General features: G+C 53.3%; 2 protein-coding genes and 1 pseudogene across 3 annotated transcripts; 2 read left to right on the top strand and 1 right to left on the bottom strand.

Annotated features, from left to right (window-relative positions):
- The first annotated feature begins 2676 nt into the window (after positions 1-2676).
- On the top strand, positions 2677-25775 carry LOC149430609 (stromal interaction molecule 1-like; annotated as a pseudogene). The gene is made up of 6 exons (XR_016309486.1): positions 2677-3033; positions 4082-4249; positions 5061-5161; positions 11353-11589; positions 13961-14345; positions 24781-25775. The product of XR_016309486.1 is annotated as a stromal interaction molecule 1-like (transcript).
- Positions 25776-31799: 6024 nt separating this feature from the next.
- Positions 31800-85891, bottom strand: LOC149430608 (sodium-dependent proline transporter-like). The gene is made up of 15 exons (XM_089666195.1): positions 85601-85891; positions 74589-74805; positions 69481-69612; positions 66442-66590; positions 64862-64911; positions 63768-63906; positions 63020-63154; positions 59116-59219; positions 57085-57209; positions 51139-51251; positions 48212-48346; positions 42995-43094; positions 41083-41201; positions 36104-36277; positions 31800-35797 (listed from the first exon to the last, which is right to left on the bottom strand). The coding sequence occupies exons 1-15, from the start codon at positions 85688-85690 to the stop codon at positions 35639-35641; spliced, it is 1941 nt and encodes a 646-aa protein (XP_089522321.1). The 5' UTR covers positions 85691-85891; the 3' UTR covers positions 31800-35638.
- Positions 85892-96852: 10961 nt separating this feature from the next.
- LOC149430607 (protein ZAR1-like 1.S) lies at positions 96853-115273 on the top strand (the record flags this gene model as incomplete). The annotated part of the gene is made up of 3 exons (XM_089666194.1): positions 96853-97389; positions 112233-112325; positions 115262-115273. Coding segments are annotated over exons 1-3 (642 nt in total), but the record flags the coding sequence as incomplete, so codon positions are not given.
- Between the last annotated feature and the right edge of the window lie 3 nt (positions 115274-115276).

Below are 115276 nucleotides of genomic sequence, written 5' to 3'. Positions count from 1 at the left end.
GTGCTGGCCCAGCTCCTCCATCCTACCGTGTCCTCTCCTCTCCTGGGGGGTGTGATTACTGTCTGTGCTGGCCCAGCTCCTCCATCCTACCGTGTCCTCTCCTGGAGGGGTGTGATTACTGTCTGTGCTGGCCCAGCTCCTCCATCTTACCGTGTCCTCTCCTCTCCTGGGGGGGTGATTACTGTCTGTGCTGGCCCAGCTCCTCTACCCTACCGTGTCCTCTCCTCTCCTGGGGAGGGGGGGGGGTGATTACTGTCTGTGCTGGCCCAGCTCCTCCATCCTACCGTGTCCTCTCCTCTCCTGGGGGGTGTGATTACTGTCTGTGCTGGCCCAGCTCCTCCATCCTACCGTGTCCTCTCCTCTCCTGGGAGGTGTGATTACTGTCTGTGCTGGCCCAGCTCCTCCATCTTACCGTGTCCTCTCCTCTCCTGGGGGGTGTGATTACTGTCTGTGCTGGCCCAGCTCCTCTCCCCTACCGTCCTCTCCTGGGAGGTGTGATTACTGTCTGTGCTGGCCCAGCTCCTCCATCCTACCGTGTCCTCTCCTCTCCTGGGGGTGTGATTACTGTCTGTGCTGGCCCAGCTCCTCCATCTTACCGTGTCCTCTCCTCTCCTGGGGGGGTGTGATTACTGTCTGTGCTGGCCCAGCTCCTCTCCCCTACCGTGTCCTCTCCTGGGAGGTGTGATTACTGTCTGTGCTGGCCCAGCTCCTCCATCCTACCGTGTCCTCTCCTGGGGGGGTGTGATTACTGTCTGTGCTGGCCCAGCTCCTCCATCCTACCGTGTCCTCTCCTGGGGGGGGGGGTGATTACTGTCTGTGCTGGCCCAGCTCCTCTACCCTACCGTGTCCTCTGCTGGGGGTGTGTGATTACTGTCTGTGCTGGCCCAGCTCCTCCATCTTACCATGTCCTCTCCTCTCCTGGGTGGGGTGATTACTGTCTGTGCTGGCCCAGCTCCTCCATCCTACCGTGTCCTCTCCTGGGGAGGGGGGTGTGTGATTTACTGTCTGTGCTGGCCCAGCTCCTCCATCCTACCGTGTCCTCTCCTGGGGGTGTGTGATTACTGTCTGTGCTGGCCCAGCTCCTCCATCCTACCGTGTCCTCTCCTGGGGAGGGGGGGGGTGTGATTTACTGTCTGTGCTGGCCCAGCTCCTCCATCCTGCTATTTCATAGTCTGACCCTTCTGGGTACATTTCCCCTCCAGGCCCCCCCCCCCCCCTCTGGAGATCACAGGTCATGACACCCTCCAGTGTCATCATTCTGCCCCCTAGTGGCTGGCTGTGCACAGTGCTGCCTGTGGGGGGAGGGGGGGGGGCAATATTCCGTATGGGTTATATTGGTCTGGAATGTGGAGAATTCTAGAGCGGGCTCTCCAGGGGTCCGGGGTGGGGGTGGCGGGCTCTCCAGGGGTCCGGGGTGGGGGTGGCGGGCTCCTTGGTGGTCCGTGTGGGGGTGGCGGGCTCCTTGGTGGTCTCTGTGGGGGTGGCGGGCTCCCCGGTGGTCCGTGTGGGGGTGGCGGGCTCCCCGGTGGTCCGTGTGGGGGTGGCGGGCTCCCCGGTGGTCCGTGTGGGGGGTGGCGGGCTCCGTGTGGGGATGGTGAGCTCCTTAGTCCGTGTGGGGGTGGTGAGCTCTTTGGTGGTCCGTGTGGGGGTGGTGGGCTCCTTTTGGTGGTCCGTGTGGGGGTTGCAGGTTCCGTGTGGGGCTGGCGTGTTCCTTGTGGGGGTGGCGGGCTCCCCGGTGGTTCGTATGGGGGTGGCGGGGTCCGTGTGGGGGTGGCGGGCTCCCCGGTGGTCCGTGTGGGGGTGGCGGGCTCCCCGGTGGTCCGTGTGGGGGTGGCGGGCTCCCCGGTGGTCCGTGTGGGGGTGGCGGGCTCCCCGGTGGTCCGTGTGGGGGTGGCGGGCTCCCCGGTGTTCCGTGTGGGGGTGGCGGGCTCCCCGGTATTCTGTGTGGCGGTGGCGGGCTCCGTGTGGGGGTGGTGAGCTCCTTGGTGGTCCATGTGGGGGTGGTGGGCTCCTTTGGTGGTCCGTGTGGGGGGTGGCGGGCTCCCTGGTGGTCCGTATGGGGGGTGGCGGGTTCCGTGTGGGGGTGGTGGGCTCCTTGGTGGTCTGTGTGGGGGTGGTGGGCTCCTTGGTGGTCTGTGTGGGGGTGGTGGGCTCCTTGGTGGTCTGTGTGGGGGTGGTGGGCTCCTTTGGTGGTCTGTGTGGGGGTGGCGGTTTCTGTGTGGGGGTGGCGGGCTCCCCGGCGGTCCCTGTGGGGGGTGGCGGGCTCCCCGGCGGTCCCTGTGGGGGTGGCGGGGTCCGTGTGGGGGTGGCGGGCTCCCCGGCGGTCCGTGTGGGGGTGGCGGGCTCTGTGTGGGGGGTGGCGGGCTCCCCCGGCGGTCCCTGTGGGGGTGGCGGGCTCCCCGGCGGTCCCTGTGGGGGTGGCGGGCTCCCCGGCGGTCCCTGTGGGGGTGGCGGGGGTCCCTGTGGGGGTGGCGGGCTCCCCGGCGGTCCCTGTGGGGGTGGCGGGCTCCCCGGCGGTCCCTGTGGGGGTGGCGGGGTCCGTGTGGGGGTGGCGGGCTCCCCGGCGGTCCCTGTGGGGGTGGCGGGCTCCCCGGTAGTCCTCCCCACTCCTATGAAGTTCAGGACTTGGACCCAGACAGACCATTACTGAACCTCCATACTCACAGGTACAGCTGATCTCCGGCCATCATCCAAGGTCACCATCTTCCTGGACTGAGATGTTCCTTCATAGATGATCAGTTCTTGGTGGAGCTCACAAATGTTGGCCACAGATCAGCCCCTGCCTCAGCCTCCCTTGTCCCGGAGACCCCCGGGGTGGAAGGCCGGGGTAGTAAGCGGCCATCTTTGTGTTTCAGGCTGCAGAAGGCCCAGGAGGAGCATCGGACGGTGGAGGTGGAGAAGGTCCATCTGGAGAAGAAGCTGCAGAATGAGATCCAGTTGGCCAAGCAGGAGGCGCAGAGGTTGCGGGAGCTCCGGGAGGGGACGGAGAACGAGCTGAGCCGCCAGAAGTATGCAGAGCAGGAGCTGGAGCAGGTGATAGCGCCCTCCGGTGTGTGCTGTGTGTTGGGGGTCTCTGAACTCCATCTTCTACATCCGAGTGTGGGGCTTCCCTTGTTCCAGCACCGCCCCCTTGTAGCCACACCCCCACACATGCTGCACATGGTCATTGGCTACAGTGCCCTTTAACACTGTCAAAGTCCCTGCCCCAGGTGGGTGTGTCCTCTCTAACCATCTCTATGACGATACAAAGCCTCCAGACGTTGGTCCCTCCCACCCAGGTGACCCGGGATCAGGTGGGTGTCCCCTCTCTGACCATCTCTGATGATACAAAGCCTCCAGACATTGGTTCCTCCCACCCGGGTGACCTGGGATCTGGTGGGTGTGTCCTCTCCAACCGTCTGTGACGATACAAAGCCTCCAGACATTGGTTCCTCCCACCCAGGTGACCCGGGATCAGGTGGGTGTGTCCTCTCTAACCGTCTCTAGGATGATACAAAGCCTCCAGATTTTGGTCCCTCCCACCCAGGTGACCCAGGATCAGGTGGGTGTGCCCTCTCTAACCGTGTCTATGACAACACAAAGCCTCCAGACGTTTGTTCCTCCCACCCAGGTGACCCGGGATCAGGTGGGTGTGTCCTCTCTAACCGTCTCTATGACAACACAAAGCCTCCAGACGTTTGTTCCTCCAACCCAGGTGACCCGGGATCAGGTGGGTGTGTCCTCTCTAACCGTCTCTAGGACAACACACTGTCCAGACGTTGGTTCCTCCTACCCAGATGACCTGGGATCAGGTGGGTGTGTCCTCTCTAACCGTCTCTATGACAACACAAAGCCTCCAGACGTTGGTTCCTCCCACCTGGGTGACCTGGGATCTGGTGGGTGTGTCCTCTCCAACCGTCTCTGACGATACAAAGCCTCCAGACATTGGTTCCTCCCACCCAGGTGACTTGGGATCAGGTGGGTGTGTCCTCTCTAACCGTCTCTATGACAACACACTGTCCAGACGTTGGTTCCTCCCACCCAGGTGACCCGGGATCAGGTGGGTGTGTCCTCTCTAACCGTCTCCATGTGACCTCGTCAGGTGCGGATGGCTCTGCGCAATGCGGAGAAGGAGTTGGAGTCGCACAGCAGTTGGTCGGCTCCGGAGTCCCTCCAGAAGTGGTTGCAGTTGACGCACGAGGTGGAGGTCCAATACTACAACATCAAGAAGCAGAACGCCGAGAAGCAGCTGTTGCTGGCCAAGGAAGGGGTGAGACCTGGGGGGGGGGGTCATCCAATGGAATCTCTTCTGATTGGGGGTGTCGGAGCGCGGTGTGAGGACACCATGGGGGAGATCCTCCAATAACATTGGTGGAAAGCTGCTATTGGGGGAGGGGAGGGAGAGGCCGCCATTGGTGGGATGTCTCAGCAGGTACCTGATATATCTAGTCTCGGGTTATTATAGCTGTTCTAGCTGGGGGGTGGCTTCATTGTATCGGGCTTTAGGGCCCCCAAGAGGGTGTCCTGATTCCTGCCTGAGCTCAGCTCATAAGACACACAAATGATGGGCCGTCAGGATTTGTCTGCCCTGAGCTCAGGCAGGAGACTCTATGGGAGAGAATACGAGGGAGTAACACCACCAACCCTGATCCCCGACTCTGAGACCGAGAGCTGGAGATTCCGAAATGCACACAGTTGGACGGTCATCCTTGGAGACCTTCATACCTTGAGGGTTCAAGCTCTAAGGTTCCCCCTAACCCCTTATTCTCGCTGTGCCTCCATTGCAGCCAGCACTGATGCCACCAGTGGTGACATCACTACCTTGGTCCTGTGGCTTCCCACTGACCCCTCCCCCCAGTGAACTGGTGTTACAAGGGTTTTCCCAAGACTGAGAACTGGTTTTATTGGTTCCTCAGGGGTGAAAGGTTAGGAAAGGTGGATCTACACTGGACATTGGTTTGGGGTTACCGAAGAAGGGGAAATGCCTCGAGTTACTTTATGAATTGGCAGAATTCCCCCTCGTAGTACAAAGCTCTGACCTCCGGGGGGCGCTCTCTCATTGCTTTGGTCTTGTCTCCTAGGCAGAGAAGATAAAGAAGAAGAGGAACACTTTGTTCGGGACGTTCCACGTGGCTCACAGCTCCTCCCTGGATGACGTGGACCATAAAATCCTTTCAGCAAAGTAAGATGGAACCTAGAGCAGATCTAAAACCAAAGCTGGTGGTAGGTGGTGCCACCCACCCGGACTTGTTCTGGAATGGTGAAGACATTTTGTAGCTTCTCCACTTCCTTGTGTCGGGAAGATACCCCGGTACCTATCCACACGGGACACCTTCATACAATCATCATGGAAGGTGTAGATGTGGATTGTCCAAGAACAGGGTGGAAGGTGTGAGTTGCAGATCCACCAACACCCCCCACCCCCCCTTGTAGTGACATCACCCTGTCCTTGGTGTCTGCATAGGTGGTAATCCTCCTAGTCACGTGTCTACAGTTGTGAATTGTTGGTAGAGAAGATAAAACTGTCTAATGTGGAAAACACTCGGTGTTGAAGGCCCCCAACCCTGTTCATTGATGGTAGTTCCATTGATGGTGGGTTCCATGTTCATGATTCCAGTGTTCGTTCATGGTGGTTCCCGTGTTCATTGGTGGTTCCCGTGTTCATGATTCTAATGTTCATTGATGGTGGTTCCCATGTTCATTGATGGTGGGTTCCATGTTCATGATTCCAGTGTTAGTTAATGGTGGATCCCGTGTTCATTGGTGGTTCCCGTGTTCGTTGATGGTGGTTCCAGTGTTCATGATTCCCGCGTTCGTTGATGGTGGTTTCCGCGTTCGTTGATGGCGGTTTCCGCGTTCGTTGATGGCGGTTTCCGCGTTCGTTGATGGCGGTTTCCGCGTTCGTTGATGGCGGTTTCCGCGTTCGTTGATGGCGGTTTCCGCGTTCGTTGATGGCGGTTTCCGCGTTCGTTGATGGCGGTTCCCGCGTTCGTTGATGGCGGTTCCCGCGTTCGTTGATGGCGGTTCCCGCGTTCGTTGATGGCGGTTCCCGCGTTCGTTGATGGCGGTTTCCCACGTTCGTGATTCCAGTGTTCGTTGATGGTTGTTCCCGTGTTCATTGGTGGTTGTTCCCGTGTTCATTGATGGTTGTTCCCGTGTTCATTGATGGTTGTTCCCGTGTTCACGATTCCCGCGTTTGTTGATGGTTGTTCCCGTGTTCGTTGATGGTGGTTCCCGTGTTCATGATTCCCGCGTTTGTTGATGATGGTTCCCGTGTTCATGATTCCAGTATTATTTGATGGTGGTTCCCGTGTTCATGATTCCAGTGTTCGTTGATGGTGGTTCCCGTGTTCATGATTCCCACGTTTGTTGATGGTGGTTCCTGTGTTCATTGATGGTGGTTCCCGTGTTCATGATTCCCGCGTTCGTTGATGGTTGTTCCCGTGTTCATGATTCCTGCGTTTGTTGATGGTGGTTCCCGTGTTCATTGATTGTGGTTCCCGTGTTCATTGATTCCCGTGTTCGTTGATGGTTGTTCCCGTGTTCATGATTCCCGCATTTGTTGATGGTGGTTCCCTTGTTCATTGATGGTGGTTCCCGTGTTCATGGTTCCCGCGTTTGTTGATGGTGGTTCCCATGTTCATTGATGGTGGTTCCCGTGTTCATGGTTCCCGCGTTTGTTGATGGTGGTTCCCATGTTCATGATTCCAGTATTCTTTGATGGTGGTTCCCGTGTTCATGATTCCTGCGTTTGTTGATTGTGGTTCCCGTGTTCATGATTCCCGCGTTTGATGGAGGTTCCCGTGTTCATGATTCCCGCGTTTGTTGATGGTTCCCACGTTCGTTGATGGTGGGACGTAGATGGCCTCTTTCATGCCTCTTGAGTACCAGTTGTCCTCTCTGTCCAAAATCTGACCTCCAAAGAACGTCCATTTTTTCCATACGATATCCTGACCTGTAGGATCCAGCCTCCTTTTGTTGAGGTGTCCCCCCCCCCCCCCCCCCCCATCCTCTCCCCCATCCCATCGTTTATCTTCCCTTGTGTTGGTCTTATGGATGTCCATCTTCTGTCTGTGTATTGCTGGGACGGAAGGACGTGGGGGTGAGAGGTTTGATGGGACGGAAGGACGTGGGGGTGAGAGGTTTGATGGGACGGAAGGACGTGGGGGTGTGAGTTTTGAGGAAGGGACGGAAGGACGTGGGGGTGAGAGGTTTGATGGGACGGAAGGACGTGGGGGTGTGAGGTTTGAGGAAGGGACGGAAGGACGAGAGGTTTGACGGGATGGAAGGACGCGGGGACGAGAGGTTTGCTGGGACGGAAGGACGCGGGGACGAGAGGTGGTTTGACGGGACGGAAGGACGCGGGGACGAGAGGTGGTTTGACGGGACGGAAGGACGCGGGGACGAGAGGTGGTTTGACGGGACGGAAGGACGCGGGGACGAGAGGTGGTTTGACGGGACGCGGGGACGAGAGGTTTGCTGGGACGGAAGGACGTGGGGGTGTGAGTTTTGAGGAAGGGACGGAAGGACGTGGGGGTGAGAGGTTTGATGGGACGGAAGGACGTGGGGGTGTGAGTTTTGAGGAAGGGACGGAAGGACGTGGGGGTGAGAGGTTTGATGGGACGGAAGGACGTGGGGGTGTGAGGTTTGAGGAAGGGACGGAAGGACGAGAGGTTTGCTGGGACGGAAGGACGCGGGGACGAGAGGTGGTTTGACGGGACGGAAGGACGCGGGGACGAGAGGTGGTTTGACGGGACGGAAGGACGCGGGGACGAGAGGTGGTTTGACGGGACGGAAGGACGCGGGGACGAGAGGTGGTTTGACGGGACGCGGGGACGAGAGGTTTGCTGGGACGGAAGGACGCGGGGACGAGAGGTTTGCTGAGACGGAAGGACGGGGGGACGAGAGGTGGTTTGACGGGACGGAAGGACGCGGGGACGAGAGGTTTGCTGAGACGGAAGGACGGGGGGACGAGAGGTTTGCTCAGACGGAAGGACGGGGGGACGAGAGGTGGTTTGACGGGACGGAACGACGCGGGGACGAGAGGTGGTTTGACGGGACGCGGGGACGAGATGTTTGCTGGGACGGAAGGACGTGGGGGTGAGAGGCTTGAGGAAGGGACGGAAGGATGTGGGGGTGAGAGGCTTGAGGAAGGGACGGAAGGACGTGGGGGGGAGAGGCTTGAGGAAGGGACGGAAGGACATGGGGATGAGAGGTTTGCTGGGACGGAAGGACGTGGGGGTGAGAGGCTTGAGGAAGGGACGGAAGGACGTGGGGGTGAGAGGCTTGAGGAAGGGACGGAAGGACGTGGGGGTGAGAGGCTTGAGGAAGGGACGGAAGGACGTGGGGATGAGAGGTTTGCTGGGACGGAAGGACGTGGGGGTGAGAGGCTTGAGGAAGGGACGGAAGGATGTGGGGGTGAGAGGCTTGAGGAAGGGACGGAAGGACGTGGGGATGAGAGGTTTGCTGGGACGTAAGGACGTGGGGGTGAGAGGCTTGAGGAAGGGACGGAAGGACGTGGGGGTGAGAGGCTTGAGGAAGGGACGGAAGGACGTGGGGGTGAGAGGCTTGAGGAAGGGACGGAAGGACGTGGGGATGAGAGGTTTGCTGGGACGGAAGGACGTGGGGGTGAGAGGCTTGAGGAAGGGACGGAAGGACGTGGGGGTGAGAGGCTTGAGGAAGGGACGGAAGGACGTGGGGGTGAGAGTCTTGAGGAAGGGACGGAAGGACATGGGGATGAGAGGTTTGACCGGACGGAAGGACGTGGCGGTGAGAGGCTTGAGGAAGGGACAGAAGGACGTGGGGATGAGAGGTTTGACGGGACGGAAGGACGTGGGGGTGAGAGGCTTGAGGAAGGGACGGAAGGACGTGGGGATGAGAGGTTTGCTGGGACGGAAGGACGTGGGGGTGAGAGGCTTGAGGAAGGGACGGAAGGACGTGGGGGTGAGAGGCTTGAGGAAGGGACGGAAGGACGTGGGGGGGAGAGGCTTGCTGGGACGGAAGGACGTGGGGGTGAGAGGCTTGAGGAAGGGACGGAAGGACGTGGGGGGGAGAGACTTGAGGAAGGGACGGAAGGACGTGGGGGGGAGAGGCTTGAGGAAGGGACGGAAGGACATGGGGATGAGAGGTTTGCTGGGACGGAAGGACGTGGGGGTGAGAGGCTTGAGGAAGGGACGGAAGGACGTGGGGGTGAGAGGCTTGAGGAAGGGACGGAAGGACGTGGGGGTGAGAGGCTTGAGGAAGGGACGGAAGGACGTGGGGATGAGAGGTTTGCTGGGACGGAAGGACGTGGGGGTGAGAGGCTTGAGGAAGGGACGGAAGGACGTGGGGGTGAGAGGCTTGAGGAAGGGACGGAAGGACGTGGGGGTGAGAGGCTTGAGGAAGGGACGGAAGGACGTGGGGGTGAGAGTCTTGAGGAAGGGACGGAAGGACATGGGGATGAGAGGTTTGACCGGACGGAAGGACGTGGCGGTGAGAGGCTTGAGGAAGGGACAGAAGGACGTGGGGATGAGAGGTTTGACGGGACGGAAGGACGTGGGGGTGAGAGGCTTGAGGAAGGGACGGAAGGACGTGGGGATGAGAGGTTTGCTGGGACGGAAGGACGTGGGGGTGAGAGGCTTGAGGAAGGGACGGAAGGACGTGGGGGTGAGAGGCTTGAGGAAGGGACGGAAGGACGTGGGGGGGAGAGGCTTGCTGGGACGGAAGGACGTGGGGGTGAGAGGCTTGAGGAAGGGACGGAAGGACGTGGGGGGGAGAGACTTGAGGAAGGGACGGAAGGACGTGGGGGGGAGAGGCTTGAGGAAGGGACGGAAGGACATGGGGATGAGAGGTTTGCTGGGACGGAAGGACGTGGGGGTGAGAGGCTTGAGGAAGGGACGGAAGGACGTGGGGGTGAGAGGCTTGAGGAAGGGACGGAAGGACGTGGGGGTGAGAGGCTTGAGGAAGGGACGGAAGGACGTGGGGATGAGAGGTTTGCTGGGACGGAAGGACGTGGGGGTGAGAGGCTTGAGGAAGGGACGGAAGGACGTGGGGGTGAGAGGCTTGAGGAAGGGACGGAAGGACGTGGGGGTGAGAGGCTTGAGGAAGGGACGGAAGGACGTGGGGGTGAGAGTCTTGAGGAAGGGACGGAAGGACATGGGGATGAGAGGTTTGACCGGACGGAAGGACGTGGCGGTGAGAGGCTTGAGGAAGGGACAGAAGGACGTGGGGATGAGAGGTTTGACGGGACGGAAGGACGTGGGGGTGAGAGGCTTGAGGAAGGGACGGAAGGACGTGGGGATGAGAGGTTTGCTGGGACGGAAGGACGTGGGGGTGAGAGGCTTGAGGAAGGGACGGAAGGACGTGGGGGTGAGAGGCTTGAGGAAGGGACGGAAGGACGTGGGGGGGAGAGGCTTGCTGGGACGGAAGGACGTGGGGGTGAGAGGCTTGAGGAAGGGACGGAAGGACGTGGGGGGGAGAGGCTTGAGGAAGGGACGGAAGGACGTGGGGGGGAGAGGCTTGAGGAAGGGACGGAAGGACGTGGGGGGGGAGAGGCTTGAGGAAGGGACGGAAGGACGTGGGGGGGAGAGGCTTGAGGAAGGGACGGAAGGACGTGGGGGGGGAGAGGCTTGAGGAAGGGACGGAAGGACATGGGGATGAGAGGTTTGACGGGACGGAAGGACGTGGGGGTGAGAGGCTTGAGGAAGGGACGGAAGGACGTGGGGGTGAGAGGTTTGACGGGACGGAAGGACGTGGGGGTGAGAGGTTTGACGGGACGGAAGGACGTGGGGATGAGAGGTTTGACGGGACGGAAGGACGTGGGGGTGAGAGGTTTGACGGGACGGAAGGACGTGGGGGTGAGAGGCTTGAGGAGCCTGTAGAGGACTGCAAAGCGTGGGCTGTGGAGATGAAGTCTGTCGCCGGTCCACGGGCGCAATGTTAAAGCGTGACGCGTCTGTTCACTCGGCGTGTCGCCATCTTTTATACGTCACCTAAAAATCGGGTGTTAATGTGCGTTAGAATTCGTTAAAGTGTATATTTTCCCCCAAAAAATGTCGTTTTAAATAACGCGTGACATAAAACCATCGCGACACCCGCCATTTTATCCTCCAGGGCCTTAAAGAAAATACAACTGTGGCGGTTGGAAGTGGTTTTGTGCGTGTGGGGCGGAGGATGTCAGAATTGGCGCGGGAGGCAGGCGGTTACATGTGACTTTTCAGCAGAGCGGTTAGGATTTGGTTGGTTAACATATAGAAGGAGCGCCATCTGCTGGCTGGAAATGTAAATGAGCGATTGGCAGGATCGCACCTCTCCTGCCGCCATGAATATCGATCGATTAATACGTTTCCTCCATGTTTGCGTTCCGCGGCGTCTCACCTTCTCCCCTCCTCCTAGGCAAGCGCTGAGCGAGGTGACCGCGGCGCTCCGGGAACGCCTCCATCGCTGGCAGCAGATCGAGACTCTCTGCGGCTTCCAGATCGTCAACAACCCCGGAAATCCACGTCCTGATGACGTCGCTGAACATCGACCCCAGTCTGATGGGCGGGGCCCGGCCTGCCCCCACCCACTTTATCATGACCGATGACCTGGACGACCTTGATGAGGAGATTGTGTCCCCCATCAGCATGCAGTGTAAGTGCCATCGGCCCCTGCTGGGGGCCCCTGCCTGCGTGTGGAGAGTGGTGTGCTGCTACGGTGTGTAAAGGGCCGCTACGCGGAAAAGGTTTAGACGTGGCACTTCCCAGGCCGGGGGGGGGGGGGCCGGAAGTCAGTTGGGGGCCCACATTTATGGAAAACATTTTTTTTTTGCTCTTTTTGTTACATCTCCTGCAGCCTCTTTGCAGTCACTTCCTGCCTACATGCACCCGGCGTGGGTGTCCTGATGGTGGCAGCAATGAGCCGTGTCTGTGAAGTGTCAGTACGGCCTGTTGTAGTCTCCATCAGAAGGTCATGTGACGTGGGGTGTAGAGGGGGGTGTATAACGGGGGACCGTCTTCCTTCCCTTGGGGGGGGGGTTATATTGGGGAGGTTTGTAGTTGTCAGTTTTGTTGTCATTTGGGTGTGCCGGCCCTTTAATTCTGCGCTGGGCCCCCCCTTTGTTGCGCTGGGCGCCCCTCCTCCGTTGCGCTCCCTCCCCCTCCGTTGCGCTGGGCGCCCGCCCCCCCGTTGTGCTGGGTGTGTGTTGGGATCCGGGGTCACCGACGAGGAGCTCCAGAGGGTAAGTGTGGGGGTGGGACCGGTCCTCGTCAATCCACAGATTTGATTGGTTTTCCCCCACCTGCCGCCATGTTGTACCTTCTCCTGGCGTCCAATCCCGCCTCTAGTAGTCTCACTTCTCTGTACGGTCAGGTGGGCGGAGCCTGGAATGTCGTCGTGGAATGGGGGAGGGGGTGTGGAGCTCCGCCCAGAACTGAATTAGTGATAGGGAGACCATCTTGTCCCCGCCCCCCCGCCTCATTCTCCCCCCTCATTGGTTGAGACAGATGCCGCGTGGCTGATGGGACGCAGATACAGCGAGCGCCCCTCCACCTGCTCCGAAGACTCCGCCCTCTGGAAGTTTACGGGTTTGGCGGAATGTTTCTCACTTCCTGTCACATGGCTGGTAGATCTCCAACTGTCACTTCTCCGCTCTCTGACCCTTTCTGCCTTCACTGACAGCGCCCCCTGCTGGGCTGTCTGGGGGGGGTTCAGGGGTGATCAAATGGGTCTGCGTGGGGGGAGCCTGGGAGGGGACAGTTGGGGGGAGGGGGGGATGGCCAGGGGTTAATCGGATGGGTCTGGATGGAGGAGGGGGGGGTGGCCAGGGGCTAATTGGATGGGGGAGGGGGTGTGACCAGATGGGTCTGGATGGGGGAGGGGGTGTGACCAGATGGGTGGGGAGGGGGGGGGTGTCCAGGGTGTGACTAGATGGGGGAAGGGTGTCCAGGGGCTAATCAGATGGGTCTGGATGGCGGAGGGGGGTGGGTGTCCAGGGTGTGACCAGATGGGTCTGGATGGGGGAGGGGGAGGGGGGGGTGTCCAGGGTGTGATCAGGTAGTTCTAAGGAAGGGGGGGTCCTGGCGGGCTGTGGGGTCTTCGGAGTAAACCTACATTTCTGAGGGTCCTAGGGATGAGGTCAATGTATGAAGTCATCACATGACGTCATCAGGGGAAAGCCCATCACAGAACCGAAGAAGCTGCACATAGAATGAGAAGAGATCCACAGAGCTGCCATCAGAGGACGGGACCGCTGAAGTTGAGCAGCTAACCAATAGAGGGAGCCTTCCTCTTCTGTAACCAATGAGAGGAGCCTTCCTCTTCCGTAACCAGCAGGGGGAGCCTTCCTCTTCCGTAACCAATAGGAGGAGCCTTCCTCTTCCGTAACCAATAGGAGGAGCCTTCCTCTTCCGTCACCAGCAGGGGGAGCCTTCCTCTTCCGTAACCAATAGGGGGCGCCTTCCTCTTCCGTAACCAATAGGGGGCGCCTTCCTCTTCCGTCACCAATGAGGAGACGTCCAGCTCAGTTGTTGGGAAAAGTGGAGACTTGTACGTAACTTCAGCTGCTTGTATCTCTGATGGTTGTGACGTCCGGTAGGTGACGTCCAGTAGGTGACCTCTCCTCCTCATCTGCTCAGGTTCTGTACCACCTACTAATAAGACCTCTAGTGGTCCACCCTCCACACACCAATCACGTCTGTCCTCTGTAGGCGGTCCTGCTTCTTCTCTTCCAGGAATGGATAAAAACTTCTTCCAGCTCCGTAGACTTGTCCTCCAGAGTCTTGCATGGCTTGTTTACCTCGGCATGTTCACACAGTCTGGGCACACTGCATGCTGGGAGATGAGGGTAGACCACAAGATGAGGATGTCTCCTTGCTGCCGGTTCCTGCTGGGTTCTCCTGAACCTTCGAGGGGTAGAACCTCCTCCACTTCCATGTCCAGGAGAATCACCAGGAACACCCAGCAAGTTGATGGACTCATCGATGGGCCACTTCCACCATCTCATTGTGTCGTTGTTTCTCCACAGCACCCAACCTGGCCAGCCTGCGGCAGCGGCACGTGGACTCCGGGCATTCCACCATGGGATCGCAGAGGTTGGTAGAAGGTTACGTAGTGAGCCAGAGCGAAGCCACCCCACCGGCCATCCATTACCGGCCCAGCAAAGTCTCCCTTCACCGAATGCGCAGCCTCTCTCACGGACAGTCCTTCAGCTCTGATCACCACCCCTCCAGTTCTTCCAACCCTTCCCCGGCTCCAGGTCCCCCCTTCTCCGCTCCCCCTCCCCCTCCACCCGGATCCCATCCCGTCTACTATCACCACTCCACCACTTACTATCTGCAGATGGACTCTCTTCCTGACCTGCCCCCTCCAGACGTCACCTCCGGGATGCCTGCTCGCTCCCCCAGCGTTGGGTATTTCTGCATGCGTGTGCCTCCAAGTGTTCAATACTAACCTGAGCCTCATCCAGGGGCCCCCGCTTCCAGGAATGCTTGTGGTCCCTCCTGTTGGGGAATGCATGATGTGACGCCCCACAAATTTCCTTCTAACCTTCTGTAGATGTATACCAGCGTGACGGGGGAGTGGGAAGGCTATAGAATTATTCTGGGGGTCCTGAATCCTCTATATAGATCTTTACGTCACCGGCAGGAGGAAGGAGGTCCTGATTCCTCTATATAGATCCTATCACTAGAGGGGTCACCGGCAGGAGGAAGGAGGTCCTGATTCCTCTATATAGATCTATATATCACTAGAGGGGTCACCGGCAGGAGGAAGGAGGTCCTGATTCCTCTATATAGATCTATCACTAGAGGGGTCACCAGCAGGAGGAAGGAGGTCCCGATTCCTCTATATAGATCTTTATATCACTAGAGGGGTCACCGGCAGGAGGAAGGAGGTCCTGATTCCTCTATATAGATCCTATCACTAGAGGGGTCACCAGCAGGAGGAAGGAGGTCCCGATTCCTCTATATAGATCTTTATATCACTAGAGGGGTCACCGGCAGGAGGAAGGAGGTCCTGATTCCTCTATATAGATCCTATCACTAGAGGGGTCACCGGCAGGAGGAAGGAGGTCCTGATTCCTCTATATAGATCCTATCACTAGAGGGGTCACTGGCAGGAGGAAGGAGGTCCTGATTCCTCTATATAGATCTATCACTAGAGGGGTCACCGGCAGGAGGAAGGAGGTCCCGATTCCTCTATATAGATCTATCACTAGAGGGGTCACCGGCAGGAGGAAGGAGGTCCTGATTCCTCTATATAGATCTATCACTAGAGGGGTCACCGGCAGGAGGAAGGAGGTCCTGATTCCTCTATATAGATCCTATCACTAGAGGGGTCACCAGCAGGAGGAAGGAGGTCCCGATTCCTCTATATAGATCTTTATATCACTAGAGGGGTCACCGGCAGGAGGAAGGAGGTCCTGATTCCTCTATATAGATCCTATCACTAGAGGGGTCACCGGCAGGAGGAAGGAGGTCCTGATTCCTCTATATAGATCCTATCACTAGAGGGGTCACTGGCAGGAGGAAGGAGGTCCTGATTCCTCTATATAGATCTATCACTAGAGGGGTCACCGGCAGGAGGAAGGAGGTCCCGATTCCTCTATATAGATCTATCACTAGAGGGGTCACCGGCAGGAGGAAGGAGGTCCTGATTCCTCTATATAGATCTATCACTAGAGGGGTCACCGGCAGGAGGAAGGAGGTCCCGATTCCTCTATATAGATCTATCACTAGAGGGATCACCGGCAGGAGGAAGGAGGTCCCGATTCCTCTATATAGATCTATCACTAGAGGGGTCACCGGCAGGAGGAAGGAGGTCCTGATTCCTCTATATAGATCTATATATCACTAGAGGGGTCACCGGCAGGAGGAAGGAGGTCCCGATTCCTCTATATAGATCCTGTCACTAGAGGGGTCACTGGCAGGAGGAAGGAGGTCCCGATTCCTCTATATAGATCCTGTCACTAGAGGGGTCACCGGCAGGAGGAAGGAGGTCCCGATTCCTCTATATAGATCTAACACTAGAGGGGTCACCGGCAGGAGGAAGGAGGTCCCGATTCCTCTATATAGATCCTGTCACTAGAGGGGTCACCGGCAGGAGGAAGGAGGTCCCGATTCCTCTATATAGATCCTGTCACTAGAGGGGTCACCGGCAGGAGGAAGGAGGTCCCGATTCCTCTATATAGATCCTGTCACTAGAGGGGTCACCGGCAGGAGGAAGGAGGTCCCGATTCCTCTATATAGATCCTGTCACTAGAGGGGTCACCGGCAGGAGGAAGGAGGTCCCGATTCCTCTATATAGATCCTGTCACTAGAGGGGTCACTGGCAGGAGGAAGGAGGTCCCGATTCCTCTATATAGATCTATCACTAGAGGGGTCACCGGCAGGAGGAAGGAGGTCCTGATTCCTCTATATAGATCCTATCACTAGAGGGGTCACCGGCAGGAGGAAGGAGGTCCTGATTCCTCTATATAGATCTATCACTAGAGGGGTCACCGGCAGGAGGAAGGAGGTCCCGATTCCTCTATATAGATCTAACACTAGAGGGGTCACCGGCAGGAGGAAGGAGGTCCCGATTCCTCTATATAGATCCTGTCACTAGAGGGGTCACCGGCAGGAGGAAGGAGGTCCCGATTCCTCTATATAGATCCTGTCACTAGAGGGGTCACCGGCAGGAGGAAGGAGGTCCCGATTCCTCTATATAGATCCTGTCACTAGAGGGGTCACTGGCAGGAGGAAGGAGGTCCCGATTCCTCTATATAGATCTATCACTAGAGGGGTCACCGGCAGGAGGAAGGAGGTCCCGATTCCTCTATATAGATCTATCACTAGAGGGGTCACCGGCAGGAGGAAGGAGGTCCCGATTCCTCTATATAGATCCTATCACTAGAGGGGTCACCGGCGGGAGGAAGGAGGTCCTGATTCCTCTATATAGATCTATCACTAGAGGGGTCACCGGCGGGAGGAAGGAGGTCCTGATTCCTCTATATAGATCTATCACTAGAGGGGTCACCGGCGGGAGGAAGGAGGTCCCGATTCCTCTATATAGATCCTGTCACTAGAGGGGTCACCGGCAGGAGGAAGGAGGTCCCGATTCCTCTATATAGATCCTGTCACTAGAGGGGTCACCGGCAGGAGGAAGGAGGTCCCGATTCCTCTATATAGATCCTGTCACTAGAGGGGTCACCGGCAGGAGGAAGGAGGTCCCGATTCCTCTATATAGATCCTGTCACTAGAGGGGTCACCGGCAGGAGGAAGGAGGTCCCGATTCCTCTATATGGATCCTGTCACTAGAGGGGTCACCGGCAGGAGGAAGGAGGTCCCGATTCCTCTATATAGATCCTGTCACTAGAGGGGTCACCGGCAGGAGGAAGGAGGTCCCGATTCCTCTATATAGATCTATCACTAGAGGGGTCACCGGCAGGAGGAAGGAGGTCCCGATTCCTCTATATAGATCCTGTCACTAGAGGGGTCACCGGCAGGAGGAAGGAGGTCCCGATTCCTCTATATAGATCCTGTCACTAGAGGGGTCACCGGCAGGAGGAAGGAGGTCCCGATTCCTCTATATAGATCTAACACTAGAGGGGTCACCGGCAGGAGGAAGGAGGTCCCGATTCCTCTATATAGATCCTGTCACTAGAGGGGTCACCGGCAGGAGGAAGGAGGTCCCGATTCCTCTATATAGATCCTGTCACTAGAGGGGTCACCGGCAGGAGGAAGGAGGTCCCGATTCCTCTATATAGATCCTGTCACTAGAGGGGTCACCGGCAGGAGGAAGGAGGTCCCGATTCCTCTATATAGATCCTGTCACTAGAGGGGTCACCGGCAGGAGGAAGGAGGTCCCGATTCCTCTATATAGATCCTGTCACTAGAGGGGTCACTGGCAGGAGGAAGGAGGTCCCGATTCCTCTATATAGATCTATCACTAGAGGGGTCACCGGCAGGAGGAAGGAGGTCCTGATTCCTCTATATAGATCCTATCACTAGAGGGGTCACCGGCAGGAGGAAGGAGGTCCTGATTCCTCTATATAGATCCTGTCACTAGAGGGGTCACCGGCAGGAGGAAGGAGGTCCCGATTCCTCTATATAGATCCTGTCACTAGAGGGGTCACTGGCAGGAGGAAGGAGGTCCCGATTCCTCTATATAGATCTATCACTAGAGGGGTCACCGGCAGGAGGAAGGAGGTCCTGATTCCTCTATATAGATCCTATCACTAGAGGGGTCACCGGCAGGAGGAAGGAGGTCCTGATTCCTCTATATAGATCTATCACTAGAGGGGTCACCGGCAGGAGGAAGGAGGTCCCGATTCCTCTATATAGATCTAACACTAGAGGGGTCACCGGCAGGAGGAAGGAGGTCCCGATTCCTCTATATAGATCCTGTCACTAGAGGGGTCACCGGCAGGAGGAAGGAGGTCCCGATTCCTCTATATAGATCCTGTCACTAGAGGGGTCACCGGCAGGAGGAAGGAGGTCCCGATTCCTCTATATAGATCCTGTCACTAGAGGGGTCACTGGCAGGAGGAAGGAGGTCCCGATTCCTCTATATAGATCTATCACTAGAGGGGTCACCGGCAGGAGGAAGGAGGTCCCGATTCCTCTATATAGATCTATCACTAGAGGGGTCACCGGCGGGAGGAAGGAGGTCCTGATTCCTCTATATAGATCCTATCACTAGAGGGGTCACCGGCGGGAGGAAGGAGGTCCTGATTCCTCTATATAGATCTATCACTAGAGGGGTCACCGGCAGGAGGAAGGAGGTCCTGATTCCTCTATATAGATCTATCACTAGAGGGGTCACCGGCGGGAGGAAGGAGGTCCCGATTCCTCTATATAGATCCTGTCACTAGAGGGGTCACCGGCAGGAGGAAGGAGGTCCCGATTCCTCTATATAGATCCTGTCACTAGAGGGGTCACCGGCAGGAGGAAGGAGGTCCCGATTCCTCTATATAGATCCTGTCACTAGAGGGGTCACCGGCAGGAGGAAGGAGGTCCCGATTCCTCTATATAGATCCTGTCACTAGAGGGGTCACCGGCAGGAGGAAGGAGGTCCCGATTCCTCTATATAGATCCTGTCACTAGAGGGGTCACCGGCAGGAGGAAGGAGGTCCCGATTCCTCTATATAGATCCTGTCACTAGAGGGGTCACCGGCAGGAGGAAGGAGGTCCCGATTCCTCTATATAGATCCTGTCACTAGAGGGGTCACCGGCAGGAGGAAGGAGGTCCCGATTCCTCTATATAGATCTATCACTAGAGGGGTCACCGGCAGGAGGAAGGAGGTCCCGATTCCTCTATATAGATCCTGTCACTAGAGGGGTCACCGGCAGGAGGAAGGAGGTCCCGATTCCTCTATATAGATCCAATCACTAGAGGGGTCCCCGGGGGGAGGAAGGAGGTCCCGATTCCTCTATATAGATCCTATCACTAGAGGGGTCACCGGCAGGAGGAAGGAGGTCCCGATTCCTCTATATAGATCCAATCACTAGAGGGGTCACCGGCAGGAGGAAGGAGGTCCCGATTCCTCTATATAGATCCTATCACTAGAGGGGTCACCGGCAGGAGGAAGGAGGTCCCGATTCCTCTATATAGATCCTGTCACTAGAGGGGTCACCGGCAGAAGGAAGGAGGTCCCGATTCCTCTATATAGATCTATCACTAGAGGGGTCACCGGCAGGAGGAAGGAGGTCCCGATTCCTCTATATAGATCCTATCACTAGAGGGGTCACCGGCAGGAGGAAGGAGGTCATCTGTCCCGTGTCTTTGTGGCACCTCAAGGACCTCCCTTGTGGAACTGACTTCACATCTTGGAATTCACATGGAAATGTTGGGGGTGGGGAGGGCCTACACATGGGTTTTGCAGTCTGCTGATTGGCTCTTTGCTGGGTTCCTCCCCCCCAGGAGGGTCAGCACATAGTTTTTGTGGGTTTCCTCTAATCTACTAATAATCCCAAGTGCTCTGAGTGTCATTTTGTGCATTTTTCTATCTAGTATTGTACAGTCTGAGTGCTCGGGGGGGGTGGAAGGGTTAATAGAGGTGACATGGAGGGTGTCAAGGCTGCATGGAGGGTGTCCAGGCGGGTCTGGGTGCGTGCAGAACACGGAGCCCGCAGACAGAGTGCAGAGAGTCCCCCGCCAAGGTCACCGCCGTATCCATTTCATACTAAACATGGTCAACGCCAGAGCCGACCTCCGAGATCCCATCCCCCGGAATCCCTTCCCGGGATGACGTGAGGCCGATGTGGGTGGAGGGGGGTGTGAGAGGGTGCAGGGTCTGACAATGACCCCCTTCTGGGTGATGGGCGGAGTCATTCCCGGATTCCCCAGATGCTAAAGCCACTCTCATTACTTCTACACACGGCTCCACCAATGAGAGGAAGACTCTGAGAACCCATCAGATCCCAATGGGGAGGAGTCTCCTGCTGGATCTCTATACTGACATGGACGGGGGATGGGTGAGGAACGTAAGGACCCCCCCATCATTTGATTTTCGGGGTGTCTGTGAATTCAGTCCTCTGTAGGTCGATCATTCCCATCAAAGTGAAGGAATGATGCAGCAGGAGAGTCATGTTGGTGAAATGTCATTGCAGCAACTCAGAATGGCCCTCAGTAGTCTGTGTGGCCCCCACGTGCTTGTATGCATGCCTGGCAACATCGGGGGAGGGTCCTAATGAGACCACGGATGGTGTCCTGGGGGATTTCCTCCCAGATCTGGACCAGGACATCACTGAGCTCCTGGACAGTCTGAGGTGCAACCTGGGGGCGTCGGATGGACCGAAACATGACATCCCAGAGGGGTTCTATTGGATTTAGGTCAGGTGAGTGTGGGGGCCATTCAGTGGTATCAATTCCTTCATCCTCCAGGAACTGCCTGCATACTCTCCCCACATGAGGCCGGGCATTGTCTGCACCAGGAGGAACCCAGGACCCGCCGCACCAGGAGGACCCCGGGACCCACCGATCCAGGAGGAGCCCGAGACCCACCGCACCAGGAGGAACCCTGGACCCACTTCACCAGCTTAGGGTCTTGCAATGGGTCCAAGGATTTCATCCTGAGATCTAATGGCAGTCAGGGGGCCATTGTCTAGCCTGTAGAGGTCTGTGTGTCCCACCATGGATATGCCCCCCCAGACCATCACTGACCCACCACCAGAACGGTCATGCTGAACCATGTTACAGGCAGCAGAACGTTCTCCACGGCTTCTCCAGACCCTTCACGTGTCACATGTGCTCAGGGGGAACCTGCTCTCATCTGTGAAAAGCACAGGGTGCCAGTGGTGGACCTGCCAATTCTGGGGTTCAATGGCAAATGCCAATCCAGCTCTATGGTGCCGGGCAGTGAGCACAGGGCCCACTAGAGGACGTCGGGCCCTCAGGCCACCTTTATGAAGTCTGTTTCTGATTGGTCAGAGACATTCACACCAGTGGCCTGCTGGAGGTCATTTTGTAGGGCTCTGGCAGGGCTCCTCCTGTTCCTCCTCCACAAAGGAGCAGATACCGGTCCTGCTGATGGGTGAAGGACCTTCTATGGCCCTGTCCAGCCCTCCTAGAGGAACTGCTTGTCTCCTGGAATCTCCTCCATGCTCTTGTCTCCTGGAATCTCCTCCGTGCTCTTGTCTCCTGGAATCTCCTCCGTGCTCTTGTCTCCCGGAATCTCCTCCGTGCTCATGTCTCCCGGAACCTCCTCCTCCGTGCTCCTGTCTCCGGGAATCTCCTCCATGCTCTCGTCTCCCGGAACCTCCTCCGTGCTCTCGTCTCCCGGAACCTCCTCCGTGCTCTGGTCTCCCGGATCCTCCTCTGTGCTCTTGTCTCCTGGAATCTCCTCCGTGCTCTTGTCTCCCGGAATCTCCTCCGTGCTCATGTCTCCCGGTACCTCCTCCTCCGTGCTCCTGTCTCCGGGAATCTCCTCCGTGCTCTCGTCTCCTGGAATCTCCTCCGTGCTCTCGTCTCCCGGAACCTCCTCCGTGCTCTCGTCTCCCGGAATCTCCTCCGTGCTCTTGTCTCCTGGAACCTCCTCCGTGCTCTTGAGACTGTGCTGGGAGACACAGCAAACCTTCTGGCAATGGCAGGTATTGATGTGCCATCCTGGAGGAGTTGGACTGCCTGTGTGACCTCTGTAGGGTCCAGGTATGGCCTCATGCTACCAGTAGTGACACTGACCCGAGCCAAATGCAGAACCAGTGAGAGAGTCAGGGAAGATGAGGAGGGAAAAATGTCAGTGGCCTCCACCTGTAACACCATTCCTGTTTTGGGGGTTGTCTCATTGCTGCCCATCTAGTGCTCCTGTTGGTGATTTCATGAACACCAAAGCAGCTGAAACTGATTACCATCCCCCTCTGCGACTTCCCTGACCAGATCCATATCCCAGGAGAGAGAATGGACTTCATGCGACTCGTCCTGTCAGTTTTTGGAGCCGTGTATTACATTCAACCTGGAAGATGCCGTTCTCCATCCTCAATTCTGCACCAGAGGAGCTTGCACTCTAATACCCCCCCTCTCCTCCCCCCAGATGTTTATGGCGCTGACATAGTCTGTAGCAGGTGGTTGGGGTGTCGGTGTGCGGTTTGCACGCGGTTGGGCGGGGTGCACGTTGCAGTGCGGTTGGCACACAGGAAGTGTCTGTTTCCTGCTCCGGGGACAAGATGCCGAATCATTAACCCTCTCACTGCCGGTCCCTCTGTGCTAGAGACAACCCAAATGTCGGCCTACCAGCAGCTACAGGTCCCCACAAGGTACGCTGGGAGTTGTAGTACCTTGGCTAGAGAAGTCTTCATCACAGGTGCTGAGGCCCCTCCATTGTTTTGAGTGAAGGAAGTAAGACGCCCTTCCCCCTCCCCCCCCCCTCACTGCCAGCAGCATTTCAACATCGACTTTTTGCAATCAGAGACGACTACAAAGGTCACCATCAACAGGGAGGAATATTCCTCGAACGCAAAGCGTGTTTTATTCTATTGCCTGTACACTGCCATGTGTCTCTGCCCACCTTGGAGGCTGAGAATTACCTTCCTTCCCTCTTCATGCCTCAGCCAGGGTATGATTGACCATAACGATCCTCGTGGGCGGTGCCTGTAGCTATTGGACAATATCCAAGGTGGCAGAGGTAGACCCTGAGCCTCAGAATATACAAATGATGGATTTGTCCTGGTTCTATTATCTATAATGACCCTCATGGGCGGTGCCTGTAGTTATTGGGCAATATCCATGGTGGCAGAGTTGGACCCTGAGCCTCAGAACCTGGACTAATCCATCATTTGTATATTCTATTATCTATAATGACCCTCATGGGCGGTGCCTGTAGTTATTGGGCAATATCCATGGTGGCAGAGTTAGACCCTGAGCCTCAGAACCAGGACAAATCCATCATTTGTATATTCTGAGGCTCAGGATCTATTGTCTATAATGACCCTCATGGGCGGTGCCTGTAGTTATTGGGCAGTATCCATGGTGGCAGAGTTAGACCCTGAGCCTCAGAACCAGGACAAATCCATCATTTGTATATCCTATTGTCTATAATGATCCTCATGGGCGGTGCCTGTAGTTATTGGGCAGTATCCATGGTGGCAGAGTTAGACCCTGAGCCTCAGAACCAGGACAAATCCATCATTTGTATATTCTGAGGCTCAGGATCTATTGTCTATAATGACCCTCATGGGCGGTGCCTGTAGTTATTGGGCAATATCCATGGTGGCAGAGTTAGACCCTGAGCCTCAGAACCTGGACTAATCCATCATTTGTATATTCTATTATCTATAATGACCCTCATGGGTGGTGCCTGTAGTTATTGGGCAATATCCATGGTGGCAGAGTTAGACCCTGAGCCTCAGAACCAGGACAAATCCATCATTTGTATATTCTGAGGCTCAGGATCTATTGTCTATAATGACCCTCATGGGCGGTGCCTGTAGTTATTGGGCAATATCCATGGTGGCAGAGTTAGACCCTGAGCCTCAGAACCTGGACTAATCCATCATTTGTATATTCTATTATCTATAATGACCCTCATGGGTGGTGCCTGTAGTTATTGGGCAATATCCATGGTGGCAGAGTTAGACCCTGAGCCTCAGAACCAGGACAAATCCATCATTTGTATATCCTATTGTCTATAATGATCCTCATGGGCGGTGCCTGTAGCTCTTGGGCAGTATCCATGGTGTCAGTTAGATCAGGGTAGACCCCAAGCTTCAGAATATACAAATTTATGATTAATTTTTCCTGGTTCTATTGTCTCTAACAGGGGTCTCCAAACTGTGGCCCTCCAGCTGTTGAAGTACTACAAGTCCCACCATGCCTCTGCCTGTGGGAGTCTTGCCTGTGGTTGTCAGTCTGTCCTCATGAGACTTGCAGTTCAACACCTGTAGGGCCATAGTTTGGAGACCCCTGGTCTAATAATGATCCTCGTGGGTGGTACCTGTAGCTCTTGGGCTGTATCCATGGTGGCAGTTAGAGCAGGGTAGACCCCGAGCCTCAGAAAATACAAATTATGATGGATTTGTTCTGGTTTTGTTCATAATGATCCTTGTGGGCGGTGCCTGTAGCTCTTGGGCAGTATCCATGGTGGTAGAGGTAAACCCAAGCCTAAGAATATACAAATTATGGGTTTGATGTCTATAATGATCCTCGTGGGCGGTGCCTGTAGCTCGTGGGCTGTATCCATGGTGGCAGTTAGAGCAGGGTAGACTCAGAGTATACAAATTATGGATTTGTCCCGGTTATGTCTCCCTCCTGTGTCCACCCCTGGACATTTTGTTTTTACCCTCCTACACCCACCATCCCCCGTATCTATTGCAGTTACCAGTTTTGGTGGTTCATGTTCTCCTTCTAACCTTCTCTTTTGTTTCATTCAAGGGACTTGAGTCACTCAGACTCCGATTCTTCTCTGCCATACATGAGCGAGCTGCGGCACAGCAAAATCCCCAGCGGGAAAGTGACCCAGAAGGCCCTGGAGGAGCTGCCAACCAGCAGCCAAACGCCCAATGGCGGCAACCGCCACCTGGAGCTATCTAACTTGGGCACCCTCCAACAGAGACTGTCCGAGAGCCCTCAGCTGGAGAAGAAGCTGATGGAGAAATCTGCCAGCTTAGGGGAGATCAGTATGGTTGGAACCGTCCAGTCCCACTCTGACTCGTCGAGGTCCCACAGCCCCAGCTCCACCGAGGCCGAAACGCCCTCCCCCGGCACAGAATCCAAACACAACCACAAGAGCACGCGCATCCCTCAGCTGGCGGGTAAAAAGAATCTAACGGAGGATGACAGCGGGTCAACCGGAGAAGAGAACGACCCAAGTTCCAGCAAGAAGAAGCTGACTCTCAACATCTTCAAGAAGCCAAAGAAATAACGGATGCGGTTTGTCCTTGAAGAGCAGAGGAACACAACAGGGTGGAGAGAGGTTTCCATTTGGCACGGTCACCCTCTCGGCTGGAAGATGGTAGAGGAAGCTATGGGGTGGAAGCCAGGACCTTCTATTGTCCTCCCCTTGCCCTACTAGAACCTTGCACGTACAATCAGTAAACAGATGGGGGTTCAGGCTGTTCAACCTCGGCTTCGTTTTGGGGCTCCTGGCTGACCAACGATTCCCCCCGCTTCGCCCTCAGTAAATCCTTGCTTTGCTATGCATGGCTTTCGGGAAGTCTTTGCTTCCTTCGCCAAAAAAAAAGAGAAACCCCATACAAGGGCATTTGGTAGATTTGTACTCGGGACGTGGGTCATTGAGCTTTATTTTGTGGGGAATGGGCTGGAATGTCCTTTTATTTTATCTGTTTTATTTTTCCGTATTCTTTGCTTTGGATGGGCATGCCTTTAAAACAAGAAAAGAATAAAAACAATAAAATACTATTTATTAACATGTCTGGTGATGCCGAATCATTGGTGGAAGGGTGGCTTCGTCCAAATGCTTTGCTAGATTGCGGTCTAGAAAATCTGCCATCTAGAGGTTCCCTTCAAATCAATCCAGAAGGCCCCTTCAGGTCAACCCCAGAAGGCCCCTTCAGGTCAACCCCAGAAGGCCCCCTTCAGGTCAACCCCAGAAGGCCCCCTTCAGGTCAACCCCAGAAGGCCCCCTTCAGGTCAACCCCAGAAGGCCCCCTTCAGGTCAACCCCAGAAGGCCCCCTTCAGGTCAACCCCAGAAGGCCCCCTTCAGGTCAACCCCAGAAGGCCCCCTTCAGGTCAACCCCAGAAGGCCCCCTTCAGGTCAACCCCAGAAGGCCCCCTTCAGGTCAACCCCAGAAGGCCCCCTTCAGGTCAACCCCAGAAGGCCCCTTCAAATCAAACTGAAAACATTCAGAGGGCCCCTGTGATCATTTCCAGTTTGATTTGAAGGGGCCCTCTGGTAATGATCACAGGGGGCCTCTGAATGTTTTCAGAGGGCCTCTTCAAGTCATTCCGATAACATCCAGAGGGCCATAACAAATAACTCAGGAGGTAACATCCAGAGATGCTTCCTAGAGGTGACACCCCTACCCCTTTAGTCTTCTTGGGGTTTATTGACCTTGTGGAGAGAAGCTAGGGGCACAAGGTACCCAACAGAGATGGTTGGTGGCCCTATATTTTTCAGTAGCAGCCTATGGATGACAGTAGATCTTTTGAGGAATCTAGGGCCACCAACAGAAGTACCTTAAAGGATCTATAGTTATCGAGAGTCTGCTACCAACAGACTCTCAATGACTATAGATCCTTTTATGTACCTCCCTTTTTTTTTTTTTTAATCCCTAGATTCTTCATTAGTAGCCTCCCAATGGCAAAAGATCCTTTATATACAGTATCTCTGTTGGTGGACCTATGTCTCTGGGAGGCTACTAATTAAGAATTTAGGTCCACCAAACTTGAAAGATCCTTTAGATACCTCTAGTGGTGGACCTAGATTCTTCAATAGCAGCCTCTCGATGACTAACAGAGGTACATAAAGGATCTATAGTCTTCGAAAGGCTGCAACTGAGGAATTTAGGGCCACCAACAGAAGTACCTTAATGGATCTATAGTCATTGAGAGGCTGCAACTGAGGAATCTAGGGCCACCAACAGAAGTACCTTAGTCGCAACCTCTCAAAGACTATAGATCCTTTTATATACCTCTGTTGGGGGCCCTAGATTCCTCAGTTGCAGCCTCTCAATGATTATAGATCCTTTGAGGAATCTAGGACCACCAACAGAAGTACCTTAAAGGATCTATAATCATTGAGAGGCTGCAACTGAGGAATCTAGGGCCCCCAACAGAGGTATATAAAAGGATCTATAGTCTTTGAGAGGTTGCGACTAAGGTACTTCTGTTGGTGGCCCTAGATTCCTCAGTCACAGCCTCTCAATGACTATAGATCCATTAAGGAATCTTGGGCCACCAACAGAAGTACCTTTTAAAGGATCTATAGTCATCGAGAGTCTATTGGTAGCCCTAGATTCCTCAGTAGCAGCCTCTCGATGACTATAGATCCTTTATGTACCTCTGTTAGTAGTCATCGAGAGGCTGCTATTGAAGAATCTAGGTCCACCACCAGAGATGGTCAGTGAGAGGCTCTCAATGATTAGATTCCTTAATTAGTAGCCTCCCAAACACTAAAGATCCTTTAGGTACCTCTGCTGGTGGCCCTTGATTCTTCATTAGCAGCCTCCCGATGACAATAGATCCTTTATGTACCTCTGTTGGTAGCTATAGATTCCTCAGTAGCAGCCTCTTGATGACTATAGATCCAGCACAGTTACATAAAGGATCTATTGGCATCGAGAGGCTGCTACTGAAGAATCTAGGTCCACCACCAGAGGTACATAAAGGATCTTTGGTGGTGGACCTAAATTCTTAATTAGTAGCCTCCCAAACACTAGAGATAGTGAGAGGCTTTCGAAGATTAGATTCCTTATGTACTGGTTTGTGTTGGCCCTAGATTCTTCAGTAGCAGTCCCTCGATGATTATAGATCCTTTATGTACCGTTTTAGTTAGCGCTAGATTCTTCATTAGTAGCCTCCCAATGGCCAAAGATCCTTCATATATCTCTGTTGTGGAATGTAAATTTCTCATTAGTAGCCTCCCAGAGATATATGAAGGTTCTTTGGCCATTGGGAGGCTACTAATGAAGAATCTAGGGCCAACACAAACCGGTACATTAGGAATCTAATCTTCGAAAGCCTCTCACTGACCATCTCTGGTGGTGGACCTAAATTCTTATGTACCGGTTTGTGTTGGCCTTAGATTCTTCATTAGTAGCCTCCCAATGGCCAAAGAACCTTCATATATCTCTGGGAGGCTACTAATGAGAAATTTACATTCCACAACAGAGATATATGAAGGATCTTTGGCCATCGGGAGGCTACTAATGAAGAATCTAGGGCTAACTAAAAAAAAGGTACATAAAGGATCTATAATCACCGAGGGACTGCTACTGAAGAATCTAGGACCACCAACAGAAGTACTTAAAGAATCTCTCATCATTAGTAGGTAGCTACTGAGGAATCTTGGACCACCACCAGAGGTACCTAAAGCATCTATAGTGTTATGGAGGTTACTAAAGAAGAATTTATGTCCACCAACAAACACTATAGATCCTATTAGGTACCTCTGGTGGTGGCTTTAGATTCTTCATTAGCAGGCCTTCAATAGGAAGTGTTCCTCTGACCCCCTGTACCATAATGCGCTGAGTAATGAGGCAGACAAGGCGTCTGTCCATCCAGCAGAAGGTTCTGGGTGCTCTCACACATAGCCGTCTCCTCTGAAGATGCTTCAACAGGCGGCCATCTTCCACATTCTCAGGTCTTAATGCATGTCAGCCTAAATGACTTGCTATAGCTTGTGCCCGTGACTGAGGCCAGGCCCCAATAAGTGACCTCTTCTCCAGGACTGGGAGGAAAGACATTTCTAGAAGGTTGCTCCGAATATTTGTTTCCTCTCATCTCCGTTCACACCACTGGAATCAAATCCTCCGTGATTGTCCAAGACATAAATGTTCCGACTTCTCGTAACTTCTCACCGTGGAGACGTAGAAACTGCTGAAGAAGAATTCATCAAAGTCCTGAGCTCAGGAGAAACCCAGCAAACCCGGAACTTGGAAACAAAACTCAGACTAGAGCCAACACTGCATGTAACCAGAGGACCCATGTTTGTAAAACCAGGCGATGGTCACCATGTTATTGGCTGTGCGATGGGCACATGATGGTCACCATGTTATTGGCTGTGCGATGGGCACATGATGGTCACCATGTTATTGGCTGTGCGATGGTCACATGATGGTCACCATGTTATTGGCTGTGCGATGGTCACATGATGGTCACCATGTTATTGGCTGTGCCATGGTCACATGATGGTCACCATGTTATTGGCTGTGCGATGGGCACATGATGGTCACCATGTTATTGGCTGTGCGATGGGCACATGATGGTCACCATGTTATTGGCTGTGCGATGGGCACATGATGGTCACCATGTTATTGGCTGTGCGATGGGCACATGATGGTCACCATGTTATTGGCTGAGCGATGGTCACCATGTTATTGGCTGAGCGATGGTCACATGATGGTCACCATGTTATTGGCTGAGTGATGGTCACATGATGGTCACCATGTTATTGGCTGTGTGATGGTCACATGATGGTCACCATGTTATTGGCTGTGCGATGGGCACATGATGGTCACCATGTTATTGGCTGTGCGATGGGCACATGATGGTCACCATGTTATTGGCTGAGCGATGGTCACATGATGGTCACCATGTTATTGGCTGAGTGATGGTCACATGATGGTCACCATGTTATTGGCTGTGCGATGGTCACATGATGGTCACCATGTTATTGGCTGAGCGATGGTCACATGATGGTCACCATGTTATTGGCTGTGCCATGGTCACATGATGGTCACCATGTTATTGGCTGTGCCATGGTCACATGATGGTCACCATGTTATTGGCTGTGCGATGGTCACCATGTTATTGGCTGAGCGATGGTCACCATGTTATTGGCTGAGCGATGGTCACATGATGGTCACCATGTTATTGGCTGAGCGATGGTCACATGATGGTCACCATGTTATTGGCTGTGCCATGGTCACATGATGGTCACCATGTTATTGGCTGTGCGATGGTCACCATGTTATTGGCTGAGCGATGGTCACCATGTTATTGGCTGAGCGATGGTCACATGATGGTCACCATGTTATTGGCTGAGCGATGGTCACATGATGGTCACCATGTTATTGGCTGTATGATGGTCACCATGTTATTGGCTGAGCGATGGTCACATGATGGTCACCATGTTATTGGCTGTGCCATGGTCACATGATGGTCACCATGTTATTGGCTGTGCGATGGTCACATGATGGTCACCATGTTATTGGCTGAGCGATGGTCACATGATGGTCACCATGTTATTGGCTGTGCGATGGTCACATGATGGTCACCATGTTATTGGCTGTGCGATGGTCACATGATGGTCACCATGTTATTGGCTGAGCGATGGTCACATGATGGTCACCATGTTATTGGCTGTGCCATGGTCACATGATGGTCACCATGTTATTGGCTGTGCGATGGTCACATGATGGTCACCATGTTATTGGCATTGATTAATGAAGAGGTCATGGTGATCTCTAGGGGTCTTCAGTCTTTGACTTTCTCCTGGCCCATGTCCCCCATTTCCAAGAGTATCCACAGTCTCTGTCCACTTATAAGTGCATGTGCCGTGGTCCCTGACAGCATTCTGTAGCATTGTTATTATTCACTGAATATTATGTGTGGCCCTTTGGTGATGCCATGGACCACACTTGAAGGCCCCTTATATCGAGAAAGTTGACCGTCACTGTCCTACAGGGACTACATAGAATGTCACACAAGGATGCTCTCACTCCGTGGTTGACCCTCCCACAGCAGAGCCAAATTTCCTCCAGTCCTCTCCTAAAGTGATCCGGGAACACTCCGGACTGAAAGAACCAGAAAACCCGGCACACCAAACCACACCCATCACCAGATCTATGGAATCCGGTACAAGAAGTCCTTTCCCTGATAAGGAGACCTGAACACACCGCTGATGTCCTGAAATGTGCTTCCTTGTCCAGGAGCCTGTCCTTCATCCAATCAGGAAGGAGACGCCTCTAGGGACCCCAGATAAGGGAAGCAACTACAATAGGATGAATGTGGATAGGAGATCCCCTCGGAGAACCTGTGTCTTCCCCCCCCCCCCCCCCCCCCCCGTGTCTCCTCTGGGTGACACCTATGCTCCCATATTCTCTTCATTAACCTTTGTGCCCCCCCATGTGACCTTCGTTAACCTGTATTACTCCCCTGTCCCCTCAGATAACCTGCGTCCCCGGTGTCCCCTCGGATAACCTGCGTCCCCGGTGTCCCCTCGGATAACCTGCGTCCCCGGTGTCCCCTCAGATAACCCTGCATCCCTGGTGTCCCCTCAGATAACCTGCGTCCCCGGTGTCCCCTCGGATAACCTGCATCCCTGGTGTCCCCGGTGTCACCTCGGATAACCTGCGTCCCTGGTGTCCCCAGTGTCACCTCGGATAACCTGCGTCCCTGGTGTCCCCTCAGATAACCCTGCATCCCTGGTGTCCCCTCAGATAACCCTGCATCCCTGGTGTCCCCTCAGATAACCTGCGTCCCCGGTGTCCCCTCGGATAACCTGCGTCCCTGGTGTCCCCTCAGATAACCCTGCATCCCTGGTGTCCCCTCAGATCACCTGCGTCCCTGGTGTCCCCTCAGATAACCCTGCATCCCTGGTGTCCCCTGAGATAACCTGCGTCCCTGGTGTTCCCGGTGTCCCCTGAGATAACCTGCGTCCCTGGTGTCTCCAGTGTCCTCTCAGATAACCTGTGTGGCCTACCCATGTACCAGCACTTGGGGCCATCAGACTGCCCCCTCCCCCACCTTCAGTACAAAACTCTCTGGATTTGGTAAATAGGTAAAATGGTTTTATTGTCATTTCCAGGAAAGTGTCACCATGGTGCCGTCATGTCCGATCCGAAGGTCTATGGAGAAGCTCAGACATCAGCTCTATGTTTCTCCCGCCTCCTCTTCACTGCTCTGCTGACAACAGGACAGTTCAGGTTGGCATGTGAAGCCCAGATTCCAGAGCCCACGTGACTCCTCCCCCTTTCCCCTCACTCTGTAGCCAGGGAGGGGCTTATTTTCCAGCAATGCAGCTAAAGGAGACCTGTGATGGAAGATGCTTGGCTGCAGTCCATCCGGCGAAGGAGGGTCATGTGACTTTCAGGCCTGAGAGTTCAGCATCTTCAGATGGTCAGCAATGGACGAAGTGGGAGGAGTAGAGCAATCCTCGGCTCCATGAGGGGGATTTCCCCTGACTTCTGGTGCTGCAGACATCGGGGGTCACCATACAGGAAGTCGAGGGAAATACTAGAACCCAGCAGACTTCTACTTGTATCTGAGCTGCCATTGGCGAGTTCCTCTCACTTCCTGTCTGCTGAAACCGTTGTCACTGGAACAGGAAGTGGGGGGCAATCTGTCTAATGGAGCCCCGGAGACCTCAAGGGATCCAATCCCTCCCAACTCCATCCAAAACTGGTTTGGTATACAAGGGTGCCTCCTGCTGTCACGTATTGGGGGGCCTGGAGGACAATATTGGGGTTCCACGTATTTGGGGATTTGCAGGACAATATTTGGGTTCCATGTATTTGGGGGTCTGGAGAATATTGGGGTTCAATGTATTTGGGGAGGCCTGGAGGACAATATTGGAGTTCCATGGATTGGAAGGTCTGGAGGACAATATTGGGGTTCCATATATTGGGGGGTCTCAAGGATAATATTGGGGTTCAATTTATTGGGGGGGGGCCTGGAGGACAATATTGGGGTTCCACGTATTAGGGGGTCTGGAGGACATTATTGGGGTTCCATGTATTGAGTCTGGAGGACAATATTAGGGTCCCATGTATTGGGAGGTTTGGAGGACAATATTGGGGTTCCATGTATTGGTTCTGGAGGACAATATTAGGGTTCCATATAGTGGGAGGGGTCTGGAGGACAATATTAGGGTTCCATATATTGGGGGGTCTGGAGGACAATATTGGGGTTCCATATATTGGGGGGTCTGGAGGACAATATTGGGGTTCCATGTATTGGGAGGTTTGGAGGACAATACTGGGGTTCCATGTCTTGGGAGGTTTGGAGGACAATATTGGGGTTCCATGTATTGGGAGGTTTGGAGGACAATATTGGGGTTCCATGTATTGGTTCTGGAGGACAATATTAGGGTTCCATATAGTGGGAGAGGTCTGGAGGACAATATTGGGGTTCCATGTATTGATTCTGGAGGACAATATTAGGGTTCCATATAGTGGGAGAGGTCTGGAGGACAATATTGGGGTTCCACATATTAGGGGGTCTGGAGGACATTATTGGGGTTCCATGTATTGAGTCTGGAGGACAATATTGGGGTTCCATGTATTGGGAGGTTTGGAGGACAATATTGGGGTTCCATGTATTGGTTCTGGAGGACAATATTAGGGTTCGATATAGTGGGAGGGGTCTGGAGGACAATATTGGGGTTCCATTTATTGGGGTGGTCTGGATATCAGCGTTTGATATATGGCTGCTTGTGGGTCTTCCTGGTGACAACACGAGAGGTTTGTCCTCTGGGACTTCACCAGAAGGTCACATGACCCTCCAGCGGTCAGACCTGGAAAGTTTGGTTGGTGAGGGGAAGATGTCCCTCTACACACAGCTGACTTCCTGTCATGGCGGCCCGGGGCCCAGCCTGGGGAGGGGCTACTAAAGTTTGGCACAAAATATGGCTGTCATGTCTTCCCTGTCTGTTCCATCGTCCTCATTCAGAGGCCAGGATCGGGGGGGGGGGGGGGGGTCTACCCCAAGATGGAGGCATCCGATGCATGGAAGGAGCTTCCAATCCTAAACTCCGTCTTCACAGGAACCCCCACATGGTGCTGGAGAGGAGGGGGTAGTACATCTGGAGGAGAGGTGAGAGGCCCGGACATCTTCAGAACCTCTACAATGGCTGGAGGCCGGGGGTTGGGGGCAGTGAGGAGGAACCAGAGGGGGGCGGGATTATGCCTGAACACACCAATCAGCAAATTCCAATAGAAGCCTCTGGGGGCAGCAAGAGGGAGGAAAAGGCGAGACGGTCTACTTGCCAACTTGATTGAATTAAAGTGGGGAAAGCCCACCAATAACATTTACTCCGGGGCCACCAGTGACATTTACTCCGGGGCCACAATAGATCTTTGCTATGGGGTCACAAGTAATCTTTACTCAGGAGCCACAAGGATTCTGTAGTGTGAGACCACCAGTGACCTTTACTTTGGATCCACCAGAGTTCTCTACTACAGAACCACAATTAATCTTTACTCTGGAGTAAAGGTCAGTTGTGGCCCCATAGTAAAGAACACTTGAGGCCCCTAAGTCACAATGGTTCTCTACTATGGGGTCACAAGTGACCTTTACTATAGGACACAAGCTATCTTTGCTATGGAGCCACAAGAGCCACAAGAGATCTTTCCTATCAGACCACAAGGGTCCTCTACTGTGGAATCACAAGAGATCTGTACTCAGGAACCACAAGTGTTCTTTACTGTGGGGCCACAATTGATCTTTGCTCCAGAAACACAAATGCTCTTTACTACGGGGCTGCAAGTGACCTTTACTCAGGATCCACAAATGGTCTTTCCTATGGGGCCACAAGTGTTCTTTACTGTGGGGCCACAATTGATCTTTACCATGAGGCCACAAGTGACCTTTACTTGGGATCCACAAATGATATTTACTCTGGAGCTACAAGGCTTCCCTACTATGGGGCCACAATTGTTCTTTACCATGAGGCCACAAGTGACCTTTGCTCCAGAGCCACAGGGGACATTTACCACGGGGCCACAAGAGGTCAAAGACATAAAATCCAGATCAACAGGAGAGTGAACGCGTTTCAGCCACAGAGGCCGTACTCATAGCCAGCTCCCGTTGGGCCGGATTTTAGCATCTACTCCCATAAACTACATTGGAGGATCTTTATTGGGGAATGTTGGAGTGGAGTTGAGTTGGGTTGGGTTGGGTTGGCTCACGGAGGCCGAAGCTTTGCAAAGGTGTCCCCCTTTCAGCTGAAGTAGGTGAGGTGGTTGAGCGTTGTCTATCTTTTTTGCACTTGTTCTTTACTTCAAAGACTCAAGTGTCCGATACTTCGGGGCCACATATGACATTGACTTCACAGCCATTTAGTACGGGGCCACCAGTGTTCGTTATGGCAGAGCACATCTCCAGGTAGTCATAGATTTCCTCCATCTGGATGAACATCTCCACTTCTCCTCCTGACCTGTACATATAGAATTTCCCAAACCCTGGGAAGCGGTTAGTAAATTGGTCATCGACCAGTGACCACGGTTTGTTGTCCACCATTGTATGGCACAGGAAGGTCATTCCGATGTCCCTCCATGGAACCTTCTAGATCTTAGCACCATGATGAGCACTGCTTAGTAAACATGGCCCAGCAGTCCATAGGAAGGCCACACCGAGGGCAGGAGTCCAGTAAACAATTCTTTAAGGCATCTCTCTCAGATCTGAGAGTGTTGGATTTCAGGCACTGGGGGAGGCGGCCTCTAGGTAGAGGATGGCACTGACGAAGTCTTTGATAACTGTCCCTTCCTCTCATTGGCCAGTCTCAGCAGATAATTCAAGAAGGTTCAGGAATTGAGGTATTTCAGAAAGGTCGGAGCCTCCACTGCCCATTGGACCAATAGACAGTCACCAAGTCCTCCATGTGGATGATCAGGCCACACTGACGCCCCCCATCTGCCATGCGGGGTCATTGAAGTCCTGCTCAGTCAAGTTGACGGTGTAGGGGACGTCAATGATTGCGGTGGACGGGTCGCGCTGATCGCTGGACGATCGCCAGGAGTTCAATGGCCGCAGGGCATTCTTGAACCTCTGATGAAGACAAAGCAGAGAGATTAGGAGTGCAGACAGTTCTCATTTCACTTTCATACTTCAGCCATCGGGTAGATTGTAAGCTCACATGTCCAAGGCTCTGTATTATCACCTCATTGGTGCTGGTCATGTCTCCATTAGATACATCGTACTCATTTCCATCCCCTCACCCTCCCAGCATTACTTTGTACTGCGCCACAGCAAAGGAGGGCGCTACATGACAAATTCCTCCCCACAATGTAGTCAGAAGGTGGGGAGTGGTAGATCTCCATACACATCGTCCAATGAGGGAAAAGGACTACTTACGTCTCTCAGGGTCCCGCTCTCCCGGAAGATGGCGACTCCGGCCCAGATGGGGATCTGGATGCAGCACAGGGTGCCCATACATATGCCCAGAGCCTTGCCCCAACGCGGGTACTCATAGCGCCCATAACGCAGAGGAGTGTTGTACATTTCCATGAAGATGTAGAAGAGGATGAACTACGGGAGAGGAAATCGGCATTACAAATGAGATATCTACTCCGGGACCTGACTATGGCCATAGACACCCAGAGATCTGCTACAAGGCCAGGGAAGGGGCCTCATGAGGGGCAAGAGAAAATCTGTGTGCATGAGGGAGTAGATGTCCAGTGTGGGGGGTGGAGAGGTAGCTGCTGACCCTGAACTCCCACAAGGAACCCAATCTAGAGGAGGTGAGGTCAGACACAGAGGGGATCTCCACAGGATCTCCAGTCACCGACCCCTCCACCATTCATGAAACATTTCTTCTGTTCTCATAAGATGGCCACACACTGGGAGTTTCTACTGGGTCCCTACTACCTCTTACTCCTGGGCCCCCGCACCACCTCTCACTCCTGGGCCCCTACTACCTCTTACTCCTGGGCCCCTACTACCTCTCACTCCTGGGCCCCCGCACCGCCTCTCACTCCTGGGCCTCTACCGCCTCTCACTCCTGGGCCTCTACCGCCTCTCACTCCTGGGCCCCTACTACCTCTTACTATAAGGCCCCTACCGCCTCTCACTCCTGGGCCCCTACTACCTCTTACTCCTGGGCCCCTACCGCCTCTCACTCCTGGGCCCCCGCACCGCCTCTCAGTCCTGGGCCGTTACTACCTCTTACTCCTGGGCCCCTACCGCCTCTCACTCCTGGGCCCCTACCGCCTCTCACTCCTGGGCCCCTACCGCCTCTCACTCCTGGGCCCCTACCGCCTCTCACTCCTGGGCCCCTACCGCCTCTCACTCCTGGGCCCCTACCGCCTCTCAGTCCTGGGCCTCTACCGCCTCTCAGTCCTGGGCCTCTACCGCCTCTCAGTCCTGGGCCCCTACCACCTCTTAACACCTATACTACCTCTTACTCCTGGGCCCCTACCGCCTTCCACTCCTGGGCCCCCGCACCACCTCTCACTCCTGGGCTTCTACCGCCTCTCAGTCCTGGGCCATTACTACCTCTTACTCCTGGGCCTCTACCGCCCAGTACAGGTGTACGGGGTGTGTTCAGGTGTAGGTGGGAGGGTACAGGTGTAGGTGGGAGGGTACAGGTGTATGGGGTGTTCAGGTGTAGGTGGGAGAGTACAGGTGTACGGGGTGTTCAGGTGTAGGTGGGAGGGTACAGGTGTATGGGGTGTTCAGGTGTAGGTGGGAGGGTACAGGTGTATGGGGTGTTCAGGTGTAGGTGGGAGAGTACGGGTGTACGGGGTGTGTTCAGGTGTAGGTGGGAGGGTACGGGTGTAGGTGGGAGGGTACGGGTGTACGGGGTGTTCAGGTGTAGGTGGGAGGGTACGGGTGTACGGGGTGTTCAGGTGTAGGGGGGAGGGTACAGGTGTACGGGGTGTTCAGGTGTAGGGGGGAGGGTACAGGTGTAGGTGGGAGGGTACGGGTGTACGGGGTGTTCAGGTGTAGGTGGGAGGGTACGGGTGTACAGGTGTAGGTGGGAGGGTACGGGTGTACGGGGTGTAGGTGGGAGGGTACGGGTGTACGGGGTGTTCAGGTGTAGGTGGGAGGGTACAGGTGTATGGGGTGTTCAGGTGTAGGTGGGAGGGTACAGGTGTATGGGGTGTTCAGGTGAAGGTGGGAGGGTACGGGTGTACAGGTGTAGGTGGGAGGGTACGGGTGTACGGGGTGTTCAGGTGTAGGTGGGAGGGTACAGGTGTACGGGGTGTTCAGGTGTAGGTGGGAGGGTACGGGTGTACGGGGTGTTCAGGTGTAGGTGGGAGGGTACGGGTGTACGGGGTGTAGGTGGGAGGGTACGGGTGTACGGGGTGTTCAGGTGTAGGTGGGAGGGTACAGGTGTACGGGGTGTTCAGGTGTAGGTGGGAGGGTACAGGTGTATGGGGTGTTCAGGTGAAGGTGGGAGGGTACGGGTGTACGGGGTGTTCAGGTGTAGGTGGGAGGGTACAGGTGTACGGGGTGTTCAGGTGTAGGTGGGAGGGTATGGGTGTACGGGGTGTTCAGGTGTAGGGGGGAGGGTACAGGTGTAGGTGGGAGGGTACGGGTGTACGGGGTGTTCAGGTGTAGGGGGGAGGGTACAGGTGTAGGTGGGAGGGTACGGGTGTACGGGGTGTTCAGGTGTAGGGGGGAGGGTACAGGTGTAGGTGGGAGGGTACAGGTGTATGGGGTGTTCAGGTGTAGGGGGGAGGGTACAGGTGTACGGGGTGTTCAGGTGTAGGGGGGAGGGTACAGGTGTAGGTGGGAGGGTACGGGTGTACGGGGTGTTCAGGTGTAGGGGGGAGGGTACAGGTGTAGGTGGGAGGGTACAGGTGTACGGGGTGTTCAGGTGTAGGGGGGAGGGTACAGGTGTACGGGGTGTTCAGGTGTAGGGGGAGGGTACAGGTGTACGGGGTGTTCAGGTGTAGGGGGGAGGGTACAGGTGTATGGGGTGTGTTCGGGTGTAGGTGGGAGGGTACGGGTGTAGGTGGGAGGGTACAGGTGTATGGGGTGTTCAGGTGTAGGGGGGAGGGTACAGGTGTACGGGGTGTTCAGGTGTAGGGGGGAGGGTACAGGTGTAGGTGGGAGGGTACGGGTGTACGGGGTGTAGGTGGGAGGGTACGGGTGTACGGGGTGTTCAGGTGTAGGTGGGAGGGTACAGGTGTACGGGGTGTTCAGGTGTAGGTGGGAGGGTACAGGTGTATGGGGTGTTCAGGTGAAGGTGGGAGGGTACGGGTGTACGGGGTGTTCAGGTGTAGGTGGGAGGGTACAGGTGTACGGGGTGTTCAGGTGTAGGTGGGAGGGTATGGGTGTACGGGGTGTTCAGGTGTAGGGGGGAGGGTACAGGTGTAGGTGGGAGGGTACGGGTGTACGGGGTGTTCAGGTGTAGGGGGGAGGGTACAGGTGTAGGTGGGAGGGTACGGGTGTACGGGGTGTTCAGGTGTAGGGGGGAGGGTACAGGTGTAGGTGGGAGGGTACAGGTGTATGGGGTGTTCAGGTGTAGGGGGGAGGGTACAGGTGTACGGGGTGTTCAGGTGTAGGGGGGAGGGTACAGGTGTAGGTGGGAGGGTACGGGTGTACGGGGTGTTCAGGTGTAGGGGGGAGGGTACAGGTGTAGGTGGGAGGGTACAGGTGTACGGGGTGTTCAGGTGTAGGGGGGAGGGTACAGGTGTACGGGGTGTTCAGGTGTAGGGGGAGGGTACAGGTGTACGGGGTGTTCAGGTGTAGGGGGGAGGGTACAGGTGTATGGGGTGTGTTCGGGTGTAGGTGGGAGGGTACGGGTGTAGGTGGGAGGGTACAGGTGTATGGGGTGTTCAGGTGTAGGGGGGAGGGTACAGGTGTACGGGGTGTTCAGGTGTAGGGGGGAGGGTACAGGTGTAGGTGGGAGGGTACGGGTGTACGGGGTGTTCAGGTGTAGGTGGGAGGGTACGGGTGTACGGGGTGTTCAGGTGTAGGTGGGAGGGTACGGGTGTAGGTGGGAGGGTACAGGTGTACGGGGTGTTCAGGTGTAGGGGGGAGGGTACAGGTGTAGGTGGGAGGGTACAGGTGTATGGGGTGTTCAGGTGTAGGTGGGAGGGTACGGGTGTAGGTGGGAGGGTACGGGTGTACGGGGAGTTCAGGTGTAGGTGGGAGGGTACGGGTGTACGGGGAGTTCAGGTGTAGGTGGGAGGGTACGGGTGTAGGTGGGAGGGTACGGGTGTACGGGGAGTTCAGGTGTAGGTGGGAGGTTACGGGTGTACGGGGTGTTCAGGTGTAGGGGGGAGGGTACAGGTGTACGGGGTGTTCAGGTGTAGGGGGGAGGGTACAGGTGTACGGGGTGTTCAGGTGTAGGGGGAGGGTACAGGTGTACGGGGTGTTCAGGTGTAGGGGGGAGGGTACAGGTGTATGGGGTGTGTTCGGGTGTAGGTGGGAGGGTACGGGTGTAGGTGGGAGGGTACAGGTGTATGGGGTGTTCAGGTGTAGGGGGGAGGGTACAGGTGTAGGTGGGAGGGTACAGGTGTATGGGGTGTTCAGGTGTAGGTGGGAGGGTACAGGTGTATGGGGTGTTCAGGTGTAGGTGGGAGGGTACAGGTGTATGGGGTGTTCAGGTGTAGGTGGGAGGGTACGGGTGTAGGTGGGAGGGTACGGGTGTACGGGGAGTTCAGGTGTAGGTGGGAGGGTACGGGTGTAGGTGGGAGGGTACGGGTGTACGGGGAGTTCAGGTGTAGGTGGGAGGGTACGGGTGTAGGTGGGAGGGTACGGGTGTACGGGGAGTTCAGGTGTAGGTGGGAGGGTACGGGTGTACGGGGAGTTCAGGTGTAGGTGGGAGGTTACGGGTGTATGGGGTGTTCAGGTGTAGGTGGGAGGGTACGGGTGTATGGGGTGTTCAGGTGTAGGTGGGAGGGTACGGGTGTATGGGGTGTTCAGGTGTAGGTGGGAGGTTACGGGTGTACGGGGAGTTCAGGTGTAGGTGGGAGGTTACGGGTGTATGGGGTGTTCAGGTGTAGGTGGGAGGGTACGGGTGTAGGTGGGAGGGTACGGGTGTACGGGGTGTTCAGGTGTAGGTGGGAGGGTACGGGTGTATGGGGTGTTCAGGTGTAGGTGGGAGGGTACGGGTGTACGGGGAGTTCAGGTGTAGGTGGGAGGGTACGGGTGTACGGGGTGTGTTCAGGTGTAGGTAGGTTCTCACGTCGGTACGTTCGCAGGGGGGGGGGGTACACTCTCAGGGCGGTAATATCTCAGTTACGAATCCTCGGGATGGGAGAAGTCTGGGTTCTGGTCGTTCGTCCCTCAGCACATACTGAACATTCGTTCTGCTCAGTCCCCATCCAGCCTCAGGATGGTGACAGCTGACCTGCCGTGTGGTCTATGGTGTCACTCACCAGCAGGAGGAGCGGAGTGCAGAATACCCAGCATGCCTTGAAGTAGAGGAGGAGTTTGGTGCACCAGGGAGGGCAGCGGCAAACCATATCCACAATGTCCTGACAGAACTGATTGACACCTGAGAGCCGGGAGAGGAAACAAACTTCAATAAATCACAGAAAGAACATCAGGAAAAACAGACATTCCATACCCCTCCCACAATGGGGAGATTCCCCCCACCCCCCAGTCGTTGGTGTCTCTGCCCCTCCCACAATGGGGAGATTCCCCCCACCCCCCAGTCGTTGGTGTCTCTGCCCCTCCCACAATGGGGAGAGTCCCCCCACCCCCCAGTCGTTGGTGTCTCTGCCCCTCCCACAATGGGTGGGGAGATTTCCCCCCCAGTCGTTGGTGTCTCTGCCCCTCCCACAATGGGGAGATTCCCCCCACCCCCCAGTCGTTGGTGTCTCTGCCCCTCCCACAATGGGGAGATTCCCCCCACCCCCCAGTCGTTGGTGTCTCTGCCCCTCCCACAATGGGTGGGGAGATTTCCCCCCCAGTCGTTGGTGTCTCTGTCCCTCCCACAATGGGGAGATTCCCCCCCAGTCGTTGGTGTCTCTGCCCCTCCCACAATGAGGAGATTTCCCCCCAGTAGTTGTGTCTCTGCCCCTCCCACAATGAGGAGATTTCCCCCCCCAGTCGTTGGTGTCTCTGCCCCTCCCACAATGGGGAGATTCCCCCACAGTCGTTGGTGTCTCTGCCCCTCCCACAATGGGGAGATTCCCCCCCAGTCGTTGGTGTCTCTGCCCCTCCCACAATGAGGAGATTTCCCCCCCCAGTCGTTGGTGTCTCTGCCCCTCCCACAATGAGGAGATTTACCCCCCAGTCATTGGTGTCTCTGCCCCTCCCACAATGGGTGGGGAGATTCCCCCCCCCCAGTCATTGGTGTCTCTGCCCCTCCCACAATGGGGAGATTTCCCCCCAGTCATTGGTGTCTCTGCCCCTCCCACAATGGGGAGATTTCCCCCCCAGTCGTTGGTGTCTCTGACCCTCCCACAATGGGGTGATTTCCCCCCAGTCATTGGTGTCTCTGCCCCTCCCACAATGGGGAGATTTCCCCCCCAGTCGTTGGTGTCTCTGACCCTCCCACAATGGGGTGATTTCCCCCCAGTCATTGGTGTCTCTGCCCCTCCCACAATGGGGAGATTTCCCCCCCAGTCGTTGGTGTCTCTGACCCTCCCACAATGGGGTGATTTCTCCCCCAGTCATTGGTGTCTTTGCCCCTCCTACAATGGGGAGATCTCCTGCAGTAATTATAATAAACTCCCCCAGGTGTGGCCCCTCTGGTTGGGCCCCTCAGTTGTGGCCCCTCAGGTTGGGCCCCTAGTCTCTCCAGTCTCTGGGGTGATGAAGGATAGATAATCATTCTCAGACACAGACGAAGTAAATGATTTGCAGTGGACTACGAAGTCCATTCTGTGCTCCAATGATGTTCCCTTGATGGTGGTGTCCCCTTGAAGGACGGAGCTCTGATCAGCCTGACCACAACTGACCCTCAAGCATCGTCATACCTGGGGGGTATCAACAACTCATGGCCCCCGCCCCCCCTACACACGTTGAACTAGGAACTCCACCCCAAGTGTGTCTCTGCCAAATTCCCGTCCACCAGCTTGAGGAACCTTCAATGGACCTTCTACACACCAGGAGATCTCCTCTGGAAACCATCTACAATCTCCACCATTGATGGAGCCGTCCTTGTCCCCCCATGGTAGAGCGCTGGGTTGTCTCTGCTTACCGGTCTGCCATGCCAACGGGCCGCCCGCCCGCCCCCCCCCCCCCGCAACCACATGAACGGAAAAACAGGATTCTAACTATAGCCGATGCGCTTACCAGCTACTAGCTGACCCATCCGGGGCCACAGTCAGCTGCACTCACCATAGAAGAAGGCCATGCCAAGACACATGAAGAGGGTGATGATGATGAGGCCGAAGCTGGTGCTGTACGAGTCAATCAGGGTGAACCAATAGATGCCGCCCTGGGAGGAGAAGGTAGGTATTAGACCAGGGAACCAATCTCACTGACCTTCTATCCAACTTGGGGGGGGGGGGGGGGTTGGGAATACAATTCATCATATCGAACGATCATAAACCCCCAGAATCATATAATACCCCCAGAATCATAGAATACCCCCCCCAGCTGTCCTCCCAATATGAAGATGGGAATGAAAGGGTCCCTCAGATGAAGATGTTTTTGCTGTGTTTGCCCCCCCCCCCCCCCCCCCGTTTGAAGTCATTTTTCCTCAACAGGTTGAAGTTCGATGTGGAAAAAAAAGAAATTTCAAAACTAGGAAAGACGAAGCAACGAAGAAAAGATCCCCCCAGGGAACGGAGTTGTCTCCCCTCTGCTGAACGCCATGATGGAGGTGGTGGGATCTATCTCCTCCACTCTGGACGGGGGGTGTATAGAAAAGGGTGACCATGACTCCACCCCGAGTCTGAAGGAGTCCTCCACCTTTATCGGAATTCGGTGAAGACCGGCCGAGAGACTGCAGAGATTGTGTTGGGATCAGGGCTGAGATGATCCCCACCTTACAACATGGATTTCAGGAGACAAAGAGAGAGGCCTTCAGAAGCTTTTCTGGTAGCAAAGAGATCCCTCTGAGATGTTCATGGTGTCCCGAGGACTTCTATCAGACAAAACCGAGGCCTGGCCTCAACAGAAGTCGCTGTCGCATGGTCTTACCCCAGATTCTGAACTTGTTCCATCAAGGAGAGCCATCTTACTCCAATATCCTCCAGTCATGGTGTTGGGTCTTCACCCAGGACCCTCATCACCCAGGACCCTCATCACCCAGGATCCTCATCACCCAGGACCCTCATCACCCTGGACCCTCATCACCCTGGACCCTCATCACCCTGGACCCTCATCACCCAGGACCCTCATCACCCAGGATCCTCATCACCCAGGACCCTCATCACCCAGGATCCTCATCACCCAGGACCCTCATCACCCTGGACCCTCATCACCCTGGACCCTCATCACCCTGGACCCTCATCACCCAGGACCCCAAACATACAAGTGGCCCTCACGAGGGAAGACCTACACTTAGAAAATATCATGACCAATGCCAACATCAACTGAGATCTCCAATGATGCCATGCGATCTCACCTCACAAGATGACTGAGGACCACCGGCTGAAGGACTACACTGTGCCTGGCTGCGGAGCGAAGCGTGGGGAAACCGGGGCAAACATACCTTACAACATGGATTTCAGGAGACAAAGCAGCTCCGGTCAGATCTCCGGGTCGTTCAGCAGAGGTAACGTTTCCTCTTCAGGATTCAAGAACCCAACCAAGACAACTCTGCAATGGATGAGCCCCACCATAACCCCGCCCCCATCCCAAAATCGATTTCCGTCCTTCACATCCTCCCACCCTTCTCCTATCTGCTGGCTGAGTGTGTGGTTAGTGGAAAATGAAGCAACTCGATCCAAATCCAACCAGAAATGAATGATCCAAGAGAGAGGCCTTCAGAAGCTTTTCTGGTAGCAAAGAGATCCCTCTGAGATGTTCATGGTGTCCCGAGGACTTCTATCAGACAAAACCGAGGCCTGGCCTCAACAGAAGTCGCTGTCGCATGGTCTTACCCCAGATTCTGAACTTGTTCCATCAAGGAGAGCCATCCTACCCCAATATCCTCCAGTCATGGTGTTGGGTCTTCACCCAGGACCCTCATCACCCAGGACCCTCATCACCCAGGATCCTCATCACCCAGGACCCTCATCACCCTGGACCCTCATCACCCTGGACCCTCATCACCCTGGACCCTCATCACCCTGGACCCTCATCACCCAGGACCCTCATCACCCAGGACCCTCATCACCCAGGACCCTCATCACCCTGGACCCTCATCACCCTGGACCCTCATCACCCTGGACCCTCATCACCCTGGACCCTCATCACCCTGGACCCTCATCCCGTTGTGCGATTTGCAGATAAGAACGCCACATTATATGACCTTGGACCTCCGCTTCAGCCTCATCATGAAGACTTTTGTAGCGCCCTCTTAGGTAGGTGCTAGGATGTGTATAGTCTGGTCTGCTCATGCTCCTCCGGTGGTGTTGATTAGTCAGGTCTGCTCATGCTGCTCCGGTGCAGTTGATTGGTCAGGTCTGCTCATGCTCCTTCGGTGCCCTTGATTAGTCAGGTCTGCTAATGCTTCTTTGGTGCTGTTGATTGGTCAGATCTGCTCATGCTCCTCTGGTGCTGTTGATCGGTCAGGTCTGCTCATACTCCTCTGGTCCCGTTGATTAGTCAGGTCTGCTCATGCTGCTCCGGTGCAGTTGATTGGTCAGGTCTGCTCATGCTCCACTGGGTCCTTGATTAGTCAGGCCTGCTCATTCTTCTTTGGTGCTGTTGATTGGTCAGGTCTGCTCATGCTCCTCCGGTGCTGTTGATTGGTCAGGTCTGCTCATGCTGCTCTGGTGCTGTTGATTGGTCAGGTCTGCTCATGCTCCTCTGGTCCCATTGATTAGTCAAGTCTGCTCATGCTCCTCTGGTGCTGTTGATCGGTCAGGTCTGCTCATGCTCCTCTGGTCCCGTTGATTGGTCAGGTCTGCTCATGCTGCTCCGATGCAGTTGATCGGTCTGGTCTGCTCATGCTCCACTGGTGTCCTTGATTAGTCAGGTCTGCTCATTCTTCTTTGGTGCCGTTGATTGGTCAGGTTTGCTCATGCTCCTCCGGTGCTGTTGATTAGTCAGGTCTGCTCATGCTTCTATGGTGCTGTTGATTGGTCAGGTCTGCTCATGCTGCTCCGGTCCCATTGATTGGTCAGGTCTGCTCATGCTGCTCCGGAGCTGTTGGAGTTGGTCTGAGTTCCTCAGGGAGCTATGAGAACCTTCCAGGACACGGGTAGGAGCTTGGCAAGTGAACAGCATGAATATGGATACATCCCTGGCCAATTGCAGGGGATGGTGGCCCCATTGCATGCTGGGAGTGGTATTCATGTTCTGTGGTCACATGGGTTCAGTGCTTTTCCCTGGAGAGGATTGCACCAAGCCAGGCTGGAGGCAGGCTGCCTCTCCTGGCACGTGCCACCATGTGGGCCTCAGATGGGCGACCTGAGGTTAGGAAGAGTACGCCGACTGAGGGGAGCCCTCTGCCAAAGATCTGTCTGATATCACCGGAGGGAGAGTCTCTTAGAAGATGGCAACCATTCTGTCCTCGGGCTGGTGAGGGAACTTGGGGACATTGTTTTCCCTTGTCTGCTTTGCTGTCCCTCTGGTGCTTGATGGTCAGCGTGGGTCTGAGAACAGGCAACACTGGCTGGTGCTCTGAAGAGTTTGTCCGATTGGCTACGTCACCTTTGGGCTGTGGCAGTGTTCCGTAACCGGCCTATACCCGAGGAGCTCAGCCCTGCAACTACTACTACTGCTGCAAAAAAGGGACTTGGTCACAAGTAGACGTCTACTATCTGCTTCAGCTACGGGACCAGCTAGATGTCCTCAGATGTGAAGAGCTCTAATCATGGAGGATCCGGCTCCCCATCCCGATCCCCAGTCCTACAATAAAACTACAAAAACAAACGTCCTCTAGACCGGTCATTGGAGACAACCAGCAGAAGTGCGTGTATTCGGCTGAAGGACTACGCTGTGCCTGGCTGCGGACTGGGGAAACCGGGGCAAACAGACAAGTGGCCCTCACGAGGGAAGACCTACACTTAGAAAATATCATGACCAATGCCAACATCAACTGAGACCTGCAATGATGCCATGCGATCTCACCTCACAAGACGTTTGAGGACCACCAGCTGAAGGACTACACTGTGCCTGGCTGTGGAGTGAAGCGTGGGGAAACCGGGGCAAACATACAAGTGGCCCTCACGAGGGAAGACCTACACTCAGTCATCTGGTGAGATCGCATGGCATCATTGGAGGTCTCAGAAAATATCATGACCAACGCCAACTGAGATCTCCAATGATGCCATGTGATCTCACCTCACAAGACGTCTGAGGACCACCGGCTGAAGGACTACACTGTGCCTGGCTGCGGAGCGAAGCGTGGGGAAACCGGGGCAAACATACAATCGGCCCTCACGAGGGAAGACCTACACTTAGAAAATATCATGACCAATGCCAACATAAACTGAGACCTCCAATGATGCCATGCGATCTCACCAGATGACTGAGTGTAGGTCTTCCCTCGTGAGGGCCGCTTGTATGTTTGCCCCGGTTTCCCCACTCTTCGTTCCCCAGCCAGGCACAGCATAGTCCTTCAGCTGGTGGTCCTCAGTCATCTGAGGTGAGATCTCATGGCATCATTGGAGGTCTCAGTTGATGTTGGCATTAGTCATGATATTTTCTGAGACCTCCAATGATGCCATGTGATCTCACCAGATGACTGAGGACCACCAGCTGAAAGACTATGCTGTGCCTGGCTGCGGAGCGAAGAGTGGGGAAACTGGGGCAAACATACAAGCGGCCCTCCCAAGGGTAGACCTACACGTAGTTGATGTTGGCATTGGTCATGATATTTTCTAAATGTAGGTCTACCCTCGTGAGGGCCGCTTGTATGTTTGCCCCGGTTTCCCCACTCTTCGCTCCCCAGCCAGGCACAGCATAGTCCTTCAGCTGGTGGTCCTCAGTCGTCTGAGGTGAGATCCCATGGCATCATTGGAGGTCTCAGTTGATGTTGGCATTGGTCATGATATTTTCTGAGACCTCCAATGATGCCATGCAATCTCACCTCACCAGACGACTGAGGACCACCGGCTGAAGGACTATGCTGTGCCTGGCTGTGGAGCGAAGAGTGGGAAAACTGGGCAAACATACAAGCAACCCTCACGAGGGTCATTGACCAGAACTACCCACCTTACGGATAGCAAAGAAGATCGGTCAGTGGGAACTTCCATGGGAGGCAGAAGTCGCTCATTACTCAAAGAACCCCGAGCAACCTCTGGAGGAACCCTCTGGAGCAACCTCTGGAGGAACCCTGGTTGAGTAAACCCCGGCATGGACCAAGGTTTTGGGAGAGGTACCGAGTGGTCCTGTGTCACGGTCTGTGAACTTTCTTTTATTAGGAACCCGTGAGTAGGAACGTCCTTCATGCCCCTCCACACGAAGCTAGTCCTCACTATATAGCAATGGCCTCACCTCGGTGACCAGCAGAAGTCCCATCAAGTAGAAGAAGAAGCAGAGTGCCCCCAGGAACATCGTCTTCCGTTTCCAGTCCCGGAGTGCAGGGAACTCGTCCAGTATGGCCGTCGTGATCCCCTCCATATTTCCAAACTTGTAGAGGAAAGAGAAGAGAGTCGTGAGGATCCAGAGTATGATGGACTACAGGACATGGATCCAGAGTGTGATGGACTACAGGACATGGATCCAGAGTGTGATGGACTACAGGACATGGATCCAGAGTGTGATGGACTACAGGACATGGATCCAGAGTGTGATGGACTACAGGACATGGATCCAGAGTGTGATGGACTACAGGACATGGATCCAGAGTGTGATGGACTACAGGACATGGATCCAGAGTGTGATGGACTACAGGCCATGGATCCAGAGTGTGATGGACTACAGGACATGGATCCAGAGTGTGATGGACTACAGGACATGGATCCAGAGTGTGATGGACTACAGGACATGGATCCAGAGTGTGATGGACTACAGGACAAGGATCCAGAGTGTGATGGACTACAGGACAAGGATCCAGAGTGTGATGGACTACAGGACATGGATCCAGAGTGTGATGGACTACAGGACATGGATCCAGAGTGTGATGGACTACAGGACATGGATCCAGAGTGTGATGGACTACAGGACAAGGATCCAGAGTGTGATGGACTACAGGACATGGATCCAGAGTACGATGGACTACAGGACATGGATCCAGAGTACGATGGACTACAGGACATGGATCCAGAGTACGATGGACTACAGGACATGGATCCAGAGTGTGATGGACTACAGGACATGGATCCAGAGTGTGATGGACTACAGGACAAGGATCCAGAGTATGATGGACTACAGGACATGGATCCAGAGTATGATGGACTACAGGACATACACCAATGTTGGTCAGCTTGTCACCCAGGGCTATAGAAGGCCTGTCTCAGGTAGGTGCTCAGTAGGGACACTAACCCTATAGAATGACAGTCCCAGGTAGGTGATCAGTAGGGACACTAACCCCGTAGAAGACCAGTCCCAGGTAGGTGCTCAGTAGGGACACCAACCCTATAGAAGGCCAGTCCCAGGTAGGTGATCAGTAGGGACACCCACCCTATAGAAGGCCAGTCCCAGGTAGGTGATCAGTAGGGACACCCACCCCACAGAAGGCCAGTCCCAGGTAGGGGCTCAGCAGGGATACCCACCCCATAGAAGGCATGCCCCAGGTAGGTGCTCAGTAGACACCAGCCCTATAGAAGGCCAGTACCAGGTAGGTGCTCAGTAGGGACACCAGCCCTATAGAAGGCCAGTCCCAGGTAGGTGCTCAGTAGGGACACCAGCCCTATAGACCATTCCCAGGTAGGTGATCAGTAGGGACACCCATCCTATAGAAGGCCAGTCCCAGGTAGGTGATCAGTAGGGACACCCACCCCACAGAAGGCCAGTCCCAGGTAGGTGCTCAGCAGGGATACACACCCCATAGAAGGCATGTCCCAGGTAGGTGCTCAGTAGACACCAGCCCTATAGAAGGCCCGTACTAGGTAGGTGCTCAGTAGGGACACCAGCCCTATAGAAGGCCAGTCCCAGGTAGGTGCTCAGTAGGGACACCAGCCCTATAGACCATTCCCAGGTAGGTGCTCAGTAGGGACACCCACCCTACAGAAGGCCAGTCCCAGGTAGGTGCTCAGCAGGGATATCAACCCTCTAGAAGGCCAGTCCCAGATGGGTGCTCAGTAGGGACACCAGCCCTATAGACCAGTCCCAGGTAGGTGCTCAGCAGGGACATCAACCCTATAGAAGGCCAGTCCCAGGTAGGTGTTCAGTAGAGACACCGGTAATAAAGAAGGCCAGTCCCAGGTAGGTGCTCAGCAGAGACACCCACCCCATAGAAGGCCAGTCCCAGGTAGGTGCTCAGCAGGGACACCCAACCCATAGAAGGCCAGTCCCAGGTAGGTGCTCAGCAGGGACACCAACCCCATAGAAGGCCATTCAGAGGTAGGTGCTCAGTAGAAACACCAACCCCATAGAAGGCCAGTCCCAGGTAGGTGCTCAGAGACACCAGCCCTATAGAAGGAAAGTCCCAGGTAGGTGCTCAGCAGGGACACCCAACCCATAGAAGGCCAGTCCCAGGTAGGTGCTCAGCAGAGACACCAACCCCATAGAAGGCCATTCAGAGGTAGGTGCTCAGTAGAGACACCAACCCCATAGAAGGCCAGTCCCAGGTAGGTGCTCAGAGACACCAGCCCCATAGAAGGCCAGTCCCAGGTAGGTGCTCAGAGACACCAGCCCCATAGAAGGCCAGTCCCAGGTAGGTGCTCAGCAGAGACACCAACCCCATAGAAGGCCATTCAGAGGTAGGTGCTCAGTAGAGACACCAACCCCATAGAAGGCCAGTCCCAGGGAGGTGCTCAGAGACACCAGCCCATAGAAGGCCAGTCCCAGGTATGTGCTCAGCAGAGACACCAGCCCATAGAAGGCCAGTCCCAGGTAGGTGCTCAGCAGGTACAACAGCCCCATAGAAGGCTAGTCCCAGGTAGGTGCTCAGCAGGGACACAGCCTGTGTTCCTAGAGGTCATGGAACCCCTCATGGAGCTCAGGAGAAATGTTGGGGTCACAATCACTCCAAGCCGAGTCCATTCTCCATACAGAAAGGTTTTCTGCAGCTCCAATCAGCTCATAGAACATACAGGGGACAACCTGATTGGTCGGCTCGCACTCTGGTAATAGGACATAATGTCCACCTTTGGCATCGTTCTCACTTCCAGCCAGCAGGTGGTGCAGCTCAGGCAGGTCTTTTCCAGGACATTTTACTGCTGTGCTGTGAATTGTCTTCAGACTTCCTATGGGGAACACGCAGATAAATGTGCGTACAACGAGACGTGTAATGGACGACCTCAGGAGGACTCACTTACCAGAGTGTCCACTCCCAGCGTGAAGAGCATCAAGAAAAACAAGATGGACCAGAAGACCGAGCCAGGAAGAAGAGCAAGGGCTTCTGGGTAGGCAACAAATGCTAAGCCAGGGCCTGCGGGGAGACAATGGGCGGTTATTGGGGTCAATGTAGGTCATTTCCATCTATGGTGTCACCACCACCCCATCCTAGGTCTGACCTCCATATTCAGGAGGACATCTGACCTTCTCCTGGCCTCTGATTGGTGGGGAAGCATTGGTGCCATTGTGTGAACAGATTTATAATATCTGGAAATGGGAAGGCGGATTACGGTGATTGCCGAGGGATTCGAGTTCTGCGGACCTTCTACCAGACAGCTGGATGGTAAATCCAACTTCAAAACTGAGGTTCAGGGATTAGGATGGGGTTCAGGGATTAGGAGATGGTTCAGGGATTAGGATGAGGTTCAGGGATTAGGAGACGGTTCAGGGATTAGGATGGGGTTCAGGGATTAGGAGACGGTTCAGGGATTAGGTGGAGGTTCAGGGATTAGGATGGGGTTCAGGGATTAGGATGGGGTTCAGGGATTAGGAGATGGTTCAGGGATTAGGTGGAGGTTCAGGGATTAGATGGAGGAGGTTCAGGGATTAGGTGGAGGTTCAGGGATTAGATGGAGGAGGTTCAGGGATTAGGTGGAGGAGATTCAGGGATTAGGTTGGGGAATAAGGATTACAACGGGGTTCGGGGATTGGTCTGAGGTTCAGGGATTAGGTTGGGGAATAAGGATTACAGCAGGGTTTGGGGATTGGTCTTGGGTTCAGAGATTAGGATGAGGTTCAGGGATTAGGAGGCGGTTCAGGGATTAGGAGGTGGTTCAGGGATTAGGAGAAGGTTCAGGGATTAGGTGGAGGCTCAGGGATTAGGTGGAGGCTCAGGGATTAGGTGGAGGCTCAGGGATTAGGTTGGGGAATAAGGATTACAATGAGGTTCAGGGATTAGGTGGAGGTTCAGGGATTACAATGGGGTTCGGGGTTTGGTCTGAGGTTCAGGGATTAGGAGAAGGTTTAGGGATTAGATGGAGGTTCAGGGTTTAGGTGGAGGTTCAGGGATTAGGAGGCGGTTCAGGGATTAGAAGGTTCAGGGATTAGGAGAAGGTTCAGGGATTAGATGGAGGTTCAGGGATTAGGTTGGGCAATAAGGATTACAATGGGGTTCGGGGATTGGACTGAGGCTCAGGGATTAGGTGGAGGTTCAGGGATTAGGTTGGGGAATAAGGATTACAATGGGGTTCGGGGTTTGGTCTGAGGTTCCGGGATTAGGTGGAGGTTCAGGGATTACAATGGGGTTCGGTCTGAGGTTCAGGGATTAGGTGGAGGTTCAGGGATTAGGTGGAGGTTCAAGGATTAGGTTGGGGAATAAGGATTACAATGGGGTTCAGGGATTGGATTGAGGCTCGGGGATTAGGTGGAGGTTCAGGGATTAGATGGAGGTTCAGGGATTAGGTTGGGGAATAAGGATTACAATGGGGTTTGGTCTGAGGTTCAGGGATTAGATTGGGGAATAAGGATTACAATGGGGTTTGGGGATTGGTCTGAGGTTCAGGGATTAGGTGGAGGTTCAGGGATTACGATGAGCTTCAGGGATTAGGTTGGGCAATAAGGATTACAATGGGGTTCGGGATTGGTCTAAAGTTTGGGGATTAGTTTGAGGTTCACTAAAATAGGTTGAGGTTCAGGAATTGGGCTGAAGGACCAGGGATTAGATTGAAGAATAAGGATTACGATGGTGCTTGGGGACTGGTCCGAGGTTCGGGGATTAGGATGAGGACCAGGGATTAAATTGAGGATTATGGATTAGGTGGAGGTTCAGGGACTAGATTGGAGAATAAGGATTACAATGGGGTTCGGGGATTGGACTGAGGTTCAGGGATGAGGACCAGGGATTAGGTTGTGGTTCAAAGAGTAGGTTGAATGTAAAGGATGAGATAGAGGAATACGGATTACAATGGTATTTAGGGATTAGTCTAAGGTTCACTAAATAGGTTGAGGTTCAGGAATTAGGCAGAGGGCCAGGGATTGGGATGAAGGACCAGGAATTGGGTTGAAGAATAAGGATTGTGATGGTGCTTGGGGATTGGTCTGAGGTTCGGGGATTAGGATGAGGACCAGGGATTAGGTTGACTGTAAAGTATTGGGTTGAGGATTAGGGATTACTATGGTGTTTGGGGATTAATCTGAAATTCAGGGATTAGGATGAGGACCAGGGACTAGGTTGAATGTAAAGGATATTAGGAAATAAGGATTACAATGGTATTTAGGGATTAGTCTAAGGTTCAAGGATTAGTTTGAATGTAAAATATTAGATTGAAAATGAGGGATTATGATGGTGTTTGGGGATTATTCTGAGGTGCACTAAATAGGTTGAGCTTCAGGATTTAGGCTGAGGGCCAGGGATTAGGTTGAGGACCAGGGATTAGGTTGATTGTAAAGTATTATGTTGAGGATTAGGGATTACGATGGTGTTCGGGGATTAGTCTGAGGTTCAGGGATTAGGTTGAGGTTCAGGGATGGTTGTAGACTAGGGATTACAGTGATGTTCAGGGATTGGGTTGAATATAAAGTATCTGGTTGTGGATTACGGATCACGATGGTGTTCATGGATTATTCTAAAATTCAAGGATTAAATTGAGAGCCAGGGACTGGGTTGAGGGATACAATGGTGTTCAGGGATTGGAGTGAGGTTCAAGAGTTGGGTTGAGGTTCAGGGATTAGGCTGAGTGTAAAGGGTTAGAGTGAGGATTCGGGATTATGATGGTGTTTAGGGATTGGGTTGAGGTTCAGGGATTGGGCTGAATGTCAAGTATCGGGTTGTGGATTAGGAATTACGATGGTGTCCAGGGATTAGTCTGAAGTTCAGGAATTAGAATAATCCCCAAACACCAGTGTAATCCCTAATTTCTGAATTTCAGACTAATCCCTGGACACCATCGTAATTCCTAATCCACAACCCGATACTTGACATTCAGCCCAATCCCTGAACCTCAACCCAGTCCCTGTACACCATCCTAATCCCCCAACCTCAGACTAATCCCTGGACACCATCCTAATCCTCAAACCTTAGAATAATCCCCAAACACCAGTGTAATCCCTAAAGTCTGAGGATTAGGATGGTGTCCAGGGATTAGTCTGAGGTTGGGGGATTAGGATGGTGTACAGGGACTGGGTTGAGGTTCAGGAATTAGGGATTATGCTGGTGTTCCTGGATTAGTCTGATGTTGGGGGATTAGAATGGTGTCGTGAATTAGTCTGAGGTTTGGGGATTAGGGATTAGGATGATGTCCAGGGATTAGTCTGAGGTTGGGGGATTAGGATGGTGTACAGGGACTGGGTTAAAATTCAGGAATTAGACTAATTCACAAACACCAGCATAATCCCCAATTCCTGAACCTTAACCCAGTCCCTGTATACAATCCTATTCCCCAACCTCAGACTAATCCTCGAACAGCGTAATCCATAATTCCTGAACCTCAGACTAATCCCCAACCTCAGACTAATCCACGAACACTAGCATAATCCCTAATTCCTGAACCTCATCCCAGTCCCTGAACACCATCCTAATCCCCCAACCTCAGACTAATCCACCAACACTATCCTAATCCCCCAGCCTCTGACTAAACCCTGGACACCATCATATTCCCCCAACCCCTGACTAATCCACGAACATAATCCTAATCCCCCAACCTCTGACTAAACCCTGGGATTATGCTGGTGTTCGTGGATTAGTCTGAGGTAGGGGGATTAGGATGGTGTCTAGGGATTAATCTGAGGTTGGGGGATAAGGATGGTGTCCAGGGTTTAGTCTGAGGTTGGGGGATTAGGATGGTGTCCAGGGATTAGTCTGAGGTTGGGGGATTAGGATTGTGTCCAGGGATTAGTCTGAGGTAGGGGGATTAGGATGGTGTCCAGGGTTTAGTCTGAGGTTGGGGGATTAGGATGGTGTCCAGGGATTAGTCTGAGGTTGGGGGATAAGGATGGTGTCCAGGGATTAGTCTGAGGTTGGGGGATTAGGATTGTGTCCAGGGATTAGTCTGAGGTTGGGGGATAAGGATGGTGTCCAGGGATTAGTCTGAGGTTGGGGGATTAGGATTGTGTCCAGAGATTAGTCTGAGGTTGGGGGATTAGGATTGTGTCCAGGGATTAGTCTGAGGTTGGGGGATAAGGATGGTGTCCAGGGATTAGTCTGAGGTTGGGAGATAAGGATGGTGTCCAGGGATTAGTCTGAGGTTGGGGGATAAGGATGGTGTCCAGGGATTAGTCTGAGGTTGGGGGATTAGGATTGTGTCCAGGGATTAGTCTGAGGTTGGGGGATAAGGATGGTGTCCAGGGATTAGTCTGAGGTTGGGGGACTAGGATGGTGTCCAGGGATTAGTCTGAGGTTGGGGGACTAGGATTGTGTCCAGGGATTAGTCTGAGGTTGGGGGATTAGGATTGTGTCCAGGGATTAGTCTGAGGTTGGGGGATAAGGATGGTGTCCAGGGATTAGTCTGAGGTTGGGGGATTAGGATGGTGTCCAGGGATTAGTCTGAGGTTGGGGGATTAGGATGGTGTCCAGGGATTAGTCTGAGGTTGGGGGATAAGGATGGTGTCCAGGGATTAGTCTGAGGTTGGGGGATTAGGATTGTGTCCAGGGATTAGTCTGAGGTAGGGGGATAAGGATGGTGTCCAGGGATTAGTCTGAGGTTGGGGGACTAGGATGGTGTCCAGGGATTAGTCTGAGGTTGGGGGATTAGGATTGTGTCCAGGGATTAGTCTGAGGTTGAGGGATTAGGATGGTGTCCAGGGATTAGTCTGAGGTTGGGGGATAAGGATGGTGTCCAGGGATTAGTCTGAGGTTGGGGGACTAGGATTGTGTCCAGGGATTAGTCTGAGGTTGGGGGATTAGGATTGTGTCCAGGGATTAGTCTGAGGTTGGGGGATAAGGATGGTGTCCAGGGATTAGTCTGAGGTTGGGAGATAAGGATGGTGTCCAGGGATTAGTCTGAGGTTGGGGGATAAGGATGGTGTCCAGGGATTAGTCTGAGGTAGGGGGATTAGGATTGTGTCCAGGGATTAGTCTGAGGTTGGGGGATTAGGATTGTGTCCAGAGATTAGTCTGAGGTTGGGGGATAAGGATGGTGTCCAGGGACTGGGTTGAGGTTCAGGAATTAGCGATTACACTGGGTGTTTGTGGATTATTCTGAGGTTGGATGAGGATGGTGTCCAGAGATTAGTCTGAGGTTTGGGGAATAGGATGGTGTACAGGGACTGGGTTCAGGATTTAGGGATTATGCTGGTGGTCATGGATTAGTCTGAGGTTGAGGGATTAGGATGGTGTCCAGGGATTAGTCTGAGGTTGGGGGATTAGGATGGTGTCCAGGGATTAGTCTGAGGTTGGGGGATTAGGATGGTGTCCAGGGATTAGTCTGAGGTTGGGGGATAAGGATGGTGTCTAGGGATTAGTCTGAGGTTGGGGGATAAGGATGGTGTCTAGGGATTAGTCTGAGGTTGGGGGATAAGGATGGTGTCCAGGGAGTAGTCTGAGGTTGGGGGATTAGGATGGTGTCCAGGGATTAGTCTGAGGTTGGGGGATTAGGATTGTGTCTAGGGATTAGTCTGAGGTTGGGGGATTAGGATTGTGTCCAGGGTTTAGTCTGAGGTTGGGGGATTACGATGGTGTGGATTGGTCTGCGGTTGGGGGATTGCGATGGTGTGGATTGGTCTGCGGTTGGGGGATTACGATGGTGTGGATTGGTCTGCGGTTGGGGGATTACGATGGTGTGGATTGGTCTGCGGTTGGGGGATTACGATGGTGTGGATTGGTCTGCGGTTGGGGGTAGATGACATTTTCGGGTATAATGATGGCACAATACAGAAGAGTTGGCCAGTGTATTTCCTGGAATGGCATCTACCAGACGTTCTTGTGAACTCACCGGAATCGGCAACTTCCCCAACCGGCACTCGCTTCTTCCAGGCCATGTGACCCAGGATGGAGAAAATGGCGAATCCGGCAAAGAAGCTGGTGCAGCAGTTTCCAATGGCAATAACCAGCGTGTCCCTGAGAGACAGACAGACCATCGATGAGCCACAACACACCTCCCAGACGGGAGGAGCCTCTCTGCTCCTCCCACATCAACCAATCCCATCCGAGAAGACAATATTTATATGCAGTGATAGCAAACACCTGACTGGCTGTAATGGGTGAGGTCAGCCAATCACCTGATCTCATCCATCTTCCGCTCCTCCCCGACCTTTGGCTTGTCCCTGGACTACATTTCCTCCCGATCCCAACTACCGCTCCTTCCCGACCTTTGGCTTGTTCCTGGACTACATTTCCTCCCGATCCCATCCATCTACCGCTCCTTCCCGACCTTTGGCTTGTTCCTGGACTACATTTCCTCCCGATCCCATCCATCTACCGCTCCTCACCGGCCTTTGGCTTGTCCCCCGACTACATTTCCTCCCGATCCCATCCATCTACCGCACCTTCCCGACCTTTGGCTTGTCCCCCGACTACATTTCCTCCCGATCCCATCCATCTACCGCTCCTCCCCGACCTTTGGCTTGTCCCCCGACTACATTTCCTCCCGATCCCATCCATCTACCGCACCTTCCCGACCTTTGCTTGTTCCTCATCTACATTTCCTCCCGATCCCATCCATCTACCGCTCCTCACCGACCTTTGGCTTGTCCCCCGACTACATTTCCTCCCAATCCCATCCATCTACCGCACCTTCCCGACCTTTGCTTGTTCCTCATCTACATTTCCTCCCGATCCCATCCATCTACCGCTCCTCACCGACCTTTGGCTTGTCCCCAGACTACATTTCCTCCCGATCCCATCCATCTACCGCTCCTCACCGACCTTTGGCTTGTCCCCAGACTACATTTCCTCCTGATCCCATCCATCTACCGCTCCTCACTGACTTTTGGCTTGTTCCTGGACTACATTTCCTCCTGATCCCATCCATCTACCGCTCCTCACCGACCTTTGGCTTGTCCCCAGACTACATTTCCTCCTGGTCCCATCCATCTACCGCTCCTCACTGACTTTTGGCTTGTTCCTGGACTACATTTCCTGATCCCCCCAAAGAGCAGTAGATGGATGGGATCAGGAGAAAATGTAGATGAGGAACAAGCAAAGGTCGGTGAGGAGTGGTAGATGGATGGGATCAGGAGGAAATGTAGATGAGGAACAAGCAAAGGTCGGTGAGGAGTGGTAGATGGGTGGGATCAAGAGGAAATGTAATTGAGGAACAAGCCAAAAGGTCAGTAAGGAGTGGTAGATGGATGGGATCAGGAGGAAATATAGTTGAGAGGAACAAGCCAAAGGTCAGTAAAGAGCTGTAGATGGTTGGGATCAGGAGGAAATGTAGTCACGGAACAGGCCAATCTACTCCCGATCCCATCCATCTACTACCCCTTACCGACCTTCAGCTAGTTCCTCGACTACATTTCCTCCCGATCCCATCCATCTACTACCTCTTACCGACCTTCAGCTTGTTCCTGGACTACATTTCATCCTGATCCCATCCATCTACCGCTCCTCCCCGACCTTTGGTTTGTTTACTGACTACACTTCTGCTTGATATCTGCTACTGGACCCCAACTTGCTCCCCTCCTGGTGGGAAGATCCTGAGGACCACAACCTCGTTCTAACACGCAGCAAAGCCCATCTCCACCATCAGGAGCTCTGGTAAACACCGGGTAGTGATTACACCCCGCATCCCGGGTGACCCCGCATCATCCACTAGGATGCTCTGCTGGTAAATTTCATGCTGAGAACTCGTGGCCCTCTACTGCTACGGCCAATGCCCCGCCCCCCGATCCCAGAGTGTAGCCCAGGGTTCACCACCACCTTATCCTGCCTCATGCAGTGCTGGAATCAGCCAATCAGAATTCATCCCTACAAAGGAAATCCTGCTCAGGCCATGGTGCCGGGCAGAGGGGGGTGCAGCACTCACCTGATCACATTGTTGTCAAACTTGTTGTAGGAAGCCATGGAGAGGAGACCACCAAAACCGATCCCCAGAGAGTAGAAGATCTGAGAGGCGGCATCGTTCCACACCTGGAGAGGATAGACATGACTGAGGGGTCCGAGTACACCGAGCATACATAATTCCCCCATGACCCCCATCTACATACGGGATGACTATTACTCGGCATGTTCTTCTCCTCCCCTCTGACCTTCCATCTACATACGGGATGACTATTACTAGGTGTGGGCTTCTTCTCCCCTCTGACCTTCCATCTACATACAGGATGACCATTATTTGACGTGTTCTTCTTCTCCCCTCTGACCTTCCATCTACATATGGGATGACTATTACTAGGTGTGGGCTTCTTCTCCCGTCTGACCTTCCATCTACATACAGGATGACCATTACTTGACGTGTTCTTCTTCTCCCCTCTGACCTTCCATCTACATATGGGATGACTATTACTAGGTGTGGGCTTCTTCTCCCGTCTGACCTTCCATCTACATACAGGATGACCATTACTTGACGTGTTCTTCTTCTCCCCTCTGACCTTCCATCTACATATGGGATGACTATTACTAGGTGTGGGCTTCTTCTCCCGTCTGACCTTCCATCTACATACAGGATGACCATTACTTGACGTGTTCTTCTTCTCCCCTCTGACCCTCCATCTACATACGGGATAACTATTACTCAGCGTGTTCTTCTTCTCCCCTCTGACCTTCCATCTACATATGGGATGACTATTACTCAGCGTGTTCTTCTTCTCCCCTCTGACCCTCCATCTACATACGGGATAACTATTACTCGGCGTGTTCTTCTTCTCCCCTCTGACCTTCCATCTACATACGGGATGACTATTACTAGGTGTGAGCTTCTTCTCCCGTCTGACCTTCCATCTACATACGGGATAACTATTACTTGGCGTGTTCTTCTTCTCCCCTCTGACCTTCCATCTACATACGGGATGACTATTACAAGGTGTGGTCTTCTTCTAACGTCTGACCTTCCATCTACATACGGGATAACTATTACTTGGCGTGTTCTTCTTCTCCCCTCTGACCCTCCATCCACATATGTGAAGACTCTATTACTCGACGTGTTCTTCTCCCCTCTGACCTTCCATCTACATACGGGATAACTATTACTTGGCGTGTTCTTCTTCTCCCCTCTGACCCTCCATCTACATACGGGATGACTATTACTCGGCGTGTTCTTCTTCCCTCCTCTGACCTTCCATCTATATACGGGATAACTATTACTCAGCGTATTCTCTCCAATGACCCTCCATCTACATACGGGATGACTATTTTTCGGCGTGTTCTTGGTTTGGGATCCATGGATTAAACTGGAGGTTTCCATAGATGAGAGGATGGTCATGTGGTCTTGCCATGATCTGGCGTCCATCCATAGAAGAGGATGGTCATGTGGTCTGGCCATGATCTGGCGTCCATCCATAGAAGAGGATGGTCATGTGGTCTGGCCATGATCTGGCGCCCATCCATAGAAGAGGATGGTCATGTGGTCTGGCCATGATCTGGCGTCCATCCATAGATGAGAGGATGGTCATGTGGTCTGGCCATGATCTGGCGTCCATCCATAGATGAAAGGATGGTCATGTGGTCTGGCCATGATCTGGCGTCCATCCATAGATGAGGATGGTCATGTGGTCTGGCCATGATCTGGCGTCCATCCATAGATGAGGATGGTCATGTGGTCTGGCCATGATCTGGCGTCCATCCATAGATGAGAATGGTCATGTGGTCTGGCCATGATCTGGCGTCCATCCATAGATGAGGATGGTCATGTGGTCTGGCGTCCATCCATAGATGAGGATGGTCATGTGGTCTGGCCATGATCTGGTGTCCATCCATAGAAGAGGATGGTCATGTGGTCTGGCCATGATCTGGCGTCCATCCATAGAAGAGGATGGTCATGTGGTCTGGCCATGATCTGGCGTCCATCCATAGAAGAGGATGGTCATGTGGTCTGGCCATGATCTGGCGTCCATCCATAGAAGAGGATGGTCATGTGGTCTGGCCATGATCTGGCGTCCATCCATAGATGAGAGGATGGTCATGTGGTCTGGCCATGATCTGGTGCCCATCCATAGATGAGAGGATGGTCATGTGGTCTGGCCATGATCTGGCGCCCATCCATAGATGAGAGGATGGTCATGTGGTCTGGCCATGATCTGGCGTCCATCCATAGATGAGGATGGTCATGTGGTCTGGCCATGATCTGGCGTCCATCCATAGATGAGGATGGTCATGTGGTCTGGCCATGATCTGGCGTCCATCCATAGATGAGGATGGTCATGTGGTCTGGCCATGATCTGGCGTCCATCCATAGATGAGGATGGTCATGTGGTCTGGCGTCCATCCATAGATGAGGATGGTCATGTGGTCTGGCCATGATCTGGTGTCCATCCATAGATGAGGATGGTCATGTGGTCTGGCCATTATCTGGCGTCCATCCATAGATGAGAGGATGGTCATGTGGTCTGGCCATGATCTGGTATCCATCCATAGATGAGGATGGTCATGTGGTCTGGCCATGATCTGGTGTCCATCCATAGAAGAGGATGGTCATGTGGTCTGGCCATGATCTGGCGTCCATCCATAGAAGAGGATGGTCATGTGGTCTGGCCATGATCTGGCGTCCATCCATAGAAGAGGATGGTCATGTGGTCTGGCCATGATCTGGCGTCCATCCATAGATGAGAGGATGGTCATGTGGTCTGGCCATGATCTGGCGTCCATCCATAGATGAGAGGATGGTCATGTGGTCTGGCCATGATCTGGCGTCCATCCATAGATGAGAGGATGGTCATGTGGTCTGGCCATGATCTGGCGTCCATCCATAGATGAGAGGATGGTCATGTGGTCTGGCCATGATCTGGCGTCCATCCATAGATGAGGATGGTCATGTGGTCTGGCCATGATCTGGCGTCCATCCATAGATGAGGATGGTCATGTGGTCTGGCGTTCATCCATAGATGAGGATGGTCATGTGGTCTGGCCATGATCTGGCATCCATCCATAGATGAGAGGATGGTCATGTGGTCTGGCCATGATCTGGCGTCCATCCATAGATGAGAGGATGGTCATGTGGTCTGGCCATGATCTGGCGTCCATCCATAGATGAGAGGATGGTCATGTGGTCTGGCCATGATCTGGCATCCATCCATAGATGAGGATGGTCATGTGGTCTGGCCATGATCTGGCGTCCATCCATAGATGAGGATGGTCATGTGGTCTGGCGTTCATCCATAGATGAGGATGGTCATGTGGTCTGGCAATGATCTGGCATCCATCCATAGATGAGGATGGTCATGTGGTCTGGCCATGATCTGGTGTCCATCCATAGAAGAGGATGGTCATGTGGTCTGGCCATGATCTGGCGTCCATCCATAGATGAGAGGATGGTCATGTGGTCTGGCCATGATCTGGCGTCCATCCATAGATGAGAGGATGGTCATGTGGTCTGGCCATGATCTGGCGTCCATCCATAGATGAGGATGGTCATGTGGTCTGGCCATGATCTGGCGCCCATCCATAGATGAGGATGGTCATGTGGTCTGGCCATGATCTGGCGCCCATCCATAGATGAGGATGGTCATGTGGTCTGGCCATGATCTGGCGTCCATCCATAGATGAGAGGATGGTCATGTGGTCTGGCCATGATCTGGCGTCCATCCATAGATGAGAGGATGGTCATGTGGTCTGGCCATGATCTGGCGTCCATCCATTCGGCACAGGAGGCGGCTCAGCATTACATTGGATTGGTCGGTGGGGTAGTTGTTGGATGGAATGTACAGAGGAGGTCCATAGAGCCATGGAGGATCCTAGAGGAGACCTCCTCCCCCCCCCCCCCCAGCGGGTGATACCTGAGCACTCTGCAGTCTCCTCCAGTCAGCGGTCAGGTAGAATCGCACGCCATCTATAGATCCCTCCAAGGTGGCCCCACGGATGATGAGCACAACCAGGACAACATACGGGAAGGTGGCGGTGAAATATACTATCTGTGGAGACAATGGGGGAGGGGAGCAATGTACAAACCATTGAGATTCATAGAGAAAAGGGAGGATTGTATACATGAAGAGGAGGGATAGGGATGGGGTGGGATCGGTGTAGGTGAAGAGGAGGGATAGGGATGGGGTGGGATCGGTCAAGAGGAGGGATAGGGATAGGGGTGGGATCGGTGAAGAGGAGGGATGGGGTGGGGTCGGTGAAGAGGAGGGATGGGGTGGGGTCGGTGAAGAGGAGGGATAGGGTGGGATCGGTGAAGAGGAAGGATAGGGGTGGGATCGGTGAAGAGGAGGGATAGGGATGGGGTGGGATCGGTGAAGAGGAGGGATCGGTGAAGAGGAGGGATAGGGGTGGGATCGGTGAAGAGGAGGGATAGGGATGGGGTGGGATCGGTGAAGAGGAGGGATGGGGTGGGGTCGGTGAAGAGGAGGGATAGGGGTGGGATCGGTGAAGAGGAGGGATAGGGATGGGGTGGGATCGGTGAAGAAGAGGGATAGGGATGGGGTGGGATCGGTGAAGAGGAGGGATGGGGTGGGGTCGGTGAAGAGGAGGGATGGGGTGGGATCGGTGAAGAGGAGGGATAGGGATGACAGGCGGAGCTCTCACCTTCCCGGAGCTGCGGATCCCCTTCAGCATGCAGAGGAAGATGATGATCCAGGCAGCGAGCAGGCACAGGGCGAGCTGCCACCTCACAGGACCCGGGTCACTGAGACCAGAACTGTGCACCACTCCCAGCACCTCCTCACTGCAATGACAGGGGGCGCCAGAGAGAAGAGGGGTACACACCACGGTGAGCATGGAGATACTGCCAACCTCCCCCCCCGACACACGGATCCCAACCTCCCCCCCCCCCGACACACGGATCCCAATTTCCCCCCCACGACACATGGATCCCAACCTCCCCCCTTCCCACGACACACGGATCCCAACCTCCCCCCCCCCCCCGACACACGGATCCCAACCTCTCCCCCCCCCGACACACGGATCCCAATTTCCCCCCCACGACACACGGATCCCAACCTCCCCCCTTCCCACGACACACGGATCCCAACCCCCCCCCCCGACACACGGATCCCAACCCCCCCCCACACGGATCCCAATTTCCCCCCCCCCCACGACACACGGATCCCAACCTCCCCCCTGACACACGGATCCCAACCCCCCCCCTGACACACGGATCCCAACCCCCCCCCCCCCCCCCGACACACGGATCCCAACCTCCCCCCCCCACAGACACACAGATCCCAATCTCCCCCCCCCCCCCGACACACGGATCCCAACCCCCCCCCCGACACACGGATCCCAACCCCCCCCCCCCCCCGACACACGGATCCCAACCCCCCCCCCCCCGACACACGGATCCCAACCCCCCGACACACGGATCCCAACCTCCCCCCCACCCCGCCGACACACGGATCCCAACCCCCCCCGACACACGGATCCCATCCTCCCTCCCCCCCACGACACACGGATCCCAACCTCCCCCCCCCCCTCACGACACACGGATCCCAACCTCCCCCCCCCCACGACACACGGATCCCAACCTCCCCCCCCCCCCCCTCACGACACACGGATCCCAACCTCCCCCCCCCACGACACACGGATCCCAACCTCCGCCCCCCACGACACACGGATCCCAACCTCCCCCCCGCAATGCGCGGATCCAAATCTCCCCCCCGACACACAGATCACACACTTACTTCCAGAACGCTTCCGGGGCGCTGAACTGGGACCCGTTCATGGATGTGTTCTGAAAAACACCCGACATACAGGATGGGACATGCAGAACGCACAACATACGACACATGGAACACACAACATACAGGATGGGACATGCAGAAAACACGGAACACACAACATTCAGGATGGGACATGCAGAACACATGGAACACACAACATACAGGATGGGACATGCAGAACACAAGGAACACACAACATACAGGATGGGACATGCAGAACACATGGAACACACAACATACAGGATGGGACATGCAGAAAACACGGAACATGGAACACACAAACCTGATGGGACATGCAGAATACACGGAACACACAACATACAGGATGGGACATGCACAACACACAGAACACACAACATACAGGATTCGACATGAAGAACACATTGAACACACAACATACAACACAGGACATGCAGAACACATGGAACACACAACAAACGAGACATGAAACACACAACATATGACACACAGAACACATAAAAGATGACAACATATAACATACAGAACACACAAGATATGACACAAAGAACATACGTCACATGGAACACACAACATATGAGACACGGAACACACAACAGATGACACAACATACTGTATAACATACAGAACACACAAGATATGACACAAAATATAGAACACAAAGAACATACAACATATGAGACAAGGTACACACAACATACAACACACAACATACGACACACAGAGCACACAACATTCAACACACAAGATGTGACACACAACAGATGATCCACGGAACACACATCATATGACACACAACATATTACACACGGAACAAACATATGACACATGGAACACACAATATGCGACACAGAATACATGACAGATGACACAGGAAGACACAATATATGACACATGGAACACAACATGTGACAAATGGAACACAGAACATGACACGAAACACACAAAGCCCACATGACATACAACACGAAGCATGACGTGACACACAGAACAAATATATGACACATGCAACACATGACACAGAACACATAACAGATGACAACATATAACATACAGAACACACAAGATATGACAAAAAACATAGAACACAAAGAACATACAACATATGAGACAAGGTACACACAACATACAACACACGACACACGGAGCACACAACATTCAACACACAAGATGTGACACACAACAGATGTCGCACAGAACACACATCATATGACACATGAAACACACATTATATGACACACAACATATGACACACTGAACATATGACACATGGAACACATGACATGTGACACAGAATACATGACAGATGACACAGATAGAAACAATATATGACACATGGAACACAACATGTGACAAATGGAACACAGAACATGAACACACAAAGCCCACATGACATACAACACGAAGCATGACGTGACACACAGAACAAACATATGACACATGCAACACATGACACAGAATAATACATGACAGATGACACACAGAACACATGACTTGTGACACACACCATATAACACACGAGAGATGACACACGGAACACACACAGACAGTCAGGATCTTACCGTGCACAGCTGCATGTAGCGGGGGGCCTGGCATGACCAGGGGAGGGGGCTCTGGAAGGACTGGCCCAGGTAGTAGAAGGTCCAGGCAATGATGACGTTATAATAGAGAGAGACCAGAGAGGAGACCAGGAGCATCCCGACCCCGATACCTGGGGGGACAATGGGGACACCACCAGTCATTGCCGCTCCACCAATAGGATCCACCCATGAGGTCCCACCATTGTATGTCAGACATGACCGGTCCCATGAGGTCCCACCATTGTATGTCAGACATGACCGGTCCCATGAGAGACCAGAGAGGAGACCAGGAGCATCCCGACCCCGATACCTGGGGGGACAATGGGGACACCACCAGTCATTGCCGCTCCACCCATGAGGTCCCACCATTGTATGTCACACATGACCGGTCCCATGAGGTCCCACCATTGTATGTCAGACATGACCGGTCCTATGAGAGACCAGAGAGGAGACCAGGAGCATCCCGACCCCGATACCTGGGGGGACAATGGGGACACCACCAGTCATTGCCGCTCCACCCATGAGGTCCCACCATTGTATGTCACACATGACCGGTCCCATGAGGTCCCACCATTGTATGTCAGACATGACCGGTCCTATGAGAGACCAGAGAGGAGACCAGGAGCATCCCGACCCCGATACCTGGGGGGACAATGGGGACACCACCCGTCATTACCGCTCCACCAATAGGATCCACCCATGAGGTCCCACCATTGTATGTCACACATGACCGGTCCTATGAGGTCCCACCATTGTATGTCAGACATGACCGGTCCTATGAGAGACCAGAGAGGAGACCAGGAGCATCCCGACCCCGATACCTGGGGGGACAATGGGGACACCACCCGTCATTGCCGCTCCACCCATGAGGTCCCACCATTGTATGTCACACATGACCGGTCCCATGAGGTCCCACCATTGTATGTCAGACATGACCGGTCCTATGAGAGACCAGAGAGGAGACCAGGAGCATCCCGACCCCGATACCTGGGGGGACAATGGGGACACCACCAGTCATTGCCGCTCTACCAATAGGATCCACCCATGAGGTCCCACCATTGTATGTCAGACATGACCGGTCCCATGAGGTCCCACCATTGTATGTCAGACATGACCGGTCCCATGAGAGACCAGAGAGGAGACCAGGAGCATCCCGACCCCGATACCTGGGGGGACAATGGGGACACCACCCGTCATTACCGCTCCACCAATAGGATCCACCCATGAGGTCCCACCATTGTATGTCACACATGACCGGTCCCATGAGGTCCCACCATTGTATGTCAGACATGACCGGTCCCATGAGAGACCAGAGAGGAGACCAGGAGCATCCCGACCCCGATACCTGGGGGGACAATGGGGACACCACCCGTCATTACCGCTCCACCCATGAGGTCCCACCATTGTATGTCAGACATGACCAGTCCCATGAGGTCCCACCATTGTATGTCAGACATAACCAGTCCCATGAGGTCCCACCATTGTATGTCAGACATGACCGGTCCCATGAGGTCCCACCATTGTATGTCAGACATGACCAGTCCCATGAGAGACCAGAGAGGAGACCAGGAGCATCCTGACCCCGATACCTGGGGGGACAATGGGGACACCACCCGTCATTACCGCTCCACCCATGAGGTCCCACCATTGTATGTCAGACATGACCGGTCCCATGAGGTCCCACCATTGTATGTCAGACATGACCGGTCCCATGAGGTCCCACCATTGTATGTCAGACATGACCGGTCCCATGAGAGACCAGAGAGGAGACCAGGAGCATCCCGACCCCGATACCTGGGGGGACAATGGGGACACCACCAGTCATTGCCGCTCCACCAATAGGATCCACCCATGAGGTCCCACCATTGTATGTCACACATGACCGGTCCTATGAGGTCCCACCATTGTATGTCACACATGACCGGTCCTATGAGAGACCAGAAAGGAGACCAGGAGCATCCCGACCCCGATACCTGGGGGGACAATGGGGACACCACCCGTCACTGCCGCTCCACCCATAGGATCCACCCATTAGGTCCCACCATTGTATGTCACACATGACCGGTCCCATGAGGTCCCACCATTGTATGTCAGACATGACCGGTCCCATGAGAGACCAGAGAGGAGACCAGGAGCATCCCGACCCCGATACCTGGGGGGACAATGGGGACACCACCCGTCATTACCGCTCCACCCATGAGGTCCCACCATTGTATGTCAGACATGACCAGTCCCATGAGGTCCCACCATTGTATGTCAGACATGACCGGTCCCATGAGAGACCAGAGAGGAGACCAGGAGCATCCCGACCCCGATACCTGGGGGGACAATGGGGACACCACCCGTCACTGCCGCTCCACCCATGAGGTCCCACCATTGTATGTCAGACATGACCGGTCCCATGAGGTCCCACCATTGTATGTCAGACATGACCGGTCCCATGAGAGACCAGAGAGGAGACCAGGAGCATCCCGACCCCGATACCTGGGGGGACAATGGGGACACCACCCGTCATTACCGCTCCACCCATGAGGTCCCACCATCGTATGTCACACATGACTGGTCCTATGAGGTCCCACCATTGTATGTCAGACATGACCAGTCCCATGAGGTCCCACCATTGTATGTCAGACATGACCGGTCCTATAAGGTCCCACCATTGTATGTCAGACATGACCGGTCCTATGAGGTCCCACCATTGTATGTCAGACATGACCGGTCCTATGAGGTCCCACCATTGTATGTCAGACATGACCGGTCCCATGAGAGACCAGAGAGGAGACCAGGAGCATCCCGACCCCGATACCTGGGGGGACAATGGGGACACCACCCGTCATTACCGCTCCACCCATGAGGTCCCACCATTGTATGTCAGACATGACCGGTCCTATGAGGTCCCACCATTGTATGTCAGACATGACCGGTCCCATGAGGTCCCACCATTGTATGTCAGACATGACCGGTCCCATGAGGTCCCACCATTGTATGTCAGACATGACCGGTCCCATGAGGTCACATTACCTTTCAGGATGGGGCAGCACTTCCAGACGGTGATGGGCCCCGCGGCCCCGTACTGGCCCAGGCTCAGCTCCATCAGGAAGAGGGGGAGGCCGGTGAAGAAGAGCATGATGGAGTACGGGATGAGGAAGGCTCCTGGGAGAGGAAAAACAACACTCACCATCAGATCCAATCCGACCAATCAGAACAAAGGAACAATCTCATTGTGGATCTACCGAAACCTCACCGCCTATGGACCCCCCACACATAGATCCCCCCGGTCAGTCCTCACCGCCTATGGACCCCCCACACATAGATCCCCCCAGTCATTCCTCACTGCCTATGGACCCCCCACACATAGATCCCCCCGGTCAGTCCTCACCGCCTATGGACCCCCCACACATAGATCCCCCCGGTCAGTCCTCACCGCCATGGACCCCCACACATAGATCCCCCCGGTCAGTCCTCACCGCCTATGGAACCCCCACACATAGATCCCCCCACATATAGAGGAAAAACTGGAAATGGTGCACTCCTAGATATGGCCTGGACCGGCCTTCTGTCACACCAGGCACATTCCCGAGGACAGGGGGCCTCCGTCCATTCCCGAGGACAGAGGGCCTCCGTCCATTCCCGAGGACAGACGGCCTCCGTCCATTCCCGAGGACAGACGGCCTCCGTCCATTCCCGAGGACAGACGGCCTCCGTCCATTCCCGAGGACAGACGGCCTCCGTCCATTCCCGAGGACAGACGGCCTCCGTCCATTCCCGAGGACAGACGGCCTCCGTCCATTCCCGAGGACAGACGGCCTCCGTCCATTCCCGAGGACAGACGGCCTCCGTCCATTCCCGAGGACAGACGGACTCCGTCCATTCCCGAGGACAGAAGGCCTCCGTCCATTCCCGAGGACAGAGGGCCTCCGTCCATTCCCGAGGACAGACGGCCTCCGTCCATTCCCGAGGACAGACGGCCTCCGTCCATTCCCGAGGACAGACGGCCTCCGTCCATTCCCGAGGACAGACGGCCTCCGTCCATTCCCGAGGACAGAGGGACTCCGTCCATTCCCGAGGACAGGGGGCCTCCGTCCATTCCCGAGGACAGGGGGCCTCCGTCCATTCCCGAGGACAGACGGCCTCCGTCCATTCCCGAGGACAGACGGCCTCCGTCCATTCCCGAGGACAGACGGCCTCCGTCCATTCCCGAGGACAGACGGCCTCCGTCCATTCCCGAGGACAGACGGCCTCCGTCCATTCCCGAGGACAGACGGCCTCCATCATAGTGAATTGTATTCGGATGTTTTGGGTGATGGGTGGTGACATCGGGTGGAAGGTATTTGTGTTGTGGGTGGAGTGATCTGGTGAGGGGGCGGGGTGATCTGGTGAGGGGGCGGGGTGATCTGGTGAGGGGGCGGGGTGATCTGGTGAGGGGGCGGGGTGATCTGACATGCGTGTCACTGCAGTACCGGCTTATTATGTGTTGGGTGTGGAGAGGAATCCAGATGAGTAATCCTGATAATCGCTCATCACCCCGGGACACGCGTGACCTTCAGTGTTCACTGTCAACAACCTGACCCGGGACACCGCCAGTTTCCTCCTGCCGTGTTCTATATATATATACACAGTGAAGGAGATGCGTATCTGCTCCCCTACTTGGTGGCCAATCCCTTGTTGGCCATCACAGAGGTCAGACGTTTCCTGGAGTTGGCCCCCAGGTTCGCACACATCTCAGGAGGGATTTTGGCCCACTCCTCTTGGCAGATCCTCTCCAAGTCATTAAGGTTTGGTGGATGACGTTTGGCAACTCGAACTTTCAGCTCCTCCACAGATTTTCCATCGGATGAAGGTCTGGAGACTGGCTAGGCCACTCCAGGACCTTAATGTGCTTCTTCTTGAGCCGCTCCTTTGTTGCCTTGGCCGTGTGTTTTGGGTCATTGTCATGCTGGAACACCCATCCACCACCCATTTTCAATGCCCTGGCTGAGGGAAGAAGGTTCTCACCCAAGATTTGAGGGTACATTGCCCCGTCCATCGTCCCTTTGATGCGGTGCAGTTGTCCTGTCCCCTTAGCAGAAAAACCCCCCCAAAGCAGAATGTTTCCACCACCATGTCTCACAGTTGGGATGGTGTTCTTGGGGTCATAGGCAGCTTTCCTCCTCCTCCAAACACGGCGAGTTGAGTTGATGCCAAAGAGCTGGATTTTGGTCTCCTCTGACCACAACACTTCCCACCAGTCCTCCTCGGCATCATTCAGATGTTCAGTGGCAGACTTCAGACGGGCCTGGACATGGGCTTTCTTGAGCAGAGGGACCGTGCGGGGGCACTGCAGGATTTCAGTCCTTGTCGGCGTAGTGTGTTACCAATTGTTTTCTTGGTGACTGTGGTCCCAGCTGCCTGGAGATCATTGACAAGATCCTCACGTGTAGTTCTGGGATGATTCCTCACTGTTCTCATGATCATTGACACTCCACGAGGTGAGATCTTGCATGGTGCACCAGACCTAGGGAGACTGACACTTGTTTTGTGTTTCTTCCATTTGTGAATGATTGCACCAACTGTTGTCACCTTCTCACCAAGCTGCTTGGCCATAGTTTGGTAGCCCAGTCCAGCCTTGTGTAGGTCTACCATCTTGTCCCTGACCTCCTTGGACAGCTCTTTGGTCTTTGCCATGGTGGAGAGTTTGGAATCTGATGGTTTGATGGCTCCTGTGGACAGGTGTCTTTTATACAGGTAACACAATGAGATTAGCAGCACTCCCTTTAAGAGACTGCTTCTAATCTCAGCTTGTTACCTGTATGAGAGACACCTGGGAGCCAGAAATCCTGCTGAATGATAGGGGATCAAATCCTTCTTTCCCTCATGAACATGCAGATCCGTCATCATTTGTTAGACGCATTTCTGCTGAATTTGTTGTTGTATTCTGTCTCTCAGTGTTACACCGAACATTCCATTGTTAGACCGATCATTTCTGTGTGAGGGGCGAACATTCCATTGTTAGACCGATCATTTCTGTGTGAGGGGCGAACATTCCATTGTTAGACCGATCATTTCTGTGTGAGGGGCGAACATTCCATTGTTAGACCGATCGTTTCTGTGTGAGGGACAAACATTCCATTGTTAGACCGATCATTTCTGTGTGAGGGGCGAACATTCCATTGTTAGACCGATCATTTCTGTGTGAGGGGCAAACATTCCATTGTTAGACCGATCATTTCTGTGTGAGGGGAGAACATTCCATTGTTAGACCGATCGTTTCTGTGTGACGGGTGAACATTCCATTGTTAGACCGATCGTTTCTGTGTGAGGAGAGAACATTCCATTGTTAGACCGATCATTTCTGTGTGAGGGGCGAACATTCCATTGTTAGACCGATCATTTCTGTGTGAGGGGCGAACATTCCATTGTTAGACCGATCGTTTCTGTGTGAGGGGCGAACATTCCATTGTTAGACCAATCATTTCTGTGTGAGGGGCGAACATTCCATTGTTAGACCGATCATTTCTGTGTGAGGGGCGAACATTCCATTGTTAGACCGATCATTTCTGTGTGAGGGGCGAACATTCCATTGTTAGACCGATCATTTCTGTGTGAGGGGCGAGCATTCCATTGTTAGACCGATCATTTCTGTGTGAGGGGCGAACATTCCATTGTTAGACCGATCGTTTCTGTGTGAGGGGCGAACATTCCATTGTTAGACCGATCATTTCTGTGTGAGGGGCGAACATTCCATTGTTAGACCGATCGTTTCTGTGTGAGGGGCGAACATTCCATTGTTAGACCGATCGTTTCTGTGTGAGGGGCGAACATTCAGCATCAGAGGGGGGCAAATACGCATTTCCTGCACTGTAAGTATACTGACCCCCGATGGGGGACGGAGGAGTTCAACTATGGGAGGGCTGGAGGATCTCTGTCCTCCAAAACAGAGGAGCTCAGTCACGGAAGACGGAGGAGCTGAGGACGGGGGGGGGGAGGTGGGAGAAGCTGAGGACAGGGGGGAGGTGGGAGAAGCTGAGGACAGAGGGGAGGTGGGAGGAGCTGACAGGGGGCGGGGTCTATCGGGTGAATCCACAGCTGTGTAGAGGGTTCTTTATGGTCAGAGCGGTGAGGATGTGGACCTTCCTTCCCCCGTTGGTGGTTTCAGCGAGGACATGGTATATGTGAGTGAACCTGAGGACAGGAGGTTGGAGGAGCTGAGGACAGAGGGGAGGTGGGAGGAGCTGAGGACAGGAGGTGGGAGGAGCTGAGGACAGAGGGGAGGAGCTGAAGACAAGGTGCTGGGAGAAGCTGAGGACAGAGGGGAGGAGCTGAAGACAAGGTGGTGGGAGGAGCTGAGGACAGAGGGGAGGTGGGAGGAGCTGAGGACAGGAGGTGGGTGGGAGGAGCTGAGGACAGACGGGAGGTGGAAGGAGCTGAGGACAGAGGGGAGGAGCTGAAGAAAAGGCGGTGGGAGGAACTGAGGACAGAGGGGAGGTGGGAGGAGCTGAGGACAGAGGGGAGGTGGGAGGAGCTGAGGACAGAGGGGAGGTGGGAGGAGCTGAGGACAGGGGGCGGGGTCTATCAGGTGAATCCTCAGCTGTGTAGAGGATTCTTTACGGTTAGAGCTGTGAGGATGTGGAGCTCCCTTCCCCTGTTGGTGGTGTCAGTGGGGACATGGTATATGTGAGAGGAGCTGAAGACAGGAGGTGGGAGGAGTTGAAGACAGGAGGTGGGAGGAGCTGAAGACGGGGGGCGGGGTCTATCGGGTTCTTTACGGTCAAAGCGGTGAGGATGTGGAGCTCCCTTCCCCCGTTGGTGGTGTCAGTGGGGACATGGTATATGGGGGTGACATGTCTCCACACGTCATCGTGCTCACGCCATGAACTCCTCCCGGTGATCCCGCCATGGAGATCCATCTGCAGGCACTTCCTGTTGTAAGGTGACAACGCTGGATTGTCCTCCCCATGGAGGTGACCACACATGACACATAGGGCCCTCTGGTGTCACCATCAGGGAGGCAGGAAGTGGCAGCACAGAGATGGAAGGGGGGGGGGAGGAAAAGACAAACTCTGCGCGGACTCCTCACGTCCCTCCCCCAGGAATGACTCCCATTTTCTGAGTCCACAATCATTCTCTGTGTCCCCCCCCCCAGCACTCACCTCCCCCGTTCCGGTAGCAGAGGTACGGGAACCTCCACACATTGCCCAATCCCACGCAGTACCCGATGCAGGACAGCAGGAACTCATACTTCCCTCCCCAGGTCTCCCGGGGGGCGGAGCCTGCAGGTGGAGGGAGGGGCCCGGACTCAGGGGGCGATGATGGCGGAGGGAGGCTGGCGTTGGGATGGAAGTTGGGTCCCAGAGCCGGTGATGTTCCCTGAGAGAGAGAAAACACTTCATTATATGGACGCCCAACATCATCCAACCCTTCCCTCCCCAGCCTGACTGGCCCCACCCCTTTCCTGCATCAGAGCTCTGCCTCATTTCCTGGCTGGAGAACAACCAGCATCATCAAACCCTTTCCTCCCCAGCCTGACTGTCCCTGACCCCACCCCTTTCCTTCATTATAGCTCCGCCTTATTTCCTGGCTGGACGACACCCAGCATCATCCAAGGCTTTCCTCCCCAGTCTCTCTCTCTGTACTGCGCTCTCCCCTGTGTTGGTGATATCACATTGGTGGTCTCTCTCTGTACTGCGCTCTCCCCTGTGTTGGTGATATCACATTGGTGGTCTCTCTCTCTCTGTACTGCTCTCTCCCCTGTGTTGGTGATATCACATTGGTGGTCTCTCTGTACTGCGCTCTCCCCTGTGTTGGTGATATCACATTGGTGGTCTCTCTCTGTACTGCGCTCTCCCCTGTGTTGGTGATATCACATTGGTGGTCTCTCTCTCTCAGTACTGCGCTCTCTCCTGTGTTGGTGATATCACATTGGTGGTCTCTCTCTCTCAGTACTGCGCTCTCTCCTGTGTTGGTGATATCACATTGGTGGTCTCTCTCTGTACTGCGCTCTCCCCTGTGTTGGTGATATCACATTGGTGGTCTCTCTCTGTACTGCGCTCTCACCTGTGTTGGTGATATCACATTGGTGGTCTCTCTCTCTCTCAGTACTGCGCTCTCCCCTGTGTTGGTGATATCACATTGGTGGTCTCTCTCTCTGTACTGCGCTCTCCCCTGTGTTGGTGATATCACATTGGTGGTCTCTCTCTCTCTGTACTGCGCTCTCCCCTGTGTTGGTGATATCACATTGGTGGTCTCTCTCTCTGTACTGCGCTCTCCCCTGTGTTGGTGATATCACATTGGTGGTCTCTCTGTACTGCGCTCTCCCCTGTGTTGGTGATATCACATTGGTGGTCTCTCTCTGTACTGCGCTCTCACCTGTGTTGGCGATATCACATTGGTGGTCTCTCTCTCTGTACTGCGCTCTCCCCTGTGTTGGTGATATCACATTGGTTCTCTCTCTCTCTGTACTAGACTCTCCCCTGTGTTGGTGATATCACATTGGTGGTCTCTCTCTCTGTACTGCGCTCTCCCCCGTGTTGGTGATATCACATTGGTGGTCTCTCTCTGTACTGCGCTCTCCCCTGTGTTGGTGATATCACATTGGTGGTCTCTCTCTCTCTCAGTACTGCGCTCTCCCCTGTGTTGGTGATATCACATTGGTGGTCTCTCTCTCTGTACTGCGCTCTCCCCTGTGTTGGTGATATCACATTGGTGGTCTCTCTCTCTGTACTGCGCTCTCCCCTGTGTTGGTGATATCACATTGGTGGTCTCTCTCTCTGTACTGCGCTCTCCCCTGTGTTGGTGATATCACATTGGTGGTCTCTCTCTCTGTACTGCGCTCTCCCCTGTGTTGGTGATATCACATTGGTGGTCTCTCTCTCTGTACTGCGCTCTCCCCTGTGTTGGTGATATCACATTGGTTCTCTCTCTGTACTGCGCTCTCCCCTGTGTTGGTGATATCACATTGGTGGTCTCTCTCTCTCTCTCTGTACTGCGCTCTCCCCTGTGTTGGTGATATCACATTGGTGGTCTCTCTCTCTGTACTGCGCTCTCCCGTGTTGGTGATATCACATTGGTGGTCTCTCTCTCTGTACTGCGCTCTCCCCTGTGTTGGTGATATCACATTGGTGGTCTCTCTGTACTGCACTCTCCCCTGTGTTGGTGATATCACATTGGTGGTCTCTCTCTCTCTGTACTGCGCTCTCCCCTGGGTTGGTGATATCACATTGGTGGTCTCTCTGTACTGCGCTCTCCCCTGTGTTGGTGATATCACATTGGTTCTCTCTCTGTACTGCGCTCTCCCCTGTGTTGGTGATATCACATTGGTTCTCTCTCTCTCTGTACTGCGCTCTCCCCTGTGTTGGTGATATCACATTGGTGGTCTCTCTCTTTCTCTGTACTGCGCTCTCCCCTGTGTTGGTGATATCACATTGGTGGTCTGTCTCTGTACTGCGCTCTCCCCTGTGTTGGTGATATCACATTGGTGGTCTGTCTCTGTACTGCGCTCTCCCCTGTGTTGGTGATATCACATTGGTGGTCTCTCTCTCTGTACTGCGCTCTCCCCTGTGTTGGTGATATCACATTGGTGGTCTGTCTCTGTACTGCGCTCTCCCCTGTGTTGGTGATATCACATTGGTGGTCTCTCTCTCTCTGTACTGCGCTCTCCCCTGTGTTGGTGATATCACATTGGTGGTCTGTCTCTGTACTGCGCTCTCCCCTGTGTTGGTGATATCACATTGGTGGTCTCTCTCTCTGTACTGCGCTCTCCCCTGTGTTGGTGATATCACATTGGTGGTCTCTCTCTCTCTGTACTGCGCTCTCCCCTGTGTTGGTGATATCACATTGGTGGTCTCTCTCTCAGTACTGCGCTCTCCCCTGTGTTGGTGATATCACATTGGTGGTCTCTCTCTCTCTGTACTGCGCTCTCCCCTGTGTTGGTGATATCACATTGGTGGTCTCTCTCTGTACTGCGCTCTCCCCTGTGTTGGTGATATCACATTGGTGGTCTCTCTCTCTCTGTACTGCGCTCTCCCCTGTGTTGGTGATATCACATTGGTGGTCTCTCTGTACTGCGCTCTCCCCTGTGTTGGTGATATCACATTGGTGGTCTCTCTGTACTGCGCTCTCCCCTGTGTTGGTGATATCACATTGGTTCTCTCTCTCAGTACTGCGCTCTCCCCTGTGTTGGTGATATCACATTGGTGGTCTCTCTCTGTACTGCGCTCTCCCCTGTGTTGGTGATATCACATTGGTGGTCTCTCTCTGTACTGCGCTCTCCCCTGTGTTGCTGATATCACATTGGTTCTCTCTCTCAGTACTGCGCTCTCCCCTGTGTTGGTGATATCACATTGGTGGTCTCTCTCTGTACTGCGCTCTCCCCTGTGTTGGTGATATCACATTGGTGGTCTCTCTCTGTACTGCGCTCTCCCCTGTGTTGGTGATATCACATTGGTGGTCTCTCTCTGTACTGCGCTCTCCCCTGTGTTGGTGATATCACATTGGTGGTCTCTCTCTGTACTGCGCTCTCCCCTGTGTTGGTGATATCACATTGGTTCTCTCTCTGTACTGCGCTCTCCCCTGTGTTGGTGATATCACATTGGTGGTCTCTCTCTCTCTGTACTGCGCTCTCCCCTGTGTTGGTGATATCACATTGGTGGTCTCTCTCTCTCAGTACTGCACTCTCCCCTGTGTTGGTGATATCACATTGGTTCTCTCTCTCTGTACTGCGCTCTCCCCTGTGTTGGTGATATCACATTGGTGGTCTCTCTCTGTACTGCGCTCTCCCCTGTGTTGGTGATATCACATTGGTGGTCTCTCTCTCTCTGTACTGCGCTCTCCCCTGTGTTGGTGATATCACATTGGTGGTCTCTCTCTCTCTGTACTGCGCTCTCCCCTGTGTTGGTGATATCACATTGGTGGTCTCTCTCTCTCTGTACTGCGCTCTCCCCTGTGTTGGTGATATCACATTGGTGGTCTCTCTCTGTACTGCGCTCTCCCCTGTGTTGGTGATATCACATTGGTGGTCTCTCTCTGTACTGCGCTCTCACCTGTGTTGGTGATATCACATTGGTGGTCTCTCTCTCTCTCAGTACTGCGCTCTCCCCTGTGTTGGTGATATCACATTGGTGGTCTCTCTCTCTGTACTGCGCTCTCCCCTGTGTTGGTGATATCACATTGGTGGTCTCTCTCTCTCTGTACTGCGCTCTCCCCTGTGTTGGTGATATCACATTGGTGGTCTCTCTCTCTGTACTGCGCTCTCCCCTGTGTTGGTGATATCACATTGGTGGTCTCTCTGTACTGCGCTCTCCCCTGTGTTGGTGATATCACATTGGTGGTCTCTCTCTGTACTGCGCTCTCACCTGTGTTGGCGATATCACATTGGTGGTCTCTCTCTCTGTACTGCGCTCTCCCCTGTGTTGGTGATATCACATTGGTTCTCTCTCTCTCTGTACTAGACTCTCCCCTGTGTTGGTGATATCACATTGGTGGTCTCTCTCTCTGTACTGCGCTCTCCCCCGTGTTGGTGATATCACATTGGTGGTCTCTCTCTGTACTGCGCTCTCCCCTGTGTTGGTGATATCACATTGGTGGTCTCTCTCTCTCTCAGTACTGCGCTCTCCCCTGTGTTGGTGATATCACATTGGTGGTCTCTCTCTCTCTCTGTACTGCGCTCTCCCCTGTGTTGGTGATATCACATTGGTGGTCTCTCTCTGTGTACTGCGCTCTCCCCTGTGTTGGTGATATCACATTGGTGGTCTCTCTCTCTCTCTGTACTGCGCTCTCCCCTGTGTTGGTGATATCACATTGGTGGTCTCTCTCTCTGTACTGCGCTCTCCCCTGTGTTGGTGATATCACATTGGTTCTCTCTCTGTACTGCGCTCTCCCCTGTGTTGGTGATATCACATTGGTGGTCTCTCTCTCTCTCTGTACTGCGCTCTCCCCTGTGTTGGTGATATCACATTGGTGGTCTCTCTCTCTGTACTGCGCTCTCCCCTGTGTTGGTGATATCACATTGGTGGTCTCTCTCTCTGTACTGCGCTCTCCCCTGTGTTGGTGATATCACATTGGTGGTCTCTCTCTCTGTACTGTGCTCTCCACTGTGTTGGTGATATCACATTGGTTCTCTCTCTGTACTGCGCTCTCCCCTGTGTTGGTGATATCACATTGGTGGTCTCTCTCTCTCTGTACTGCGCTCTCCCCTGTGTTGGTGATATCACATTGGTGGTCTCTCTCTCTCTGTACTGCGCTCTCCCCTGTGTTGGTGATATCACATTGGTGGTCTCTCTCAGTACTGCGCTCTCCCCTGTGTTGGTGATATCACATTGGTGGTCTCTCTCTGTACTGCGCTCTCCCCTGTGTTGGTGATATCACATTGGTGGTCTCTCTCTCTGTACTGTACTCTCCCCTGTGTTGGTGATATCACATTGGTGGTCTCTCTCAGTACTGCGCTCTCCCCTGTGTTGGTGATATCACATTGGTGGTCTCTCTCTCTGTACTGCGCTCTCCCCTGTGTTGGTGATATCACATTGGTGGTCTCTCTCTCTGTACTGCGCTCTCCCCTGTGTTGGTGATATCACATTGGTGGTCTCTCTCTCTGTACTGCGCTCTCCCCTGTGTTGGTGATATCACATTGGTTCTCTCTCTGTACTGCGCTCTCCCCTGTGTTGGTGATATCACATTGGTGGTCTCTCTCTCTCAGTACTGCGCTCTCCCCTGTGTTGGTGATATCACATTGGTGGTCTCTCTCTCTGTACTGCGCTCTCCCCTGTGTTGGTGATATCACATTGGTTCTCTCTCTGTACTGCGCTCTCCCCTGTGTTGGTGATATCACATTGGTGGTCTCTCTCTCTCAGTACTGCGCTCTCCCCTGTGTTGGTGATATCACATTGGTTCTCTCTCTCTCTGTACTGCGCTCTCCCCTGTGTTGGTGATATCACATTGGTTCTCTCTCTGTACTGCGCTCTCCCCTGTGTTGGTGATATCACATTGGTTCTCTCTCTCTCAGTACTGCGCTCTCCCCTGTGTTGGTGATATCACATTGGTGGTCTCTCTCTTTCTCTGTACTGCGCTCTCCCCTGTGTTGGTGATATCACATTGGTGGTCTGTCTCTGTACTGCGCTCTCCCCTGTGTTGGTGATATCACATTGGTGGTCTGTCTCTGTACTGCGCTCTCCCCTGTGTTGGTGATATCACATTGGTGGTCTCTCTCTCTGTACTGCGCTCTCCCCTGTGTTGGTGATATCACATTGGTGGTCTGTCTCTGTACTGCGCTCTCCCCTGTGTTGGTGATATCACATTGGTGGTCTCTCTCTCTCTGTACTGCGCTCTCCCCTGTGTTGGTGATATCACATTGGTGGTCTGTCTCTGTACTGCGCTCTCCCCTGTGTTGGTGATATCACATTGGTGGTCTCTCTCTCTGTACTGCGCTCTCCCCTGTGTTGGTGATATCACATTGGTGGTCTCTCTCTCTCTGTACTGCGCTCTCCCCTGTGTTGGTGATATCACATTGGTGGTCTCTCTCTCAGTACTGCGCTCTCCCCTGTGTTGGTGATATCACATTGGTGGTCTCTCTCTCTCTGTACTGCGCTCTCCCCTGTGTTGGTGATATCACATTGGTGGTCTCTCTCTGTACTGCGCTCTCCCCTGTGTTGGTGATATCACATTGGTGGTCTCTCTCTCTCTGTACTGCGCTCTCCCCTGTGTTGGTGATATCACATTGGTGGTCTCTCTGTACTGCGCTCTCCCCTGTGTTGGTGATATCACATTGGTGGTCTCTCTGTACTGCGCTCTCCCCTGTGTTGGTGATATCACATTGGTTCTCTCTCTCAGTACTGCGCTCTCCCCTGTGTTGGTGATATCACATTGGTGGTCTCTCTCTGTACTGCGCTCTCCCCTGTGTTGGTGATATCACATTGGTGGTCTCTCTCTGTACTGCGCTCTCCCCTGTGTTGCTGATATCACATTGGTTCTCTCTCTCAGTACTGCGCTCTCCCCTGTGTTGGTGATATCACATTGGTGGTCTCTCTCTGTACTGCGCTCTCCCCTGTGTTGGTGATATCACATTGGTGGTCTCTCTCTGTACTGCGCTCTCCCCTGTGTTGGTGATATCACATTGGTGGTCTCTCTCTGTACTGCGCTCTCCCCTGTGTTGGTGATATCACATTGGTGGTCTCTCTCTGTACTGCGCTCTCCCCTGTGTTGGTGATATCACATTGGTTCTCTCTCTGTACTGCGCTCTCCCCTGTGTTGGTGATATCACATTGGTGGTCTCTCTCTCTCTGTACTGCGCTCTCCCCTGTGTTGGTGATATCACATTGGTGGTCTCTCTCTCTCAGTACTGCACTCTCCCCTGTGTTGGTGATATCACATTGGTTCTCTCTCTCTGTACTGCGCTCTCCCCTGTGTTGGTGATATCACATTGGTGGTCTCTCTCTGTACTGCGCTCTCCCCTGTGTTGGTGATATCACATTGGTGGTCTCTCTCTCTCTGTACTGCGCTCTCCCCTGTGTTGGTGATATCACATTGGTGGTCTCTCTCTCTCTGTACTGCGCTCTCCCCTGTGTTGGTGATATCACATTGGTGGTCTCTCTCTCTCTGTACTGCGCTCTCCCCTGTGTTGGTGATATCACATTGGTGGTCTCTCTCTGTACTGCGCTCTCCCCTGTGTTGGTGATATCACATTGGTGGTCTCTCTCTGTACTGCGCTCTCACCTGTGTTGGTGATATCACATTGGTGGTCTCTCTCTCTCTCAGTACTGCGCTCTCCCCTGTGTTGGTGATATCACATTGGTGGTCTCTCTCTCTGTACTGCGCTCTCCCCTGTGTTGGTGATATCACATTGGTGGTCTCTCTCTCTCTGTACTGCGCTCTCCCCTGTGTTGGTGATATCACATTGGTGGTCTCTCTCTCTGTACTGCGCTCTCCCCTGTGTTGGTGATATCACATTGGTGGTCTCTCTGTACTGCGCTCTCCCCTGTGTTGGTGATATCACATTGGTGGTCTCTCTCTGTACTGCGCTCTCACCTGTGTTGGCGATATCACATTGGTGGTCTCTCTCTCTGTACTGCGCTCTCCCCTGTGTTGGTGATATCACATTGGTTCTCTCTCTCTCTGTACTAGACTCTCCCCTGTGTTGGTGATATCACATTGGTGGTCTCTCTCTCTGTACTGCGCTCTCCCCCGTGTTGGTGATATCACATTGGTGGTCTCTCTCTGTACTGCGCTCTCCCCTGTGTTGGTGATATCACATTGGTGGTCTCTCTCTCTCTCAGTACTGCGCTCTCCCCTGTGTTGGTGATATCACATTGGTGGTCTCTCTCTCTCTCTGTACTGCGCTCTCCCCTGTGTTGGTGATATCACATTGGTGGTCTCTCTCTGTGTACTGCGCTCTCCCCTGTGTTGGTGATATCACATTGGTGGTCTCTCTCTCTCTCTGTACTGCGCTCTCCCCTGTGTTGGTGATATCACATTGGTGGTCTCTCTCTCTGTACTGCGCTCTCCCCTGTGTTGGTGATATCACATTGGTGGTCTCTCTCTCTGTACTGCGCTCTCCCCTGTGTTGGTGATATCACATTGGTGGTCTCTCTCTCTGTACTGTGCTCTCCACTGTGTTGGTGATATCACATTGGTTCTCTCTCTGTACTGCGCTCTCCCCTGTGTTGGTGATATCACATTGGTGGTCTCTCTCTCTCTGTACTGCGCTCTCCCCTGTGTTGGTGATATCACATTGGTGGTCTCTCTCTCTCTGTACTGCGCTCTCCCCTGTGTTGGTGATATCACATTGGTGGTCTCTCTCAGTACTGCGCTCTCCCCTGTGTTGGTGATATCACATTGGTGGTCTCTCTCTGTACTGCGCTCTCCCCTGTGTTGGTGATATCACATTGGTGGTCTCTCTCTCTGTACTGTACTCTCCCCTGTGTTGGTGATATCACATTGGTGGTCTCTCTCAGTACTGCGCTCTCCCCTGTGTTGGTGATATCACATTGGTGGTCTCTCTCTCTGTACTGCGCTCTCCCCTGTGTTGGTGATATCACATTGGTGGTCTCTCTCTCTGTACTGCGCTCTCCCCTGTGTTGGTGATATCACATTGGTGGTCTCTCTCTCTGTACTGCGCTCTCCCCTGTGTTGGTGATATCACATTGGTTCTCTCTCTGTACTGCGCTCTCCCCTGTGTTGGTGATATCACATTGGTGGTCTCTCTCTCTCAGTACTGCGCTCTCCCCTGTGTTGGTGATATCACATTGGTGGTCTCTCTCTCTCTGTACTGCGCTCTCCCCTGTGTTGGTGATATCACATTGGTTCTCTCTCTGTACTGCGCTCTCCCCTGTGTTGGTGATATCACATTGGTGGTCTCTCTCTGTACTGCGCTCTCCCCTGTGTTGGTGATATCACATTGGTGGTCTCTCTCTGTACTGCGCTCTCCCCTGTGTTGGTGATATCACATTGGTGGTCTGTCTCTGTACTGCGCTCTCCCCTGTGTTGGTGATATCACATTGGTGGTCTCTCTCTCTCTGTACTGCACTCTCCCCTGTGTTGGTGATATCACATTGGTGGTCTCTCTCTGTACTGCGCTCTCCCCTGTGTTGGTGATATCACATTGGTGGTCTCTCTCTCTGTACTGCGCTCTCCCCTGTGTTGGTGATATCACATTGGTGGTCTCTCTCTGTACTGCGCTCTCCCCTGTGTTGGTGATATCACATTGGTGGTCTGTCTCTGTACTGCGCTCTCCCCTGTGTTGGTGATATCACATTGGTGGTCTCTCTCTCTCTGTACTGCGCTCTCCCCTGTGTTGGTGATATCACATTGGTGGTCTGTCTCTGTACTGCGCTCTCCCCTGTGTTGGTGATATCACATTGGTGGTCTCTCTCTCTGTACTGCGCTCTCCCCTGTGTTGGTGATATCACATTGGTGGTCTCTCTCTCTCTGTACTGCGCTCTCCCCTGTGTTGGTGATATCACATTGGTGGTCTCTCTCTCTCTGTACTGCGCTCTCCCCTGTGTTGGTGATATCACATTGGTGGTCTCTCTCAGTACTGCGCTCTCCCCTGTGTTGGTGATATCACATTGGTGGTCTCTCTCTCTGTACTGCGCTCTCCCCTGTGTTGGTGATATCACATTGGTGGTCTCTCTCTGTACTGAGCTCTCCCCTGTGTTGGTGATATCACATTGGTGGTCTCTCTCTGTACTGCGCTCTCCCCTGTGTTGGTGATATCACATTGGTGGTCTCTCTCTCTGTACTGCGCTCTCCCCTGTGTTGGTGATATCACATTGGTGGTCTCTCTCTGTACTGCGCTCTCCCCTGTGTTGGTGATATCACATTGGTGGTCTCTCTCTCTGTACTGCGCTCTCCCCTGTGTTGGTGATATCACATTGGTGGTCTCTCTCAGTACTGCGCTCTCCCCTGTGTTGGTGATATCACATTGGTGGTCTCTCTCTCTGTACTGCGCTCTCCCCTGTGTTGGTGATATCACATTGGTTCTCTCTCTGTACTGCGCTCTCCCCTGTGTTGGTGATATCACATTGGTGGTCTCTCTCTGTACTGCGCTCTCCCCTGTGTTGGTGATATCACATTGGTGGTCTCTCTCTCTCTCTCTGTACTGCGCTCTCCCCTGTGTTGGTGATATCACATTGGTGGTCTCTCTCTGTACTGCGCTCTCCCCTGTGTTGGTGATATCACATTGGTGGTCTCTCTCTCTCTCTCTGTACTGCGCTCTCCCCTGTGTTGGTGATATCACATTGGTGGTCTCTCTCTCTGTACTGCGCTCTCCCCTGTGTTGGTGATATCACATTGGTGGTCTCTCTCTCTGTACTGCGCTCTCCCCTGTGTTGGTGATATCACATTGGTTCTCTCTCTGTACTGCGCTCTCCCCTGTGTTGGTGATATCACATTGGTTCTCTCTCTGTACTGCGCTCTCACCTGTGTTGGTGATATCACATTGGTGGTCTCTCTCTGTACTGCGCTCTCCCCTGGGTTGGTGATATCACATTGGTGGTCTCTCTCTCTGTACTGCGCTCTCCCCTGTGTTGGTGATATCACATTGGTGGTCTCTCTCTCTGTACTGCGCTCTCCCCTGTGTTGGTGATATCACATTGGTGGTCTCTCTCTCTCTGTACTGCGCTCTCCCCTGTGTTGGTGATATCACATTGGTTCTCTCTCTGTACTGCGCTCTCACCTGTGTTGGCGATATCCCGTTGGCGGTCTCATTGGGTGACATTTCGGCCCCTGGGGGCCCCTCACTCCATACTTCGGGGGGGAGCCTCATCTGGGGGTCTCCGGGACTCTTCCTGGAATGGGTGGGAGGAGCTCGGATTGGGAAGCCGACATCCTCTCTCTTCCTAGATGGCTCTTACCTGAGGCCAGGTGTGCACAGCCCCGCCCCTCCTGCTGTGTCTCCATGGAGACAGGACCTGCCCCAACCTGTCCCGCCTTCACAGAGGAGGAGCTGAGGGGTCACCTGACAACATATATGTGATTGATTGTAGAGACTAGTCCCTCCCCCAGGGGAAGGGCCAATCTATTCTAGGAGACTCCGCCCTCAGGGTGGGGACAATCTATTCTAGGAGACTCCGCCCTCGGGTGTATTCATTACCTGGAACGTCACCAATCCGGAAAATCCACCAAAAATTTTCCGACTGACAGAAACAATGTAACATCCGATCATAGAGCAACAATGTGACATCCGATCATAGAGCAACAATGTGACATCCAATCATAGAGCAACAATGTGACATCCGATCATAGAGTAACAATGTAACATCCGATCATAGAGCAACAATGTGACATCCGATCATAGAGCAACAATGTGACATCCGATTATAGACAAACAATGTAACATCCGATCATAGAGCAACAATCTGAAATCCGATCATAGACTGAGAGAGACAACAATGTAACATCCGATCATAGAGCAACAATGTGACATCCGATCATAGAGCAACAATGTGACATCCGATCATAGAGCAACAATGTGACATCCGATAATAGAGCAACAATGTAACATCCGATCATAGAGCAACAATGTGACATCCGATCATAGAGTAACAATGTAACATCCGATCATAGAGCAACAATGTGACATCCGATAATAGAGCAACAATGTGACATCCGATCACAGAGCAACAATGTAACATCCGATCATAGAGCAACAATGTAACATCCGATCATAGAGCAACAATGTGACATCCGATCATAGACTGAGAGAGACAACAATGTAACATCCGATCATAGAGCAACAATGTGACATCCGATCATAGAGCAACAATGTGACATCCGATCATAGAGCAACAATGTAACATCCGATCATAGAGCAACAATCTGAAATCCGATCATAGACTGAGAGAGACAACAATGTAACATCCGATCATAGACAGGCAAACAACAATGTAACATCCGATCATAGAGCAACAATGTGACATCCGATCACAGAGCAACAATGTAACATCCGATCATAGAGCAACAATGTGACATCCGATCATAGAGCAACAATGTAACATCCGATCATAGAGCAACAATGTGACATCCGATCATAGAGCAACAATGTAACATCCGATCATAGACTGAGAGACAACAATGTGACATCCGATCATAGAGCAACAATGTAACATCCGATCATAGAGCAACAATGTGACATCCAATTATAGAGCAACAATGTGACATCCGATCATAGAGCAACAATGTGACATCCGATCATAGAGAAACAATGTAACATCCGATCATAGAGCAACAATCTGAAATCCGATCATAGACTGAGAGACACAACAATGTAACATCCGATCATAGAGCAACAATGTGACATCCGATCATAGAGTAACAATGTAACATCCGATCATAGAGCAACAATCTGAAATCCGATCATAGAGCAACAATGTGACATCTGATCATAGAGAAACAATGTAACATCCGATCATAGAGCAATAATGTGACATCCGATCATAGACAAACAATGTAACATCCGATCATAGAGCAACAATGTGACATCCGATCATAGACAAACAATGTGACATCTGATCATAGAGAAACAATGTAACATCCGATCATAGAGAAACAATGTAACATCCGATCATAGAGCAATAATGTGACATCCGATCATAGACAAACAATGTAACATCCGATCATAGAGCAACAATGTGACATCCGATCATAGACAAACAATGTGACATCTGATCATAGAGAAACAATGTAACATCCGATCATAGAGAAACAATGTAATATCCGATCATAGAGCAACAATGTGACATCTGATCATAGAGAAACAATGTAACATCCGATCATAGAGAAACAATGTAATATCCGATCATAGAGAAACAATGTAACATCCGATCATAGAGAAACAATGTAACATCCGATCATAGAGCAACAATGTGACATCCGATCATAGAGCAACAATGTAACATCCGATCATAGAGCAACAATCTGAAATCCGATCATAGACTGAGAGACAATAATGTAACATCCGATCATAGAGCAACAATGTAACATCCGATCATAGACAGGCAAACAACAATGTAACATCCGATCATAGAGCAACAATGTGACATCCGATCACAGAGCAACAATGTAACATCCGATCATAGAGCAACAATGTGACATCCGATCATAGAGCAACAATGTAACATCCGATCATAGAGCAACAATGTAACATCCGATCATAGAGCAACAATGTAACATCCGATCATAGACAGGCAAACAACAATGTAACATCCGATCATAGAGCAACAATGTAACATCCGATCATAGAGCAACAATGTAACATCCGATCATAGAGCAACAATGTAACATCCGATCATAGAGCAATAATGTGACATCCGATCATAGAGCAACAATGTGACATCCGATCATAGAGCAACAATGTAACATCCGATCATAGAGCAATAATGTGACATCCGATCATAGAGCAACAATGTGACATCCGATCATAGAGAAACAATGTAACATCCGATCATAGAGCAACAATCTGAAATCCGATCATAGACTGAGAGAGACAACAATGTAACATCCGATCATAGAGCAACAATGTGACATCCGATCATAGAGCAACAATGTAACATCCGATCATAGAGCAACAATGTGACATCCGATCATAGAGCAACAATGTGACATCCGATCATAGAGCAACAATGTGACATCCAATCATAGAGTAACAATGTAACATCCGATCATAGAGTAACAATGTAACATCCAATCATAGAGCAACAATGTAACATCCGATCATAGACTGAGAGAGACAACAATGTAACATCCGATCATAGACTGAGAGACAACATTGTAACATCCGATCATAGAGCAACAATGTGACATCCGATCATAGAGCAACAATGTGACATCCGATCATAGAGTAACAATGTAACATCCGATCATAGAGCAACAATGTGACATCCGATCATAGAGCAACAATGTGACATCCGATCATAGAGTAACAATGTAACATCCGATCATAGACTGAGAGAGACAACAATGTAACATCCGATCATAGACTGAAAGAGCAACAATGTAACATCCGATTTACCCAATGTACCGTATGGACACCCACCACCTCTATGTACCGTATGGAAGTCCACCTCCTCTATGTACCGTATGGAAGTCCACCTCCTCTATGTACCGTATGGAAGTCCACCTCCTCTATGTACCGTATGGAAGTCCACCGCCTCTATGTACCGTATGGAAGTCCACCTCCTCTATGTACCGTATGGAAGTCCACCTCCTCTATGTACCGTATGGAAGTCCACCACCTGTATGTACCGTATGGACGTCCACCTCCTGTATGTACCGTATGGAAGTCCACCACCTCCTCTATGTACCGTATGGAAGTCCACCTCCTGTATGTACCGTATGGAAGTCCACCTCCTCTATGTACCGTATGGAAGTCCACCACCTCTATGTACCGTATGGAAGTCCACCACCTCCTCTATGTACCGTATGGAAGTCCACCACCTGTATGTACCGTATGGAAGTCCACCACCTCCTCTATGTACCGTATGGAAGTCCACCACCTGTATGTACCGTATGGAAGTCCACCTCATCTATGTACCGTATGGAAGTCCACCACCTCTATGTACCGTATGGAAGTCCACCTCCTGTATGTACCGTATGGAAGTCCACCTCCTGTATGTACCGTATGGAAGTCCACCTCCTGTATGTACCGTATGGAAGTCCACCTCATCTATGTACCGTATGGAAGTCCACCACCTGTATGTACCGTATGGAAGTCCACCACCTCTATATACCGTATGGAAGTCCACCTCCTGTATGTACCGTATGGAAGTCCACCACCTGTATGTACCGTATGGAAGTCCACCTCCTCTATGTACCGTATGGAAGTCCACCACCTGTATGTACCGTATGGAAGTCCACCACCTCCTCTATGTACCGTATGGAAGTCCACCACCTGTATGTACCGTATGGAAGTCCACCTCCTTTATGTACCGTATGGAAGTCCACCACCTGTATGTACCGTATGGAAGTCCACCTCCTCTATGTACCGTATGGAAGTCAACCACCTGTATGTACCGTATGGAAGTCCACCACCTCCTCTATGTACCGTATGGAAGTCCACCACCTGTATGTACCGTATGGAAGTCCACCACCTCCTCTATGTACCGTATGGAAGTCCACCTCCTGTATGTACCGTATGGAAGTCCACCACCTCCTCTATGTACCGTATGGAAGTCCACCACCTGTATGTACCGTATGGAAGTCCACCACCTCCTCTATGTACCGTATGGAAGTCCACCACCTCCTCTATGTACCGTATGGAAGTCCACCTCCTGTATGTACCGTATGGAAGTCCACCTCCTGTATGTAACGTATGGAATTCCACCTCCTGTATGTACCGTATGGAAGTCCACCACCTCTATGTACCGTATGGAAGTCCACCTCCTGTATGTACCGTATGGAAGTCCACCTCCTCTATGTACCGTATGGAAGTCCACCACCTCTATGTACCGTATGGAAGTCCACCTCCTCTATGTACCATATGGAAGTCCACCTCCTCTATGTACAGTATGGAAGTCCACCTCCTCTATGTACCGTATGGACGTCCACCTCCTCTATGTACCGTATGGAAGTCCACCTCCTCTATGTACCGTATGGAAGTCCACCTCCTCTATGTACCGTATGGAAGTCCACCACCTCTATGTACCGTATGGACGTCCACCTCCTGTATGTACCGTATGGAAGTCCACCTCCTCTATGTACCGTATGGAAGTCCACCTCCTCTATGTACCGTATGGAGACCCACCTCTATGTACCGTATGGACGTCCACCTCCTCTATGTACCGTATGGAAGTCCACCTCCTCTATGTACCGTATGGAAGTCCACCTCCTCTATGTACCGTATGGAAGTCCACCTCCTCTATGTACCATATGGAAGTCCACCACCCCTATGTACCGTATGGAAGTCCACCACCTGTATGTACTGTATGGAAGTCCACCTCCTGTATGTACCGTATGGAAGTCCACCGCCTCTATGTACCGTATGGAAGTCCACCACCTCTATGTACCGTATGGACACCCAGCTCTATGTACTGTATGGACGTCCACCACCTCCTCTATGTACCGTATGGAAGTCCACCTCCTGTATGTACCGTATGGAAGTCCACCACCTCCTCTATGTACCGTATGGAAGTCCACCACCTGTATGTACCGTATGGAAGTCCACCACCTCCTCTATGTACCGTATGGAAGTCCACCACCTCCTCTATGTACCGTATGGAAGTCCACCTCCTGTATGTACCGTATGGAAGTCCACCTCCTGTATGTACCGTATGGAAGTCCACCTCATCTATGTACCGTATGGAAGTCCACCACCTCTATGTACCGTATGGAAGTCCACCTCCTCTATGTACCATATGGAAATCCACCTCCTCTATGTACCGTATGGAAGTCCACCTCCTGTATGTACCGTATGGAATTCCACCTCCTCTATGTACCGTATGGAAGTCCACCACCTCTATGTACCGTATGGAAGTCCACCTCATCTATGTACCGTATGGAAGTCCACCACCTCTATGTACCGTATGGAAGTGCACCACCTCTATGTACCGTATGGACGTCCACCTCCTCTATGTACCGTATGGAAGTCCACCTCCTCTATGTACCGTATGGAAGTCCACCACCTCTATGTACCGTATGGACGTCCACCTCCTCTATGTACCGTATGGAAGTCCACCTCCTCTATGTACCGTATGGAAGTCCACCTCCTCTATGTACCGTATGGAAGTCCACCTCCTCTATGTACCATATGGAAGTCCACCACCCCTATGTACCGTATGGAAGTCCACCACCTGTATGTACTGTATGGAAGTCCACCTCCTGTATGTACCGTATGGAAGTCCACCTCCTCTATGTACCGTATGGAAGTCCACCTCCTCTATGTACCGTATGGAAGTCCACCACCTCTATGTACCGTATGGAAGTCCACCTCCTGTATGTACCGTATGGAAGTCCACCACCTGTATGTACCGTATGGAAGTCCACCACCTCTATGTACCATATGGACACCCACCTCCTCTATGTACCGTATGGACACCCACCTTCTCTATGTACCGTATGGAAGTCCACCTCCTCTATGTACCGTATGGAAGTCCACCTCCTCTATGTACCGTATGGAAGTCCACCACCTCTATGTACCGTATGGAAGTCCACCTCCTCTATGTACCGTATGGAAGTCCACCTCCTCTATGTACCGTATGGACACCCACCTCCTCTATGTACCGTATGGAAGTCCACCGCCTCTATGTACCGTATGGACACCCACCTCTATGTACCGTATGGAAGTCCATCTCCTCTATGTACCAAATGGAAGTCCACCTCCTCTATGTACCGTATGGAAATCCATCTCCTCTATGTACTGTATGGACGTCCACCACCTCTATGTACCGTATGGACGTCCACCACCTGTATGTACTGTATGGACGTCCACCACCTCTATGTACCGTATGGAAGTCCATCGCCTCTATGTACTTTATGGACATCCAGCGCCTCTATGTACCGTATGGAAGTCCACCTCCTCTATGTACCGTATGAAAGTCCACCTCCTGTATGTACCGTATGGAAGTCCACCACCTCTATGTACCGTATGGAAGTCCACCGCCTCTATGTACCGTATGGACGTCCATCGCCTCTATGTACTTTATGGACATCCAGCGCCTCTATGTACCGTATGGAAGTCCACCTCCTCTATGTACCGTATGAAAGTCCACCTCCTGTATGTACCGTATGGAAGTCCACCGCCTCTATGTACCGTATGGACGTGCAGCGCCTCTATGTACCGTATGGAAGTCCACCTCCTCTATGTACCGTATGGACACCCACCTCCTCTATGTACCGTATGGAAATCCATCTCCTCTATGTACCGTATGGAAATCCATCTCCTCTATGTACCGTATGGACGTCCACCACCTCTATGTACCGTATGGAAGTCCACCACCTCTATGTACCGTATGGAAGTCCACCTCCTCTATGTACCGTATGGAAGTCCACCTCCTCTATGTACCGTATGGAAGTCCACCTCCTCTATGTACCGTATGGAAGTCCACCTCCTCTATGTACCGTATGGAAGTCCACCTCCTCTATGTACCGTATGGAAGTCCACCTCCTCTATGTACCGTATGGAAGTCCACCTCCTCTATGTACCGTATGGAAGTCCACCTCCTCTATGTACCGTATGGAAGTCCACCTCCTCTATGTACCGTATGGAAGTCCACCTCCTCTATGTACCGTATGGAAGTCCACCTCCTCTATGTACCGTATGGAAGTCCACCTCCTCTATGTACCGTATGGAAGTCCACCTCCTCTATGTACCGTATGGAAGTCCACCACCTCTATGTACCGTATGGAAGTCCACCTCCTGTATGTACCGTATGGAAGTCCACCACCTGTATGTACCGTATGGAAGTCCACCACCTGTATGTACCGTATGGACACCCACCTTCTCTATGTACCGTATGGAAGTCCACCTCCTCTATGTACCGTATGGAAGTCCACCTCCTCTATGTACCGTATGGAAGTCCACCTCCTCTATGTACCGTATGGAAGTCCACCTCCTGTATGTACCGTATGGAAGTCCACCTCCTCTATGTACCGTATGGAAGTCCACCTCCTCTATGTACCGTATGGAAGTCCACCGCCTCTATGTACCGTATGGACACCCACCTCCTCTATGTACCGTATGGAAGTCCACCACCGGGAACATTCGGTGTGCAGTACATGCGTTGCTGTATTGGGGGAACATACGGTGGTGTGCAGTACATGCGTTGCTGTGTTGGGGGAACATACGGTGGTGTGCAGTACATGCATTGCTGTGTTGGGGGAACATACGGCAGTGTGCAGTACATGCATTGCTGTGTTGGGGGAACATACGGTGGTGTGCAGTACATGCATTGCTGTGTTGGGGGAACATACGGTGGTGTGCAGTACATGCATTGCTGTATTGGGGGAACATACGGCAGTGCGCAGTACATGCGTTGCTGTGTTGGGGGAACATACGGTGGTGTGCAATACATGCATTGCTGTGTTGGGGGAACATACGGTGGTGTGCAGTACATGCGTTGTTGTGTTGGGGGAACATACGGTGGTGTGCGGTACATGCGTTGCTGTGTTGGGGGAACATACGGTGGTGTGCGGTACATGCGTTGCTGTGTTGGGGGAACATACGGTGGTGTGCGGTACATGCGTTGCTGTATTGGGGGAACATACGGTGGTGTGCAGTACATGCATTGCTGTATTGGGGGAACATACGGTGGTGTGCGGTACATGCGTTGCTGTGTTGTGGGAACATACGGTGGTGTGCAGTACATGCGTTGCTGTGTTGGGGGAACATACGGTGGTGTGCAGTACATGCATTGCTGTGTTGTGGGAACATACGGTGGTGTGCGGTACATGCGTTGCTGTGTTGTGGGAACATACGGTGGTGTGCAGTACATGCATTGCTGTATTGGGGGAACATACGGTGGTGTGCGGTACATGCGTTGCTGTGTTGTGGGAACATACGGTGGTGTGCAGTACATGCGTTGCTGTGTTGGGGGAACATACGGTGGTGTGCGGTACATGCGTTGCTGTGTTGTGGGAACATACGGTGGTGTGCAGTACATGCATTGCTGTATTGGGGGAACATACGGTGGTGTGCGGTACATGCGTTGCTGTGTTGTGGGAACATACGGTGGTGTGCAGTACATGCGTTGCTGTGTTGTGGGAACATACGGTGGTGTGCAGTACATGCATTGCTGTGTTGCGGGAACATACGGTGGTGTGCAGTACATGCGTTGCTGTGTTGTGGGAACATACGGTGGTGTGCGGTACATGCGTTGCTGTGTTGGGGGAACATACGGTGGTGTGCGGTACATGCATTGCTGTATTGGGGGAACATACGGTGGTGTGCGGTACATGCGTTGCTGTATTGGGGGAACATACGGTGGTGTGCGGTACATGCGTTGCTGTATTGGGGGAACATACGGTGGTGTGCGGTACATGCGTTGCTGTATTGGGGGAACATACGGTGGTGTGCGGTACATGCGTTGCTGTATTGGGGGAACATACGGTGGTGTGCGGTACATGCGTTGCTGTATTGGGGGAACATACGGTGGTGTGCAGTACATGCGTTGCTGTATTGGGGGAACATACGGTGGTGTGCAGTACATGCGTTGCTGTGTTGTGGGAACATACGGTGGTGTGCAGTACATGCGTTGCTGTATTGGGGGAACATACGGTGGTGTGCGGTACATGCGTTGCTGTGTTGGGGGAACATACGGTGGTGTGCGGTACATGCGTTGCTGTGTTGTGGGAACATACGGTAGTGTGCAGTACATGCGTTGCTGTGTTGGGGGAACATGCGGCAGTGTGCAGTACATGCGTTGCGGGAACATATGACGGTGTACATGCGTTGCTGTGTTGCAGTGACATTCATTTTGAGGAGCACTCCAATGAACACGCAGGGACCCATGCTAGTGCGTTGCGGTACAGTTTTCTGGTGAATGGACCCATTGGCAGGAATGACCTTCACACAACGCATGTTATCGTGTGATATGACGCACCGCAAAGCATGAAATACACCCCTGAGTGATGGGCCAATGGTGGCCTATTGCAGGGCTCCTCAATGCACATGGCCGCCATGTTGGTGTGATGGGCCTTGGAGAGATCCTGGAAGTGAAGGGGTTAGGTGGGGGAGGCGGGGCGACCTCCACTGGTGTGGGTGATTCCACTGATTACTGTGTGGTCTGGATGGGTGTGGATGGGTGTGGGTTGGCCTGGATGGGTGTGGGTTGGCCTGGATGGGTCCGGATTGGTCTGGATGGGTGTGGATTGGCCTGGATGGGTGTGGATTGGCCTGGATGGGTGTGGATTGGTCTGGATGGGTGTGGATTGGTCTGGATGGGTGTGGATTGGTCTGGATGGGTGTGGATTGGTCTGGATGGGTGTGGGTTTGTCTGGATGGGTGTGGATTGGTCCGGATTGGTCTGGATGGGTGTGGGTTTGTCTGGATGGGTGTGGATTGGTCCGGATTGGTCTGGATGGGTGTGGGTTGGCCTGGATGGGTGTGGATTGGCCTGGATGGGTGTGGATTGGTACGGATTGGTCTGGATGGGTGTGGGTTGGCCTAGATGGGTGTGGATTGGTCCGGATTGGTCTGGATGGGTGTGGGTTGGTCCGGATTGGTCTGGATGGGTGTGGGTTGGCCTGGATGGGTGTGGGTTGGTCTGGATGGGTGTGGATTGGTCCGGATGGGTGTGGGTTGGCCTGGATGGGTGTGGATTGGTCTGGATGGGTGTGGGTTGAACTGGATGGGTGTGAATTGGTCCGGATTGGTCTGGATGGGTGTGGGTTGGTCTGGATGGGTGTGGATTGGTCCGGATTGGTCTGGATGGATGTGGGTTGGCTTGGATGGGTGTGGTTTGGCCTGGATGGGTGTGGGTTGGCCTGGATGGGTGTGAATTAGTCCAGATTGGTCTGGATGGGTGTGGGTTGGCCTGGATGGGTGTGGATTGGTCCAGGTTGGCCTGGATGGGTGTGGGTTGGCCTGGATGGGTGTGAATTGTCCTGGATGGGTCCAGATTGGCCTGGATGGGTGTGGGTTGGCCTGGATGGGTGTGGATTGGTCCGGGTTGGCCTGGATGGGTGTGGGTTGGCCTGGATGGATGTGGGTTGGTCTGGATGGGTGTGGATTGGTCCGGATGGGTGTGGGTTGGCCTGGATGGATGTGAATTGGCCTGGATGGGTCCGGGTTGGCCTGGATGGGTGTGGGTTGGTCTGGATGGGTGTGGATTGGTCCAGGTTGGCCTGGATGGGTGTGGGTTGGTCTGGATGAGTGTGGATTGGTCCGGGTTGGCCTGAATGGGTGTGGGTTGGTCTGGATTGGTCCGGGTTGGCCTGGAGCTGATAAAACCCGTGGAGCCGGCCGCCATCTTTGCTTAGTGTAGGACGTGACTGGTCATGGCTGGAATGATGTTCCCCCAATATCCTGGCTTCCCCAATTATGGGCCGGCTTACCGCCAGCCACCCCCCTTCTACAAGCCCAGGCAGCCCTACTGGAAGCCGCCTTACAAAGGGTCCCCGGGGCCCTTCAAGCCCACCCTTCCTCTGGACTGCCTGGATGACTATAGGTGGGCCCAGTTGAAGGCTCTGCTCAGCCAGCTTGGCCCGGGCCTCAGCCGGCTCTACACCAAGGAAGTGGGAGTGCAGGTGAACCCCAGGGTAGATGCCTGTGTTCAGTGCTCGCTGGGGCCCCGGACCCTGAAGAGCCGTAAAGGAGGCTCCTTCCTGTATCGTCCTGTTCCTGGGCAACATGCCGGCCTCCGGATTGTGACCCCCGTGAGGTTCCCTCGCACCATCGCTGTGTATTCCAGACTGACTGACCGCAGGCTCTTCACCCTCCCACCAGGCAGGGGTGGGGGCGCCAGAGAGATCACCATGAGGGAGATCCTGGAGGATGAGGAGGGCCAGACTGGGCTCAATAAACCCACCTTCCAGGTGAGCCAGGGGATGGGGGACCCCTTTGCCTGGGGGGAAAGGGGTCCCCTCTGCCTATGGGGATGGGGTCCCCTCAAATGTTATACAGCTGGTCACATGTTTGTCTTGATGCCACGAATGGTTCTGTGTCGGGAGGGGTGGTGAGGGGTTGGGAATCCGTGTCCGGTGTCCATGTTGGGAGAGATTTGTCCCAGTTTATCTATACTCCTCCCCTCCCCCTTTGTTGTGGAGATGGGGGGGAGGTGGTCTGTAGTCCTGTCCTATGGTGACAACATAGTGCTGAAGATACTGGCAGTGAGGAGTGTTGTCACCCTGAGACAGGAAGTTAGTCTGGCTGAGAAAAGACAAAAGTCCATCCAGTCCCAGTCTTCCTGGCAGGATCCCCATTGGGAGAGGAATGGGGAGGGAGATGTGGAGTGGGGGAGTAGTACAGTGCAGGGTATGTATGTAGAGGATGAGGGGAGTAGTACAGTGCAGGGTATGTATGTAGAGGATGAGGGGAGTAGTACAGTGCAGGGTATGTATGTAGAGGATGAGGGGAGTAGTACAGTGCAGGGTATGTATGTAGAGGATGAGGGGAGTAGTACAGTGCAGGGTATGTATGTAGAGGATGGGGGGAGTAGTACAGTGCAGGGTATGTATGTAGAGGATGAGGGGAGTAGTACAGTGCAGGGTATGTATGTAGAGGATGAGGGGAGTAGTACTGTGTGTGGTCTGTATGTAGAGGATGGGGGGAGTAGTACTGTGTGTGGTCTGTATGTAGAGGATGGGGGGAGTAGTAACGTGTGGGGTATGTATGTAGAGGATGGGGGGGAGTAGTACAGTGCAGGGTATGTATGTAGAGGATGGGGGGGAGTAGTACAGTGCAGGGTATGTATGTAGAGGATGAGGGGAGTAGTACAGTGCAGGGTATGTATGTAGAGGATGAGGGGAGTAGTACCGTGCAGGGTATGTATGTAGAGGATGAGGGGAGTAGTACCGTGCAGGGTATGTATGTAGAGGATGAGGGGAGTAGTACAGTGCAGGGTATGTATGTAGAGGATGAGGGGAGTAGTACAGTGCAGGGTATGTATGTAGAGGATGAGGGGAGTAGTACCGTGCAGGGTATGTATGTAGAGGATGGGGGGAGTAGTACAGTGCAGGGTATGTATGTAGAGGATGAGGGGAGTAGTACTGTGTGTGGTCTGTATGTAGAGGATGAGGGGAGTAGTACTGTGTGTGGTCTGTATGTAGAGGATGGGGGGGAGTAGTACAGTGCAGGGTATGTATGTAGAGGATGGGGGGGAGTAGTACAGTGCAGGGTATGTATGTAGAGGATGAGGGGAGTAGTACAGTGCAGGGTATGTATGTAGAGGATGGGGGGAGTAGTACAGTGCAGGGTATGTATGTAGAGGATGAGGGGAGTAGTACAATGCAGGGTATGTATGTAGAGGATGAGGGGAGTAGTACAATGCAGGGTATGTATGTAGAGGATGAGGGGAGTAGTACAGTGCAGGGTATGTATGTAGAGGATGAGGGGAGTAGTACTGTGTGTGGTCTGTATGTAGAGGATGGGGGGAGTAGTACCGTGCAGGGTATGTATGTAGAGGATGAGGGGAGTAGTACAGTGCAGGGTATGTATGTAGAGGATGAGGGGAGTAGTACAGTGCAGGGTATGTATGTAGAGGATGGGGGGAGTAGTACAGTGCAGGGTATGTATGTAGAGGATGAGGGGAGTAGTACAATGCAGGGCATGTATGTAGAGGATGGGGGGAGTAGTACAGTGCAGGGTATGTATGTAGAGGATGAGGGGAGTAGTACAGTGCAGGGTATGTATGTAGAGGATGAGGGGAGTAGTACAGTGCAGGGTATGTATGTAGAGGATGGGGGGAGTAGTACTGTGTGTGGTCTGTATGTAGAGGATGAGGGGAGTAGTACAGTGCAGGGTATGTATGTAGAGGATGGGGGGAGTAGTACAGTGCAGGGTATGTATGTAGAGGATGAGGGGAGTAGTACTGTGTGTGGTCTGTATGTAGAGGATGAGGGGAGTAGTACAGTGCAGGGTATGTATGTAGAGGATGGGGGGAGTAGTACAGTGCAGGGTATGTATGTAGAGGATGAGGGGAGTAGTACAGTGCAGGGTATGTATGTAGAGGATGAGGGGAGTAGTACAGTGCAGGGCATGTATGTAGAGGATGAGGGGAGTAGTACTGTGTGTGGTCTGTATGTAGAGGATGAGGGGAGTAGTACTGTGTGTGGTCTGTATGTAGAGGATGAGGGGAGTAGTACCGTGTGTGGTCTGTACGTAGAGGATGAGGGGAGTAGTACCGTGTGTGGTATGTATGTAGAGGATGAGGGGAGTAGTACCGTGTGAGGTCTGTATGTAGAGGATGAGGGGAGTAGTACAGTGCAGGGTATGTATGTAGAGGATGAGGGGAGTAGTACAGTGCAGGGTATGTATGTAGAGGATGAGGGGAGTAGTACAGTGCAGGGTATGTATGTAGAGGATGAGGGGAGTAGTACTGTGTGTGGTCTGTATGTAGAGGATGAGGGGAGTAGTACTGTGTGTGGTCTGTACGTAGAGGATGAGGGGAGTAGTACCGTGTGTGGTATGTATGTAGAGGATGAGGGGAGTAGTACCGTGTGAGGTCTGTATGTAGAGGATGAGGGGAGTAGTACAGTGCAGGGTATGTATGTAGAGGATGAGGGGAGTAGTACAGTGCAGGGTATGTATGTAGAGGATGGGGGGAGTAGTACCGTGTGTGGTCTGTATGTAGAGGATGGGGGGAGTAGTACAGTGCAGGGTATGTAGAGGATGGGGGGAGTAGTACCGTGCATGGGGGGGTCTGTACGTAGAGGATGGGGGGAGTAGTACCGTGCATGGGGGGTCTGTACGTAGAGTATGGGGGGGAGTGGTACCGTGTGTGGGTTCTGTATGTAGAGGGTGGGGGGAGTAGTACCGCACATGGGGGGTCTGTACGTAGAGTATGGGGGGGAGTGGTACCGTGTGTGGGTTCTGTATGTAGAGGATGGGGGGAGTAGTACCGCGTGGGGTCTGTACGTAGAGGATGGGGGGAGTAGTACCGTGTGTGGGTTCTGTATGTAGAGGGTGGGGGGTGTCTTGGAAATTCGCTTTAACGAATTTCTCCTTACCGTGAGTACTCGCAGTTGGATGCGCAGAAATCCCCCATAAAGCTGTGCGAATCTCGCTTACCACGACTGCAGCTAAACTACACGATTCCTGCCCATCCAAATACTTTGGTTCTGTTGAATTTGTGGGTGATGGAGCTCCGTTACCCTGGAATGATCACACGACACTCTAAGGCTGGTTGCAATCCACATAAGGGCTGATTTTAGGCTCAGCTCTCTGTTTTATTAAGAATACACACATGCCCCCCACATGAATAAAGTCAATCCCTCCCACCGAACAATACAATGGGGATTGCTTATACAGAGGATGTACATTCCAATTGGAGCATAGCCTTTGCTATTATCTATCACTGGTCCTCCCCCATGAACCTTCTGAGGTCAGCAGACTTCCTCCCCTTCCCCCCTATGAGCCATCTGAGGTCATATTTCCTGTCCTACTATCTTCTATTGGTATGTACATTCTCTGTACAAGCACTCTCTAAAAATATCAGTCTGTACCTGGATGGGCCCGATACGATCTTTATTAAAACACATCCATCCCAGATACAGTTTCAAGTTGGTAATGGGTTATAAGATATGCATAAGCCTACACGTGGAGTTCACACCGCTTGCGCATTGCGTTATGAAGCCCACGTGGTACCATGCTGCTGATATGTGGATACAGGCCCACGGTCTACTGACAGCGGCATTCGCATGGAATGCCGTGGTGGTATACACGCCGGTCTATAAGCGCAGATCTGCCATCTCATCCATTACCAAGCCGAGTACTGTAATACATACATTGTACATGCGCATGGCCCAATTGCAGCCTTCAGAGCTTTAATTAAGCCACACGAGAGACATATGAATAACACGAATACATGACACATTTAAAGTTCGACCAACAATACAAAATTTCCATGACATTCCCTCCTGTTTTATCATATTCTCCTCGTGTCCCTTCTTGATCTTCTTCAGCTTGATGGGTGTAGTCTCAAACTTCAAAGAGTTCCTGTAGTTGTCCCTGAGAATAAAGCTCCACGGGGTACCTGAAACAACAAGACCCGACGCAGACTCGACGCAAACAGGCTTGATTGAAGCGATGATCCTCAAGAGCGTTGGAACCTTCACTACAGGAAGGCTCTTGCAAAAACCACAAACAGACTTGTGGTATGAATAAAGCTTGTGATCCCACGGTGGTCTGGGGAGATCCAGCAATAGATTCTCAAATTGCCCCTGCAGACGGGGCCACACAAGGCTGGTCTCGACCCAGACAGTTTTCCAAATCGCAGACACAAACAATGATGAGGCTTGAAGCTTGCTTGAAGGTCTTGGAGAATGTGGTCTTCAGAGAGATAAATTAGAGGGAAGCCAGGACGTAATCTGTAGAGAAGGTGGATGGTTGGTGAGGTCTTCCTCCGATCAGTGGTTGGAGTGGGATCCCAGGAGCGGGCATGGAGATGTGGTCGTCTGCCCGAGCTTGGTTTACACGGTCGATGAGGCAACAGGAACATCTCACCGCGGCATATAAAAGGCAGATGAAAAAGAGAAGCATCAGGATATACACTCCCACTTCCTTCAACCAAGATCCGATGGAGAACAGGAAATCTCCCAATCCTCCCAAACCCTTGAACGGATTCCAACCCTCACTAGCTATAGCTCTAGCTTTTCCCTGTAGTTCACTAACTTTGTCCATATGGGCCTGGACCTTGTCATCGGTGTCTTCTATCCAAGTACAACAATCCTCTCCGATGAACTCACAGAACCCCCCTTTGGCGGCTAAAAGATAATCGAGGGCCATCTTCTCCTGAAGCACTAAAATTCCCATCTGCCGTTGTTCTTGGGCAATTTCTCTGACAGCCTCTACGGTCTCGTTAAACATACTATCCACGATGACAGAAAAATTGTTCAGGCGCTTCATAAGTTCTATTCCCCATCCTGTCCATGAGGGGAACCAAGCCCATGCCTGGTCGCCCTCAGAGAACAGCTCCCTGCGAACTCTCCCTGCCATCCTTGCCTTCTTGTGGACCATCAACTCTTCATGGTCCATCACTACATAGGATGCGGGGACTAGCTTTATGAGGGCACACGAACCTTTCGCGTTCTGGGGAAATGTTCTATAGGCTGCCGAACCACACAGAAAATAGTATGGACCTGTCAGAGCAGAACAGGAGGAGTTCCTCGTTCGGCCTCTGGTACTGAGCAACAGTTGCACAGACTGGGGGATTGCTCCCTCAGTCTGCACATCACATCCGTCCTTCCAACACACGTGGTCTGGTCGGTCAGTGTGGTTACTCAGAAAGGAAGTCTGGTTAGTCAGATTGACAGTTATACCTCCCTCGCAGGTGGTAATCCCAACAAACTTGTTACCTGTGCCAAAGCTGATGTTAAAGCACACCTGAGGGCTGCCTAGCTGCCCAGTTACCCATAATGGACTGGTGAGGGCCCTACAGGAGCTAGAGCTAATATTGGTGCTGAAACTGATGTTACCTGCTAAAAATGTGTCATTAAGTTCTACCGATAAATGTCTACGTGGGGGCTGACCAGGGGTCCCTTGCTTTTTCATGCCGACGCGGATGTCATATAGGGCATGAACAGCGGCCATTGCGGACATGTGATGACTGGGTGGGGGCTTAGAGCATACCCAACAGTTGGTTTTGTTGGCGGTTCTGGCTAAACGTAGGTGCATTTTAAATAAAAGGTTGGGGTATCTGCCATCTTTTCCTCCGTTCACACACATGTAAGACATACAAACAAAAAGAAAAAGGAAAATGACACCCCTCATTCTCTGGTGTAGCTGAGAAGCGTCCCTCGAGCTTGAGTGAGGTAGGTGTCGTCAGCTGGACTTGGTATGGTCCGGTGAACCGTGGCTCGAGTCCGGTTCTTTGATGTTTCTTTAGGACGACCCAATCACCGCTACTCTCGGGGTGATATGGGGTGTGTCGCCGCTGACTCCAGTTCCACCAAAGAGATGCAGTCGTGTCCTTTGGAAGAGAGATTAGTAGTGGACAAAGAAGACATGTTAGCAGAAGAGGTGTTAGTATTGTTAGTCGTGTTGCAAAATTCAGCACTGTCATTGCTGTCCTCCCCCCCCTTCTCATCTTCCGACACAGGAAGAAGAGAAGCTGGGTTAAGAATAGTGCATCGTTTGATAGTGAGGTTAGTAGGGGTTAGGAGGGTTTTCCCCTGAGAGGGGTACCTTGCCTTGGATGTCCTGTTTTCGCAGGACCGTTCTTGCTGCACTGGTGTCGGTGAGGCAAGGGAGGGGATATTTTAATTCCTCTAGAAAAAGATGGATCTGGGCCGACACCGATTTGTCAACTTCCTATGAGAATTCATAGGAGTTACTTACCATGGTGGTCATAGGGGCGGAGGACTCATCAGGAATGAACTGCCACCGACCTTTAGGTAATTGGGGACAGCTCCTCCTCATGTGCCCCGTTTGGTGGCACTGGAAGCACCTGGGTGGGGGCCTATCCTTCCTGTGACCCAGATCCCTTGGTTTTTCGTGTGGGGTCTGGGACATAAGAACTTTGGCCTTGTCTTGTTTTCTTCTATCCATTTCCCTCTCTATTGCCGCAAGAGTGGAAAGGATAGCAGGGATAGACATCTCATTATATTCGGGTCGGGCCAGAACCAGCCTTTCCCGAATTTTAGTATCGATGCCTTCCAAAAATTTGGCCCGCAACAGAATGTGCGTCGCGGTCACCTTTACCCCTTCAGTTGGAGCATCAGGTCCAACTTCCAGATCCGCATCCAGTGCCGCCTGCTTGAGACGGCGCCAGAAGCAGGCGCTTTCCTCATTAGGACCCTGGGTGAGCTTCATCATGTCCGTAGTAGAGGTAGCACCATACATTTCTGGAAGCTTTGCCTTTAGCTGTGTACAGAACTCTTTGCCCCCTGAAGTCATCTCCTCATGCGTGGTTATAGAGCACCCTGCAATCACTGTACTGGCCACTTCCATGCCCACCTTTGCCCGTAGGATCTGTGCACAATCTGACCCGCTCATACCATAGCTGAACTGGTTTTGTCCAAACATTCGAGCAAATCCTCTCGGATTGACTCGATAGTCCGGGAGCTCAGCCAGAATAGTGCGGATCTCTGCCGGGGTGAAGGGGACATGCCAAACTACCCGTTCCCCTAAAGTCCGTTCCCCCCGTGCATTGGGAGGACCTTCAAATTGCTGCACCCTGACTGGATAGGCCTCGGTCCGGGAAGAGTGCAAGGGCTGACCCAGCATCATCGGTGGGCTTAGATTAACCACCTCGCTTACTGCACCTTCAGGTTTGAGGTCCCTCAGATCAGGGTATAGCTGGGGGGCAGGGGTCTGATCAGTGGTTCGTAGCGCTTTGATGCAATCCGCCCTGTTTTTTAACCGGGTGTCTATTCCCCTTGATTCACAGATAGTCTGCAAATCGGTTGTTGAGTAGGCTTCATAGTTGGAAACAGAAGGAGCTGGGGTGAAGCAGGGAGAAGGGAGAAGTAGAGGCAGAGGCTGAGGCATAGAGACAGAAGACACAGAAGGTATGTCAAGAGTGACGTCACTAACAGAAGAGACAGGTGCAGTTATACTTATCTCAGCCACTGTTGGTTGTTGGGGAACCCCAGTAGACCCTGATCCTGCCTGCCTTAGTAGAGTCAGCCCTGAAAGAGCTTCCTCCACCTCTGACACTGGATCCTCCTGTTTTATTCCCTCTGGAGGCCAGGTATACATCACCTGGTTCTTCCGGACAGACACCAGTTTATGTATGCCTTGCTTCCCTAATTGGATTGACCTGTGAAGCCATAGCTGTGCGATCTCTAGTTCTGACGCCTGCATCCGTGGTTCAAATTCAGAGATGAATTTTTCCCACCTCCATGCGTCAAATGTACCTTCCCGGGGAATTTCCCATCTGGTACCCTTCGACCATTTATTCCACCTTTTGAGGGGTTCTGTAGACTTCCCCCCCAAACTCACCTTCATCAGTTGTGCAGCTGTCCTTACCCTGAAGAGGGCTGGTTCCCCCTCTCTCTTCATGGACTGACTACTGCCCATCGTGACTAGTCACTGGTATATATCCCGCGTCCGGGTACCTGTTTACCCCCTGGAGCACTCGGTGGGATCCTACCGAGAGGCCTGATTCCACCACTTTCCCAGCACAGCGTAATTTATGTGATACTTATCGATCACCCGAAGCGCATCAAGTGGCGGTCAGACTGAGAGCACACCTCCCACTCCCACAGCGCAATTTGTGTGATCCTGACCACCCGAAGTGTTTGTGGTGACCAGGACTTCCCTGGACCGCCCACTCGCACAGCGTAATTTATGTGGTTCTCATCACCCACTGTGTTTGGCAGGCCACACCGCACAATGATGAAAGTGGCTTTTCTCTCCCTGCACACAGTAGCTAACACAAGTCAAAACAAAAAGAGGGGTTCTTGGATGTTACTTAGGGGTCACTGGTTGGGCAGAAACCTGCTAACTGACCTTTAGGAAATTTGTGTAAAAAGAAAAAAAACTTTCCTAATACACACAGAAAAACCCTTTTTCAACCTGAAAAACTGTTAAAAAGGACAAAGTGGATCCTTATGAAAAACACGGGACGTTTCACAGTAAAACAATTACACCGAGGTAAACCGAAAAACTGCGCCAAAAGTAACCTTGTTGCTGACTCAAAAATCACTCCTATCAGCACCGCTAAACGATCCACATTATACACGCAATCTTTACTGCAACCACCTAGAACCGTTTACACAAAAAGTCTGCTGGATGTGAAACACGCGACACAGCAGCCTAAAACAAACCCGCTTTACAATAAGGAACTACTTTTAACAGGAAAAACACAAGAAAAACATAATCACTATACAAGAAATCTATGTGCAAAAACCCAGACTTCACCGCGCTCACTAAATGTGGAACACGTGAAGGGAAAACTCGCTTAACACACTTTAAATTGGCTGGCAATACGCAAATTTAAAGCTAAAAGCAAACAACTTAAACTGTAAAAAAATTTGGATTAAAAACACAATATGGGTCAAATGCATATAGGAAACTTCATGCACATTGCATAGAGATTACTGCACATTTGGTAGCCAACAAAATGGCCACCAAACAAAAGGAGTCCATGTGGTTTAGTCAAGAAAATGACCCCCCACAGAGGAGCACATGGCAGATACTAGAATGACCCCCCACAGGGAAGCACATGGTAACGCTAGAATGGCCCCCCACAGGGAAGCACACGGCAGCCTCTAGCCTCAAAATTGCCTCTTACATAAAACAGACGTTTGGACAGAACATACACTGGACAATTACACAACAATATGAAGCACACATACAACACAATTTGGGCACAATCACAGAACGGACATAAAACACCAACATATCACACTAACATGCACATGTAACAAAAAGGACCCCCTGCTGCATGCTTGCTGGGAGCAGTAATACCACAAAACATTGTACAGATCACATACACACAGAGATCTTACAACAGTTAACAATTAACCTAAGCCTTTCAGCACTGTAATAATTACCTCACGTGGAGGGGGGTAAAGCAATCACCACAGTACCTACAACCCGCAAATACTTACCTAACACTATGCAACAACTTTTACCCACTAAAACATATACCCGTTTAATTTTTGGTTGGAAGATTTTTAAACTTGACCAAATCCAGCCAACCAAAACCCACCCCCCCTGCTGCGTTCCGCAGAGACAAACCCTTGTCTTTTCACCCACAAATCAAGAGTTTAGGACAAAAAACGAGGTCCTTGTTAAGCGGTATTTCTTGTTAGCTAACAGAGAGCGAAATCAGCCACACGAACACGCAAAAAGCGATCCTCTTAATGGCAGAGAGACCTGAAATGTGCCGGCATACTTTTTGCTAGTTCATGATGGCCATTCCCCCCTCGTTCTAGGTTAGCTACGCAAGAATACGCGTTAGTATCCACCAGGCTCGCCAAACTGTCTTGGAAATTCGCTTTAACGAATTTCTCCTTACCGTGAGTACTCGCAGTTGGATGCGCAGAAATCCCCCATAAAGCTGTGCGAATCTCGCTTACCACGACTGCAGCTAAACTACACGATTCCTGCCCATCCAAATACTTTGGTTCTGTTGAATTTGTGGGTGATGGAGCTCCGTTACCCTGGAATGATCACACGACACTCTAAGGCTGGTTGCAATCCACATAAGGGCTGATTTTAGGCTCAGCTCTCTGTTTTATTAAGAATACACACATGCCCCCCACATGAATAAAGTCAATCCCTCCCACCGAACAATACAATGGGGATTGCTTATACAGAGGATGTACATTCCAATTGGAGCATAGCCTTTGCTATTATCTATCACTGGTCCTCCCCCATGAACCTTCTGAGGTCAGCAGACTTCCTCCCCTTCCCCCCTATGAGCCATCTGAGGTCATATTTCCTGTCCTACTATCTTCTATTGGTATGTACATTCTCTGTACAAGCACTCTCTAAAAATATCAGTCTGTACCTGGATGGGCCCGATACGATCTTTATTAAAACACATCCATCCCAGATACAGTTTCAAGTTGGTAATGGGTTATAAGATATGCATAAGCCTACACGTGGAGTTCACACCGCTTGCGCATTGCGTTATGAAGCCCACGTGGTACCATGCTGCTGATATGTGGATACAGGCCCACGGTCTACTGACAGCGGCATTCGCATGGAATGCCGTGGTGGTATACACGCCGGTCTATAAGCGCAGATCTGCCATCTCATCCATTACCAAGCCGAGTACTGTAATACATACATTGTACATGCGCATGGCCCAATTGCAGCCTTCAGAGCTTTAATTAAGCCACACGAGAGACATATGAATAACACGAATACATGACACATTTAAAGTTCGACCAACAATACAAAATTTCCATGACAGGGGAGTAGTACCGCGTGGGGTCTGTACGTAGAGGATGGGGGGAGTAGTACCGCGCATGGGGGGTCTGTACGTAGAGTATGGGGGGGAGTGGTACCGTGTGTGGGTTCTGTATGTAGAGGGTGGGGGGAGTAGTACCATGCATGGGGGGTCTGTATGTAGAGGATGAGGGGAGTAGTACCACGTGGGGTCTGTACGTAGAGGATGGGGGGGAGTAGTACCGTGCATGGGGGGGTCTGTACGTAGAGGATGGGGGGGGGGGGGGAAGTAGTACTGCGCATGGGGGGGATCTGTATGTAGAGGGTGGGGGGAGTAGTACCGTGCATGGGGGGGGTCTGTATGTAGAGGATGGGGGGGAGTAGTACTGCGCATGGGGGGGATCTGTATGTAGAGGGTGGGGGGAGTAGTACCGTGTGGGGTCTGTATGTAGAGGATGGGGGGAGTAGTACCGTGAATGGGGGGGTCTGTACGTAGAGGATGGGGGGGAGTAGTACCACACATGGGGGGGTCTGTACGTAGAGGATGAGGGGAGTAGTACGGCACATGGGGGGGTCTGTACGTAGAGGATGAGGGGAGTAGTACGGCACATGGGGGGGTCTGTACGTAGAGGATGAGGGGAGTAGTACCGCACATGGGGGAGGTCTGTACGTAGAGGATGAAGGGAGTAGTACCGCACATGGGGGGGTCTGTACGTAGAGGATGGGGGAGTAGTACCGCACATGGGGGGGTCTGTACGTAGAGGATGGGGGGAGTAGTACCGCACATGGGGGGGTCTGTACGTAGAGGATGGGGGGAGTAGTACCGCACATGGGGGGGTCTGTACGTAGAGGATGAGGGGAGTAGTACCGCACATGGGGGGGTCTGTACGTAGAGGATGGGGGGAGTAGTACAGTGTGCGAGGTCTGTATGTAGAGGGTGGGGGGAGTAGCACCGTGCATGGGGGGGGTCTGTATGTAGAGGATGGGGGGAGTAGTACCGCACATGGGGGGTCTGTACGTAGAGGATGGGGGGAGTAGTACCGTGCATGGGGGGTCTGTACGTAGAGGATGAGGGGAGTAGTACCGCACATGGGGGGTCTGTACGTAGAGGATGAGGGGAGTAGTACCGCACATGGGGGGGTCTGTACGTAGAGGGTGGGGGGAGTAGCACCGTGCATGGGGGGTCTGTACGTAGAAGATGGAGGGGAGTAGTACCACACATGGGGGGTCTGTAGAGGATGGGGGGAGTAGTACCGCACATGGGGGGGTCTGTACGTAGAGGATGGGGGGAGTAGTACCGTGAATGGGGGGGGTCTGTACGTAGAGGATGGGGGGAGTAGTACCGCACATGGGGGGGTCTGTACGTAGAGGATGGGGGGAGTAGTACTGTGAATGGGGGGGGGTCTGTACGTAGAGGATGGGGGGAGTAGTACCGCACATGGGGGGGTCTGTACGTAGAGGATGGGGGGAGTAGCACCGCACATGGGGGGGTCTGTACGTAGATGAGGGGAGTAGTACCGCACATGGGGGGTCTGTACGTAGAGGATGAGGGGAGTAGTACCGCACATGGGGGGGGTCTGTATGTAGAGGATGAGGAGAGTAGTACCGCACATGGGGGGGGTCTGTACGTAGAGGATGAGGGGAGTAGTACCGCACATGGGGGGGGGTCTGTACGTAGAGGATGAGGGGAGTAGTACTGCACATGGGGGGGTCTGTACGTAGAGGATGAGGGGAGTAGTACCGCACATGGGGGGGTCTGTACGTAGAGGATGGGGGGAGTAGCACCGCACATGGGGGGGTCTGTACGTAGAGGGTGGGGGGAGTAGCACCGTGCATGGGGGGTCTGTACGTAGAAGATGGAGGGGAGTAGTACCACACATGGGGGGTCTGTAGAGGATGGGGGGAGTAGTACCGCACATGGGGGGGTCTGTACGTAGAGGATGGGGGGAGTAGTACCGTGAATGGGGGGGTCTGTACGTAGAGGATGGGGGGAGTAGTACCGCACATGGGGGGTCTGTACGTAGAGGATGGGGGGAGTAGTACCGCACATGGGGGGGTCTGTACGTAGAGGATGGGGGGAGTAGTACCGCACATGGGGGGGTCTGTACGTAGAGGATGAGGGAGTAGTACCGTGAATGGGGGGGGGTCTGTACGTAGAGGATGGAGGGGAGTAGTACCACACATGGGGGGTCTGTAGAGGATGGGGGGAGTAGTACCGCACATGGGGGGGTCTGTACGTAGAGGATGGGGGGAGTAGTACCGTGAATGGGGGGGGGGGTCTGTACGTAGAGGATGGGGGGAGTAGTACCGTGCATGGGGGGGTCTGTACGTAGAGGATGGGGGGAGTAGTACCGTGAATGGGGGGGTCTGTACGTAGAGGATGGGGGGAGTAGTACCACACATGGGGGGTCTGTACGTAGAGGATGGGGGGAGTAGTACCGCACATGGGGGGGTCTGTACGTAGAGGATGAGGGGAGTAGTACCGTGAATGGGGGGGGGTCTGTACGTAGAGGATGGAGGGGAGTAGTACCACACATGGGGGGTCTGTAGAGGATGAGGGGAGTAGTACCGTGCATGGGGGGTCTGTACGTAGAGGATGGGGGGAGTAGTACCGTGCATGGGGGGTCTGTACGTAGAGGATGGAGGGGAGTAGTACCGCACATGGGGGGGTCTGTACGTAGAAGATGGAGGGGAGTAGTACCGCACATGGGGGGTCTGTATGTAGAGGATGGGGGGAGTAGTACCACACATGGGGGGTCTGTACGTAGAGGATGGAGGGGAGTAGTACCGCACATGGGGGTCTGTACGTAGAAGATGGAGGGGAGTAGTACCGCACATGGGGGGGTCTGTACGTAGAGGATGAGGGGAGTAGTACCGCACATGGGGGGGTCTGTACGTAGAGGATGGAGGGGAGTAGTACCACACATGGGGGGTCTCTACGTAGAGGATGGAGGGGAGTAGTACCGCACATGGGGGGTCTGTAGAGGATGAGGGGAGTAGTACCGCACATGGGGGGGTCTGTACGTAGAGGATGAGGGGAGTAGTACCACACATGGGGGGTCTGTAGAGGATGAGGGGAGTAGTACCACACATGGGGGGTTTGTAGAGGATGAGGGGAGTAGTACCACACATGGGGGGTCTGTAGAGGATGAGGGGAGTAGTACCACACATGGGGGGTCTGTACGTAGAGGATGGAGGGGAGTAGTACCACACATGGGGGGTCTGTAGAGGATGAGGGGAGTAGTACCACACATGGGGGGTCTGTAGAGGATGAGGGGAGTAGTACCACACATGGGGGGTCTGTAGAGGATGAGGGGAGTAGTACCACACATGGGGGGTTTGTAGAGGATGAGGGGAGTAGTACCGTGAATGGGGGGGGGTCTGTACGTAGAGGATGAGGGGAGTAGTACCGTGAATGGGGGGGGGTCTGTACGTAGAGGATGAGGGGAGTAGTACCACACATGGGGGGTCTGTAGAGGATGGAGGGGAGTAGTACCGCACATGGGGGGGTCTGTACGTAGAGGGTGGGGGGAGTAGTACCGTGTGGGGTCTGTATGTAGAGGATGGAGGGGAGTAGTACCACACATGGGGGGTCTGTAGAGGATGAGGGGAGTAGTACCACACATGGGGGGTCTGTAGAGGATGAGGGGAGTAGTACCACACATGGGGGGTCTGTAGAGGATGAGGAGTAGTACCACACATGGGGGGTCTGTAGAGGATGAGGGGAGTAGTACCACACATGAGGGGTCTGTACGTAGAGGATGAGGGGAGTAGTACCGCACATGGGGGGTCTGTAGAGGATGAGGGGAGTAGTACCGCACATGGGGGGTCTGTAGAGGATGAGGGAGTAGTACTATGTATGATTCTCTCTCTGCAGTTCTTGGAGCAGAAGTATGGCTTCTTCCATTGCCGGGACTGTCAGGTGCGGTGGGAGAGCGCCTACGTCTGGTGTGTTTCTGGAACTAATAAGGTGAGTCCTATGAATTGTCCCGTGTGGTGCCCCCAATTATTACCCCCCCACATGGTCCTCTGCGGTGACACCACATATACTGTAATGAAATAAGCAGCCATATTTAATACCCCCCCCCCCCCCCACAGTGGAAGTCTGTTCCAGGATACTCAGTGCTACACATATAGTAAACCCACCGCCTTGGGGCCTGGGGGCCAAAGAAAATTCACTTTAAATTTCCAGAGGGGTCCCATTCACTCTGTGGGGAGAAAGTTGCCCTCCATGTGTGTTTGGGGGGTAGAAAGTTGCTCTGTGTGTGTTGGGGGGGGGGGGGGGGGAGTTGCCCTTCATGTGTGTTCGGGGGGGGGCGGGGGGAAGAAGTTGCCCTCCATGTGTTTGGGGAGGGGGGCGGGGGGAGGAAGTTGCCCTCCATGTGTGTTGGGGGGGGCAGGGGAGGAAGTTGCCCTCCATGTGTGTTGGGGGGGCAGGGGAGGAAGTTGCCCTCCATGTGTGTTGGGGGGGCAGGGGTGGAAGTTGCCCTCCATGTGTGTTGGGGGGGCAGGGGTGGAAGTTGCCCTCCATGTGTGTTGGGGGGGGGCAGGGGTGGAAGTTGCCCTCCATGTGGGTTGGGGGGGGGGCAGGGGTAGAAGTTGCCCTCCATGTGTGTTGGGGGGGGGCAGGGGTAGAAGTTGCCCTCCATGTGTGTTGGGGGGGGCAGGGGTAGAAGTTGCCCTCCATGTGTGTTGGGAGGGGGGGGGCAGGGGGTGAAAGTTGCCCTCCATGTGTGTTGGGAGGGGGGGGGCAGGGAGAAAGTTGCCCTCCATGTGTGTTGGGAGGGAAGGGCAGGGAGAAAGTTGCCCTCCATGTGTGTTGGGGGGGGGGGGGGCGGGGGGAGGAAGTTGCCCTCCATGTGTGTTGGGGGGGGGGGGGGGCGGGGGGAGAAAGTTGCCCTCCATGTGTGTTGAGGGGTAGAAAAGTTGCTCTGTGTGTGTTGGGGGGGGGGGGGGAGTTGCCCTTCATGTGTGTTCGGGGGGGGGCGGGGGGAAGAAGTTGCCCTCCATGTGTTTGGGGAGGGGGGCGGGGGGAGGAAGTTGCCCTCCATGTGTGTTGGGGGGGGGCAGGGGGAGAATGTTGCCCTCCATGTGTGTTGGGGGGCAGGGGAGGAAGTTGCCCTCCATGTGTGTTGGGGGGGGGGGGGCGGGGGGAGGAAGTTGCCCTCCATGTGTGTTGGGGGGGGGTAGCAGGGAGGAAGTTGCCCTCCATGTGTGTTGGGGGGGGGGGTAGCAGGGAGGAAGTTGCCCTCCATGTGTGTTGGGGGGGGGGGGGGGCGGGGGGAGGAAGTTGCCCTCCATGTGTGTTGGGGGGGGGTAGCAGGGAGGAAGTTGCCCTCCATGTGTGTTGGGGGGGGGGGTAGCAGGGAGGAAGTTGCCCTCCATGTGTGTTGGGGGGGGGGGGGGTAGCAGGGAGGAAGTTGCCCTCCATGTGTGTTGGGGGGGGGGGGCGGGGAGACCGTTGCCCTCCATGTGGGGGAACTGCCATTCCTGCTTGTGAGTTTTTGGGTGTAGCTCACAAGCATTTCCGTGTCACGTGTAGAGTGGACCGTTTATTTGGATTGGTTGCCGTAGAACCTTTTTTGGGTGTTAAGGACTTCTGTCAAATGTTTCATACGTGTCTTGCTGTGATTTCTGTTGTAGTGCTGGATTTTCTGCCTCCCCCCGGCTGTTCCTGGCCTGATATCTGCAGCTAGGTCTTGCTGAGACTTCCCACTTCTCTTCTGCCCGGGGCAGAGCCTCCAGCACCAGGTTCTTCTCCAGAGGGACTGGACCTCAGGCTCTTCTCCCAGATTCTGAGTATTTATGCATTGTCTTTCCACCTTCTGGGTCCGGCCTCCCCAGGGATTGGTGGAAACTTCATAAATATTCAGGCTGCAGTCTGCCCCTCCACCCACTATGTTCTGGAAACCTCCAGAAGGTTCCAGAGGATGGTGGGAGGTGCACAGCCTTTGAAGCACCGCCCAGCCTCCTAAAGAAATGAACCCCTTCTCCTCCTACAGGGGAGCCAATCTAAATGAACCCACACTAGTGGCAGTGATGGTGCTACTCAACTTCTGCTGCAAAGTCGCCCTGCATATGGGGGGCTATTAATGAATCCTACTGATTCCAAACCACTGAGTGTGAATGGGGCCCAAACCGCGGCTTCAGCCAACTCAAACGGACTTCCCATCTATTCCAGAACCTCTCCAGATGGACTTTGGAAGCTGTGTAATAGATGGGAGATGGTCTGCACCCCCACATGCCCAGTTACCTGCTCCCCCCCCCACCCCTAAATACCTGACTCCTCTCCCTGTTCCACCATTCCGAACTCCTCCTGTGTGATCCCAGAAACCTTCATGGTGAACGCCAGAAATCCAGAGGACTCTGAACTTCCTGTTCAGTCTGACAACTCTGCCTCTGCTGCATGGAAATCCAAACTGGTGTTGTCATCCCACCCATTGGACTACGGAACTCCCTGCCCCTCTGCCCTGTCCCCGCTTATCCCCACCCATCTGTCCCACCTCCACAAGCCATACATTGATTTCTTTCCCAGCAGAGACTTGCTGCTGCTTTGCATAGACCCCGCCCACACTGTAATGATCAGTCCCTCGGGAGATGTAGCTCTGGGGCCAGTTTATCGAATTTTGAGCCTGGGGAGGTCACATTAATATCTCCTCCATACAGGAACCAAGGACAGGACAATGCTGGGACATGATTGGGGGGGGGCTGAGCAACATGCCCTTTAACATGCCCAACCCCCAGAATTTACACTGAATGGGATGGCCAGAAATGTCACCACACGTCCCGCCCATCAGCTGAAACGTAGAAGTATAGCTGTACATGAGGAGATCGGATTGGTTGGTCAGATTAGTGTATGGACGCCTCCTTCAGTGTCGGGATTCTCAGCTCTTGGTTTCTTTTCAGGTTTACTTCAAGCAG

This window comes from Staurois parvus, unplaced genomic scaffold (assembly GCF_062004578.1).
Source record: "Staurois parvus isolate SC_StPar_1 unplaced genomic scaffold, SC_StPar_1.0 ptg002597l, whole genome shotgun sequence".
Classification (NCBI taxonomy): domain Eukaryota; kingdom Metazoa; phylum Chordata; class Amphibia; order Anura; family Ranidae; genus Staurois; species Staurois parvus.
This window is presented reverse-complemented; position numbering and strand designations above follow the sequence as displayed.

What these genes read in the sequence shown, in the direction of transcription:
- LOC149430608 (XM_089666195.1), bottom strand. Translation starts at nt 85,690, where the DNA reads ATGAGGCTCCCCCCCGAAGTATGGAGTGAGGGGCCCCCAGGGGCCGAA. An exon ending in GTGCTGCCCCATCCTGAAAG is followed by an intron (nt 66,591 to 69,480) that starts GTAATGTGACCT and finishes TTGTCCCCCCAG; the next exon opens with GTATCGGGGTCGGGATGCTC. An exon ending in GCCCCGGAAGCGTTCTGGAA is followed by an intron (nt 63,907 to 64,861) that starts GTAAGTGTGTGA and finishes CTGTCATTGCAG; the next exon opens with TGAGGAGGTGCTGGGAGTGG.